At 38.4% G+C, this 121896-nt stretch overlaps 1 protein-coding gene and 1 non-coding gene across 2 annotated transcripts; both read left to right on the forward strand.

Annotated features, from left to right (window-relative positions):
- The first annotated feature begins 22618 nt into the window (after positions 1 to 22618).
- Positions 22619 to 22692, forward strand: TRNAI-AAU (transfer RNA isoleucine (anticodon AAU)). The gene has a single exon. It is a non-coding gene; the product is annotated as a tRNA-Ile (tRNA).
- A 32059-nt stretch (positions 22693 to 54751) lies between these two features.
- On the forward strand, positions 54752 to 121638 carry LOC150088021 (WD repeat-containing protein 55). Its single transcript, XM_090369987.1, has 8 exons — positions 54752 to 54784; positions 61816 to 61976; positions 77711 to 77896; positions 88615 to 88687; positions 96538 to 96644; positions 104302 to 104401; positions 111077 to 111246; positions 121374 to 121638. The coding sequence occupies exons 1-8, from the start codon at positions 54773 to 54775 to the stop codon at positions 121636 to 121638; spliced, it is 1074 nt and encodes a 357-aa protein (XP_090226113.1). The 5' UTR covers positions 54752 to 54772.
- Positions 121639 to 121896: the final 258 nt, after the last annotated feature.

Consider the following 121896-nt stretch of genomic DNA (forward strand, 5'->3'; position numbering starts at 1 on the left):
CAGTTTATAATCATCCCATGCATTTTTACTTTGTGACAAGAGTCTCATCAGTTCATCTGACATCCATTTAAGCCTAAACCTTCAACATCTCTTGGTATAAAAAGCTTAGTAGCCTCTACGATCATTTCTCTGAACGCTTTCCACTTAGAATTTGCAGTTGTTTCCAGGGAAAAGAATTTGAAAATGGTCTCAGGCCATTGTAGTCACCATTTACGAAAGCAAAATCTCTTCGCTTTACCCTTGGTAGTAAGAGTTATATTAATATTATGTTCACTGCTGCCAAGTGGTTCTTTAATCTGAAGGTTGATAATGAGATGAAGAGCACTGCTTTCTCTTATTGCCTCTCTAGCATGCTGATAAAGAAAAACAGACGTCCAATGAACCCAAAAAAGCTCTGCTACTGAGTAGTAGCCAACCCACTAGTCAATATCTAGAAAGTTACAAATCCACCATTATGAAACATTCTGATCTACTGGCACAGTCTATTTGTCTGTATGATAGTTCATAATACTCATCACAGCCATTTGGCCTACAACTCTCTCTCTCTCTCTCTCTCTCTCTTAGATTCTATGTGCTTCTTAACCAAGAACATAACTCGTCTTCCCTTCCCTCCTGTCTGTCCTTTCTGTACACAGAGTACTCACCATGTTCAAATTCTGCATCCCTTATGTCTGAGTGGCATGTTTCTGCTGTCCCTATATGTCCACATTTGATGACTTAACTAATACGTCAGATTCATCATATAGCACCTGCTTCTGCCCTTAGTAACCCTAAAACAGCCCATGTATTTGTTGTGTATTCATGAGTATCCTAGCAAGAGACCAGAAGTAGGGCAACAGTCAATTACACCTCCGCTTGCGGTTAGCATTGAATTAATAGTACATGTATCCCTAAAACTAGCAGTTTACCAATCCACCCAACACTGCCTCGATAGCATCAACAAATATCCTTGCACCTATTCTGTTTAAGTGTATCCCTTCCCTGTAAAACCCAATCTCTCCTGTTAACAAGCACAGAAAAGTTCTATCCGCCTTCCACAATCTCTCCGGAGCCAAAAGGCAAGGCTCTTATTATGAACTTCCTCCTATCATATCTAGGAAAAATTCCAGATACTTTTAAATTTGATCCTATATCTCAGGTGTTTCATAACGTTTCCTTATATCCGTTAAGTTTATTCTCATATTTTCTGTTCTTAATGGCCTTAATACCCACGTGTACTACTTTTAGTGCCCTTAAAAGATAATAACTGTTCTACAACATCGTTAAATGTTGTCTCTGGCAGACGTACCCTGGTCCTATTCTACTTGACACACAATATATTTCACGTTTTCCTGAAATCTGAGTCACCGTAGGTGCGAAAAATCAAACTCTCAGATATTACCTGCGAAAAGCAGGTAATATCAGAGATTTGAAAGAGGTATGGCTGTCAACCGTGCGTTAGGAGTTTAGGCACTCATAATCACTGACAATCTCAGACTCAAAAGCAGTAATGGAAGTGACGTATATATCGGTGCAGACGATATCTATAATCATTGGCGGACGACTGGAAAAAGCGCAACAAAAGATGAAGGTATGCCATGATCGGCACCCAGACTTCTTTCTGTCAGCAAAAGAAAAAATCGAAAGACAAACTCTGAATAAAATCACGGACAGATACTCGTATGAACCAGCACTGCCAATTAGCTAAGAGAAATTGACCTATGCATTGTACGGCATATAACCATGATACAAAAACGTTAGAAACTTTATAAAACAGCCAGAACGTTACAAACATTCATTTCACAAGTTTCTCATATCTGTTTGTAACGATTTCACGAACGGCGACAGTGGTCGTCGAAGCATTTGAATCGATTAACATTATCTAATGAATTCCCTTTCATACTCTTTACCACTGTCGGACATACAAGGGGGTGGAAGAAGTCACACGAAGCAAGATATTTAGACTGCATCGTGCTCTCTGTCCAAGCCAGTGGTGAAGTTTAGGTGTGGAAAGGGTTTTCGTTGGTGGTATTGATCCTCTCATCATCCTTGAGGGTACTGTTAATTGTCTGGCGTGCCTAAGTATTATTACGGGCTAAAAGCGGCCATAGACTAGCTGCCCAGCAACCCACAGTCTAGGCGAATCATGCAATTTCCCCCTACTTCTCCCTCAACTCTAAGAAAAGATGTATGATAAGATTTTTAGGGTCCCAATATCGTTGAGAGGTTGAACCCGTTAACAATATTAATTAATATTAATCAGAAACCCCATAGTATTTGAATCTAATCGAGCACTTGTGGGATCATTTGAAAATATGCAAACAGCTACAAATGATTATGGAAAAACTTTCCCAAGGAATAGGATCACATCATCAACGATGCCGGAGAACATCGTATTGAATAATTGTCAAGAAGATTTGTTGTTGTCATCACTGTAGTAATTATGACAACTCGCCTTTAACTTCATTCCATAATTTTGGCAGGGCAGTATACATTGCATCTTCTGGAAGTACAATTCAACCTGAATACTCTAAGTTATAGCGAAAGGTATCTTAGGACATCTCTTTGAATCATATCTCTACATTTGCTGTTGTCAATATAAATAAAGTTAAATGTATTTGTTGTCGTCCATATTTCTGTATGTGATAAGCAAGATTAGGGTTTGTTTTTCCTTTGCTATTACAACCTAAAAATAGCAGTTTACACAAAGTCTCATAAACTAGTCATGATATAAAACCTTACACACCGGCAGTCATTAAAAAAAGAAGAAGCCGACTTCTTGTATAAAAATACTTTAGGAAGCACATTTTTATCGTTATCGACCGAATTAAACGACTACAAAGTAATGCCCTATATTCTCAAATACTGGAAACTGTTTTTTTAAAAAAAATTAAAAATAGAATAAAGACACAATACGAATTTTTGCATATTGTTTTTGTTTTGGTACGCTCTTATGTATAAACCTGAATAACTCCCCTTACAAGGAAGCAAGTGTGAGTGAATATCAAGGTCGAGATTTACTTCCAAGTTGCCTGTCTTTCTCGTTGTAGTATTAAGGACAGTTAAGTTTCTTGAACTTTGATAAGAATGGCACAACTAGAATAACTGAAAGTGTTAAAAAAAGTCCGCTCAATATCATAAACTTTGGTTAGCGCCCTGTTGCGTTTTTCAATATTTGCAGCAAGGCAACCAAAATTACGAGGGATCGATAGATTGCGACTGCAAACTGATGTATTCTATGGTCAGTTTTCTCCTTTCGTGGGTTGGAAAAAATCGACTTTCCAGGAGAAAAAAAAAAACAAAAAAAAAATGCAGCCTTTGGCCAAAACAAATTTTTAAAAATCTGTTCTAAATTACAACAAATTTGATATATTACCTACAGTAGTGGTGTATATGAAGTACAAGTCACAAGAGAACCAGAAGACAAAAAAAAAACCTTTACGTATAAGGTGATATAAAAATAAGTAAACAGTTTCATACAATCATAGAAGAAACCATAAGAAAATAATTAAATTAACATTTATTATTGATAATGACATACACAGATGAACCAAGAATCTCTGAGAATTTTCCGTAGAGCCTCATGATTACATGGTAAATGTCAATTCCCTGCATCCAGGGTAAATTCCCTGGATGGAGGGAATAACATTGATATTATACATGTGGATCTTAGAAAGACTTTTGATACTGTTGCACATGGAAGACTGCTGCACAAATTGGAGCAGTGTGGCATTGGATGCAAATTGCTGCTATAAATAAAGGGGGAGAAGACAGAGAGTGGTAATCAATGGACACTGCTCATCGTGTACTAATGTTATTAGTGAAGTCCATCAGGGTTTAGTGTTGGGTTCATTGTTGTTTTCTGTATTTATAAATGATATTGATGATGGTATATCAAGCTTAATGTCCAAGTTTGCAGACGATACAAAGGTTGGCAGGGTTGTTAAGGACACTACTGACGCTATGCTGCTGCAACAGGATCTGGAAAGGTTGAGTAGATGGGCTGAGAGGTGGCAAATGAAGTTTAACATTGACAAATGTAAAGTATTACACATGGAAAACAGTAACCCCAGAGTAACTATCAACTCTGTAGTACTACACTGACAGTGGTAGAGAATGAAAAGGACCTGGGGGTAATTGTACAGACAGATATGAAGTTTTCTGAGCAGTGCAGACGGGCGGCAAGAGTAGCTCATGGTGTCTTGTCAATGAAATACAGGATTTTTTCTAGCAGGGATAAGGAGGTGATTATTCCCTTGTATAAGGCAATGGTCAGGCCACACCTTGAGTACTGCATACAGGTCTGGAGGCCACATTTCAAGAAGGATGTAGAGCTGCTGGAACGAGTACAGAGAAGGGCAACAAGATTAGTGAATGGAACAAAGGGTTGCTCTTACGAAGAAAGTCTTAAGTTTTGCAAATTACAGTGTCTGGAGACTAGACACAGGCGAGGTGATATGATAGAGGTGTATAAAGCCTTGAATGGTTTGAGCATGCTCAATGCTGATGGGATTCTTCCTCTTGCTCAGAATAATCACCTGAAGGGGCATAAATTCAGATTGAGGAAAGTCAGATGTAGGATAAATGTGCGGAAATTTGCCTTTAGCCAGCGGGTGGTTGGTTGGTGGAACAGACTTCCATCCCTTGTCGTGGAAGTTGATAGCCTAAATAAATTTAAGGCTCAGCTGGACAGGTATTTCGAACGAACAGAGGGGTGAAATGGGAGTGTTGTTTTTTTTTTTTTTTGACTGATGCTGCATAAGCTTGCTTTGTTGCATCATATACCTCTATTAATGGTAATGGTAATGCTAATGTCGATTCGATAATCCATTTCAAAGAAGTCACATGCTGTTAGATATTGAGATTTAGAGGAAAGAAACATCCCTATACCATCTTCTTTACTTGTCCCATCCATCGCTGAGGTTTGTTATCAAGATATTCTCTCATCTTAACATCGTCTTACATACTGACTACAGGGAGGATGAAAACAGTGGAATCATCATGAAGTTGAGGCTAGCATCGTTTATTCGATATGTCCACATAAATCTTTCCATTAATCATCTTTTCCACAAAAACAAACGAGTCTGATGTGCATTGGCACAAAGTATATTTAAAATTGGGGGACATTCCAGCACAAATGAAAAGTGGCTTCGCCCACTAAAAACAAGGTGTACTGCCACGGCATCCTTTTCTACTTTCTGTTGAAAGTCACAGCAAAACTCGAATCCCTTAAGTATGCCATTTTGTTTTAACACGTGCACTAAATGCTAAACTCGTTCTAACACCATTTGGTTTTAACAAGTAATTGAAACTTGCAAGTTTCAAAAAATAATCGTTTCCAGATAATTCGTTAAACCAGGGGTAGCTATCGTTTTTCCTACATACAACGTGCCACGTAAGAGAGCGAGACCAAGAGAGACTATAATTTTATAACGAGTTGTATTAAAATTAATTATAGATGGATGGGTAACGTTCAAAAATAGAAATATTCCACACTAACGGCCTAATCACCTTATGAAAAGTTACGTAAACTAATCGCTTCAGCTAAGCTTTTATGAATTATTAACAACTAGATAGGAATTGTAAATGAGCCTTTCGCACAATATACCTTGAAAATTCAGTAGGTTCAACACAAAACTATAATTACTCCTTCCAGCGAACTTGGAAAAACGTTGCAGCGTCCTTTTACAGAGTAAATGGGTGCTGCACTTTCCGCATAGTACTCGCTTTTCATATTCGTAATGCTTGTTGTAAGATATTACAATGTATAAAAAAAATTATATTAATTTTCATATAAAAATAGTAAATAAGAAGCTGAAATGATTTTTATTAATTTTCAACATATTCCATATTCTTACAACTATCAAATAATTCTTATTACTCTGTGTCTAACCAGATGTTCTGATGGTAGTTGCAAAGATCCCCTAAGTTACGTGCTGTAAGTGTGAACCGTTTCATTAAACCGTATAATGGAAAATGTGAAGACTGAGCAACGTTTTTTATTCGCTATTTTGTTCCACGTGGTTTGAGTGCAACAGAGACGGAGAGAAAGGTCAGAGGTTTATGAAGACAAGTGTTTAAAGAAAACTGTAATTTTTTTTTTTTTTTCAAGTTGCACAATCGCATTAAAAAACGTCAAGAATCTGTGGCTGACGACTCGCGGCCTGGACAGCCGAGGACTTCCACAACTCAAAGGTTCGGGAGATTCTGGATGATGACAGAAGAATCACACTCCGTTAGCTAAGCAGTAGAATGTCCATCTCATCGACTGACGGATCAACTGTTAAAAAGCGTATGAAAGATAGGAATTCGGCTGAGCAATGTTTGTAATTATACGCTGTGTTCGAAATGAGCACTACAATAAGAGAAATAGAGAACAATGCAATTTTCAAGTGGTATTTGTGACATTTTAAGGTCACTTTTGCAACTGTCAGACATGTCAGAACTTGCAACTGTGTGACCATATTCTTGATATACAATCTCATGCCATCTACCAACAGTTCGACGAAGCATGGGTGAAGCATGGTGATGGTGCACTTCCGCGAATTAAATAATCACCTGTGTAATAGATGAACCTTTGTGAACCAAACTCACTTTTACTGGTTCCTTTAGAGGGAATTCCATTTCTGTGCCACTAGATTCACCAAAAAAAAAGGACTGTGAGCATTGATGTAAATACTCTTATTGTTGCAGATTCGAATACCAGTTTTTTTGTTTTTCTGCATACAAATTATATATAAAAACTACAATTCTTCTCCAAGTATTGTAATTTATTTTTAAAGCAAGATAAGTGATATATTTTTGTTTCCTCCATTTTTCTTAATTGTTTGGTTCGTGACTAATATCTCATATTGTGCAGTAATGTGATATCTGATTGAAAACATCTGAATAATTTTCCATTGTTATCTGCAAAATTTTAAGTATAAATCTATGCCAAAAGCAATAGAAGCGTAATAAAAGTAATTACATTTGTGAATGAGTTTAAGAGCTCATTATTAGCATCTGACAATAATGAGGAATGAGACCTCAATAAAAAACAAGAAATACAGAATAATATTATTATTCTTGAGTGACACCGCTGGTGATCATTAGCATTAGAAGTTGCAAATGATGCAAGAAAGCAAGCTTATATAGCATTGACCAAAAAAAAAAAAAAAAAAAAAATTCCCATTCCATCCAATAGTGTTCTAGTTATTCCTTGAATTATTTAAGCTATCAACTCCCACTACAACAGATGGAAGTTTTCTCCAACAATAGACCACATGCTGGCTAAAGGCAAACTTCTGCTATCCATTCTGTCCCCTCATGTGCATAATCTTAGCAAGAGGAAGAATCCAGTCAGCATTGAGCTTGCTTAATCCATTCGAGGCCTTAAACACCTCAATCAGATCACCTCGCAGGTGCATAGTCTCCAGACGCTGCAATTTGCAGAACTAAAGCCTTTCTTGGTAGAAGCATCCCCCTCCGCTCCGCTCACAAATCTCGTTCCCTTTCCTGTATTCGTTACAACTGCTCTAAATCCTTCTTAAAATGAGACCTCCAGGTCTGTATGCAGTACTCGAGATGTGGCCTGATTATCGCCTTATACAATGAAATAATCACCTCCTTATTCCTGATAGAAAAACTTCGATATATCATTGACAAAATCCCATGAGCTGTTCTGGGCTGTCTGCATTGCTCAGAAAACTTCATATCTGACTGCACAATTACCCCCACGTCTTTGTTTTTTTCCCACCAGCTTGAGAGTAGTGCCACGCAGTTGGTACGCTACTCTGGGGTTACTACTACCCATAGGAAGCACTTTGCATTTGTCAATGTTAAACTTCAAGTGCCATTTCTCAGTCCATCTGCCTAACTTTTCTAGACCGTGTTGCAGTAGCATACTGTCATTACGGTCATTAACCACCCTGCCAGCAACCGCTGTGTCATCTGAAAAATTGGGCATTAAGTCGATATGCGTTCATCAATATCATTGATAAATAGAGAAAACAAAAGTAGCCACAAAACTGAACCCTGGGGAACTCTAATAACATTAATCCACGAAGAGCAGCGCCCATTGATTACCATTTGATAGTTAGGTCTTTGATAGTTACATCTTTAAGTAAATCCTACATCAATACACTCTGATCACTGCTATCTAGTGATTCTTTTATTGGCAGATTCTTAATGCATGAATAATCACTGCTAATAATCAGATCAAGAGTTTTACTGCTGCTTCTGGTTTCCTCTCTAACATGCTGCTGTAGAAAATATACATGCAAATAAATCCACCAAAGTCTTGCTAATGTGCGAGTAACAAACCCACAAGTTCCAGTCAATATCTGGAAAGTTGAAATCCCCCATTATAAGACATTCTGATTTATTGGCCCACTCTATTTCTCTGTACAGTTGTTCGTTGTACTCATTATAGTCATTAGGCCAATAACATACTCCTACTCTTATTTTTGCTTTCCCAGTTCTCATGTCACACCAAACTGACTCAACATTGCACTGTCCATCTATGTCAACTGGATGCACTGCCTTAGATTTTATGTGCTTCTTAACTTAGAGCATAACCCATCTCCTCTCCTTTCCTGTCTATCCTTTCTGTACACGTTATACTCCCCAAATTCAAATTCTGCATTCGTTATATCCGTGTGGCTCCACGTATTTGATATCCCAACAATATCCGCATTTGATGTCTTGACCATCACTTCAAATTCATCAAATTTATTTACTGTTCTCATAGCATTGGTGTACATTCAAGTTTACATGCATGGTTTACTTACTCTTAGTTACTCTAACACAGCCTATGTATTTACTTGTTCCATGATGACTTTCAGCAGTTCTTGAAATCCCCAGCACCTTGCTTTGCAAGAATCACTTTCACCTCTGCCTATTGTTAATCTATTAGTCTGCGTATACCAACAAGCTAGCAGTTTTCCGACCCACCTAGCACTGCAAGTGCTAGGTGAGTTGGAAAACACTCTTTTCACCCTTCTTACACCCTTTCTGTTTAAATGTATACCAACCCTGTAGAAGCAGTCTTTCCTGTTAACAAGCACAGACCAGGCTGAAAAAAATTCTACCCCATGAGCGCTTGCACAATCACTCCAGGGTCGAATTGCTTGACAAGGCTCTCGTCATATACTGCCTCCTATCATGTCTAGGCAGAATTTCAGGCTCTTTCAAATTTACCCCTAACACCTCTTTTCTTCAAAATTATCCTGTACTTGTTAAGTAAGTCTGCAGATCTCCTACTCTTATGACATTGGCGCCAAAGTGTATAAAGAATATCACTTTTTGTGCCCTTGAAAGGTACATATTCTACGACGTCATCAACCTTTGCCCCTGGAAGAAATACCGTGGTCCTATTCCAGCTATCCTTTTTGAACAATATATTTCCCGTTTCCCTGATAACAGAGTCACTGTCAACAACTAACTCCTGTGCTACCAGCACATTCTGCCGTGGGGGTTGTCGTTGTGTTGCCTGATGATCAAGTGCAAGCCCTGACGTAGATGTGGGTAGCTAAGAGCTTTATTTTCCTCCCCCATTTAAATCCTTCGAGGGCATTCGTTCTGTTCTTCAAGCTCTCATAAAGGTCCACAACAATGCTAAGTTGTTGCCTAGTATCCTCACACTCCTTTCATCGAACACACACAAAGACATTCCCCTTGACTGTATAATGTCCCGTTCCAGTATTTCGAAACATAAAACAAGCAGTGCATTTCATGAGGCCGTGATTCACAGGCCAACCGCACCCCTTCAGTCCCCCCCATCCCGAGCCACGGGACTCTCACTACCCTGAGCCCTTTGCTTTGCTGCTCTGATCTGAGGCATGATTTTCGTTCAGATTCAATATAATTAAAAATGCTACACTAAATTAATATGCCTGATGCAGTAATAACATTATGCACCGTTTATACTATGAAGTTTATGTTATTAATTATATATATATATATATATATATATATATATATATACAGGGTGATTCACTACCAGTGCGACAAACTTGCAGGAGGTGTAGGAGGCACAAAGACGAATCGGAATCACATAGCATTGCAGGGTCCGGTGGTCGCGTGAACAGCGATCCCGCTGGAAGTCAGCATTTGCGAACCGGTTCCCGAGGCAGTAGGATGGACGAGTATTCAAACGTTGAACTGGCCGACATGCACCTCGCGTATGGAGCTGCGGACTGTAACGAGCGCGCCGCTCTGCGCTTGTACCAGGAACGTTTCCCGCACAGGCGTGCTCCTCATCATACGATTTTCGCACGTGTGTACAGAAGGTTACGTGAGACTGGTTGTTTCACGAGAGGTACCATGAATCGAGAGCGAACGACGAGGACGCCAGACAATGAGGAGAACGTTCTACGTCTTGCAGAAGGCAATCCGAGTACGAGTACTCGAGCGATAGGCCAACGATTGGGTATTTCCCAATCCACTGTATGGAGGATATTGTCAACAAACCAAATGAGTTCATACCATCTGCAATGCGTCCAATCATTGGAGCCTGCGGATTATCCACTCCGGAGGATTTTTGCTACTTTGTTTCTTCAACAGAAACGGTTCGCAAATGCTGACTTCCAGCGGGATCGCTGTTCACGCGACCTCCCGTTCAACGTCCTCTACCGCATGACGAAGGCATTTCTGACCCTGCAATGCTATGTGATTCCGATTCGTCTTTGTGCCCACTACACCTCCTGCAAGTTTGTCGCACTGGTAGTGAATCACCCTGTATATTGCATTACATTATATTTATTTCCTGTCAAGTGTAAGTTATATGTATCACACTATACCTTTACATTTGTAAGTTCTAAGTAATTATAATAGATAATAAATTTATCTAACTAACGCCAACCTACGTTATTCGAACTTTCGAGCTACCTATTTGCCACAATTAAAATACCAGAATTCCTCTCCATGAATTCAACACTATAATAATACTAACAATGGCGGTAGAAGTCGAATGTGGTTCCTTAAGCACATTCGATGAGCCAAAACATTACGACCAGCCAGTCGTTATGCAAATCGAAGCACCAGGTGAATAATGCGCGTGCATGGGTCGGGACACCGTATAAAAAACATCCGATACTGAGCTCCATTAATCAGTGTTACTCTTGTTCTTCAGATGGGAAAGGCAGCAGACTTAAGCGAGTTTGACAAAAGCCAAATTGTAATGGCCAGACGACTGGGTCAGAGCATATCCGAAACAGCGCGGCTGGTGGGATGCTCACGGTCCGCCGTGGTTAGTCCCTAACGAAAGTGGTTCGAGGAGGGGGCACCCACGAATCGTCGGTGAGGTGTTGGACGACCACGGCTCATCGATTCTCGAAGTGGGCGAAGTCTCTCCCGGATGGTGCGTAGCAACAGAATAACGACTGTGCCGCAACTAGCCAGTAATTGGAATGTTGGTGACGGGATGTGTCACAACACACAATACATCGAACCCGCTGAAAATGCGGGTGCGTAGCCGCAGGCCGCTCTGAGTGCCCATACTAACCACGGTTCACTGGCGACAGCGCCTACAATGGGAACGCGAGCATCAAATTTGGACCTTGAGTGATTGGAAGAAGGTCGTCTGGTCCGATGAATCACGTTTCCTGTTGCACCATGTCGACGGCTGGATACGTGTGCGCCGTTGGATGAAAGCAAGCCGCTGGCGGCGATGTTCTGCTGGGATACCCTGGGTCCAGTCATCCGTGTGCCGGGCACTCTGATGTCTACCACTTACCTAAACATCATGGTCGTGTTTCAGTGCAGTCCCGTTCATTTTAGCTCCAGAACTTTGGTTTAAATAGTGTGTCTAAAATGTACCAAACCCTTGGAAAAGTGTTCTAATAGGAAAGGTTTTTGAAGAGGAATCTGCTGGGGAGAATATTTTTGACTTTTTCTCTTGATTTCTGTGAGAATTTTCTTGTCCTTATTTAACGCTTTTGACAATGGGTCAGTTCACCATGCCGCCATTGACGGAGCATTAGAGAGAATAGCCTATGAACTATCACAGGCTATTCACTGCCAATTCTCACACTTGATTTGGGCTGGGTGTTCCCCCCGTGTGTAAACTTGGGCTGAGACAGTGCCCCAACAGTTTGTGAAGATTCTGTGTGTTTATAGTGATTCTATAATGATTTACAAGTCCCCCCCCTCCACCATAAACTTTACATGGAAGAAGTACCTTTTCGTTACAACCAAAGCTGAACGTCACTTGCTGCCTAAGCGAGCGTTTCTGGATCGGAATATAATACCTCCAGCAGTAGCTGCTCTTCCTCGACCACCTGCTCTCACTGCATTCAACTGTAGAAGCTAACTTGGCAGCTCTAGGGGTAATTTTTCATTTGAGCTCTTCTCTCCCGCTCGCGTGACGCGGGTCAGCCCGAAACTTTGATAGACCATATCTCGACTTCTATTGTAGCTACGGACTTGTGGCAAATTTCCTTCAACATATTTCTCTGAAACCCTGCCAAGTGAACACTCGGCTCTTGCTAATTCAGATTACTTCGATTATCCGCACTTTCTTAAAATACCCGAGGAAACTCAAACCAATGCCGAGAAATCACCCCCAGTGACTCTTCCCGAAGGAACTGTTCTTCAGAAAAGGACTTGAGGACCTACTGAAAGACCCCAACATCAGAATAACAACGGGATTATGTGGAAAAATTGTCACAATTTGGACGAAACTCGAAACAATACTCATGCAAACCAACATTGAGTGTGAGAAAACCAATGTAAAACTCGAAGCATTTATGGCAGTAGATGCAAACCAAATGCTACAGCGTACCCCTACCTACTCAGAAGCGCTGAGCAGGCACACTGAGTAGCCACAGCTGGCACACAAATAACTGAAAGTACTAAACAACTGGCAGCAAAGAAAGCTCTACTACCAAAACCTAACCTGGTTGTCCTGAAACCAGCCTCAACAGGGACTACAAAAATAGTGAAGAAATTAAGAACACGGTGATGGAAAACCTGAACAGCGATCTTAAAAATATTCGCATAAAATCCATCAAAAAGACTAGAAATATAGGAATTATCATAGAAACGGAGACGAAAGAAGAGGCCTCCAGAATCTTGACAAACCTCGAAATCGAAACCCTTGGCTTAACTGCAGAAATACCAAGAAAACGAGGACCATCGATCATAATTTATGACGTGGACAAAGAGACAGCGCCAGAAACTAAGAAACGAACTGTACTGTAAAAATCTGCAATTCTACTTTCCAGATACAGAACCAGAGAACTTAATAATGCCCAAATACATGACCAAATCGCGTAGTGGGAGCTCAAACTCGATTGTTGACCTAGCCCCAACGGTCTGGCCAATAATCTCTACCCAGAACCGAATCTACATCCAGTGGGGAAGCCACCACTTTAAAGAGCATATGGCTGTCCCCAAATGCTACAGGTGCTGTCGCTTCGGACACACCAGGCACACGTGCGCCTATACTCAGCCAGCTTGTGGCCATTGTGCTCAGCAGGGTCATGAATACAACTCATGCCCAAATAAAAACCCCCCGAGCCTATTTGCGCTAACTGCAAGGCGCAAAAAATACCTCGCAATCACTCCCATCAGGACAACAAGTGCCCAGTATATCAAAAATTCAAGAGTATTCACCAAAGCAGGACCGATTATGGGAACTCGGCCTAGAAGTTTCAACACCAAAGAAATCAGTTTTATCTAGATGAACACGCAGCGGGCTCCAGCGGTAGTAAATCAGATCAGAATGAAGGCAGATGAAACAAACTCCGACATCATTCTAATTTAAGAACCCTACGCCCACTGCAAAGAAGTGAGGGGTTACCCCCTAACCTACAAAATCATCCAGCACAGCGGGGAAACCCCATAGGCCTCCATCCTGGTCCGGAACCCTGACATTACTGTAATTAAAGTAGTACACCTTTGCACTGCCTGGGTGGTGTGTGCGCACCTTCTCACCTCTGTAGGGGATTTCTATGTCATATCCGTCTGCTGCAGACCAGGTGGAGACATCCAGCCAGCAACAAACTACCTGAAAATGGTCTCCTCTCACCTCCTCCAAGCCAAAATTCTAGTGTGTGCTAATGAAAACTGCCGCTCTCCCCTGTGGCATAGCGCCACAGTGGCACCCAGAATGGGCAACTCCTGCAGGACTACCTGGCTAATTCAAATTTCACAGTCATTAATCAACCAAATAATCTTTCTACCTTCTCTAGCACCCTGTGGGTGGCTACCATTGATGTCACTCTGACCACAACCTGGCTTGCAGGCTACCTTCTGAACTGGGTGGTCAGGGAGAAGTGGACAACATCCGACCACAGGGTGATCACATTTTAGATGAGGCGCTCTCTTACGCGCATACCAGTACAGAGATTAATCTCGCACAGATATGCTATTGCTAGTGCTGACTGGGAACTTTTCAGAAAAATCCTCAACGAAGCGGCACTGCAGCTCCAACATCAGAACCTAGAAAACGTGGACCCAGACAATCACCAACCTCATCACTACTGATTGTAATACGGCAATCAAAAAGAAAAATTCCAAACTGGGCGCACTTCCATGGTGGTGCCCTGAACTCCAAGCACTAAGAAGAGAAGTACAACACAGAAGGAAAGATTTCCAACGGGCATGTAGATCCTGGCCGGAGCCAGAGGTTGAAACACTCAGACAGATATATGGGCAAGCAAGAAACCGCTATACAGCGCTAATTAGACGTAGGAATCAGAAGTCCTTGGAGGACCACGTTTCTGCTACCGGCAATGAAGATCCCTGGGGTGTGGTTTATAGGGTGACCACAAACAAACTCCCCAGAGGAGAGGATATCCCCTCTAACGAGGCCGCCGTAGCCTAGTGGTCAGGCGCGCGGGTGCATAAGTACGCGTGGCTTGAGTGACCGGGGTTCAAGCCAGTGACTGCTGAATGCGGTGCTGTTTCTTGTATTCTGTGTATCTTGTAAACTCCACTGACCGTTTGGTCGTCCCGGAGTATAAACAGAAAATTTATTTATTTATTTTTACAATAGCACCAAACGGTTCCATGACCACAACATGACATAGTACAATGAATAATATCTTAAATACCACGTTCAAAACACCCTTCCCCAGCCACACCGAAGCAGATCAACATGTGCCAGGAAAATGAAAAGTATCGCAAGCAAACAATAGCCCCTCCTTTCACACTGAAAGAACTCTGCCTAGCATCCAACAAACTCAAGAATAGGAGATCTCCTGGAATTGACATGCTAGAGCCAGAGATAGTAAAAAAAAGTTGTGGAATATACCCCGGCCATAAACTTAAATCTCTTCAACCATTGCCTAAAAAAAGGACGCTTTCCATCCTCCTGGAAGACAGCTAGCATCTGACTAATATTAAAAAACCCGAGCAAGCCTCAGGAACAACCAGACTCCTACCGACCCATAGCCCTGCTATCCATACTCAGCAAACTGTTTGAGCAAGCATCTTCTCCACCTCATAATCAGTCAGTACTACTCCAACATAAACCTACAGTCACCAAAACAGTTCGGATTCAAGAAAGGCTGCTCAGCTGTGGATGCCCTGGAAGCTATCATCATTGCTGCAAGGAACACAAATAGAAAATACTTCCTGGTCATTTCTGTTGACTTGGCCGGGGCATTTGACTCACTTTGGTGGCCAAGCGTCCTCAGCAGACTCAGGGAAGCCAAATTACCATATAACCTATTTTGCAGCATTAAGGATTATTTTTCACAAAGGAAAGTAACAGTTCAAACCCCATACTGCCAGGTGACCAGACTAGTGCATGGGTGTCCCCAGGGCTCTGTCCTGGGACCCCTTTTTTGGAACATTGTTTTAGACGAATTCCTGCACACCAATCTGCGAGACGTCTCCACCCAGACGTATGCTGATGATCTGATTCTTACCCTGGCGGCCGACTCCCGTAGACAACAAGAAGACGCAGCAAACGAAGTCTTTATGACTCTCCAACTTTGGGCTGAATAGCACCACCTGCAGATTTCACCGGACAAAACCAACTCGATTTTACTGAAGGGAACACTGCAAGTCATCAGACCTCCCCTAATTAAAATCCAACAATCGAACATAAAACTATCCACGGAGCTGAAATACCTGGGAGTAATTCTAGACAGAAACGTATCATTCACGCCGCATCTGATTCATTTCCACCAAAAAATAAGAAAATATAGTGCCATGGTTAACAGAGTTTCTCGGCGAGACTGGGGCGTGAAACGGCGAACACTAACCCTTTACTACAAAGCAGTATTTGTACCGATCATCACTTATGCGTCAGGAGCTTGGTTTCCCAAAGCGACAACTGCAATAAATACAAAAGAATTAGAATCAATCCAGCGCAGCATCCTACTTTCCATCACTAGAGCTTGCTGCACGGTCAGCACACATGCCTTGCAGGTGCTGGCTGGTGCACTACCTCTGGACCTAGAGGTAGTCAAGTGCGGATTACTACATTATCTCCCTAAGGATAGATCCCTTACCTGCACTGACTTCACCACCGACCCTGCAAATAGTGTCAGAGTGGAAAAAGCACGACTCACATTTCACCTTCAAAGGACGTTGGCAACTGAGATGGGACCAAACCACAAAGGGATCCATCACCAAGAAATTCATCCCTGAAATCTCAAGAATCTACCCTGAGCTACCCACATGGTTCTCAGGGGGCATGGGTCTTTCAAAGCTAAATTGGCCGGGTTTAGGAAGACCCAAACTACCACTGTGGCTCCCGAGAGACCTGGGAGCATCTCTTCTACCACTGTGACATTTACGAGGACCATAGGCGCGCTCTTATGACGAGAATTCACTACATCCCCATGAATATGGAGCACCACCTATTTGACACAGCTGGAGAATACACATCCTTCACCACCTTTGCAAAGGACCTATTCCAGAGGCAAAAATTCCTACCCAGAACGTAAGAGATCTGGGAATTGGAATGTATTCTGCCATCGAAATCGATTGGCATCCACCACCCTCTTGAAGACTGCCCTGATCATTAACCTGTCTCGGACGGAACCTCTGTTCCATGAATGACGCCAAATCGGACCAGACACCCAAATTGGACTCTTTACCAACAGTGACAACGTGCTCTCTACTGCCAATTCCTGATGAGATCTATAGTGTATAGTGTGTTCGTGTCTAACGGCAACAGGGGTTTCCCCCATCTCCGCGTTGCTTTCATTGTGGGTGTAACAGTTCACTGTAAAGGCCAGAGATTTAAAAGTTTATGGATATTGTATGAGTGTAGTGTTGTGTATCGTTGTTCTTCTGGCCATTTAGCCGCTAGACCCCTGCTGGGGCCCAACGTTGTCCACACTATGCCTCGTGGAGGCAGACCAGGTACACTAGTATTGAAATATTTACTCTGGCAGGTCCAGCCACCTAATTTCCTGAGATTCCAGTAGCTAGGACCTTAAAAAAAATAATAAAAAAAAATAATAATAATAAAATAAAAAATAAATAAAAATAAATATATATATATATATAATAAAATAAAGTTAAATTTTCGCTCAGTGCTGGTTAAGAAAATTGTGTAGAAAGGCCAAATGAGTTTACTGTGAACGCAATTAAATTTAGTCATTATTAAATTTTAAGTTATGTGGGGTATACACTTGCGTATTAGGTAGAGTGGGGGGGAGACAGAAGGCTGGGGTGAAAAGACAGAAATATGGGGACGATAGAGAAGGCGACCCCGGATAATCAGTGGGGCAGGCCCATGCCCCACCAGGTGAAGAGGGGAGTGGCAAGAAGGTGAGGGGATGGAAGATACCGTCCCCTCCCCCTGCCGGGGGAGAGAGGAAAAGATAGGACCATGCAAGGGAGCATGGTTTGAGAGCCAAGATGGCGAGCAGCAAGCTGCAGTTGGTCTTCAGTGACATTGGTGTTCCCATTTGGGATATCACTCATGGGACCAGGTCCCGTCCAATTTAGTCAAGTCAGTTCTTGTCCTTTATTAAGTAGGTTCAGTTGTTATTCCTGGTTGTCATGTATAGGGTTCAGTTGTGCTCCATTGCAGCGAGCACAAGTCTTCTTGCGAAGAGCTCTTGGGCGTAGCAGGAGAAAGCCAGGTACTCTTGTTTTGTATCCAGTATGTTGTGTTCCCGTCCTCTAGGACAATATAGGATCTTTGTTATTAAGATGTTGCGGAGGTCGTCATAAAGCTAGCAATCATACATTAGATGTTGCCAGCTCTCCAGACCACCACAAACACAGGTAGGGTCCTCTTCAATTCCCAAAAGGAAAAGTTTTGCATTGATGGCACCATGTCCGGTGAGAAGGTATGCTGCATGGAGTCCAGGTGAGAACCACGTTGGGAACTTAGGGTAGACCCTGCCGACGTCAGGTATAAACTTTCTGGTTATCTCCCCTGTATGGGAGTTTGTCCATCTCTCTTGCCACACCTGCAGCAGGTGAGCGTAGAGCCTCTTTCAGCGGTGCGGTTATTTTCTGGGTCAGTTCTATGTCCGAGACAGGTCCTTGAGGTGCCCTTTGCCAGATGGTAAAGTAAACCTTTGCCCACAATCTCCAGGTCAAGGGGGAGAACTCCGGTCAGGACCTGAAAAGCATGGGTGCTCACCGTGCTGCAGGCACGAGAAGTAAAGAGTAGAATCGATCTTTGGGTTGAGTTGATGATACGTCGGTTGACTGCGGTAGTAGTCTTGTGATACCATACGCCAGAGGCATATGTGATGGTAGGTATGAATATGGCTTTGTAGAAGATATGTAGCGTACGCCGGCCAAGGCCCCAGTCCCTTCGAGCCACCCTAGCAACGAGGGCAGCATATTTCCTAACCTTGGTTCGGATGTTTTGTAGGTGGTCTTTGAAGGATAGGTTGTGGTCAAGGATGACCCCTAGATACTTGAGTTGTTTGGAGAATTTTGTCGTTTGGTTTATCTTAATTTGAGGAGGCCGTCGTAGGTCCAAGTTCCCTTTCAGCAAGGCTGAGTTGGTTTTTTCTGGTGATATTCTCAGGTGATTCTGTTTTGCCCAGTTCTGCAGTAGCTCCAAGGCCAGGTTTGCAGATTCTTCCAGTTTTGCCCTTGAGTTCGCCGAGACGGAGAGAATGAGGTCATCGGCAAATGCTTGAGCATCCACTTCTCCGAGGTCCGAGACGAGGAAGCTGTCCAAGACGACGTTCCATAGGAATGGTCCCAGGACCGAACCCTGCGGGCAGCCCCGGTGGATAGTTCTAGAGAGGGTCTGATAGGGTGCATTCACTACTATGAATCTGTTGGATAGGTAGCTCTGTAAGGTCTGATAGAGGTTACTGGGAACGTTTGCCGCTCTGAGTCTGGCCAGGACGCTCGGCCACCAAAGTGTGTTGAACGCCCCAGCGAAGTCCACAGAGATCACCAAGAAGTATTTTCTGTTGCAGTTCTCCACTTTCCCCAGGAGGTGCTGGTGGGCATCTATGGCAGAATGACCCTGTCGAAAGCCGAACTGGTTGGGCGTTGTTAGTCCTGCAGTATTGTAGTGATGTTGGAGACGAGCATGTAATAGGCGCTCGAAGAGCTTGCTGACCACGGAGAGCAAGGCTATAGGCCTGTAAGAGTCTGGGAGGATAGGTGACTTGGAAGGATTTTTTAGGATAAGTTTAACATTGGCAACCTTCCAAGATGTTGGAAAGGCTCCTGCCTGGAGGCATTTGTTGTAAAGATTTAGCATCAGGTCAGGGGCAAGTTCCACTGTCTTTTTAACAATTTCTGGTTCTAGCAGGTCTGGCCCTGGGCATTTATTTCCTCTAATAGTTGATGCTGCTGCAGTTAGCTCCTCCCTGGTGAAAGGCATTTCCATTGCTTGGTTATTGTAGGTTGCATTATCTTGGCACATTTTCTTCTGATCGTCAGTCTGTGGTTCAGCCGGTGGTTGAAGGACCACGTCAAGAATATTGTTTAAGGTGCTTTCCCAGTTTGTAGTCATGGCACCTTGTGGAGTTCTAGTAGTAGCAACAACCTCCCCCCTAGGGAACTTGTTTGTGGTGATCTTGTAGACCACCCTCCAGGGATCGTTATTGCCAGTAGTTGTGACCAATCGCTGCCAAGTCTCCTGTTTGCAGTGACGTATCTGCGCGGTGTAGGCATTTCTCGCTTCTCTGTAACGCTGCCGTAAGGCCTCCACTTCTGCAGCTGGCCAAGATCTTCGGGCCCTTTGAAAAGCCTTGCATCGGATATGAGTTTCCTTTCTAAGGTGCTGCAGGTCCCGGTTCCACCATGGCACTGCACCCGGGGCTGGGTGTTTCCTAGGTATTGCAGCTTCACAGGCCTGAGTGATGAGGGCTGTTGTCTTTCGCTGAAGGAGTTCCGGGTTGCTAGTGGTCTGGAGTTCGGCATTATGTTCCTGTAAGGCAACTGAGATTTCAGTCTGGAAGGTGTCCCAATTTGCTTTCTGAACAGCGTACCCTGTGCTGTATTTGTCTTGGTACTGGGTTTCTAGTTAGTGAGCGGTTAAGCTGGAAGGTTATGGCACGGTGGTCGGAGGTGGTCCAGGCATCTTGGACCGACCACCCAGTAATATTGCTGGCTATGTTTCTGGAGGCCATGGTGACATCTATAGTTGACTCCCACAACGTATTGCAGAAGGTCGGCAGGTTGTGTGGGAGATTTAATACAGTTACTGGTGCGTTTGCCAGGAACTCCTCTAGTTTTTGACCGTTCCTTGTGTCTGGTCGATCAGGTGTGTGACTGTGCCACACCAGGGATCTGCAGTTGGCATCTGCGCCAATGATTATTCTCGAGTTTGGAAAGGTGTTGATTACCGTGTAAAGGTAATTTATAGCGAAGGTGATGTCCTCACCTGGGCGGCAGTACAGGGCCACAACATAAAGGGCTCCCATGGCGGTAACAATGTGAGCACATGCGGCCCAAGCAGTGCAGAGGTGTGTAATTCTGGTAGCTGTGATGTCTAGATTCCGGATGACAATGGCTGCGCAGGGAGTCTCATCCTCCGCCTGGATGATATCTATACCGGGCTCCCTTGCCTGGTACCTTTTTCTCCCTTTTCTCCGGCGGGGAGGAGGAAGCAGGCCCGTCTTCTCCTTTCCCTACTCCGCCAACTCTAATCCTTCTCCTGGTGGGGCACGGGCCTGCTTAACTGAACATCCTGGGGTCGCATTCTCTATCGTCATTATACTTCTGTATTTTCCCTCCAATATTCAGTCTCCCCCCCCCGACTCTGCCTAATACGTCAGCGTATACCCCACACAAACTGCAAAAACCTAATTTCGTCCAAATTAAACCGCATAAACCTCATTTGGCTTTTCTAATTCCAGTGCTCATTCATACTGAGTTTTTTTTTTGTTTGTTTTTTGTTAAGGCCTTAGCCACCGAAATTAGGTGGCAGGACCTGCCAGAGTATATATAAGCTACTGGGTTCCTGGTCTGCCTCCACGGGGCGTAAGTGGGCCCCCAACTGGGGTCCAGTGGCTAAACGACCAGAAGAATAACGGTACACGACACTAAACGATCCAAGACCAACACACTTTTAAATCTCTGGCATTTACAGCATACCTAAACTACGCGGAGATGGGGGAACCTCTGGTGCCGCCTGACCCTAAATACACTTACACTTACCTAAACATTATTGCTGACCAGGTACACCTTTCATGGCAACGATCTTCCCCTCTAGGGGTGCCGTCTTTCAGCAAGATAATGTGCCATGCCATACCGCCCGGATTGTTCGAGACTGGTTCGTGGAAATGACGAAGACTTCCAGGTATTGCCCTGGCCTCAAATTCCCCAGACATCAATCCCATCGAGCATCTGTGGTTTGTGTTGGAACAACAACTCCGATCTGCGGTGTCTCAACCACGGACCTTACGAGAGTTAAAGGATCTGCTGGTTACGTGTTGGTACCAGATACCACAAGACACATTTAGAAATCTTGTAACGTCGATACCTCGCTGGGTACGAGCTGTTTTGGCTGCCCGTGGAGGACCAACATCATATTAAGTAGGTGGTCATAATGTTTTGGCTCATCGTTACAAACAAATTCGCCAAAGTAATTAGAGAATCACAAGTAACTACACTTCTGATTTTAATTCAAAAGTTTAGAAAACAGTGCATCAGATAAATTTATGTTCAAGGTGACTCATATGCATTTGGTACAATGCACTTGCGGCACAGTGGTTATAATCACCATCCTCCCATACCGAGTGGAAAAGGCAGGAGTTGAAATCTCCTCAGTGAGGCGAGGAAGTTTTATGGACTTTTTTCACAACGTGGCTGAGTTTGGCATTGCTTTTCCTACAACAAGCGGACCGAAAAATACCCGCAGTTAAAAACACAATAAACCAAAGCCTCGTAGCCTTAGCTGCTTTGGCGCTGAACACACACACACACAATTTAGTGTAACGTGACACGTTATTGTTTTACTTTATAATATTACGACTTGTGTTAATGATTATGTGAATTAAATTCACGCATTTGTTTAAAAAAAAGTGAAAAATGCGTGCATTTGTTAAAGTTACGCATTTAATCACTTAATTTGTTTTTATTATTATTTCGTACTGTAAGGAAGAACAGGAAAAGTTTAAAAAGTAACCAATACAGCAAGGGTACTACCAAATGTAACCTGAGAGTCACAAATCAATTTTGGAAAATTCAGAACCGAAGTATTTTTTATTTAATTTAAGTATTTTTTATTTAATTTAATTTTATTGTTAACTGGAAATATTTACGTGGCCGGTTAGGTCAGTTGGTTAGAGCGTCGTGCTAATAACGCGAAGGTCGTGGGTTCGATCCCCATTCTGGCCACTAGCAATTTTTAAACTGCTCGTAGCGGAGTGGTCACGTGCGATGGTGCCTTGAGTGTTCGGGGTTCAATCCGTGACTGCTAAATACGGTGACGTTTCTTGTAAATTCCTCTAGCCGTGTTGTCGCCCCGGAGTATATCCAGAAAATGGAATTATTATATTTTAATATGGGGAGTAGTACAGTGCTAAATATTAGATATTGTCGAAAAGACTCGAAAAATCTCTTTCATGTAGGCTCTAATATTTGTGAGAATATGGAAGGTTCAAAAATCTCAAACCACTTTAGCATGAATGCCATCTTTGCGATTAATGCAAAACTGTTAGCAACCACCAAAGAATCGTCTTTTCTTAAGTTTGAAGAGTGTAAATAAAAGAGCAAATAAATCCGATCATTAAGATCGAACAGTTTGTTCTTTTATAAACAGCGTACAAATGAGCAGGAGAACAGAATTAACCATTGTCACAAAATGCACCACAATCTTAATTAATGAAAACAAACAAAAACGCATTCCAACATGAAAACATCATCGGTCACGAAATCTTTGAGTTACAGTACAGGTGATCCATCAGCACAATTATAACTCGACTGGTCTTCTATAAGCCCGTAAGATAACTACACCTTGTTTAGAGCAAAATCTGATTAGTATACTTCAGGAGGGAAATAGATTCTCGTCGTTGAGAAGAATCAGTTAAGAACTGTGAGGTAGAAAATCGGGAATGTTTGTATCGGGTCAAGATCAGTTACAGTTATTTGCAGTGTAAGCTAAGCTGAGTCGATAGAGAACGCTCAAGAATTATATAAGTCCGTACAAATTGCAGTATTATCTAACTCTGTTCCTTCTCCAACAGAAACTAATAAAATAATTCTGAAAGCATGTTTGACGACTGATGCAGAGGTTGCTGGATTAAAAATAAAGAGGTTAAAGACCACCTCAATTTAAAAAGTCTGGTATAAATTGACAAAATTTTATCATGCTATTCATTTTAGAAATTCGGTCTTTAACAGCTCCTAGAGGATATCAGATGGCTGCGCCGCTATCCTCCCAGACGATGGTTATGTATCAAGGCCCTTGGTTAGCTGCAACATCCTCTAACCATATGAATTACCGAACCCAATGGGGAACAAGAAATAAGCCTTCTTGCATTTTGAGCATCTCACCAATTGAAATTGATTAATATGTTTAACAGATAAATGTTAGATTTTGTAGAAGTATATTAAGAAGGTAGGATACTCACGTTATAAATGAGAGGTGAATATTTTTAAGATTTTCAGTACAGTGACCTATTGAAATTCACCATTATTTCTACGTATTTACGTATTTTGTAAGAACTGGTTTTTAATATTTTGGGAGAACTGATTCAAATATCTTGGGTGAATAAAATTCACCCAAAAAATATGAATTTTATTATGATTTTTCTCGATGATAGACGAATTCGAATCCATCGAAACAAAATGAAATGAATTTTTATTTGCGTTTTTCATACCGTGGCCAAGTTAGTCGGTCTCAGGAGAGGGGTGAATAGTTTTATCTTCTAGAAAGTCGGGATTTTCGTTCAGTAATCCGACCGAAGAATACACACAATAATAGACATGGTACAAGACGTCTTGGCGTCTTCACATACCCTTTCCACACGTTTAGAGATACTTACGTTCAAATCCCGTCGAAGAATGTAAAAATGTTTAAACACCCTCTCGGGGTTGAGGGGGATTGGGAGGGTTTATTACCTATACCTATAAAAAGTGCTCATTACGACCCAAGTAATGGATATGCCGAAAAAAAACAAAAAACAAGCACCTACCTTAAGGATTACTGAAATAAAATCATTGTTTAATAATATAAGATATCAAGGTTATATTTCAACTCAATAGTTGAAATCAAATAAAGTTGGGACGCATTGCTGCTTTACCATCTATCGCAGTAATGCGCCCCAACTATTGGATGACAATCGTTGTTGAATGGTTAAAAACTAGTATGGACGCATAGTTTATTAATTTTTATTTCTTAGCCTATTCTAAATAAATGAATCAATTAAACTCGAATGTGTTCTGTACTTGAAGACACAAAACTCGTATATCTGGGAAACGGTACTTGCAATTTTGAGCTTTTCGAATTTTCCGCGTATCACAGTGATTTTCAACCGAGGTGCCGCGGCACCTCAAAGTGTCGCAACAACATTCCAGGGGCACTACGTAATTTGGGTTTAAGTTACTTAACCTTATTATTATTATTTTTTTTTAATTTATATATTTTAAAAATGTGTGCGATATCTTTTTAATTTTGTGGTGATCTACCGGTATAATTGATGTTTATTTAGTACCTAAATTTTTAAATAAATAGGTACTAAATTATTTATTACCTATAAAGAATAAAATTATTATATAATATATATATATATAATTTGTATTATCAATTGTAATTTTGTTTATAGTTATATTAATAATTATCATATAACTTTTTATATATATATATATATATATATATATATATATATATATATATATATATATATATATAGAGAGAGAGAGAGAGAGAGAAAGAAAATCGGGTCTAACAGGCAGAAAATTGAGTAGGGGTGCCACAAAATAAAATAAATTACTTAAAATAAATAGAATTTATTAAATATTAGTAAATCTTTATTAAATCTTTTTACTAAATATAATGAGATTAATTAACACGTACAAATTTCAATGTTTAAATATCTATGAAATAGTCACACTCAGCAACTTCCTGAAATGCAGATGTGGTTGTGAGGCATTATGTGAAAACGAACTATTGCCTCTACTTCAAGCGTGAAGAGGTCATCGAACTCAACAAGAGGGCAGCTCGGAAGAAAAAAAAAAAAAACATAGAACACTAGCATTCCTTTACAAACCACATCCTCTTTTATTGTAAAAATTCCTTTAAAGAAACAAAGCACATATCATTCCTGCGACTGTAACAAAGAAAAAAAAAAGTAATATATATTTTTTTTATTTAGAGCATAAGTGGCAAGCTTACCTTTCATGAAGGTAGAAAGGGAGTGTACACAGCTGCATGAAAAATCAAGTAACTTTTTTTTCTTTTTTTTTTTGTTAATTATAATTTATATAGATTAACTTTATATGAAATATAAAAAGAAAACACTGTTCATTTCCACGCCGATCAGACAATAAAGAATGAGAAACAGTGCTTCCTTCGTCTATACAATTAGAATAAAAAATGTCACTGATCACTCATCTCTCTTTGAAGTGTAGTATAAATCTGTGGCGACATTCACAAAGCAGTCACGAATCTGAGAAATTAAATAATAATAATTTTATTATTTAATTATAAAATGGACAAATTTAATTACCAATTAATTATAATTCATCACGAACAATTTCAAATTTGGAGAAAATTAATTAAACAAAAATTTATTTAAAAATATATGGAGAGGTAAAGTAGAATCCGTGGGGTTAATAGGAAATGTTAACCCCATGGAAAAATATAATGAAGCTGCGGTTAGAGAAATTGTTGCATCCGAAAAAAAAAATATATGAAAAAGATTTGGATTGGATTATGCTTATATAAAATTTGTGCCAAGGCAAGTAAGACCATGAGGAGTCAGTATGCCAAGTCAGCATACTGTGTGTATCACATGATCGGTTTCTCCGTTATTGCGGGATAAGCCTTGAAATGAAAAGTTCCGTTCATTCCGAAAAGAGGTATTTGTCTACTCTGACTGGCAACAAATATCTTGGGTGAATAAAATTCTATACAGAATTGAATTCAGGGGCGCTTTCTACGCGTTACGAGGAGAGAGTAACACTATTAACTGCGCTTTCTCCAAAAAAAAAAAAAAAAAAGGGTGAAATAAGATTCACTTCAGATTGAATTGCTAAGGTGGCAAGGAATCTCGGAAGGGATCGCAAATATTATAGTGGACCATGTGTGCAATCCCTGAAATGTATTTTTGTTTGAAAGTTTCCATTCAAATCCCACTGGAGTTTTCAGGCAGAACATCCATTTAGCCCTTACTACAACTCAAGACTGGTTAATTTCCTCTCTCCAAACGGGAAAATAAACTAGGCCCTTTTCTCTCTCTCTCTCTCTCTCTCTCTCTCTCTCTAGTTTGGACGAATATCAGTTGTGATTGCATTCGCTGTCAAGGTTCCTATTTCTCGGAATAGACATGCAAATTTCGCTTACCTCTGAAACGCACCTCAGGAAAATTTTTCATGTTTTCCCATTATGTATGTATATTTTTCTGTCATGAGATTAGGATCTGATGTTACCCATAGGCACTGAATTAAAAGAAATGTCTCAACGTTTCTCGCCATAACAAATTACACACATCTTGCCCTCGCTATTAGCACAACAGTTACGATCGAAGTTCTTCCACAAAGTATGGAAAAGTGCTGGGTTTGATTCCTGTATAGAGGAGAGGAATTTTTTATGGACTTTTTTTGCACCGTAATTTAGAGTCAATCTATCTTGGGCCAGAGTTTCACAGTTTCATCTCCTGGAAACTCGGGGTTTCTTCCATCAAAAAAGATAAACCGATCAAATATGAAATACACTAAATTACAGAGAATATTGACACCTCATCGCCTTAGCGTACAAATATGGACATAGACAATTAGTACCTTATGCTGATCGGCGCAATAGAACTTCTGATAACGAATTTGTTTTTTCCCTTACATAGGAATCTGTAGCAGCTATATACAAGTGTGTGAATGTTAGCATGGAAATAAAACAGCGAGGAATGACTTTCTAGGCGTGTGCGGTTCTTTAGCACGTGCAAGGCGACGTTATGTACAGCTGACGTAGTCTGAAAGCGGGGTTGGATAATTTTGTTGTCAGAAGCTGGGGAGTTAACACGACAAATCATCATTCGAGACATTGTGATGCCTAAATCATTGGATACAGGAAGGTACCCGGACCCTCTCCGGAATCCGATACTTTCTAATTGTATCCAAAGAAGTCATAACGGGAGGATCGACTAGCAAATGAAAACAGAACAGAAAAAATGTAGCAATCCTTTAGAGTTCCAATATCGCAATGCCGCCCCTGTTTCTACCTATGTACGGGGAAGCGCTATTAGCAGATGACTGCGAGAAGCGGGGCTACATTTTCGTCGTCCGTTGCTTCGTCTTCTTCCGATGGCATTTCATCATTTTCGGCATATGCAGTGTGGTAGCTGCTTTTAGGAAAAGAATAGTATCCTGTCGTCTTATGCGATGAATCAAAGTTTCTGTCTGGGATCCAATTATAGCCATGCGAGTTTGGAGACATCTGGAAACAGAAGTAAATCAGTTTGCATCACAGAGAAGCATACTAGGCCAACACCCAGAAGGATGGTACGAGGAACCAAACAGTTAAAATAGCTATTCATTATGGATCGTTATTGATGGTTCGCTGACGATTATGTTGAAACCATTTTAAGACCAGTGTTTCTGTCTTTTCAACGCTCCGTCCCAAACGCAGTTTTCCAGCATGACACTGGTTGCCAACGTAGGATTCACATATCTCGACAATGTCTGTGTATTGTGAACTTAATTCCTGGGCCTGCATGCTCACAGATCTGTTTTTGATCTAACGTATTTAGGATATAACGTCAGTCAGGTCAGTGTATTCACTGACCTTCACCTCAGCCAGCTACACTGTTGCCCAAATCATAGCACAAGTGCAAGAAGAACGTCTCGATGTTTAACAAGATGGCATTCGTTCCTTTACGACTGCCAAAGCGATGTTTAGTCATTGATATCATGGTTCATAGATGTTATGATTCATACGGATCAGTACCTCATTTTCTTGAGGAAATGCTGTTGAATTGGTACACAAAATTAATCATAGTCTGCGGTGACATCTGTCACTGTAGATAACGATTATTTTTAGCTCAAAGCATGACCTCGTTCTAGTTGGGTCAATTTCTACGAAACTACTAAACGCATCTTCAAAAATACCTTTAAACTTCTTTTCTGTCAGCGAGTTACACTACTCAACGTTGAACAAACAATTTAAATAACAATTCAAACGAGATCATTCATAACTACTTTACACTACCAGCGCTCAACCAAAAGAGGCATCTGTAGAGAAATTTTTGGAAGTCAGGAGAGGGAAATGATGGGGCATCCAAGTGCGATGGGAAATGGATGATAAGCTAAAGCAGTTTTTTTGACAAAAACAGTTCCTCAGAATTGCTCATAACTTGATTTGCCACCTTCACTTTGATAAATTTAGCAAGTCATATAGTAGAAGAGCAGAGGTTTATAAACGTTAGATATGAATTCAAGGTTGGGTCCATTTTGATGCCAATGCCAAACCCCTTATAAATGAACATTGCAGTGATGAACGGTGGAGTGAGGTATTCGATTAAACTACTCCCCAAATGTATTCAGTGGGATCAACTGACGATGTTAACAACAGTAAATTCTAAGTGGGAAGCATTCAAGGAATTAATCGTGGAAACTACTAAAAGTTTCATACCTATTAAGAAATATTGTTCAAGGTTTAGGCCTAAATGGTTATCTAATGAACTAATGAGACTCGTAACAGAGAAGAAAAATGCATGGGATTCATATAAATTATCAAGCGACTCAGAAGCCTATGGCAGATATAAGCTAGTCTGTAATCAGGTCACAAAAGAGATTAGGCAGGCGAGGGCAGATTACGAGAAATCCTTGGCAAAAGATGCTAAGAAAAACAGCAAGGATTTCTTTACTTATATAAACTCTAAAAGGAAGGGGATGAATCTGATTGGTCCACTTGACATCGACGGTTCGACTGTTGATGATCCTGCTCAGATAGCAAACAAACTGAATGAGTATTTTGCATCTACATTCACACATGAGGAATTATCAAGGTTTGAAAATGGCAGAAGATTATCAAATTGTAGCAGGATACTTAATGATTTTGTAATAACTGAGAGCAAAGTGGAGGAGAAATTGTTGAAGTTAAACATAAGAAAGGCACCTGGAGTGGATGGGATCTATCCAATTATATTAAAGGAGACGGCAAAGCAACTAAGCAAACCCTTAGCCATAATTATGAGAGCATCATTGGACTCTGGGGAGGTTCCCACGGACTGGAGATGTGCAAATGTATCCCCAATTCACAAAGGGGGATCGAAGGGTGACACGAGTAATTACAGACGAGTTAGTTTAACTTCTGTTCCGGGTAAAATAATGGAGTCACTGGTTAAAGATGCATTGCAGGATCATCTAGACAAGACTGCAGCAATAATTCAGACACAGCATGGGTTTGTTAAGGGAAAGTCTTGTCTGACAAATTTGATAGGATATTATGATGTGGTTACAAAGGAACTGGATGCAAAAAATAATTTTGATATCATATATTTGGATTTCAGGAAAGCTTTTGACACTGTTGCGCATGGAAGACTACTGTATTCAAGCAGAATGGTATTAAGGGTAAGTTGCTACAATAGATAAAAGGATTGTTAAGTGGGAGAAGGCAGAGGGTGGTAATCAATGGGTGCTGCTCTTCGTAGACTAATGTTATTAGTGGAGTCCCACTGGGTTTGGTGTTGGGTCCACTGTTGTTTTTTATATTTATCAATGATATTGATGAAGGTATATCAGGCTTAATATCGAAGTTTGCAGATGATACAAAGGTTGGCAGGGTTGATAATGACAGTAATGGCAGTGTGCTACTGCAACAGGATCTAGATAATTTGGGCAGATGGGCTAAGAAGTGGCAACTGAAGCTAAGAAGCGGCAACCTTGACAAATGCAAAGTACTGCATATGGGTAGAAGTAACCCCAGAGAAACGTACCAACTGTGTGGTACTACACTTAAGGTGTTAGAAAATGAAAAAGACCTGGGAGTAATTGTGCAGTCAGATATGAAGTTTTCTGAGCAATGCAGACAGGCTGCCAGGGCAGGTCACGGGGTTTTGTCAATCATATATAGGAATTTTGTTAGCAGGGAGAAGGAGGTGATTGTCCCTCTGTATAAGGCAATGGTCAGGCCACGCCTTGAGTACTGCGTACAGGTCTGGAGGCCTCATTTTAGGAAGGATGTAGATTTACTTGAGCGCGTACAGAGAAGGGCAACAAGATTGGTGAGGGGAATGAAGGGATCCTCTTACCAAGAGAGGCTTAAGTTCTGCAAATTGCAGTGGCTGGATACTAGGCACCTGCGCGGTGATCTGCTTGAGGTGTATAAGGCCTTGAATGGGTTGAGCATGCTGAAGTCTGATGGGATCCTTCCACTTGTTCAGATTACGAGCCTAAGGGGGCATAAATTCAAATTAGAAAAAGACAGATGTAGAATAGATGTGCGGAAATTTGCCTTTAGCCAGCGGATGTTTTTTTTTTTTTTTTTTTTTTTTGGCTGATGCTGCATAAGCTTATACACTTGCTTTCTTGCATCACATGCCACTACTACTACTACTACATGCCACAAGTTCTGCAAAAGGGATAAAATCATGACTCACCTGGGAATCGCCATTGGCTATTTCCATATGTGTCATGATACCCTTGACGAAGTGTTCAAGGCGGATCTTGTAATAACAATTATAAAATTTACTCATTATTAATAAAAGAAACTTTCAAATAATTATATTTATATTAAAAAATAATCAAACTATTACAGGAAAAGAAAAAACTTATTAAAATAAACTTTACAATATACTAAATAACCTCTGAAATCCTGCTCTACTTCTGTAATCCCATCTTATCTATACTTCTGTACTGTATCTATGAAGAGCTCTAATAGGCTTGTCTACTTGCGACGAATGCCAACAGTAGGATATGAATATGTGTGTATGAAAGGTTTTCTTATGAAAACCTTTCATACACACATATTCCCCACATTGCCCACATGCCCCATCATTACCCACATGAAAGGTTTTCTGAAAAGAAAATTCAAAGTTTTATGTGTGAAACAACTCAAATTTATTCTTATTTTTATACAAATATATGATAACTTTATTTATCATCAATTTGCTATACATAGAACGAATAATTTGAAATATGTATACAATTATATTTACTAATCGTATCGAAAATAAGTAATGTTCTATAACGAAATTCGTTGTGAATCTATCAGTATAGTTTTTAAGAAAATAAACACATATTACTTGATACCTTCTGAACGTTTCGTGGACCCCCTGGATCGGGTCGACGGACCCCAATTTGGAAAACACTGCTGCTCTAATATATTGTAAATTTAAATTTTGTAATCTTTCTAAAGTTCAAATTTTGCTTTAATAATGGTTGCTACAAAATCCACTTACAATACAAAGTCCAAGGATATCATGACCCAGACGGACATGCCGCGGGAATTTCCCGTTGAGTCATGAGTTCATAATTTGTATAGACTTTGTCATATATTCTAAGGTTGGTCTAGTGGATAAACCTAGCTCAACTGACTACACTTTTCTTTGCACCCGATGTAAGGATTGTACCGATCTCAAATTAGAACTTGATGCAACGCGAGAAGAATTTGAGCCATTGAAGAAACGTGTGGTTGCCCTAGAAACGAATATAACTGGGAGTTCGTCAGGGACCCAAGTATCTGGTGTTCTGTCATGTGGTGCATCCCCGATTCGGGTACCAAATAAGAATAGTCACGTGTATACCGCTTTGGTTGAAGGTGATCTAGTTTTATTGGGAGACTCTATTGTCAGGGATACGGGTAATATTTTTTTGTAATAAAGATAGGTGCAGTAGAACCAAGGTGTGCTTACCAAGAGGAATAATTGATGATGTTACCAACGGATTGTCAGATTTTAAGCGGAGTAAATAGAATATTATTATTCTCGCGGGGACTAACGATATGAAACGAACATTACTTGACCTTTCGTTGGATAATTATAGGACCATGCCGAAAAAATGTCGCATGTTAGGGCAGAATGTGTATGTGTCTGCAATGCTGCCAAGACACCATTGACGGGATTACATGCCTTGTTGATTAACTCAGGATTTGAGGATATTTTCGTTAGCGTGGCCTGCAGGTAAAAGAAAAATCTATTTATTCATCATATATTCCCCTCAATCGCGTCTGGGTAGAAATGCAGACACTTTCAAATTTAGTCCTAACTTGCGACTTTTTTACAACATTGACCTGAACTTATTAGTAAATCCGCCGATCTCCTACTCTTGATGCCATTAGTCCCAACGTTTACAATATTAGCGTTTGTGCCCATTATAAACTCTGAACTTTTCAATTAGTGGGGCAGCGATCCTATAACATAAGGCGGTTAGATTGGAAACAAAATTACTAAAGTTAGTACCCCAACCTTTCATAATGAAAATAAAGAGAATAAATAAATTGGATGCACTAATTATACTTCTACGTTTTTAATGTCTGTTTAATAAGAATCTTTTTTCTTTAACCCTTCTCCTGAAAAATCGAATGTTTCATTCATTAATCAGTCCACCGACCGTAGAATTCATGCTTTCACAGGCGATGACTACTTTTGGAAGATGCAGGAAGAGAGATGCTACACTTCCACCATTTTCTGAATTGGGACACAGTATTTTTTCGCTTCTGCTCCTGTGTTTTTAAATACATTTTGCATACCTTATCTCCTTACTAAAAATTAAAGTGGGCGCCAATGTACTCAGTTAAGTTATAATATCCCGATGCCTCACTGCCTTGGTACTTAATATAAGACTAATCAAATTCATACATTTGATCCTCACACAGGGTGGAAAAGCTCGAGTTCGAATTCCATCAATGATGCGACGGACTTTCATGTGCTTTTTTCATTCTGTGGCTAAGTTAGTTGTCCTTGGGCATGGACAAATAGGTTTTTTTCTACAGGAAACTCGGGTTGTTCCTGCAACACAGGCAGATCGACCAGAGAACACCCGCCATTTATGGACAATGCAGATGGGCTTGTAAGTTCGCCTTGGATGGCTCTAATATGACATGTTTTTTAATGCTCAAACTGATGGCCTAATGCCAACACTGCCAAATCGAACCTATACATTTCCACACAGAGTGTACAGTCTATTGATAAGTTTTATATTAGTATATTTTAATGCTGTTTTTGAGTCATTTCAAATCATGGCCAAGTTGAGGGTTTCTCTACGCCCTCCCTGACGGTAGTAGTTTGCCACTTTTTGCTCGCTTGGAGAGGTCTAAGTAATAGAGAGGTCAATGCGATCAAGACTGGATGATTCTTAAAGGTTTCATGATCTGACATAAAGGTAAACTGCAGCCATTATCAATCCAATGCAGGAAGGAAACCTCTTCAACGACTCATGTTGGGGGAAATGAAACATAATCTGCCACGCTGGTCCAGTGCGGGTTGGCAGATCGACCGTATTTAGCAGTCAGGGGTTTCTCCTGTCTATTCAAAGAGGTGTGCTATGCACATTCTTGACATATAGTTAGCTAAAGTCTGCGGGGTAGCACAATGGTATCATGGACGTCCTCCCCCACACCGGGTGGAAAACGGTCGGGTTCGAATTCCGTCGATGGCGCGAGGAACTTTAATGGACTTTTTCACCCAGTGGCTGAGTTATTCGGTCTCAGGCGTAGATAGCAAGGTTTTCCCCCAACAACTGGGGGTTTTTTAAAAACCCCCAGCTGGGGGGGGGAGTTAGAGACAAAATACATATGGTATATGTATTTTCTCCCCAGACCGGGTGGTAAAGGCTCGAGTTTGAATCCCGTCGATGACGCCAGTAACTTTAATGGGCTTTTTTCACTCCGTGGCTGTGTTAGTCGGTCTACGCGTAGATAACAAGGATTTTTTTTTTCCCAGTGGGATTTTTTCGTTCAGTGAAACAGGCAAATCGACCAGAGAACACACAAGCAATTTACAGACAAAATAATATACGAGTATATGTTTTTACGGGTTACCCTAATATAATGATATGTTTGCGTGGGTAGCACAGTGGTATTGTCACCGCACACCGGATGGAAAAGGCCCAGGTTCAAATCCCGTCCATGAGGCGAGGAACTTTAATGGGCTTTTTTCACTCCGTGACTGAGTTAGTCGGTCTCAGGCGTAGATAGCAAGGTTTTTCTTCCAGAAACTGGGGTTTTTCGTCCATCGAAACAGACAAATAGACCCAGCATTAACAGACATAAGACACAGCACGGCAGATAAATTTAATTATTCGGGTGGCCTCAAAAAATATATAAATAATAATATAGTTTTCTAATATCACGTTTTGGAATTATTGTTTCCCCTATGAGTTCTTATGTGCTTTTGACCAAACGCAATGTCAAATCGAACACACACACGTTTACAGTCATAATATATACAGTGCAATAAGGCCGTAGATAGTAATGTGCTCTATTGCCATTTTTTAAAAAATAAAATGAAGTTACTGATGTTATATAATTATCTGAGCGGGTAGCACACAATGAATCTCATCACCTTTCCCCCATACCGGGTGAAAATGCCTCCTGTTCGAATCCCCCCAATGACAATAACAACTTTTATGGTCTTTTTTTCACACCGTGGAAGAGTTAATCGCTCTCAGGTGGATAACCAGGTTTTTTGCCTGACAAAACTGGCAAATCGACTGGAGAACAAACATAATTTATGGGGATATGAACTGCTTCTCGGGTGGTGCAATATGATAGTTTTTTTGTTGTTATATGATTATAAATTATTTTAATTGCTCGGAATCCCCTATTATTCTGTTATACTGCAATATTATTTATTGGTACACTGCCATCTAAAATTTTGGAGTCGGAGAGCGTATGACAGCTTTTATTATTTTTATTATTTATTTATTTATTTCATTATTTTATTTATTATTTATTTATTTTATTATTTTATTTATTATTTATTATTTATTTATTTTATTATTTTATTTATTTATTTTATTATTTTATTTATTATTTATTTATTTATTTATTATTATTATTTTTTTTTTTTTGAAATTAGCATTAGTAAACGCATATGATGCAAAAAAGCAAGCATATACAGCATCAGCCAAAAAAAAAAAAATTCTCATTTCACCCATCCACTCGCTCCAAAGATTTGTCTAATTCTACCTTGAATCTATTTAAGCTACCAACTTCCACAATCAGCCAGCGAGTGGTTGATTGTTCCAGCATTCAGCGCTGGCTGAAGGAAATCTTCCGCACATCTTTCCTACAACTTTCTTTCCTCAATTTGAATTTATGCCCTCTCAGGCGATTGTTCTGAGCAAGAGGAGGAATCCCATCAATATTGAGTATGCTCAAACCATTCAACACCTTATACACCTCAATCAGATCAACTCGCAGGTGTATAGTCTCCAGACACTGAAATTGAAAAACTTAAGCCTTTCTTCGTAGGAACAACCCTTTGTGCCATTCACTAATCTCGTTGCATTTCTCTGCACTCATTCCAGCAGCTCTAGATCTTTCTTAAAATGAGGCCTCCAGACCTGTATACAAAAAACTCCAGGTGTGGTGATTATCCCTTTGAATAATACAAGGGCCTGGCCAATGCATTATACAAAGGGATAATCCCTGCTAGAAAAATTCCTGTACATCATTGAGAAGATACTATGGGATACTCTTGCCGACCGTCTGCACTGTTCAGAAAACTTCATATCTGACTGAACAATTACCCCAGGTCCTTTTCGTTCTCTACCACTCTCAGTGTAGTACCGCACAGTTCATCGTTACTCTGGGGTTACTGCTTCCCATATGCAGTACTCTACATTTGTCAATGTTAAACTTCATTTGCCACCTCTCAGCCCATCTGCCGAACTTTTCTAGCTCCAGTTGCATTAGCGTACAGTCATTAGTTTCATTAAAACCCTGCCAACCTTCGTATCGTCTGCAAACTGAGACATTAGGCCTCATATACATTCATCAGTATCATTAATAAAGACAGAACACAATGGACCCAACACTGAACCCTGAGGGATTCCACTAATAAGATTAGTCCACGAAGAGCAGTGCCCATTGATTACCACTCTCTGTCTTCTCCCACTACCATCCCTTTATCCATAGCAGCAATTTGCCTCTAATGCCACACTGCTCCAATTTCTGCAGCAGTCTTTCAAGTGCAACTGTATCAAAAGGCTTTTTAAGATCCAAATATATCATATAAAAATTATTCTTTGCATCTAGTTCCTTTGTGACCACATCATAGTATCCAATCAAATTGGTCAAACAAGACTTCCCCTAAACAAATCCTTGACGTGCCCGAGCTATAACTGAAGTCTTGTCTAGATGATCTTGCAGTGTTTCTTTAACCAATGCTCCAATAATTTCCATGGAACAGAAGTTAAACTAACAGGGCTGTAATTACCTGTGTCTCTCCTTGATTCTCCTTTGTGGATTGGGATCACATTTGCATATCTCCAGTCCATGGGTACCTCCCGTAAGTGCAAGGAAGCTCTCATAATTATGGCCAAGGGTTTGCTTACTTCCTTTGCTGCCTCCTTTAACATAACTGGATAGATCCCATCCACACCAGGGTGTCTTGTTTATGTTTATCTTCAACAATTTCTCCTCCACTTTTTTCTCAGTTATTACAAAATCCTCTAGCTCGCTGTCAGAGTTTAATACATCTCTGGCATTCCCTCCCTGAATAACTCCTCATGTATGAACGTAGATGCAAAATACTCATTTAGTTTGTTAGCTACCTGAGCAGGATCATCAACAGTTGAACTATCGATACAAGTTGACCAATGTGATTCATTCTCTTCCTCTAGAATTACATAAGTAAAGAACTCTTTGCTGTTTTTCTCTCAAAGACAGAAAAGCAGGCAAAGACAGATTACAAGATCTCTTGTAATCTGTCTTTGCCTGCCTAACCTCTTTCGTGACTTGATTACAGACTGGCTTATATCTGCTAGAGGCTTCTGTGTCACATGATAATTTATAAGCGTCCCATGCATTTGTCTTCTCTGCCACATGTCTCATTAGTTCATCTGACATCCATTTAGGCCTAAATCTTGAACAATATTTCTTAGTTGGTATGAAAAGCCTAGTAGCTTCCAAGATTAATTCCGTGAATGCTTCCTATTTTGAATTTCCTGTTGGTAACATCATCAAATGGTCCCACTGTATAGAATTTGAAAACCGTCTCGGACCACCGTTGTCACCTTTACAAAAGCAAAAACCCTTTCCTTTATCCCTGATGGTAGTTACCACTTTGATTAAATTCCACTTCAGCACCCCTATGATCACTGCCACCTAGTAGTCCTTTTATCTGCATTTTCTTAATGCATGAAGAATCACTACTGATAATCAGATAAAGAGTATTACTCCCTCTCTAGTTGCCTCCCGAACATGCTACTGTAGAAAACAATTATCCAATAAATCCACAAAAGCCTTTCTAGTGTTGAGTGGCCAAACTACAAATTCCAGTCAATATCTGGGAAATTAAAATCTCACATTATAATACAATCTGATTTACTCGCCCACTCTATTTCTCTGTGCAGATGTTTATTATACTCATCAGAGTCATTATACTCTGATGAGTATAATAAACATATGCCTAATGACTCGAATGAGTACAATGAACAATTTTACAGAGAAATAGAGTGGGCTAGTAAATCGGAATGTCTTATAATGGGGGATTTTAACTTCCCAGATATTGACTGGAACTTGCAGTTTGGTCACTCACACACTAGTCAGACTTTTGCGGATTTATTGGATGATTGTTTTCTGCAGCAGCAGCATGTTCGAGAGGCAACCAGAGAGAGTAATACTCTTGATCTGGTTATCAGCAGTGATCATTCGTGTATTAAGAATTTGCAGAGAAAGGAACCACTAGGTGGCAGTGATCACATTGTATTGATGTGGGATTTACTTAAAGATGTAATTACCATCAGGGGTAAAGGAAAGGGTTTTTGCTTCCGTAAGGGTGAGTACAGTGGTCTCCGACAGTTTTTAAATTCTGTACAGTGGGATCAACTGACGATGTTACCAACAGTAAATTCTAAGTGGGAAGCATTCAAGGAATTAATCGTGGAAGCTATTAAAAGTTTCATACCTATTAAGAAATATTGTTCAAGGTTTAGGCCAAAATGGTTATCTAATGAACTAATGAGACTCGTAACAGAGAAGAAAAATGCATGGGATGCATATAAATTATCAAGCGATTCAGAAGCCTATGGCAGATATAAGCTAGTCTGTAATCAGGTCACAGAGGAGGTTAGGCAGGCGAAGGCAGATTACGAGAAATCCTTGGCAAAATATGCTAAGAAAAACAGCAAGGATTTCTTTACTTATATAAACTCTAAAAGGAAGGGGATGAATCTGATTGGTCCACTTGACATCGATGGTTCGACTGTTGATGATCCTGCTCAGATAGCAAACAAACTGAATGAGTATTTTGCATCTACATTCACACATGAGGAATTATTAAGGTTTGAAAATGGCAGAAGGTTATCAAATTGTAGCAGTATACTTAATGATTTTGTAATAACTGAGAGCAAAGTGGAGGAGAAATTGTTGAAGTTAAACATAAGAAAGGCACCTGGGGTAGATGGGATCTATCCAGTTATATTAAAGGAGACGGCAAAGCAACTAAGCAAACATTATGAGATAATTATGAGCGCATCATTGGCCAAAATTATGAGAGCATCATTGGACTCAGGGGAGGTTTCCACGAACTGGAGATGTGCATATGTATCCCCAATTCACAAAGGGGAATCGAAAGGTGACACGAATAATTACAGACCAGTTAGTTTAACTTCTGTTCCGGGTAAAATAATGGAGTCACTGGTTAAAGATGCATTGCAGGATCATCTAGACAAGCTTGCAGCAATAATTCAGACACAGCATGGGTTTGTTAAGGGAAAGTCTTGTCTGACAAATTTGATAGGATATTATGATGTGGTTACCAAGGAACTGGATGCAAAAAATAATTTTGATATCATCTATTTGGATTTCAGGAAAGCTTCTGACACTGTTGCGCATGGAAGACTATTGTACAAATTGGAGCAGAATGGTATTAAGGGTAAGTTGCTACAATGGATAAAAGGATGGTTAAGTGGGAGAAGACAGAGGGTGGTAATCAATGGGTGCTGCTCTTTGTGGACTAATGTTATTAGTGGAGTCCCACAGGGTTCGGTGTAGGGTTAACTGTTGTTTTGTATATTTATTAATGATATGGATGAAGGTATATCATTGATAAATATACAAAACAACAGTTAACAATGATATGGATGAAGGTATATCAGGCTTAATATCGAATTTTGCAGATGATACAAAGGTTGGCAGAATTATTAATGACAGTAATGGCAGTGTGCTACTGCAACAGGATCTAGATAATTTGGACAGATGGACTAAGAAGTGGCAACTGAAGTTTAACTTTGACAAATGCAAAGTACTGCATATGGGTAGAAGTAATCCCAGAGAAACGTACGACCTGTGTGGTACTACACTTAAAGTGGTAGAAAATGAAAAAGACCTGGGAGTAATTGTGCAGTCAGATTTGAAGTTTTCTGAGCAATGCAGACAGACTGCCAGGGCAGGTCACGGGGTTTTGTCAATCGTATATAGGAATTTTTCTTGCAGGGAGAAGGAGGTGATTGTCCCTCTGTATAAGACCACGCCTTGAGTACTGCGTACAGTTCTGGAGGCCTCATTTTAGGAAGGATGTAGATTTGCTTGAGCGTGTACAGAGAAGAGCAACACGATTGGTGAGGGGAATGAAGGGATTCTCTTACCAAGAGAGGCTTAAGTTCTGCAAATTGCAGTGGCTGGAGACTAGGCACCTGCGCGGTGATCTGATTGAGGTCTATAAGGCCTTGAATGGGTTGAGCACGCTGAATTCTGATGGGATCCTTCCAATTGTTCAGATTACGAACCTAAGGGGGCATAAATTCAAATTAAGAAAGGACAGATATAGAATAGATGTGCGGAAATTTGCCTTTAGCCAGCGGGTGGTTAATTGCTGGAACAAACTTCCATCTGTCGTTGTGGAAGTTGATAGGTTGAATAAATTTAAGGAGGAACTGGACAGGCATTTGGAGGGAATGGTGTGATTTTTTTTTTTTTTTTTTTTTTGGCTGATGCTGCGTAAGCTCATACACTTGCTTTCTTGCATCACATGCCTCTACTACTATTACTACACTCCTACTCTCAATTTTGCTTTCCCAGTTCTTATGTCACACCAAACTGAATCAACAATGCACTGTCCAACCATGTCGACTGGCTGTACTTCCTTCAATTTTATGTGTTTTTTAACCAATAGCATAACCCGTCCTCCCTTTCTATCCTGTCTATCCCTCCTATACACATTGTACTCCCCAAATTCTAGTTCTGCATTACTTATATCTGTCTGACACCACATCTCTGATATCCCAACAATATCTGCCTTTGATATTTTGACCAACCCTCAAATTCATCGAATTTATCTTTGTATCTTCTTACCATGTGTACGCCGTATCCAAAAATTTCATTACTTCATACAGTATGTCCCCCCCCCGCATCCTTTTTTACCATTGAATACACCATGAATTGTCAAACTAATAGAGTAAGCTGATCTACTAAAAGATCTAAACTTCCCAAAGTTCCTAGTCCATTTCGCATATATACGTGGTCTCAGTTTTAATCTCAATGATGTCCATTTCAAATTGCAGTCTGCCAAACCCCATGTACTTTTTCTGACAGATTCCCAGTTATTGGTTGATTCATCTATTGCTCATCTCAGTTGCCCATATTATTCGCTGTATGATTCCTTTCGCCTCAAAGGTGGTACTTGGGTGTATGGTCGTTCCGATATTCTCTGTCAGAGACTTGATAATTTAGAATCTCCTGTTCGATCTTCTCTGGGTTAAAATCTCTCTATCTCATTCTGTCAAATTCATCTGTTGTGTCTACCATTCTCCCAACTCCACTTCTCACTTGGAGCTCTTTGACTTCCTCTCTTTGAAACTTGACTTTCTCCTGTCCAACTTTCCTAACAGTGAGTTAATTTTCCTTGGTGATTTTAATATTCACAACTCCAGCTTTCTTCCGTTTTCTAGTCACACCAACCCGGCTGGTCGAGATGCTGAGGCTTTTGCAATTACTAATGACCTTGCACAGATTGTTTATTTACCTACTGGAATACCGGACAATCCTAACCAAACAGCCAACAAACTTGATTTTTTTCTCACAAACAACCCTTCTAAGTATACAGTCGAAGTGAGTGGCCCTTTAGGCACCTCAGATCAGAACTTGGTGATTGTCTCTTCTCCAGTGGAGCCTTTATCTCATGGCTATTCTCAACCTCGTATTGTTTGGTATTACAAGAAATGCAAAATGGGATGACCTGAGAGATTTCTTTTCTTCATTTCCTTGATCGGACTACTGTTTCAAACCTTCTGATGTCAACGTTTGCTCAGATCGCGTCAGTGAAATTATTCTTGCAGGAATGAATCATCTATTCCACACTCCACTTTAAAATCTTGTCTTCCATCTAAACCTTGGTTTTCCAATAAATGTGCTAAGGCTGTTCAAGAGAAGAACGTTGCCTATCGTAATTGGCTTGTTTCCAATTCTTCAGTTTCATTTTATGGCTACAGCAAACCTCGCAACAATTGTAAAACAATTATTAATCGGTCCAAACTAGATTTCGAACACGCTAAGGATAGAAAACTTGCTACTTGCCCTAATGGTAGTTGAGCATTCTGGTCTCCTGCCATAACTATTGCCCATCTCTGGTTCCACCTCTGTCAAAACCAGATGGTTCTATTGTCACTTTAGCCATGGATAAAGCTGACCTGCTAGGATCCCATTTTTCTTCCAACACATGTATTAATGATCTTGGTAAAACACCTCCGACCATTTACAACACGCTCCATTCAATGTCTCCTGTGGTTTTCCGTCAAAAGGGTCAGAAGGATTTTGAAGAATCTTAAAGCTAAGAAAGCTCCAGGTCCTGATGGTATTTCTCCACTTGTTCTCAAAACCTGTGTTCCTGAACTTACTCCTGTTCTTTGCCGCCTCTTTTCACTTTCTTATTCCAAAGGTGTTTTTCCTTCTGCTTCGAAATTTGCTGATATCCAGCCAGTTCCTAAAAAGGGTGGCGAATCCCTCCCATCCAATTATCGTCCCATTGCAATTTCTTCTACTATTTCTAAAGTAATGGAGAAATCAATTAGCCGTCAACTCTTAAACTACCTAGAAACCCTCCGTCTGATCAAAGATCACCAGTATGGATTCCGTCAGTGTCGATCCACTGGTGATATTAAGGCTTATGTTACCCATTTGTGAACAAATTCAATGGAAAAGTTCGGTGAAACACAGGCAGTTTTTCTTCACATCCCAAAGGCTTTCGATCGTGTTTGGACAAATTCAATGGAAAACCATAAGCCATAAACCATAAGCTTCCATCTTATGGTTTACCAACTGTTTTTTGTAACTGGTTATCCAGTTTCTCTCTGATCGCTCACGAAGGGTGATGGTAGATGGCTCTCTGGCTTCTAACTTCTTCACTAATGCTGGTGTCCCCCAAGGTTCAGTTCTTTTCCCCCACTCTTTTCCTCTTGTATATTAATGACCTTCTTTCTTTGACTGGAAATCCTATCCATAGTTTTGCCGATGATAGCACATTGCATTCCACTTTCCATTTTGAGAAACATAGCCCTGCCAAATCAGCTTCAACTTCTCAAATATCTGCTACCGATCCCTTAAATGCCGATCTCCAGTTAATTCTCCAGCGGGACAAAGACAACTTATTTGATTTCAATCCTTCTAAAACTCAGTCTTGTCTTATATCTCACAAAAAGGATTCTTCTGCTCCTATGTTTATCTTTGCTGACACTCCAATTTCTAGGCAAAATGATATATCTCTTTTGGGGATTACCCTGACTTCTAATCACTCTTGTCACAAGCACATTACAAATATTGCTTCCTCTGCAGGTATAACACTTGGTTTTTTCTTTCAGTCTCGGCGTTACTTTTCTTCCAAACAGCTGTTCACTCTGTAGAAATCGCAAATCCGCCCTACCATGGCATATTGTTCCCACATCTGGGACTGAGAGAATCAAACGAAATACAATGAGCCCCACGCTCAGCCTAGCAGCTGAGTTCCCCAAAATCAGAGGCCCTCCATAATAATCTTCGACCTAGACAGGGAAATTACTGTAGAACAACTCACTCATTTGGGATAATAACGCAACCTCCTAAACTACCTACCCAACCAAAATAATCAGAAACTCATAACGCCAAAATTCTCAACTAAGTCCAAAACTGGAAACTCCTACAACTGGGTTGTTGAACTGCGCATGGCAGTTTCTTAATATTCAGGGAAGAATTTACATCATCTGGGGGAGCCACCGCTTTCGTGATCACCTGGCTATACCCAAGTGCTTTAAATATTGCAGATTTGGGCACACCTGTGGTCAGGCTGTCTCCACGTGTGGCCACTGCTCAGAGAAAGGGCACAACTATAACACCTGCCTAAACAAAGCTCGTCTGTGTGAACTGCAAAAGCCTGAAGATGGATAGTGCCCACTCAGTCCGGGACAACAAGTGCTCAGTTTATCAAAACGGCAGGAGTTACTATCAAACAAGAAGCGATTATGGCTCCACACCTTAAAGGATTCAATGCAGTGATCAAAATCTTCCAAGTCAACGCAGAGCGGGCACAAGTTGTGCCTGACCAAGTTCGGTTAAAGCGGATGAAGAAAACTTGGATCTCATTGTACTTCAGAAACCACATACCCACTTACGCCGGGTCAGGGGGTACCCATTAAGATATAAAATTATTCAGTCGGACGATGACACCCCATGGGCTGCCATTGTAGTCCGAAATCCACACCTCATGGCAACCAAGATTACCCAACTCTGTACAGCCTGGGCAGTGTGTGCCCACATTATCAGTCCCATTGGAAACTTCTATGCAATCTCCATGTACTGCAGGCTGGGGGAGGACATTGATCCAGCCATCAGATACCTAGAATCTGTCCTGCAAATACTCCCGAATGAGAAGTTCGTCATGGGGGCCAACGTCAACTGTCGCTCCCCAGCTTGGCACAGCTCTACATCAGATAGACGAGGAACAAGAAATGGTCAGCGGCTGGAAGAGTTCCTTTCCAACTCCCTTTGCAATACTCAACCGTCCAAATAACCTCCCAACATTCTGTAAGACCCTGTGGGAGGCAACGATTGGCGAATCCCGGGAATTGATAACATCCACAACTACTGGTACAAGAAGCTCACCTCAACACACAAGCACCTAGCAGAGAAGTTCACTCGAATCATAAGCAACTCGGAGACAATCCCGAAGTTTCTCACTGAAGGAGTCACATATCTGAAGCCTAAAGATGAAGATACAAGAAACCCGACGAAATACAGGCCAATCACATGCCTCCCAACGGTGTACAAGATACTAACCAGCTGCATAACTAAGAAGATATCAGACCACTTAGAGAGTCAGAACGTAATGGCCGAACAGCAGAAAGGATGCAAGCGGAGGAGCAAAGGATGCAAGGAGCAATTAACCATAGATGCTGCAGTTATGCAGCAAGCCTTCAAGAAGCACCGCAACCTAAACACGGCCTACATCGATTACCGTAAGGCCTTCGACTCCGTACCTCATAGCTGGCTAATAGAGACCCAGAACATCTACAAGGTCAATCCGATAGTGAAAAAACTTCTTAGGAGCAACAATGGCGAAATGGAGTACCATCATGAAGGTCGAGAACATAACAACTAGGCCAATCCCCATTTGAAGAGGAATCTTTCAGGGAGATGCTCTGAGCCCACTATGGTTCTGTCTAGCACTCAAACCGCTATCCACCATGCTCAACAGCAGCAAGTATGGATATCACCTCAAAGAAGGAAAAAAGAACCTGTACACCCTCACTCACCTGATGTACATGGATGACATCAAGCTCTACGCGGCAAACGAGAAGCAACTCCAGCAACTACTCTGGTTCACTGAAGAATTCAGCAAGGACATCAGGATGGAATTTGGTCTAGAAAAATGCAAGGTCCACACACTGCACCAGGGAAAATTAGTTGGCCGAAACTACCAGCTGCTGACTGGTAAAGAGATCGAAGCTATGACAGAAAGAGAGACCTACAAATAACTAGGGATGATGCAGGCTGAGCTGTTAGAGCACAAGCAAATCAAGAAGTGCCTGACTGAAAAATATCATCAGAGACTCAGAAGCCTGCTGAAAGCAAAATTGAACGGAGGGAACACAGTTAAAGCCATAAACACCTATGCAGATCCAGTACTAACATACAAATTCGGGGTCATAGATTGGACTAACACCGAGCTAGAAGATATCATGCAAAGGACAATGATTACCAAGAGTCGCCAACACCACCCGAAGTCAGCACTGGAGAGAATAACAATACCTCGGAAATAGGGAGGAAGGGGCCTGATAGAACAACAGAAAACAGCGATAGTTAACCTGAAGGATTACTTCGAGAAAAGCACAGCACGATTCCAACAGGCCATAAGGAAGATAGCGAGGAAACCTCTCCCGCCCAGACCGTACAAGAAACGAAGTTAGAAAGATGAGCAAAGAAGACACCCATGGCAGATACTACCACGACCTCCATCAAGATCACATCGACGCTATTGCTTCCAATGCATGGCTCACAAGTGGGATGCTCTTCCCTGAGACTGAAGGATTCATGCTGCCCATCCAAGAGCAGGTACTCAACACCAGAAACTATAGAAAACACATCGCAAAGCAGCCCGGAATGTCAGATGACACATGTCCACTATGCCACCTGGCCTCAGAAACGATCCAACACATCACCACGGGGTGCAAGTTGATCACCCAGACTGAATACTCTCATAGACAGGACCAAGTAGCCAGGATAATACATCAGAAGCTAGCGAGGAAATAGCAGTTGACCAAAGAAAGTGTACCATACTACAAGTACGAACCCCAGGCAGTACTAGAGATCCGAACACACAAGCTGTACTGGGGTCGCGTCATAATAACGGATAAGACCATCCCGCACAACAGACCGGACATAACTCTTGTGAACAAGATGGAAAAGGCTACCTACCTGATTGACATAGCGGTGCCGAACACTAGCAATGTCCAGAAAACCCATGAGGAAAAAATTAAGAAGTACACGAACCTGAGACATGAGATCAAGGAGATGTGGCATATGCAAGAAGTATCAACCATCCCAATCATCATGTCAACCACCAGTATGGTACCAAAGACTACATAGCAGCCTAGCAGCAATAGGTCTCACAGAGAACACCTGCAAGGAACTCCAGAAAGTCACAATCCTGAACACCTGTAGGACAGTCAGAGATTTCCTCGACCGACAGTAACACCAGACATTACAACCACCCTGTGTACTTGGTAGCAGCACCCGTCACGGAGTGGAACCCCCCAATCAGGGAGAAATAATATGAGCAACAACAATAATAATAATAATATACTTTTCCCATTCTAATGAAGTTTTTGTTATACGGTTGGTGTATTATATTCGAGGGTGGATGCCCTCGAAGGATTACAAGTGAGGGGCCCATCAAGCTCTCAGCTGCCCACACCAATGCCAGAGCTTGCACTTGGTCATCGCGGAACACAGCGGCAACCCCCAAGGCAGAATGCGCTGGTCCCAAAGGAACTAGTAGTTGTTGGTGACTCTATTGTCAGGGAAACGGGAAACATGCTTTGTAAAAAGGATAGGTGGAATAGGACCAGGGTATGTCTGCCAAGGGCAAAAGTTGATGACGTTGCAGAGCGGATATCATCTTTTAAGGGCACAAAAGGTGATATAGTTGTACACGTTGGCACTAATGACATTAAGAGTAGGAGACCGGCGGAATTACTTGACAAGTACAGGTCACTGATGAAAAAAAGCCGTGAATTAGGGTTGAAATTGAAAGTGTCTGCAATTCTGCCCAGACACGATAGGAGGGAGTATATGATGAGAGCCCTGTCAATCAATTCGGCCCTGGAAAGATTGTGCAGGGCTCAAGGGGTAAAATTTTTTTCAGCCTGGTCTGTACTTGTTAACAGGAGAGACTGCTCCTACAGGGATGGGATACACTTAAATGGAAAAGGGTACAAGAATGTTTGCTGATGCTATCGAGGCAATGTTAGGTGGGTCGGAAAACTGCTAGATTGGGGGGGATACAAGGACTAATAGATTAACAGTAGCCACTGGCAGAGGTGAAAGTGATTCTTGCACTGTTTCTATTGGAATGAGCCGCAGCCTGGAAAATAAGATGCAGGATATTTCAGAGACTGCTGGGAATCATTGGGGTACAAGTAAACACATGGGTTGTGTTAGGGTAGCTAAGAAAAAGAACAGGTGCATGTATACTTGTGTGTACACCAATGCTAGGAGTTTAGTAAATAAATTTGATGAATTTGAGGTATTGCTCAAAACATCAAAGGCAGATATTGTGGGGATTTCAGAGACGTGGTGTCACACAGATATAAGAAATGCAGAACTGGAATTTGGGGAGTACAACGTCTACAGAAAGGATAGACAGGATAGGAAGGGAGGAGGGGTTATGCTATTAGTTAAAAAACACATAAAATCCAAGGAAGTGAAGCCAGTCGACATCGCTGGACAGTGCAGTGTTGAGTCAGTTTGGTGTGACATAAGCATTGGGAGATCAAAATTGAGAGTAGGAGTGTGCTATAGGCCTAATGACTCTGATGAGTATAATAAGAAACTGTTCGGAGAAATAGAGTGGGCTAGTAAATCAGAGAGTCTTATAATGGGGGATTTTAATTTCCCAGATATTGACTGGAATTTGGGGGCTGGTCACTCACACAGTAGCAAGGCTTTTGTGGATTTATTGGATGATTGTTTTCTACATCAGCATGTTCGGGAGGCAACTAGAGGGAGTAATACTCTTGATTTGATTATCAGTAGTGATTCTTCATGCATTAAGAATCTGCAGATAAATGAACCACTTGGTGGCAGTGATCACAGTGTGCTGAAGTGGGAGTTACTCAAAGAGGTAACTACCATTAGGGGTAAAGGGAAGGGGTATTGCTTTCGTAAAGGCGACTACAATGGACTGAGACAGTATTTAAATTCTATACAGTGGGATCAACTGATGATATTGCCAACAGCAAATTCAAAATGGGAAGCATTCAAAGAACTTATCGTGGAAGCTACTAGGCTTTACATACCATCTAAGAAATATTGTTCAAGGTTTAGGCCTAAATGGTTGTCAGATGAACTAATGAGGCATATGGCAGAGAAGACAAATGCATGGGATACATAGAAATTAACACGTGACACGGACGCCTATGATAGATACAAGTTGATCTGTAACCAAGTTACAAAGGAGGTTAGGCAGGCGAAGGCAGATTACGAGAGATCCTTGGCAAGGGACGCGAAGAAAAACAGCAAAGAGTTCTTTACTTATGTAAACTCTAGAAGGAAGGGGATGAATCAGATTGGTCCACTTGAGATCGATGGGTCAACTGTTGATGACCCTGCTCGGGTAGCTAACAAACTAAATGAATATTTTGCATCGACATTCACACATGAGGAGTTATTCAGCGAGGGGAATGCCAGAGGTGTATTCAACTCTAGCAGTAAGCTAGAGAATCTTGTAATAACTGAGAGCAAAGTGGAGGAGAAATTGTTGAAGATAAACACAAGAAAGGCACCTGGGGTGGATGGGATCTATCCAGTTATATTAAAGGAGGCAGCAAAGGAGGTAAGCAAACCCTTAGCCATAATTATGAGAGCTTCCTTGGACTCAGGGGAGGTACCCATTGACTGGAGATGTGCAAATGTGACCCCAATTCACAAAGGGGGATCAAAGGCTGACACAAGTAATTATAGACCTGTGAGTTTAACTTCTGTTCCCGGAAAATTAATGGAGGCACTGGTGAAAGAAGCACTGCAGGATCATCTAGACAAGACTTCAGTTATAGCTAGGACACAGCATGGTTTTGTTAAGGGGAAGTCTTGCCTGACCAATTTGATTGGATACTATGATGCAGTCACAAAAGAACTGGATGCAGGGAATAACTTTGATATTATATACTTGGATCTTAGAAAGGCTTTTGATACTGTTGCACATGGAAGACTGCTGCACAAATTGGAGCAGTGTGGCATTGGAGGCAAGTTGCTGCTATGGATAAAGGGGCGGTTGAGGGGGAGAAGACAGAGAGTGGTAATCAATGGACACTGCTCATCGTGGACTAATGTTATTAGTGGAGTCCCTCAGGGTTCAGTATTGGGGCCTTTATTGTTTTCTGTATTTATAAATGATATTGATGATGGTATATCAGGCTTAATGTCCAAGTTTGCAGACGATACGAAGGTTGGCAGGGTTGTCAAGGACACTACTGACACTATGCTGCTGCAACAGGATTTGGAAAGGTTGAGCAGATGGGCTTCGAGGTGGCAAATGAAGTTTAACATTGACAAATGTAAAGTACTACATATGGGAAACAGCAACCCCAGAGCAACGTATCAACTCTGTGGTACTACACTGACAGTGGTAGAGAATGAAAGGGACCTGGGGGTGGTTGTGCAGGCAGATATGAAGTTCTCTGAGCAGTGCAGACGAGCTGCAAGAGTAGCTCATGGTGTATTGTCAATGATATATAGGAATTTTTCTAGCAGGGATAAGGAGGTGATTATTCCCTTGTATAAGGCAATGGTCAGGCCACACCTAGAGTACTGTATACAGGCCTGGAGGCCTCATTTCAGGAAGGATGTAGAGCTGCTGGAACGAGTACAGAGAAGGGCAACTAGATTGGTGAATGGGACAAAGGGGTTCTCTTACGAAGAAAGGCTTAAGTTTTGCAAATTACAGTGTCTGGAGACTAGGCACCAGCGAGGTGATCTGATAGAGGTGTACAAAGCCTTAAATGGCTTAAGCATGCTCAATGCTGATGGGATTCTTCCTCTAGCTCAGAAAAATCACCTGAGAGGGCATAAATTCAAATTGAGGAAAGACAGATGTAGGATAGATGTGCGGAAATTTGCCTTTAGCCAGCGGGTGGTAGGTTGGTGGAACAGACTTCCATCCCTTGTCGTGGAAGTTGATAGCCTAAATAAGTTTAAGGCTCAGCTGGACAGGTACTTCGAACGAACAGAGGGGTGAAGTGGAAGTGGTTATTTTTATTTATTTATGTTCCTTTTTTTTTTTTTTTTTTTTGGCTGATGCTGCATAAGCTTGCTTTCTTGCATCAAATGCCTCTACTAATGGTAATGCTAATGCTATATTGCGGTTATTACGAGTAATGAATCAGAACATGAGGCGGAATTACTTAAAAAGTACAGGTCACTGTTGAAAAAAAGCCGTGAATTAGGTATCGAGGCAGTGTTAGGTGGGTCGGAAAACTGCTAGATTGGGGGGATACAAGGACTAATAGATAAACAGTAGCCACTGGCAGAGGTGAAAGTGATTCTTGCATTGCTTCTATTGGAATGAGCCGCAGCCTGGAAAATAAGATGCAGGATATTTCAGAGACTGCTGGGACACATTGGGGTACAAATAAACACATAGGTTGTGTTAGGATAGCTAAGAAAAAGAACAGGTGCATGTATACTTGCGTGTACACCAATGCTAGGAGTTTAGTAAATAAATTTTATGAATTTGAGGTATTGCTCAAAACATCAAAGGCAGATATTGTGGGGATTTCAGAGACATGGTGTCACACAGATATAAGGAATGCAGAACTGGAATTTGGGGAGTACAATCTCTACAGAAAGGATAGACAGGATAGGAAGGGAGGAGGGGTTATGCTATTAGTTAAGAAACACATAAAATCCAAGGAAGTGAAGCCAGTCGACATTGCTGGACAGAGCAGTGTCGAGTCAGTTTGGTGTGACATAAGTATTGGGAGATCAAAATTGAGAGTAGGAGTGTGCTATAGGCCTAATGACTCTGATGAGTATAATAAGAAACTGTTCGGAGAAATAGAGTGGGCTAGTAAATCAGAGAGTCTTATAATGGGGGATTTTAATTTCCCAGATATTGACTGGAATTTGGGGGCTGGTCACTCACACAGTAGCAAGGCTTTTGTGGATTTATTGGATGATTGTTTTCTACATCAGCATGTTCAGGAGGCAACTAGAGGGAGTAATACTCTTGATTTGATTATCAGTAGTGATTCTTCATGCATTAAGAATCTGCAGGTAAATGAACCACTAGGTGGCAGTGATCACAGTGTGCTGAAGTGGGATTTACTCAAAGAGGTAACTACCATTAGGGGTAAAGGGAAGGGTTATTGCTTTCGTAAAGGCGACTACGATAGACTGAGACAGTATTTAATTTCTATACAGAGGGACCAACTGATGATGTTACCAACAGCAAATTCAAAATGGGAAGCATTCAAAGAATTTATCTTGGAAGCTACTAGGCTTTACATACCAACTAAGAAATATTGTTCAAGGTTTAGGCCTAAGTGGATGTCAGATGAACTAATGAGACATATGGCAGAGAAGAAAAATGCGTGGGATACATACAAATTAACACGTGACACAGAAGCCTAGGATAGATACAAGTTGATCTGTAACCAAGTCACAAAGGAGGTTAGGCAGGCGAAGGCAGATTACGAGAAATCTTTGGCAAGGGATGCAAAGAAAAACAGCAAAGAGTTCTTTACTTTGCTTTGACCAATCAGATTGGTCCACTTGATATCGATGGGTCAACTGTTGATGATCCTGCTCAGGTAGCTAACAAACTAAATGAATATTTTGCATCGACATTCACACATGAGGAGTTATTCAGCGAGGGGAATGCCAGAGGTGTATTCAACTCTGGCAGTAAGCTAGAGAATCTTGTAATAACTGAGAGTAAAGAGGAGGAGAAATTGTTGAAGATAGTACAAGAAAGGCACCTGGGGTGGATGGGATCTATCCAGTTATATTAAAGGAAGCAGCAAAGGAAGTAAACAAACCCTTAGCCATAATTATGAGAGCTTCCTTGGACTCAGGGGAAGTACCCATGGACTGGAGATGTGCAAATGTGATCCCAATTCACAAAGGAGGATCAAAGGGCGACACAAGTAATTATAGACCTGTTAGTTTAACTTTTGTACCTGGAAAATTAATGGAGGCACTGGTTAAAGAAGCACTGCAGGATCATCTAGACAAGACTTCAGTTATAGCTCAGACACAGCATGGTTTTGTTAAGGGGAAGTCTTGCCTGACCAATTTGATTGGATACTATGATGCAGTCACAAAAGAACTGGATGCAGGGAATAACTTTGATATTATATACTTGGATCTTAGAAAGGCTTTTGATACTGTTGCACATGGAAGACTGCTGCACAAATTGGAGCAGTGTGGCATTGGAGGCAAATTGCTGCTATGGATAAAGGGGTGGTTGAGGGGAAGAAGACAGAGTGGTAATCAATAGACACTGCTCATCGTGGACTAATGTTATTAGTGGAGTCCCTCAGGGTTCAGTATTGGGTCCATTATTTTTTCTTTATTTATAAATGATATTGATGATGGTATATCAAGTTTAATGTCCAAGTTTGCAGACGATACGAAGGTTGGTTGACAGGGTTGTCAAGGACACTACTGACACTATGCTACTGCAACAGTATCTGGAAAGGTTGAGCTGATGGGCTGAGAGGTGGCAAATGAAGTTTAACATTGACAAATGTAAAGTACTACATATGGGAAACAGCAACCCCAGAGCAACGTATCAACTCTGTGGTACTACACTGGCAGTGGTAGAGAATGAAAGGGACCTGAGGGTGGTTGTGCAGGCAGATATGAAGTTTTCTGAGCGTTGCAGACGGGCTGCAAAGAGTAGCTCCTGGTGTATTGTCGATGATATATAGGAATTTTTCTAGCAGAGATAAGGAGGTGATTATTCCCTTGTATAAGGCAATGGTCAGACCGCACCTAGAGTACTGTATACAGGTCTGGAGGCTTTATTTCAAGAAGGATGTAGAGAAGCTGGAACGAGTACAGAGAAGGGCAACAAGATTAGTGAATGGAACAAAGGGGTTCTCTTACGAAGAAAGGCTTACGTTTTGCAAATTACAGTTTCTCTAGACTAGGCACCGGCGAGGTGATCTGATAGAGGTGTATAAAGCCTTGAATGGTTTGAGCATGCTCAATGCTGATGGGATTCTTCCTCTTGCTCAGAATAATCACCTGAGAGGGAATAAATTCAAATTGAGGAAAGACAGATGTAGGATAGACGTGAGGAAATTTGCCTTTAGCCAGCGGGTGGTTGGTTGCTGGAATAGACTTCCATCCCTTGTCGTGGAAGTTGATAGCCTTAATAAGTTTAAGGCTCAGCTGGACAGGTATTTCGAACAAACTGAGGGGTGAAGTGTAAGTGGTTATTTTTTATTTATTTATTTGGTTTTTTTTTTTTTTTTGGTTGATGCTGCATAAGCTTGCTTTCTTGCATCAAATGCCTCTACTAATGCTAATGCTAATGCTAACATTCCCAACGTTAGAGGCCTATTTGAATAACTGATCGAGGTATATATGGCCTTGAATGGTTTGAGCAAGCTGAGTGCTGATGGGATCCTTCCTGTTGCTCAGATTACGAACCTGAGGGTCGGTGTAAAGTAAAATTGAGGAAATAACCCCAGGGGCTCACATCTGGCGAGTATGGGCTTGGCACACCCAAGGTCCTAAGATGGATATTATCATTCTTTTCTTTCTTGGTGATTCCCTACTACTTTTCTCTCTCTCTCTCTCTCTCTCTCTCTCTCTCTCTCTCTCTCTCTCTCTCTCTCTCTCTCTCAGGGTAACTTGGGAATTTTTTGGCTGATGCAGCATAAGTATCAGGCTTCTTTGCACCATATAGCTAATAATAATAATAATAATAATAATAATAATAATAATAATAATAATAATAATAATAATAATAATAAAACAGTTGTAGAATAGATGTGCGGAAATTTGCCTTTAGTCAGCGGGTAGTTAGGTTGCTGGAACAAACTTCAATCTGTCGCTGTGGAAGTTGATAGTTTACGGAAATTCAAGGAAGAACTGGTCAAACGTTTGTAGCGAACTGGATGAAATGGGAAGTGTTTTTTTTTTTTTTTTTAGCTGATGCTGTATAAGCTTGCTTTCTTCCATCATATATTGTAATTAACTACAGTAATTAGTAACAATGGACTGAAACAATAAAGTTTCCGTAATGAAAACACAAGTTGCAGCTTTAACTTATACCACGAGCCTTCATTGATCGGAGTATAAAACGATATTAAAGTATTAATTTAGACTTATTCATAATAATTTTGAATTACGAACACTCTTGTAAAAAGTATACAGATGGCGCTCTATGAGGTTTAAAAGATGGCCAGTGAGGTGAGAAATTGTATTTTCTGAATATGTTTTTTTTTTTTTTTTGTATTATTATTTTATATTTAATTTTTTTTCATTGTTATCTGTTTGAATATTTTAACGGTTTGAAGCTTCTCATAACTTTCAGCAATTCATGGGTATATTTGTAAGCGAAAGGGGCAATATATTGGAAACACGTGTGCGTAATTGTTAGTGCGTATTAATATTTCTCTTTTTTTTATTATTTTATTTATCTCATTTACTAACATTTTTACCTTCTCTTAATTTATTTGTTATAGCATAGTGAGCTAATTTATAGCTTTTTATGGGACACCAAAACTTAAAATTACATCAATAAATGAGCTATTGCAACACTATACGCATTAAAAAATGAACTAGGTACTTTGCAACTACATTATTATTATTATTATTATTATTATTAATATCCATATGATGCAAGGAAGCCTGAGGCTTATGCTGCACCAGGGGGGGGAACAGTTCCCGAGTAACCCTGAGAGAGAGAGAGAGAGAGAGTGTGAGTGTGTGTGTGTGTGTCAAAATTAGAAGGGAATCACCAAGAAAGAGAAGAATGATGATATCCAGCTCAGGACCCTGGGTGTGCCAAGCCCATACTCACCAGATGTGAGCCCCCGGGGTTAATTCTCACATAACGATTTCTTTTGGGAAGGGTATGCCAGAAATAGGGGGGTTGATTGTTGGAACAAACTTCCAATCTATCGTTGTAGAAGTGGACAGCTTAAATAAATTCAAGGCAGAACTAGATAAATCTTTGGAGCGAATGAATGGGTGAAATGTAAAGGTTTTTTGGGTTTTTTTGCTGATACTATATAAGCTTGCTTTCTTGCATCATATGCCAATGCTAATTTATCAAACTCTAACCGTAGCTAAATGATTTAGTGTTAACTGAAAGGTAAGTGGAAGAAATGGTGTAACTAAACATGATGAGTGTGGGCTTGTCACACCCAGGGTCCTGAGCTGGATATCATCATTCTTCTCTTTCTTGGCAACTCCCTTATACTTCTGTGTGTGTGTCTCTCTCTCTCTCACCCAGAGTAACTGAGAAATTTTCTTTTGGCTGGTGCAGCAAAAGCCTCAAGCTTCCTTGCACCATATGGCTAATGATGATAATAATAATAATAAGAAGAAATGAGCCCGGAGTTAGATGGTATATATACAAATATAGTAAGGGAACCAAATCCTTTTTCAGTAATGACAAGAGCATACTTGAATTCAAAGAAGGTTTGTATGGACTGGAGATATGTGAATGTATCCCCATTTCACAAACAATGTTTCAGAATGTGTCACGAGTAATTACAGACTTGTTAGCTTAGCATATGTTATGGGAAAATAACATTGTAACTGGTTAAAGAAGTAATACAGAACCATCTAGACAGGAATACAGTTATACTTCAGTCACAGCTTGGATTTGTTAAGGGACAGTCTTGTTTGACCAATCTGATTGGATAAGATGACGGTATTGGCTGTGATGAAGTAACAAAGGAACTAGCTGTAAAACACAAATTTAATATCATATACTTGGATTTCGGTAAAGTCTTTGATGCTGTTGCACATTAACATTAGTAGTGGCATATAATGCAAGAAAGCAAGCTTATACAGCATCAGCCAAAAAAAAAAAAAAAATCCCATTTCGCCTATCCATTCCATCCAATAGTTTTCCTAGTTCTTCTTTGAATTTATTTAAGTCTTAACTTCAACAACAACATATGGAAGTTTCTTTCAACAATCAACCACTTGCTGGCTAAAGGCAAACTTCTGCACATTTAATCTGCAACCATCCTTCCTCAATTTGACTTTGTGTCTCCTTGTGTGAGTAGTCCTAGCAAGGGGAAGAATCCTATCAGCATTGAGCTTGTTCAATCCATTCAAAGCCATAAACACCTCAGTCAGATCACCCAGCAGGTGCCTAGTCTCCAAACACTGCAATTTGCAGAAAAGAAGTTTCTATTTGTAAGAGCACCCCCTTTGTTCCCCCACCAATCTCATTGCCCTTCTCTGTACTTGTTTCAGCAGTGCTACACCATTCCTAAAATGAGGTCTCTAGACCTGTGTGCAGTACTTAATATGTGGCCTGACCATTGCTTTATACTGTGGGATCGAGCCCGTGACCATCAAATATGGAGGATGCGGAAAGGTCAGGGAATGACCACCACATATCCCCGGAGCAATATGGCCTTAGTTGCTAATGCTCCTGAAAAAAAAAAAACCAAATAACAATATACTGTGGGATAATCACATCCTTATGATTGCTAGCAAAAATTCCTGAATATTATTAACAAAACCCTATGAGTTGTCCTGGTACCCTGTTTGCACTGCTCATACAACTTTATACCTTACTGCACTATTACCACCAGGTGTTTTTCATTTTACATTGACCCCAGTGGAGTACAACACAGTTGTTAAGTTACTCTGGATTTGCTGCTACCCATATTCAGTAATTTACATGTTTCAGTATTAAACTTCAGTTGCCATTTCTCAGTAAATCTGCCTAAAATTTCTGGAACCTGTTGCAGTAGCATACCGTCAATACTGTCATTAACCACCATGCCAACATTTGTATCATCTTCAAACTTGAACATTGTCTGATTGGCCTTCATCAATACTATTGATAAATATAGAAAATAAGAATGGGCCCAACACTGAACCCTGGGGGACTCCACAAATAACACTGATAAACATAGTAAACAAAAATGGACCAGGGGGATGCCACGAAGAACAGAGCCCATTGATTACCAATCTTTGTCTTGTACCACTCAACCATCCCTTTATTTCTTGTTCATACTCCGGCACGACCATCAGGTGAGTGGAGTTTACAATCAGTCAATACAAATGTTAATTGTATTTAGCAGTCATGGGCTTGAACCCCAGTCACTCAAAGAGCATGTGCTACTGCACTCATGCTCCTGACCACTCGGCTACATCAAGATGAATTCTATAGCAGCAACTTGCCCATAATGCCGCACTACTCCAATTTGCACAGCAGATTTTATGTGCAACAGTATCAAAAGCCTTTTCTGAAATCCAAGTGTATGGTATCAAAATTATTTTTGCATCCAGTTCCTTTGGTCGCCTCCGTAGCCAGGTTGGAAGGAGCAGCAGTGCGTAGCACATGCTTCTTGATTAGACCGGGGTTCGAGCCCTTCACCACCAAATACGGAGGATGCGGAAAGGTCAGAGAATGACCACTGCATATCCCGGAGCAATATGGCCTTAGTTGCTAATGCTCCTAAAAACCAAATAACAAACAAACAAACGAGTTCCTTTGTGACCACATTGTAGTATCCAGTCAAATTGTTCAGACAAGATTTCCCTTTAACAAACCCATGCTGTGTCTGTATTATAATTGCAGCCTTGTCTAGATGATCCTGCATTACTTCTTTTAGTAGTGACTCCATTATTTTCTCTGGAACAGAAGTTAAACTAACAGGTCTAATTACTTGTCACCCTTTGATCCCCCTTTGTGAATTTGGGATACATTTGTACATCTCCAGTCTGTGGGGACCTCCTCTTAGTCCAAGGATGCTCTCATATTTATGGCTAAGGGTTTGCTTACTTCCTTTGCTGCTCCTTTAATATAACTGGACAGATCCCATCGCCTCAGGTGCCTTCCTTATGTTTAATTTCAACAATTTCTCCTCCACTTTGCTCTCAGTTATTACAAAATCATTTAGCTCCCTGTTAGAGTTTAATAAGCTTCTGTCCTCCACTTCTCTACATTCACATCATATGTGAATGTAGATGTAAAATACTCATTCAGTTTGTGGTGAGGTGGGTAGATTTTTTTTTTTTTCTTTTGCTGATGCTCTGTACATTTGCTCTCTTGCGTCATTTGCCACTACTAATGCTAACTTTTGGATATGAGGGGTTGTTTGATGAGTTTCTATCCTCTCATATTGGCACTTTTTTTTTTTTCCCCCTCAATGTCTATATATGCAAAAATCTATAGTTCCTAACTTGCAGCACTTTATCATTTAGGTCAATAAAATTCAAGCTGTAATAAAATATTTAGCTATTTTATATCTAACTAGAAAGGCATATAAATACATTAGGAGAATCTGCCCCTTTGTGTTGAACTGTCAAAAATGGAAGCCATATTTAAAAATATCAGAACAAGCCTTAAAGATGAACAGTATAGTGCACATCCATCAACAGCAACCACTCTAGAAAACATCATTAAAGGTCATGACATGGTGATAGTTGATTGTTGAGTAACTGTAAGATAAATAGCAGAGGCCACAGACATCTCAGTTAAATTAGTGCAAAACATTTTATAAAATGAACTGGGTATAACAAAAGTTCCTTCGTGGTTGACTCTCTTTGACACCGTATCAGAAACATGTTTTATTCAGAACTTTGAAGAAACGTTTTGTTTGTTATTTAGCCAATCATGAAAACTTTCTGGCCAGATACATAACTATGGATAAAATGTGGTTTCATCACTACCAGAGTCAAAACTGCAATGAAAATAATGGAAGCATTATGATTCACCACCTCCAAAGAAGCCAAGTTAGTCCCATCAGCAGGCAAGGTCATTGCATCTGTCTTCTGGGATTCAAAAGAATTAATATTGGTAGATTATTTTCCAAAGAGACAAACAATAAATGGAAATATTATGTTAACTTAGGGACTAAATTACAAGATGCAACCAAGTCAAAAGAGGCCAGGAAAGCTGACTAAAGCAGTTTTGTTTTACTAGAACAATGCACCTATTCACACATTGCTGTTGCATGGCTGCAAAACCAGAGTCATGAATCTGGAGCATTGCTTATAAAAGTGCATTGAGTTACAAGGAGACTTACACATCAAAAAATAGCATTAAGTCAGCATCAGTCAGATAATAAAACCTACTATGCCAGGCCAGAAATTTATCAGACAGTCCTCGTATAAATATCTGTCATGGTGTATTTTAAGTTTTGCAATAGCTAATTTCATGATGGATATCATCTGTGAAGAAAACATCTCATTTAAGAGCATGATTAATGACAAAATTTCCAAATTGTAAAGGAATTTTTTTTTATTACAAAAAATTTAATAAAAAAATACTTTAGTCTATGATGGATATTTGAAAAGTTGCTTGTGTACCATTTCCAAGAATGAAGCAATCTGGAAATGAATCAGCTTTTTTCTCCCCTCATCTTTTTTTGATCCCTCTTACTTAAAATCCAGTGTCTTGGTCCTTTAACAACCCCTATATTGCATGAATAATATTATTTGGATCATAGTGTTACCCTTTCAAATGTATTTTAAATGCAGATATGGTAATAATCCATGGGGATCATATCTAAAAAATAGACTGGGCATGAACTGTTCATAACTTGTCCTTATCTCTGTGGTTACCTCAGCCTGGTGACTGGGAATGTTGCCATCTAGAAGATCCCTATGTAGAGTTCTTCATGACATCTAGCATTTAATTGGTCATGAAATATTAGTAGCAAGGAAGAATAATATTCATCCATAGTGAATTTACCCTTTTGAAGGTAATCAGTAAATAACACCTCTTCTTTGTTCCAAAAAACTGCCATCACATTGCTAGCCGGTGGCAGTGGTTGAAATTTCTTGTGGCAAGGAGCCCTTCGCTGAAATGTTCCAGCAGAACCCATAAAGTTGAGAGCTAATGTTCAAACACTGTATAAGAAAAAAATTTATAATTTAGTAGGCAGTGTTTCAGCTATTCATGCACAGATATTTATTTTTATCTGTTAAAAAAAAGGTAATTTTGTGTCACGATTTTTTAGAATATCGTTTCTTGAATAAAGATTATAAAATTTTTCTTGTTGTTCAAGGACTTAGCCTTCAGAAATGATTGTTGAAGTATACGTTGAAAAAAAAACTTTATCAAGAGGTAAGATTACATGTTTGGATGGTATGAGTGCTTCGAAGATGAACACAGCACAGTTTAGAATGGTGCAAGGTCTAGGAAACAGTTGATGACCTTTTGCATCATCAAATGAATTTTTCTCCTGCATTAACATTTGTTCAGTCTGATTTGTCAAATAAGAATTGAAGATAGTCCTTAAAATTGGAATATCATGTGGTAGTTGCCAAGTCATTATATTTGGTATTTCAAACTTGAAAATATTATGTAACCTTGTGACAAGAAATGAAATGTCATGTTGTCTTTATGATCCACAGAAAAATTGTCATTGTCAGTCCTTTTAATGGAAGTCTCTTGTCTCTCTCAAGAAGTCGTGAGACTTGTCTCTCTCTCTCAGGATTGATTAATAGATCTAAAGGTAAAGTTATATTAAAAATATTATTCTTTTTTACTATATGAGCATAATTCATTATGAATTTAAATTATGAATGTCATCCTTCTAATAAGACTATGTATTTAGAAATCATTACACACTTAGGGTGCTCTCAGAAAAAAGAGAATCTGATCACTAGGCAAGAAAAATTAGAAATTATTCCATAACAGTTCACCTGCTAATAGTATGACAGTAATTTCAGAATACTTTCCCAAAGACTATCTTACAATAGCCTCTTCATTCACCTGACTTGCACCAGGTGATTATTTTTTTCCAAACTAAAGAACTTATTAAAGGGATGATTGTGAAGCTGAAGTTATAGCATCTACAACAATAAGGCTGGTCCATTTGGGGGGGGGGGAAGAATGCAGTGGATGAGGCACTCCTCGGCATACTGTTTAAAGGGGGAGGGGGGGTTCCTGAGAGTATATATAAAAATAGATATGTAATTTCAAAATTGATAAAGTTCCCCAACAGCAGTGTTTGCAACCTGTGCCTTCTGTACATAGGTATGACAAAATCAAGGAACTTTAAAAAAAAAAAAAACAAAGTTATACAATCGATAGAAAGATTGTGTAAATAACCAAGGTCATTATTTCAAAAATTTTTCTATGTAATTATTTGTAAATATTCAGTCCTGGAACTTTTTGTTCCTACCTTGTAAGATATTTCTTTACATGACTTTTAAAGATTATATCAGATTTACAATGTTTCATTTTTTGTTTTGTTTTGTTTCAATAAATTATTTTAACTTCATTTTTATTCTAGGATGAGGAGGAGTCTTCTCAGCCAGAATCCTCACAGCACAGTTGCGAAGGTGTTGCTAAGGCACCAGCAGATATTAACATTGACTCATTGGTAGTAGATATTGCATTTCATCCTTCAAGAGAAGTCATAGTTGGTGGAACTATAGATGGAGACATCAAGGTGTAAGCTAACTATATATATATAAACTAATGAAGTGCTTCTACCTGTCCTGTATTTCTTATATTTTTATCTAGTGTAGTATGGCTAATTCAGTTCTTTAATTCAGATTATTTACTTTGCCCCGCCAAACTTTGGCTATTATTATTAGATATTGCATTTCATCCTTCAAAAGAAGCTATAGTTGGTGGAAATATAGACGGAGACAGTGGCAGTTCCAGAAAAAAATGACAGGAGGGGCACCATTTTGTGCACTAGAATGGCAATCACATTAGCATCAGTGTTGCCAACTGTAGTCAGTTGAAAATAGCTCAGCCACAATTCAGAAATAGATAAAATCCTATGTTAACAATGAAAAAAAAAATTTTTTTTTTTTTGTACCTTAAGGGAATTTAAATGATTGGTGTATATTTTCCAAAAAACAACAGGGGCGACATGTGCCCCTACCCCGAATCTGCCACTGGACGGAGACATCAAATTGTAAGCTAACTGTAAATCATCACCCATTCTCAATCCACTGCAGGGTGAAGGAACTGCAGTACTGAAGTTTGTTTCATTTATTTCATTTGAAATAAAAATTATAACCACAACTAAAAGCATGGATGCCATAGTTTAGAAGCATGAACTGTCCATAAAATACCTTCAATAAATTTCAAAACTCCCATAGACTTTTTTTCTGGAAAATCTTGGTTCCATCAGTGAAGAACAGGTTGAATACTTATTTTGTAAATGTTATTTAATTTCACTAAGATACAAAGAAGATGGAAAGAAGATATTGGAGAAAGTGAAATATAAACACGGTGGCAGATTACTGTTGGTCTTTGAAAAGGGAAATATATGATGTAATACATCACCACAAAATGTTCATTTGAGATCAGAACACCAGCATTTTATTCTAAGGAATCTGAATCAGCACGAATATTGAGTTTTGTCTTAATATTCCTGATTTTCTTCACTTTTAAGTTTTGTTAATTAAGGTATAGAAATGATTGTATGAATAAATTAAATAAAATTTAGAAATAAGGTAAAACATTTTTCTTTTTCCCAATTTATGGAAAATTACTCATTTTTTTTTACGTGACACAGAATATTTTATGTACATAAAAAATTGGAGAAATTTTTTGTTTCATGGATGATAATGTTTCGTAACATGGGATTAGCATGGTTATCGAATTCCCACAAGTGCAGGGAATTATATGTGTAATTTAGGTTAGAGCAATAGTTCTCAAGTATTTTTACTCACCTCTTTTCCTGTCATGAGACAGTTCATTATGCCTCTTCCCCTCTGAAATGTTAACATTTTTAACCCATTCATAGCTAAATTGATTAAATCTCAGCTCCCCCTTCCCTACAAACTTTTCATAACCTCCTATCAGATAGGTCCCTGTCACATATGTTCAGTCTGAGAACCAGTTTTAGAGCACATCAAGATATAGGAAGATAGGGTGGGGGTTGTTTAATTTCCCTTTGCTAATGCTTCAAGAATTTAACCTTCAGGCAGGAATAAAAAATAATAATAATAACATGAGCAAGTGTGTTGAATGTACATTGTTTACCATCCAGTTTACTTTTTTTTTTATAATGAAAACCCCAAACACAAGAGGTATTGGAACCTATAGTACTTAGTACCATGCTTGGGTTTGAGGTTGAGAAGACGAGAGAAGATATTTGTTGACATTAGATTTGAACTTCTGTAGACTAATTTTCAGTAAATATATATGAAAGGAAGGCTGTTCCAGAAAACAGCAGTTGAATGAATAAACGAGGAAGATGAAAAGTTGGTTCTGTGAGTTTGAAGTTGGACAGTAAATAGATGTTGGCTGGTGGCGGCACATGTTTGGACTGTTTAGAAAGAGAGAGTGGGAATTATAGCAGCCAATTCGCTGACCGGGCAAGCCGGGTGGGTAAAGTGCCTGCCTGGCAACCTAAAGGTCGCGGGTTCGAATGCCGCCTCGGGCTTGGATCAAAGTACTGCAAAAACCTTGGGAGGTGTATTATGGCCACAGAAGCTAATGCGCAACAACTACCAAACAAAAAAAAAGGAAAAAAAAAAAGAAACCAATTCAGAAAAACAGTGCCCATGGAATTATCTGTAGAAAAGGCATGCAGCAGAAACAGTACGTCTTAGAAACAGCGAATGGAGAGGCTCTGTTAGAGATAAGTCATTAATTAACCTAACTGCACTCTTCGGGAATTATAGAAGCCAATTCAGAAGAACAGTGCCCATGGAAATATCTGTAGAAGAGGCATGCAGCAGAAACAGTACGTCTTAGAAACAGCGAATGGAGAGACTCTGTTAGAGAAGAGTCCATAAATTAACCTAACTGCCCTCTTCTGAATGGAATCAAGATGCCTGAGAGAGGTTTTGGGGACACCAACCCAGATGTGGGAACAATGGCAGGGCGGATTTGCGATTTATACAGAGTGAGCAGCTGTTTTGAAGAAAAGTAACACCGAGAGCGAAAGAGAAAACCAAGTTTTTTAGATGCAGATGAAGCAATATTTGTAAATTGCTTGTGCTAAGAGAGAAAGAGATTAGAAGTAAGGTTAATCCACAAAAGAGATATATCAACTTGTCTAGAAATCGGAGTGTCGCCAAAGATAAGCATAGGAGCAGAAGAATCATTTTTGCAAGATATAAGACAAGACTGAGTTTTAGAAGGATTGAAATCAACTAAGTTGTCTTTGCCATACTGAAGAATTACCTGGAAATCGGCATTTAAGGAATTGGTAGCAGATATTTGAGAAGTTGAAGCTGATTGAGCGGGGCAAGATTTCTCAAAATGGAAAGGGGATTGTAATATGCTATCATCGGCAAAACTGTGGATAGGATTTCCAGTCAATGGAAGAATTTCATTAATATGCAAGAGGAAAAGTGGGGGGGAGTGAACCTTGGGGGACACCAGCATTAGTGAAGAAGTTAGAAGACAGAGAGCTATTTACCATAACCCTCAATGAGCAATCAGAGAGAAAATTGGATAACCACTTACAAAAAACAGTTGGTAAACCATAAGATGGAAACTTGTTTAGAAGACCTTTATGCCAAACACAATTGAAAGCCTTTGAGATGTCAAGAGCAACTGCTAGTGTTTCACCGAACTTTTCCATTGAATTTGTCCATAAATGGGTAGCATAAGCCAGAATATCACCAGTGGATCGACACTGATGGAATCCATGCTGGTTGATCAGACGGAAGGTTTCTAGGTAGTTTAAGAGTTGGTGGTTAATTGATTTCTCCATTACTTTAGAAAGAGTAGAAGTAATTGCAATGTGATGATAATTGGATGGGATGGATTTGTCACCCTTTTTAGGAACTGGTTTAATATGAGCAAATTTCCAAGCAGAAGGAAAAACACCTTTGGAATAAGAAAGTGAAAAAAGGTGGCATAAACAGGACTAAGTTCAGGAGCATAGGTTTTGGGAACAAGTGGAGAAATACCATCAGGACCTGGAGCTTTCTTAGCATCAAGATTTGTCAAAATCCTTCTGACATCATTTTGACGGAAGACCACATGAGGCATTGAATGGAGCATGTTGGGAATGGTAGGAGGTGTTTTACCAAGTTCATTAATGCATGATTTGGAAGAAAAATGGGATGCTAACAGGTTAGCTTTATCCTTGGCTAAAGTGACAACAGAACCATCTGGTTTTGACAGAGGTTTGAACAGAGATGGGAAAAAGTTGCGGCCAATAGCTTTGGCAAGAGACCAGAATGCTCGGCTACCATTAGGGCAAGAAGCAAGTTTTCTACTCTTAGCATGTTCATAATCTTGTTTGGACCGATTAATAACTGCTTTACAATTGTTGCGAGCTTTGTGTAGGCAGAAAATAAAACTGAAGAATTGGAAACAAGCCAATTACAATATGCAGCATTCTTCTCTCAATAGCACATTTATTGGAAAACTGGGGTTTAGATAAAGAACAATATTTTAAAGTGGAGTGTGGGATAAAGGATTCCATTCCTACAAGAATAATTTTACTGACACGATCTGAGCAAACATTGACATCAGAAGTTTTGAAACAGTAATCCCACCCGTGAAGAGAAGAAAAGAAATCTCGCAGGTCATCCCATTTTGCATTCTTGTAATGCCAAACAACATGAGGTTGAGAATAGCCATGAGATAAAGGCTCCATTGGAGAAGAGACAATCACTAAGTTGTGATCTGAGTTGCCTAAACGACCACTCACTTCGACCGTGTACTTAGAAGGGTTATTTGTGAGAAAAAGATCAAGGGTGTTGGCTTGATCTTTTTCTCACAAAAGATCAAGCATGTATGGTTAGGCTTGTCTGATATATTTGGGAAAAAGGCTATAAATAGTTTAAAATTGTGACTGCAATTATTTTAGCATATTAATTAAAAATAATATATTTTTTAAAACTACAACAATGTAATGGTTTGCACCAATAATGACAGTTTTGATGGTGCAGTGTTATCTGTATATAGTCTATCATATATTTCTTACATCATTGTGTGTGTGCGTGTGCGTGCGCATGTTGATTTGTGGTTATATGGAATTGTATAGTGCTTTAGCTAACAGGAGGTGAAATTAGGTGAGGAATTAGGATAGAAATAGACACTCCTGCCATCGTATACACTAATAGCCCAGAGTGTGAAAAACTTTAGTTGTAGTAAAGTGAACAGTATATGACCGAAGAATATAAGGTTAGTGCTCGGGTTATCAGGTATTGTGCAATTTCCCATCCTTGCTAGTAATAACTACTTACTGCTGGTGCAAATATTTTTGCACCAGCCAAAAGAAAAAAAAAAAAAATTTCCCGAGTTACCCTGAGTGAGAGAGAGAAGTAGAAGGGAATCACCAAGAAAGAGAAGAATGATGATATCCAGCTCAGGACCCTGGGTGTGCCAAGCCCATACTCACTAGATGTGAGCCCCTGGGGGGTAGATTCACGTATTTGTATAGATACAAATGCTTGCTGATACACATATCTACCATGTCATGTCCAGGGCCGTTACTAGTACGGAGGAGAAAGTGCACTCCCGGATAACCTGAGCACTAACTTTATATTTTTCAGTCATATGCTGTTCACTTTCCTATGATTAAAATTTTCCACACTCTGGGCTACTTGGTGTACACTGAACGGACAGAATTCGTGGGATACCTGGTTCCTAGGCAACGTGACTGTCCACTCCTCTCGCTAGTGGATAAACTCACCGCTTGGCAGGTATAAAGGTGTCTCCAAAATATTGGTACAAACATTTAGGGGAGGTAGGTAACAACTAAAGGAATGTGAATCGCATAAGAACCCATAACTGGAAATGTCACAGGAAAGTAGTAGCAGAGGCACAAGAAGCAGAAATGACACAAGACAGTAATTAGTGGCAAACATTTATTTGACATAATATTAACAACGGAGTACGAGATGGATGCACTTCATGATGTTACAACAGATGCTCGAAGGTTCCACCACGAGACATGATTCATGCGTGACACCAATGCAGCATGGATTGGCGGACACATTCGAACACACCTGGAGTTTCTTTGACAGTAGCAGCAGCGCAGACGAGTCTTGCCACGAGATCCATTTCTGTCTGCACAGGCGATTCATACACGATAAATTTGAGCCCCCCCCCACAGAAAGAAATCAAGGCTCAATAAATCAGGTGAGTGTGGGGGCCAGGCAACAGGTCCACCACAGCCAACCCATCGATGCCCAAAACGCCTGTTCAAATGGTCACGAACACACCTTCCATAATGGGCAGGTGCCCCGTCACCAAATGTTGCATCTCACATATGCTGGAACATCGTCAAGTAACCTTGGTAGAAGTTGTTCAAGAAAGATCCGATATTTAGCGGAATTCATGCGAGATGGTAACAGGTATGGGCCGACTAAGCAGTCACCGACCATACCTCCCCACACATTTATTGCAAAGCGATGTTGTGCCGCATGGGGGCGCACACCGTTTGGGTTGTTGTGAGCTCACACATGAGCATTGTGCTGATTGAATAAGCCTTCCCGAGTGAAATGAGCCTCATCCGTGAACAAAACACAGGCTGGAAAATTCAAGTCTTGAACACTTTCTTGGAGAAACCGTCTACCGACTTACGGTGACATTTCCGGTTATGGATTCCTAGGTGATTCACATTCCTTTAGATGTTACCTACCTCCCCTAAACGTTTGTACCAATATTTTTGAGACACCCTGTATAGGTTCACTGCATTCAAATAGACGGTAATTCAATGTCAGTATGGATAAATGTTGTAAGTTAACCAACTTTGAAAGGGATGATAGTGGGTGCTTGAAGGACACATGGGCCACTCTGTTGCGGAGATTGTAAAGTGTGTTCGTGTCTAATGGCACCAGGGGTTTTCCCATCTCCATGTATTGTACGTTGTTGAAATTGTTGCATGTCATAATTCACTGTTAAGGACAGAGATTTAAAAGTGCATGGGTTTTGGGAGGTGTTCTGTACTGTTGTTCATCTGGCCATTTAGAAGTTGTGCCCCTAATGGGACCCACCGTTGCCCATGCTTTGTCCCGTGGAGGTAGACCGGGTACCTAGTAGCTCTATATTTTACTCTGGCAAGCCCTGCCACCTAGTTTCCTGAGATTTCAGTGGGCCTTAAAAAAAAACTATCATGGTGGTGAATGCTAGAATTAGAAAGCCCAAAAAGGTTTGAGAACGTGATTTAATTTGACATAGTTAGATTTTACGGTGTGGGGTGTATACTATAGGTAGAGTGGGGGGGGAGGCTGAAGACTGGTATGGGGATGATAGAGAAGGCAGTCCCCAGGTGGTCATTGAGGCAGGCCCATGCCCCACCAGGCGAAAAGAGGGGTGGCAGGGAGGGGAAGAGACAGAAAACTCTCCTCCCCTATCCATACCAAGGATATGGAATTGAAGGTGAATAGGGTAAGAGCACTCTATTAAGATCACCGAGTGGCATTGGCAGCATGGCTGCAGAAGTCGTATTTGTGTCTAGTCCAGTGGCGTCGCAGTTCTCGTGACAGGTGCCATCCGGGAAGATAGGAAGTCAGAATGGTTGTGAGTCACACTTGGGAACAAGCCCCTTCCGAGGTTGCTCTCCATGTGATGCACAGGGGTACAAAAGCATTTGCAGCAAGGCCACGAGAGTCATACTTCGGTTAGGTCTAGTGATGTCACAGGTCTCAGGACAGTTAGACACTGTCCGGAAGGAAATGTGTCTGGTTGATTTCAGGTCTCATGTTTGTTTGTTTGTTATTTGGTTTTTAGGAGCATTAGCAACTAAGGCCATATTGCTCCGGGATATGTGGTGGTCATTCCCCGAACTTTCCGCATCCTCCGTATTTGGTGCTGATGGGCTCGAACCTCAGTCTAATCAAGAAGCATGTGCTACGCACTGCTGCTGCTTCCCACCTGGCTACGGAGGCGCCTCAGGTCTCATGTGAGAACATGTTGCTGTCCATCCGATGCAGTGGAGTATTTGTCTTAATCCTCCATCGTGTGAACTTATGTTCGGTAAAGTGAGAGTTTTGTAGGGGACTAGTCGGTGGGAGGTCATTGGTAAGTGTCAGTTTGTTGCTGGATCTCTGGTATGGTGAAGAGGTAGTTTCTTCTGTGGCAATGTGGTCAGAGGCCTGTGTAGAAGTTCAAAATGGTTGATAGGTAGGCTGTTGTTGTTTGGAGAGAAATTTTTCATGGTGGCTGCAGTGGAGGTGGTGCTGGAAGGGTCCTGCACCTCACAAAGAGCTCCTGTGCAAAGTGGGTAAGAGCTTTATAGTGGTCTTCAGACTGTAGCACTAGGTATTCCTGATTTTTGAGCAAGAAGTGAGTATTCATGATGAGGATGCAGCAGGAGTCCTTATATAATGGACAGTCATACATAACATGACTCCATGTCTCATCCTCCCCACAGCTGCAAGCCAGAGAGTCCACAGTGCAGAAAGAGGACAGCTTCACATTGAAGGAGCCATGTCCTGTGAGTAGGAAGATGGTGAACAAGCCAGGTGATAGCCATTTTGGTTGCCTTGGGTATACAAATCTCATATCAGGAATGAACTTTCTTGTTATATATATAGCTCCTTTGGTGGAGTCTACCATGCTTGTTGTGGGTCGGCTGTGAGCTATTGTTTCTCCATACTTTTGTTATTATTAGGTTCAGTTGTGAATCCTATGCGGGTTTCTGATGTTCCTTTTGATAAGTGGTACAATAAACTGCAGCGAATTATTTCCAGATCTAGCAGGAGGAGCTCTGGCAAAACCTGGAGCGCATGCATGCTTACCGTACAGCACTCTCTTGGGGTTGTGAGAAGGCAAGTTTGCAGAGTGTCCAGTTTACTTCTATTTACGGCAGTGGTTGCCTTATTAAACCAGATGCCTGTGACATATGAGGCAGCAGGGATGAAAACTGCCCTGTAGAAGAGGGACGACGTCTTCTTTAATCACCAGTCCTTAGGGGTTACTCTAGCGACCATGGTGGAATATTTTCTGATTTTGGTTAATAAATAGTCTACGTGCGGGAGAATGAAAGGTTCCTGTCTAACACAAGTCCGAGATATTTCAATTCAATTGTCAGCTTTACAGTGGTCCCTTGTATTTTTATCTGCGGGGGTCTCTGCACATTGAGTGAGCCCTTTAAGAGGATTGATGAAGTCTTTGTAGGTGATATTTGCAGATAATTTAGGCTTGCCCATCCCTGTAGCATGTCTATGGCCTGATTTGCCATGGCCTCCAGTTGGACCCTGCTATCGGCCTCGAGCAGGAGCATAAGATTGTCTGCATAAGCAAGGGCATTAACTCCATTGAGGTTTTGGTTAAGAAAGCCATTCAGGACCAGTCTCCACAGGAGTGGTCCGAGAACCGAACCTTGCAGGCACCCTTGGTGTACAATACAGATTACATGGCAGTACGGATTGCTTACAATAATTCTTGGGTTAGAGAGGTATGCAGCTATATAGGTCGCAAGGGGTATTGCCCTCCCAGAGTCTGCCAAGGACGCTTGGCCACCAAAGTGAGTCAGATGCCCTGGGGAAGTCTGTGGATATTGCAAGGAGATATTTATGGGTCCAGTTGTTGGTTGCATTAGTAATGTGCTGTAATGCATCCACCGAGGGGCAGCCCCTTCTGAAGCCATACTGGTTCAGGGATGGCAGGCCTGAGTTGTGGTAGTGGAATTCAATCTTATTATGGAGCAGGTACTCGAAGAGCTTGCTGAGTATGGACAGTAAGGCAGTTGGTCTGTATGACTCCGGGAGGTCTAATGGCTTTGTTGGATTTTTCAATAACAGTTTGACTCTAGCAGATCTCCAGTACAGTGGGAAGTAGCCTTTGGTCAGATAGTGGTTGAATCGGTCAAAGATGATTTCAGGGATGTATTCGACAGCTTTCTTAATTTTCAACTCTAGATAATCCTTGCCAGGTGTTTTCCTATTCCGGAGCTTTGCTACTGCATTGTGGAGTTCAGTCCGAGTGAAAGGGGGCCTCTGTTTGTGAGGGACAGTAGACACTGTTGTCCTCACACAGTTTGATCTGTTCCAGTGAAGTAGGGATTGCAGGTTGCATCCAGGTCAAGAGTGTATCAGGAATATGCTGTTTTCGGAATAACATCTCATCTTGGACAGTGCTGTGGCCGGAGAAAGGTAGTGGATTAACGTGGCCGTCGACGTCTGTTTCACATTGTTTCAGCCAGCTGGAGAGTAACAGTGGCACAAATCGCTGACTTCAATGAGGGAAGTGCCAGAAACTTCTCCACAAAGACCATCAGACAATCATTAGCTGCAATAGGTTATGGGAGCCACTGACCCACCAGAGTCCCATTGCTAACACCACGACACAGGACTCTACACCTTAACTGACCAAAAGAACATCAGCACTGGACCTTGGATGATTGGAGACGGGTCTCCTGGTCCGATGTATCTCATTTCCTGTTATTTTGAGTGGACGGGGTAGTGCATATCTGGCAGAAACTGCATGAAGCTATGCACCCATCATGTCAACAAGGAACTGTTCAGGCAAGTGGATGGTCGTAATGGTTTGGGCCATGTTCATCTGGCACACATTAGGACCTCTGGTATGTCTAGACACATCTATGAACTGGTCCAGGTTGTGTCCATCCTTGCAGACCATGAGCATCTCTTCATGGTCATCATGCACCCACAGGGCAATGGACTCTTCCAGTAGGATAGTGCGCCTCCCCACAGAGCTGTGGTGACTAGAACATGGTTCGAAGAGCATTCTGCAGATTTTACCACCATATAATGGCCTCCCTGTTCACTGGACATGAACCCTGTGGAGCATGTTTGGGATGCTGTAGAAAACTCCCTTTGAGCTTTGGATCCTCCACCCAGGAATGCGACAGAATTGTGGACAGCAGTGCAGCAAGCATGGATGGAAATACATGTGGAATGCTTTCGTGAACTAGTGGACTTAATGCATCGCCATGTGACTGCCCTTATCCAGGCAAAAGGTGGGCCTATCCATTACTAGATAGGTATCACATGATACTCTGTATATGAGCATAGGAGTGTCTATTTTTAGCCTAATTGCTTTCCTAATTTTGCCCTATTGTGGTTATATTTATATAATATCGGTGTTTAGAATCACCATAGATAACTCTTAATAAACTACAAAGTAGTTGTTGTAGGCATCATTTGCTCTTTCTCATATTGTTCTCTGCCTTCACGACGAGTTGCCATGATATTGCACTACTTCTAATAAGTAACTCTTCACTAATAGAGAAGACTATTGTTACTTATTCTCAGTTGAGTACCACCACCCAGACAGCACTGTTTCACGGCTATTGGCCGATCATCAGTGGGTGGGCAGGTACCCTGGTACTGCAGACATGACGACCCAGTTGTGAAGTTAATCACACAATATGAGAGATGCCAAGAGGTGTAGATGTCAATATTTAAAATAAATAAATGCACAAGGCATAATACTTTAAGAGTTTATATTTATGTACACAAAAATATAAATATATATATATGTTATACTAAAGCACTGTCTTTACAGCCAGTCACAAGACAGGCTAGTAGATATACACAAATACAGAAAACGTATGCAGAAACCTCATGAATATATATATTTGAATTGGCAATTCAAGTCCCACAATAATTTTACTCTTGCCACTCTTCTCTTCCGTCGCTGTTGGTTTCATCGTTACATTTAATTTTACATTTTTGCTCTTCTGTCTTGCCATGCTGCTGGCATTTTTATTTATTTTTTATTTTATTTATTCTTAATCATTATTCTAACTTAATTTTATATATATATATATATTTTTTTTTTTTTTTTAAATAATGTACAAGAATGAAACAATTTGAAATAAAGGTGATTCTTCATGATTTTCATTTCAATTTTAAATTTTGTAATTAAAATTTTTTAATTAGGTTTTCCTAAAAACCATTAGACAAGTAGGTGTGTTGGTGCACTTTGCCCATCAAATGTGAGAGATTTGATTTGTATGTTCATATTTTCAAATTGTAATTAATTTGAAATTCTAATGCTAATTAAGGCTCCTGTAGTTGAAAATCCAGACTAAAGTAAAGGAATTCTAAAATTCACTTGGTAATCACTCTGATATACTATCTTAAAAAAAAGTATCTGGACATCCCTTTTTTAATTTGTCTAAATAAACTAGTTGATTATTATTTGTACCAGCATATTTTAGAAAATACTAGGGGTGAGAATATTCTTGACCTCATCATTACTCATGAATTAGATGACATCACAGGGAGCCATTGGCAGGTAGTGATCACACAGTTGTCAGATGGAAGATGAAGAAAGATGTTGCAGTAGTTAAAGGCATGGATTTTAATTTCAGAAGAGGAGGCTTTGACAGTTTAAGATGCTATATCTATATGGCATCTATTAATTGGGGAGATTGCAAAGTGACGGTGAATACATTTGATTATGGAATACCTTTAAAGCAAAAGCCATGAATGCATACATTACCATTAAGAAATTATTTCAGGCAGAGGAGGATGTGGAAATGGATGAATGTAGAGCTGGCCGGTCAAGTAGAGCAGAAAAAGATAGCATGGGATAGTTACGGAGTGATGAAAAGTATTGAAGCCTACAACAGCTACAAGTTGATTTGTAATAGTAGCACAAATAAGGTTAGAGAGGCCAAGGCTACGTATAAGAAAGCACTGGCTAAGAGAGCAAAGAATGGGGAACTGAGTATGGGTAAGTCGTAGACAACCAAACTGATGTTGTGGATGAATTGAACAGATACTTTGCATCTGTCTTTACTGAAGAAAGACCCTTCTTGCAGAGAAGAGGTGGTGTGAGCCAGGCTGAGTCATATGAAATTAGTGATTTTGAAATTACAGATGACTGTTTATTAGAAAAGCTTTTGAGCATAAAGGCAAGTAAGGCATCCTGCAGTTGATGGCATATACCCAGTAATTTTGAGGGAGTGTATTGAATCATTGAATTTAATTATGAGAGAATCTCTTTGGACTCAGGAGAGATTCATTTGTCTTGGAGAAGTGCCAAGGTATCACCAATATGTAAAGGTGATACAGTGGCATCAATACTAAGAGCAAAGGCAGTAACTACAGGCCAGTTAGTATGACTTTGGTGGTAAGGAAATTCTTAGAGGCAATGAAATAAGAGTGCAGTCCAGGAACATTTAGATAAATATGGTATTCCGAATTACACACAACTGGATTTGTTAAGGGAAAATCATGTTTAACTAACTTAATAGGCTATTTTGACACAGTTACTCATGAGTTGAATGTATGTAAGGAAGAATTTCAACATAGGTTATTTGGATTTTAGCAAGGCATTTGACTCGGTCCTTCACGAGAAGTTATTACTGTATAAGATGGAATGTGGGATTACTGGAAAGATTCTAAGATGGATTGCAGGGTAACTGCAGGGCAGATAGTTGTAATTAATGGATGTTCTTCAGATTGATGTAACATCAGAAGTAGGGTGTCCCTAGGATTGGTTCTTAGACCACTGTTGTTTGATTTTCATAAACGACATTGACGATGGAATTGAAGGGAAGGCTTGATGTCAAAATTTGCGAACGACATAAAGATCATAGAGTAGTTAAAGATCAGTACCAAGCATCACTTCTTCAGAATGACTTGGACAGGTCAGAAAAGTGGAAGATATATTTTTATGCAGCAAAATGTTAAGTCATACTTGGGGAATAGCAACCTCAAATTAAATTATACATTTGGTGTTGTTGAATTAAAAACAGTAGAGGAAGAAAGGATCTGAGAGTTATACTACAAGCAGATATGAAGTGTTCTGAGCAGTGTAAACAGGAAGCCAGGAAAGCCCAGTGACTGATGATTTATTGAACCTTATCCCATAGATATGGAGGTCATAGTCCTACTTCTTGAAAGGGTCCAAAGGTGGTCAATCCGCATGGTGAGATTGGCAAATGGGCAGCCATACTAGGAAAGATGCGGAGCCTCCATAGCCAGGTGAGAAGGAGCAGCAGTGCATAGCACACGCTTCTTGATTAGACCGGGGTTCGAGCCCGTCACCACCAAATACGGAGGATGCGGAAAGGTCGGGGAATGACCACTGCATATCCCGGAGCAATATGGCCTTAGTTGCTAATGATCCTAAAAACCAAATAACAAACAACAACAATCCGGAAAGGCTCCCATTATTTGAAATACACAGTGTGGCAACCAAGCACCTCAGTGTTGACCCGATTGAGATTTATAAGGCTCTGAGAGGGGGTTAGTAAAATTAATGAAAATGGAATTTTCGCTGTTACAGAGAATTCCAGAATGCAGGCATGTATTCAAATTACTGGGGAAGAGGTTTTAACTAGATTGTAGGAATTTATTTATTTATTATTTATTTTTTTTCGTTGATTGCTGGAAACCAGGTAGTTGAGGCTGACAGTTTGAATAAATTCAGAAGTTAACTGGATAGTTACTTATGTGAGGAGGGAAGCAAATAATTTTTATTTTCTTATCTACTCATTTGTTTTTCCCCCAGCCAGTGCAGCAAAAGCTGTGGCTTCCTTGCACTATATGACTATTACTATAATAGCCCATTAGATCTTCCCAGATAAACAAGCAACTGAAACCAGTATGTAAGAAAGGTGTATAAGCCATACAAGTTAATTGTTCTCATCATAGCTTGTATAGCCAAGTTGACTGATTTTGAGAGTGATGTTATATGTCATATTGCTGGTATGTCAATTTGTGCAGTTGTTGACAGCATACTACACCATCTGAAGTTGACTGTCAGTGATGTTATTTTATCATGAAATGGAAGTGTGCTTGTACCACCACCATCCAGCAATGCACACGAATCCTATGGAAGCTCACTCCACATGACTAGAGGGTATATGGGAGCATAGTACAACAGTCTTGTCAGATATCCTTGAAAAATTCAATTAAGAACTTAAGGCATCAACAGAGGTTGAAGTTTGTTTGAACACACTTGTGTACAGAGCTTCATGGCCTCAGTTTCCAAGAGAGAGAGAGAGAGAGGTGGTACATAAGCCAAATATCATTAACTTCAATTAACATTCACTTGCATAATGCAACAAAAACAGTTGTTCTGTTGAACAGTCAGAATTATTTCTATGAAGTGACAAATCTTGCTACTTCTTATCTCTGTTCTGATGGATGTGGAGGACATCTGAAGAACATCTGCTGCTTGAATTCCAACAATGAAGTTTATAGGAGGTGGGGTTATGGCACAGGATAACCATGAAAGCCAATTTCTTCCTTTAACATCTTGGACAATTCCAAGCAACCTGGATTGTGGCAGTTGTTTGGCACAGATTCATGTCTATTTCTGGTTAAAGCACCATGCCATACCATTCAAGAATAGTAATAGATACAGATGTACAAAAGTTGGAATGGTCAGTGCATCCTAATTTGGGTGCTTCCGTAGCCAGGTGGCAAGAGCAGCAGTGCATAGCACACACTTCTTGATTAGACCGGAGTTCGAGCCCGTGACCGCCGAATACGGAGGATGCGGAAAGGTTAGGGAATGACCACCACATATCCACGGAGCAATATGGCCTTAGTTGCTAATGCTCCTAAAAAAACCAAATAAATAGCATCCTAATTTGTACACTATGGCAATCAAACTTGAATGTAGGTGAAAGCCAGATCGTGCTTCCTATATCAGTAGTAGCCCAACTGGTCAATGTTTTGCTGGCAAAATAGAGGTTTGTACCTCTGCAGCATTTGTTGATGGAAAGCCTATCCAGGAGGGAGGAGTTTATCATTGTCACTAAAGAGGAACTTACATGCTATTGAAGCATGTGAAAATTATGTGCATCTGACTTTTTGGAAGGTAATTTTTGTTTTAATTTTTTTTTTTTTTAATACAAATACAACCAGTTTGTCTACTTGATATTCCACTAGATTTCTTACTATAAGAAGTGGCTTTTGTTATAGAGAGAGATGTTATAAATTCATTTATTGGCAGATACAGATGATACATATAGTTTTTCTACTACTGCTACTGGAACATAACCTTATGTACTAACCAGCAATGCCTTTTACCCATGTCATTTATGATATTCATGATGTTCACATTACGATTTCCATGATAGTATAGTGGTTAGAGGAATTTCTTAAAGACCTTTTACTTGGGGACTGGTTAGCCAGTAACAGGTGGAAACAGTTTCCTTTTGTGAAGTATTCTTATATTGCTCTTTGCCTGTGCAGTAAATAAAGTTTGTGTGTTTATATTAGAGAAGGTAGCATTTTGATTGTGTTAACAGTTATATTTATTTGAAATGCAACCTCTAGTTTATATATCTTTTAAATATTATTATTATTTTTTCCCTTTAGCTACTCCTACTCTTTGGAAAGTTCAAACCATGAAATCATGTCTTTGACTCATCATAAGAAGGCATGTCGAGCTGTAAATTTTTCACATGATGGCAATTTATTGTTCACTGCTTCAAAAGATAAATCTCTTCAAATTGTCGATATGAATATTGGTGCTATAGCATACAAAATAACTAAAGCTCATGAGTAAGTAGGTGAGCTCCATGATTTCATATTTTTGGAGTTGCATAACATAAATTATCCTTTATAATAGATAATTTGGCTTGAATACGTGCACTTGTGAATTAACATAGATCATATTTACAATTAAGTTTCCATCATACATACGTATCAGATACAAAAGAGTATGCAGTGATTTTACACACACACATTGTATAACATATATTGAAACAACTTGCCACTGGGAAGTAATTACTAATTCCAGAGGTCATGCAATGGGTAGATATTAGTACCAGTTAAAAGTAGGTCACAAAAGACACACGTAGAGCCAACAACCATCAGAAAAACACCTCATAGCATACGTTACCATGGTCACAGCTGCTTGTAAGATGAAGCTGTCTTCCAGCAGTGCATTCTATTGCAGAGCATGTGCAAGCATCGGATATCACTGCAGTGGCATAATGTGCATCCATCTGATGCCTGGACAGTGTAGCGTGATTCATCAAGCTATACATTCTCAATGAAATAGAACACCTTTATGGTGTTTTAGAATAATGGTTGAGAGCCATTAACAAAAATTCTAGGTCTAGCAGGAAACTAGCCTTTCCTTTAGAGGAGTGGAGATCTAGTGTCTATGTGCCAAAAACTTATGGAAAGTGTTTCCTAGAGGGTTACTTTGCCATTAGAGCACATAGGTGTCATATTTGGTATTAAATTTTTTTTCTTCTCACCAGATGCTTTTTATTTAGTGCTCCAGTATATGTTGGAGGATGGTGTTGATCATGAAATAAGGAATAAGTTACAGAATGGCAAAGTCAGGCAGTATAGTGAATCAAAACAAATAAACCTTTACCAAGAACAAAGAAAATTGGGCAAATTGAGAATAAGAGTGTTGCTGAAGTAAATGTACTTCAGAGGCCTGACGTAGCCCAGTGGTCAGGAGCGAGAGTGCATAGCACGCGTTCCTTGAGTGCACCGGGGTTCAAGCCCGTGACTACTAAATACGATGAATATTTGTATTGACGATTTATTGTAAACTCTACTGACTTGGTTGTCGTGCCGGAGTATAAACAGAAAATTTATTTATTTATTATTTATTTAATTTAGAATAATAAAAATAATACCAATATGGCTGAATTTAATTGCTAATGGGATCAAAGCAATTTTGTTTGCCCCCATTCACAACAGCCTGAACAATAAAGTTTATAAATTGAAATTAAAAATGAAATCAACCTTTTACCTTTTTTTTTTTTTTTTTTGCCCTGGTTGCTGTATTAAAATCCTAATAAATTTTTTCATTAGAATCAGGTTGCAACCCCTACAATTCTGAGGGTGGAAAGATGTTTCCACTAATACCTGCTGGCTGTCAAATCATATATAATGTCTTGTATATGATTTTACTGGAGATAAAAAAAAGTTGTAATTAAAGTTTTAATTCTTTTATGAAGATTCATTGATCATACTATTGTTACCTTATAAAAATTGGTTATTTCAGCTAATATGTGCTGCATAAAATAATTTACTTTGTTTCCTTTACACCAGCTGTTCCCAACCTTTTTTTACTCGTGAACCCCTTTCAACATAATATTTTTAATGGGAAACACTAAGCCTATATTCTCTGAAATCGTATAATTTTTCTGAATTTTTATTATAAAATATTTTCAGTACTAAGCGACATTGTGTAATAATAAAAATTATTATTAAGCATTATTTATACTGTAAAGCAGTGATTATTCAGTCCAAACTAGATTTTGAACAGGCTAAGAGTAGAAAACTTGCTTCTTGTCCAAATGGTAGCCAAGCATTCTGGTCTCTTGCCAAATCTATTGGCTGCAATTTTTGCCCATCTCTGTTCCCACCTCTGTCAAAACCAGATGGTTCTGTTGTCACATCAGCCAAAGATAAAGATGACCTGCTAGTATCCTATTTTTCTTCCAACTCGTGTATTGATGATCTTGGTAAATCACCTCAGACCATTCCCGGTACACTCCATTCAATGCCTCCAGTGGTCTTCCATCAAAAGGATATCAGAACAATTTTGGACGAATCTGATGATAAGAAAGCTTCAGGTCCTGATGGTATTTCTCCATTTGTTCTCAAAACCTGTGCCCCTGAACCTACTCTTGTTTTGTGTCGTCTTTTGTGAAAAGTTTCTTGTTTTATGAAAGTGAAAAAAGATTCACTTTTTTCACTTTCTTATTCCAAAGGTGTTTTTCCTTCTTGGAAATTTGCTCATATCCAGCCAGTTCCTAAACAGGGTGACAAATCCCTTCCACCCAATTATCATTCCATTGCAATTACTTCTACTCTTTCTAAAGTAATGGAGAAATTAATTAACCACCAACTCTTAAACTGTCTGGAAATATTTCATCTGATCAATGATCGCCAGTATAGATTCCATCAGTGTCGTTCCTTGGTGATATTCTGGCTTACACTGCCCTACCATTAATATCCGGACACCCCTCCGTGGATGGGAAAACAGGTCCTATGCATGTAACACCTCACAGAACCTGCTATAAATATGCACACTGGGCTTTGAACAGACAATTGCAAGAGTGGGCATTCAAAAATACACGTTCAACAGAATTACCTCAATAGTTCAGCAGAATTGATCACCTCATAAAATGCTAGAGGCCTATTAACATGGTGTAAGGAATGCAAATCCTGGACTGTAGAGTAGTGCCAAACAGTCCTATAGACAGACAAATCGAGGTTTGCACTCTGCCAGTCTGATAGCCATTTCTTGGTGTGGCAAATGCCAGGGGAAAACTTCCTTCCTGATTGTATCCTCGCTACAATGAAGTTTGGTGGAGGCAGTGTCATAGTATGGGGCTCCTTTCATGGTTTGGCTTGGGTACATTAGTCGTTATCAACAAAACCATGAATGCTGTGGACAATTATGCACTTCCAATATTATGGCAATACTTTGGGGAAGGCCTATACCTTTATCAGCAAGACAACATGCCATGCCATACTGCTCGAGTTGTAACAGTGTTTTGAGGAATGGGTGTGGAAAATTTGGAATGGCCAGCCCAGAGTCTTGATATGAACCCTATCAAGCATCTTTGGGATGTATTGGATCATTGAGATCGCCCAAAAAACAAGGCCGAACTGGTGAATGTGTTAAAGGCCGAGTGGAGGAACATATCACCTAACATTTATAAAATGCTGGTTGAGAGTATTCCACCAAGATTGAAGGCCATCATAAAAGCAAAAGATTTCAGCACAAAATATTAAATGATGCAACAAAAGCTCTTTTTTTTGTCTAAAGGCTGATGTCCAGATATTAATGGTAGGGCAGTGTATGTTATCCATCTATGGACAAATTTAATAAACGTTTGGTGAAATTCAAGCCATTGCTCTTGACTTTTCAAAGGCTTTTGATCGTGTTTGGCATAAAGGCCTTCTAAATAAAATTCCATCCTTTGGTTCCACTGTTCTTTGTAATTGGGTATCCAGGTTTCTCTCAGACCGCTCACTGCGGGTGATAGCAGACGGCTCTCTGTCTTCTAACTTCTCCATTAATGCTGGTGTTTCCCAATGTTCAGTTCTTTCTCCCACTCTTTTCCTCTTGTATATATTAATGACCTTCTTCCATTGACCGGAAATCCTATCTATAGTTTTGCTGACTATAGCACATTGCATTTCACCTTCCAGTTTGAGAAACCTTGCCCTGCTGAAACAGCTTCAACTTCTCGAGTATCCACTGCCTAATCCTTAAATGCTAATCTCCAGTTAATTCTCCCATGTGGCAAAGATAACTTAATTTCAATCCTTCTAAAACTCAGTCCTGTCTTATATCTCGTAAAAGGATTCTTCTGCTCCTATGCTTATCTCCGATGACGCTCCGGTTTCTAGGCAAGATCTTGGGGATTACCCTGACTTCTGATCTCTCTTGGCATAAAGCACATTACAAATATTGCATTCTCTGCATCTAAAAAACTGGGTTTTCTCTTCTGTTCTTGGCGTTACTTTTCTTCCAAACAGTTGTTGACTCTGTAGAAATCGCAGATCCGGCCTACCATGGAATATTGTTCTGGGGTGGTACCACCCCAAACCTCTCTCAGGAGGCTTCTAGATTCCATTCAGAAGAGTGCAGTTAGGTTAATTAATGTCTCATCTGTAAGAGTCTCTACACTCTTTGTCTCATAGACACATATTTCTGTTTCTGCTGCATGCCTTTTCTGTAAATTCTTGCATGGGCATTGTTCTTCTGAATTGGCTTCTATAATTCCTGCTCTCTCTCTCTCTCTTTTTCAAAGAGGTCCGAACACGCGCTGCAACCAGTCAACATCCTTTTACTGTCCAAGTTCAAACTCACAGAACCAACTTTCCTTCTTACTCATTTATTCATTCAACTTTTGTTTTCTGGAACAACCTTCCTTCATACATATTTCCTGAAAATTACAATCTACAAAAGTTCAATTCTGTCAACTCATTCAGTTTGTTTGCTATCTGAGCAGGATCATCAACAGTCGAACCATCGATGTCAAGTGGACCAATCATATTAATCCCCTTCCTTTTAGAGTTTATATAAGTAAAGATGGGAGATCCTGTTCCTCATTTGAAGAAAGTCACACCACAATTTAAAAGACCTCCTTTTGCTTAAGCAGCAGTTTATATACTGCTTGCCAATCATTACTAGTAATGACTCAATTCTGAGTGGGAAGAAACATATTGTTTCATCCACATCAAAAGTAAATGTGTTTGTTTATTGTGAAGTAGTACTACAGTGTCAAAGAAGCACAATGTTGAGCATCATTTCCAGGCTAATCAAAGTTCTTTTTATGATAACTATCCACTTAAATGTGATTCAAGAAAGAAGAAAATTAAGTAATGGAAATCGAAGCTCTCAGGCCACCATTTCATTTTCACTGTACCCATGATAAAATATAAAAATGCCACTATTGTTTCCCTTAAAATTTCCCACTTGCTCGCAGAGAAAAAAATACTCAATCAAGATCAGGAAGTCTTCCTGATTGGTGCTGATAGCCTTTTTGAAGGATTTCCTAACAAGTGTGAAATAATGCTGACAGTACAAGACTTTCAGTTATCTGATAACGCAGTTACGAGGAGATTACAAGTAATTTCGAGTGACATGCAGACTTAACTGAAGAGTAACTTCAAACTGTGTGAATGTTTCTGACTACAGCTCGATGACTTGACAAGTATATATTGGACACTGCACAGTTGCAATCATAGTGATAATGATAGTGGTATTTAGTGACTTCACTGTAAAAGAAGAGCTCCTGAAAATGTTGTCTATGAAAAGGAAAACAAAAGGTAAGGATATTTATAGAACATCTAAGGTGGTAGATGACTTTCATCAACCGGTGAAATACCACCACTTTGCTTATTGGAGGCTTGAAGTGGTGAAAACCATGTTTAGTCTCTAGAGTAAAGTTTCCAGCATCCCCCTCCCCCAATACTTCTCCTTCAACCCATGCATGGTACTAAGTACTATAGGTTTTGATACCTTTCGTGTTTGGGGTTTTCATAAAAAAAAAAAAAAAAAAATTAAAAGCTATTCTCTGGAAATTTGTTTGCACAAGCTGTCTGTGATCACTACTGATGGGTCACCAGCAGGGTTGGGCAGCATCAGTGGATTCGTTGCCCTCTGTAAAAAGGATGGATGTTTTCTGGACTTCATATCTTATCACTGTATTATTTTAACACATCGGTGTGTTAAAAAACTTTCGTTTGGACATAGTGAGTGTTGCTAAAAAAATAACTGTATTTTCGTGGTGCCTTTGTAACGTGGACATTTTAAGGCTCTGCTTGGAATAGTTTGAAGATGAACATTCTGATCTTATCTTATATGCAGAGGTGCAATGGTAGTGCAGAGGTAAAGTCCTTGCATGGTTTTTAGGCTTTATTGAGAAGATAAAAGATTTTTCTAAAGTCCAAAAATGCAGCCTTCAACAATTAAGTGACTCTTGCTGGCTGTTGGGCTCTGTTTCTTTACTATTGTCACTGACAAAGCAAATAGTTTAAATGTTGAGCTTTGGGAAAAGACAATCTTATGGTTCAAATGATAGACTCTGTAAAATCATTCAAAGCAAAACTAGTCTTGTGGATGTCATATATGATGATGAAGTCTCTCATACTCTTCCCAAATAGGAATATGGTAGGTGGGAATGATTTTGACCCATCACCATTTGTTGATCATCTACAAACACTTTTAGAGTAGTTTGAAAGGAGATTCACCATGATTGAGCCAGTGGTGGTGAATACCTTTTCAAAAAAAAAAAAAATAGCTTTTTTTTTTTTTTTTTTTGTAAATCCTTTTACTTGCCAAAGTGAGGTTATAGAAACTAATGCAGCTGTTGAAAGACTCATTCAAGTTAGGCCAGAGGAACTGTTGATTGAACCTTTAAAATAACATTGTTCTGAAATCCTACGGAACACAAGAATTTTTGGAATCTGGTTGACCGAGAAAGGGTACTTAAAAAGTACAGCATACAAGACAAAATCTTTTTTCGGTTTCAGTTACTTGGGTGAATTACTGTTTTCCAGCATGAACATTATAAAATCAAAGCATAGATATAACTTACTAGTTAACTTATCTTGATGATTGTCTGCATGCAGTAACACATCATCCTACATTCCCACATTTGGAAAAACTGGCTGTTGAAATGCAGTGCCAAAGATCACGCTTGCATTCCATGTGAGTAATAATAAGTTTACTTATAAAACATTTTTTGGTTGTATAGCGAGTTGCATCATTAAACATGTTTTGTGTATTATTTAGTGTCCGTATCTTTATTTTGTTCAGAAAAAAATAAAAATGGGAGTTGAAAATCTGGAATTTTTTTCTACCTTCATAAATATCGTCAGAATTTTACTGCAATAGTTTCTGAAGTGATTTCTTATGATTTTGGCAGAATAATTACATGAGACCCTTTTCAAATTCCCGGTGATGTGCTTTGCAATTTAACATGAACAGTGGGGATTTGTGTGATAGGTATTGCTATTGCTAAGAAGTTTTGAATTATGTACTTTTTTTTAGTTCAAGGTTGTTTGAAATGTAAACAAACATAATAAAGTTATTAAACAGCTGTCACTTGCCAAAATAAAAAATGCAAAATTACTTCAAAAAACCGCAAACCATTTTAAAGCATCACAGTAATATGTGAAAATGGAATACTTATTTATATAACAATTTTGTCTCAGAATAATCTATTTTACTACACCCCCCTTATAATTAACAACCTCCTAAAGTTTAGTTATCATTTCATGGAGCATCCCATTTAAATTTGTAGACTATATATATATCCCATTAATCATTAATATGGGTATTTTTTCCTAAATTCCTTTTCAGCTGCTCCACATCTGTGTTTTCAGATTCCGTTCTGAAAACACCAACCAATTAACCCACCACTGCTGGGTTAATTGGTTGGTGCCTGCCAGTCCCTTGTAAACTCTCAAATGTGCTTGTAGACACAAAAAGGTTGACAACCACTGTGCTAAGGCTTTGCAATTAGTAATGATCTTGCACAACATATGCATTTACCTACCAGAATACCAGACAAGCCTAACCACACACTCAACATTCTTAATATGTATTTCCTGAAAATTACAGTATACAAAAGTTCAAGTCTAATGTCAACAAATATCTTCTTTCGTCTTCTCATCCTCCAACCCAAGCACGGTACTAAGTACTATAGGTTCTAATACCTCTTGTGTTTGGGGTTTTCATAAAAAAAATATATTTTCCTCGCCAATAGCCCTTAAAAGTATGCAGTCAATGTTAATGGTGCTATAGGTATCGCAGTTTAGTAGGAGGATTCCTTTTTATCCATGGTTGGATTACTATTTTAAAGTTTTCAATTCTAATGTTTGCTCAGATTGTGTTAGTGAAATTATTCTTGCAAGGATGAATTCTGTTATTCTACATTCCATCCTAAAATTGTACCCTTTATCTAAACCTTGGTTTTTCCAATAAATATGCTTGGATTATTCAAGATATGAATGTAGCATATCGCAGTTGGCTCATATCCAAATTGCCACCTTCATTTTCCCTACACTAAAATTCAGAACATTTGTAAAAAAATTAATTGACCCAAACTCAAAAGTCTAAGAGTAGAAAACTTGCTTCTTGTCTAAATGGTAGCCAAGTTGTGGTCTTTTTCCAAAGCTATTGGCCACAACTTTTCCATCTGTACTTCCACTTCTATTCTATTCAGCAATTCTGTTATTGGTAATTTGCCTCCTACCATATCAAACACTCCTCTAAATGCTTCCTGTAGTATTCAAACAGACATATTTTAGAATTTTGAACAATCTTGATGCCAAGGACATACCAGGCATTTCTGATGGCATTTCTCCACTTATTCTCGAAATCTGTGCTCCTGAGCTTTTTTTACACGTTTATTTTTTATTTATTATTTTATTTTTTTGTTTTTCCTTCTGCATGGAAGTTTGCTCATGTGCAGCAAGTTCCTAAAAAGAATGACAGATTTCTCACTTCCAATTAATGTCCTGTTGCAGTTACCTCCTCTCTTTTCAAAGTGATAATGAAATTCATCAACTGCCAACCCTTACACATCTCAAAATTTTCCATCTCATCAGTGATCACCAGCATGGATTCCATCAGTGTCAAACCACTGGTGCTATATGGCTTATTTTACTGATCTTTGGACAAATTCAATGAAAAGGTTGGAAAAACTGAAGCAGTGGTCTTTGATATTCCTAAGGTTTTTGATCATGTTTATCATAAAGATCGTCTAAGTTTCCATCTTGTAGATTGCCAGCTGTATTTTTACATTGTGGTAGCCAATTTTCTCTCTTGCTGAAATTGATGGTAGATGGCTTCCTGTCTTCTAACTTCTCATCTAATACTAGTGTACCTCAAAGTTCACTTCTTTTTCACATCATTTTCCTCTCATATTTTAACAGTCTTCTCTTCTCCACTGACTGGAAATTGTATTCATAGTTTTGCTGATGATAGCACACTACATTCCACCTTCCAGTTTGAGAAACCTTGCCCTTTACAAACAACTTCAACTTCTTGAATACCCACCACCAGTTCCTTAAATGCTGATCTCCAGGTAATTCACCATGCAAAGAAAATTTAGTTAAAACTTAAGCAAAAAAAACTTAGTTAATTTCAATCTGTGTAAAACTGTCTTATTGTGTAGTCAATTTTATTTCTAGAAAAAAAAAAAACTTTTTCAATTTTGACATTATTACTATACATTAAGATGTTTCAGGCACCTTATTAAATATATATTAAATTTAATATATATTTAATTATATTAAATATATATATTAATTATATTAAACTATATTAAATCTTGACATGCTTTTCTTCTAAACAATTACTCACTGTACAAATCTGAAAAATGCCTTACCTTAGAATAGTGTTTACATCTGGGGTAGTTCCCTCAATCTCTTATACTCTATTCAAAAGTGGACAGTCAGGCCAATTAATGACCTGTCTTTTACAAAGTCTCTCAACTCTCTGTCTTATAGATGTTTAATTTCTGCAGTATACCTTGATACTTTCATTTGCACTGTTCTTCTGAATTGACGTCTGTAATTTCACTGCCCTCTTTCAAACCAATTGGGAATACATGCCTCAACCACTCAACATCCATTTACTGTCCAACTCCAAAATTATAGAAATAACTTTTCCTCTTCTTGTTTATCTCTTATGAAAGAAGGTTGTTCGCTGGAACAACCCTCTTTCATAATTATTTCTCAAAAATTACAATCTGTGGAAATTCAAGTCTGTCACTGAGTGTCTTCTGTCTTCTCAACTTTCAATCCATGTATGGTAGTAAGTACCGTAGGTTCTAATAACATTACCATTGACGGCAGTGACTCTTCACTGCCGTCACCGCCAAATACGGATGATTCGGAAAGGTGAGGGAATGACCACCGCATATCCCGGAGCAATATGGCCTTAGTTGCTAATACTCCTAAAAACCAAATAACAACAACTCTTCACTGCATTTGTCATAGATTTCATAATTTTCCTACCATTGACAAGAGGCGTATAGTTGCCAAAATCACTTTCAGAATTTCCTTTGTATAGGGGACAGATAATTGCACATGTACAGTCTCCTAGAACTTCACCTGAGCTTGAGGATGGCTTCATTATTATAGTTAGTTATTTGGTCACTTGTTTAGCCACTTTTCACTATAACTGGTTAGAACTGTCAGCTCCTTATAAATACTTTCAAATGCAATAATTTTTCCTCTAGTGCATTTCCATTAATCACAAATTCATACGCGCATCCGTAGCCAGGTGGGAAGGAGCAGCAGTGCGTAGCACATGCTTCTTGATTAGACCGGCGTTCGAGCCCATCACCACCAAATACGGAGGATGCGGAAAGGTCAGGGAATGACCACCGCATATCCTGGAGCAATATGGCCTTAGTTGCTAATGTTCCTAAAAACCAAATAACAACAACACAAATTCATTTTAACGCTCAGTAATTGTTATCTGAACTAACAATCTTCTCCCCATGAAAAGTATATTTTTTTAACCATATTTTCATATAGTTATGGAATGAAACCAGAAAAATTGTAATGTTGTTTTGTTAGTGTTATGTTATTTAAATTGATATCCTTATGAAAGTGTTTATTTTTGTTGATATTATGAACAAAGTTTAATGTTGATTATTTTTCATTGGTGTCATATGCTATGTACTTTTATTTTGTATTTTTTTTTGTATTTTATAAAAAAATAAGCAATATATATATATATATATATATATATGCTTAAAAACATCTTATAGGTCTCCTATATACAGTTTGCTACCAATAGATGATTATTTAATTGCCACCGGTGATGACGATGGTCAGTTAAAGGTAAATTGTGCTTTTAATGCATTCTGATGTAAAAATTCTAAACATATTCTTTAAATTAATAGTATTTTAAATTTTGCATAAAGATTGTAAATTTTACATTTTTTAGGATTTTATGACATTTTTTAAAGGTAAAAGTTAGCTTTTATTAATTCATATAAAGTTATAGGGGTACTATTTATGCCTAATGATGGACACTGATAAATTATTCTAAATATTCTAGCTCAGTGGGGTGGGGGAAGAGATTCTTACTTATAAAGTTGGAAATTTGTATGTTTGATGGCAAGTTGCCTTCCGCTGATATAATAAATATTAAATTTTACATTTATTACTGTAATTAATGTTTTCAGAGATTTATGTTATGGAAACTTATTCCATTTGACAGGTTCTCAAACTGTAGGTTGCAACCTGGCCTGGGGATTGTAAGCCACTTTGGGCTCAGGGGAGAGGATGAGGGTCACAGTTTTTTTTTTTTTTTTTTTTTTAGGTTTTAAATTTGACTGATGAAAAGGATTACTTTATTTAAATTTCAAATGGGTTTATTTTGTAAAGTTGTAAGGTTTGTTCTGTTATTGTTTTATTTGATATATAGAATTAAATTTTAATAATTAAATAAGTGGTATATTTATGATGCTGTATGGGCTTGCAGCTTGCAAGAGTATTTCAGTGAGATAGTTGATTTGATTTGGGATAAAGGTAAAAGTATACAGTAAGTCCTTGTTATTCATCACTTTGTCATTTGTTGTTAATTCATCACCACTTGTCTGTCATTTTGCCCACCACAGTCTGTGAAGGAAGGGGATGAATCAGATTGGTCCACTTGATATCAGCGGTTCGACTGTTGATGATCCTGCTCATATAGCTGACAATCTGAATGAGTGTTTTGCATCTATGTTCACTCTAGGAGATATTAAGAGAGGAGAATGCCAGAAGTTTATCAAACTGTAACAGGATGCTTAATGATTTTGTAATAACTGAGAGCAAAGCGGAGGAGAAATTGTTGAAGGTAAACATAAAGGCACCCGGGGTGGATGGGATCTATCCAGTTATATTAAAGGAGGTGGCAAAGGAAGTAAGCCAACCCTTAGCCATAATTATTACAGCATCCTTGGACTCAGGGGAAGTCCCAATGGACTGGAGATGTGCAATATCCCCAATTCACAAAGGGGGATCTAAGGTGACAGGAGAAATTACAGACCCAGTGCCGGCCACAGGCATATTCAACTGGTTCTGTCGAACAGGGCTTCATGCTGAAATGTACTAAATAATAATATTATCTGAATCTTTTCTCCATTTTCTATTAATGAACTTACTGCTGTCTAAATATCTAGTTACCCACGTTATTGTCACTCCAAGAGCACTTGCGCGAGTCGAATTGAAAATTGCTAGAAGTAGAGCGTACACTTCATCCTGAAAGTGTATGTTTTGTTTAATATCGAACATTTAAAATAGTTTCCGTAGAAAGAAGAAAATTTGCATATAACGAACGGATTACGAGAGACTTAACTGGGATACATCGTTTGCATCTCTGGCCTTCAGGCAATTAGTGCTGCTGCTGTTGAGCATGAATTAAGAGTCCAAAGGGATTACCATTCTGCAACTCAGCAGTATTGGTAAAACTTATCTAACTGCCTGTCCCACATACCCAGAAGTCGCCCTGGTCATATGGTTATCGTTTACCAGTATTCCACACGGCAGGCAAATAATTCATTTGAAATAAATACAGTACGTGAAATTGCATGAAACTGATATAATTTGCTTATTATCTGGATCTGTGTTTCATATTTATATTTCACAGTTACAAAATAGTTTGTTTATACTATATATTTAATTTTTTTTTTTTAAGATAATTTTTATAATGAAAAATATAACCTAATCTGTATGGTTAAAATATGATGAAGAAATTAAAATGTAAAATTTTTTTCCCATTGGAAAAAAAGTGCACTCTTTTACTGTGATTTAGAATTTAAAATTTATTTTCAGATTTTCAGAATGATTTTGTTTTGTTTGTTGTTTCATAATATCATGTGAGATATGTTTTTCAATAAATTATTAATAATTATTTACACCATTTTTATTTTTTAATCCAAATATTTTGGGGCAGCAAATTTGATTTTGCTTACTGGTAGCACATGGGGTCACAGCGACCCTGTGTTTTGTGAAATATCATTATAAAGAATAACAAGCCATTATTATTGTATTGTATCATTTACTAAAGTGATATTACAAATACAATACTAAAATGTTTAATATTTTAAAATACTTTTTTTTATTCCTTACCAGAATCGACTGTCCTTATGCTATGTAGGTACACTGATAATTTTTAAGAAATTAATATTTATAAAGACAATTTTTTTATGCAAAAAAATTTACATGATGTAAATATCTTTATAATAATGGAAACAGACTTAATCATTTAAATAATATGAAAATATTTTTTCACCTTAATAGCTTTTACATTAAATTAATTATTTTTAAATTTAATTATTTCTTAGTTACTGTAAAATTTGAAAAAAAAAAAATTAAAAATCCCTATTACAAAAACACCCCCATATACGTTTTGCACAGGATCTCAAAATTTGCGGGCCACAAATTTTGTGGCCGGCCCTGTACAGACCAATTAGTTTAACTTCTGTTCCGGGGGAAAATAATGGAGTCAATGGTTAAAGATGCATGCAGGATCATCTAGACAATACTGCAGTAATAATTCAGACACAGCATAGGTTTGTTAAGGAAAAGTCTTGTCTAACAAATTTGATTGGATACTATGATGTGGTTACAAAGAAACTGGATGCAAAAATTAATTTTGATATCATATACAGGCACTCTCCGGTTTACGTGGTACTTGACTTACGGAAATTTGCCTTTACATAAGTTTTTCCCAGCCGGTGCAAACTTTGAAAAAAATCATGGAAACGTATTTTGCATTCCGTAGGAATAAATAGAGGAGGTATTAAATAAATGGAGGTATCGAGAAAATATAATGTGAACCCAGTAACTTTTTTTTTTTTTTTTGGTAATTCGTTCCAAAATTCCTCGGAAATTTAAATTTATTTATTTATCTCTCTAAAAGGCATTTTTTAATGGAAATTGCACTATCTTTTATCGTTATCATATGTTCTGCTATAAGAATCAGTTTTGAACGCTTTTGTGATATTTTTCTAAAACACACTTCTGGAAATCATTACCATAAAACAATAAAAACAATTTCTGCTTTCCGGTGTATTGAGCTTTTCTGTTAGCTCAACCTATTATAAACTGGTAGTACTTGTTACCTGGGAGTCTAAAATGCTGTTGGAACTGATATTCGGGTGACACTTGAGTCAAGTGAGCCCAATTTCGGCAAAGTACGGTCGGTCTGTGACATCCAAATCCTCTGCTTGCACCTTCACGATGATGGGACTGTTAGTAATCCTGGGTATAATCCTCCTCCTTGCGCAAGAAAACTGTGGGTGACCACCCAGGTGTGAACCAACGTAAGCAAAGGGTCAAGGTGTGGTGCCCACACCACATGGAGGAATGCCGCCCCTCTGTGTTACTGGGTGGTAGATGACTCATCAACCAGTGCAATACTAGAGACTAAACATGGGTAGAACCCATGTTTAGTCTCCAGAGCCAAGTTCCGGTCAAACCTTCCCCATCTCTTCCATCATGAAGTAAGCCTGATGTCTTTAGAGGTTGTGATGGATATCATGGCAAGATTCAAACTTCCTTACATATCGAGGGTACAGCTCTAAAACGGTGTTCGCAGGCCAGCCACTAGTTAGTACATCGGACCGAACCTATTAGTAACTCTCTAAGAGGCTTCCGGATCAGCTAGTGTATAATCTTGCTACCTCTACTCTGCCAGATAGTAACTGGAGGGAGTCCAAGTAGTGTGTACGTGGGGACATTGTCAAGGCCACGTTATGTCAAGGATCTGGGTATATTCTTACCATGTGTATGCCATATCCAAAAATTTCATTACTTCATACAGCATGTCTCCCCCCCCACACACTTTTTTACTATTGAATACACCACGAATTGTCAAACTAATAGAGTAAGCTTATCTGCGAAAAAATCTAGACTTCCCAAACACTTCCTAGTCCATTTCACAAATATATGTGGTCTCAGTTCTAATCTCAGTGATGTCCATTTCAACTTGCAGTCTGCCAAACCCCCATGTACTTTTTTCTGACAGAATCTCAGTTATCGGTTGATTCATCTACTGCTCATCTCAGTTGCCCAAATTATTCGCTGTATGATTCCTTTCGCCTCAAAGGTGGTACTTGTGCATATGTCCATTCCGATATACCCTGTCAGAGACTTGGTAATTTGGAATCTCCTCTTTGATCTTCTCTGGCTTAAAATCTGTTTGTTTGTTTGTTTGTTATTTGGTTTTTAGGAACATTAGCAACTAAGGCCATATTTCTCTGGGATATGCGGTGGTCATTCCCTGACCTTTCCACATCCTCCGTATTTGGTGGTGACGGGCTCGAACCCCGGTCTAATCAAGAAGCGTGTGCTACGCACTGCTGCTCCTTCCCACATGGCTACGGAGGCACTCCTTAAAATCTGTCTATCATGTTCTATCAAATTCATCTGTTGTCTCTACCATTCTTCCAACTCCACTAATCACTTGGAGCTCTTTGCAACTTCACTTTCTTCAGTCCAACTTTCCTAATAGTGAGGTAATTTTCCTTGGTGATTTTAACGTTCACAACTCCAGCTGGCTTCCATTTTCTAGTCACACCAACTCAGCTGCTCGAGATTCTGAGGCTTTTGCAATTACTAATGACCTTGCACAAATTGTTCATTTACCTACAAGAATACCAGACAACCTTAACCATACGGCCAACACGCTTGATCTTTTTGTCACAAATAACCGTTCTAAGTACGCGGTCGAAGTGAGTGGTCCTTTAGGCACTTCAGATCACAACTTGGTGATTGTCTCCTCTCCAGTGGAACCTTTATCTCGTTGGTATTCCCAACCTCGTATTGTTTGGAATTACAAGAATGCAAAATGGGATGACCTGTGATATTTTTCTTCTTTTCCTTGATCGGATTACTGTTACAAAATTTCTGATGTCAACGTTTTCTCAGATCATGTCAGTGAAATTATTTTGTAGGAATGAAATCCTTTATTCCACACTCCACTTTAAAATCTCTTCCTTTATCTAAACCTTGGTTTTCCAATAAATGTGCTAAGGCTGTTCAATAGAAAAATGTTGCATATCGTAATTGGCTTGTTTCCAATTCTTCAGTTTCATTTTCTGCCTACACCAAAACTCGCAACAATTGTAAAGCAGTTATTAATCAGTCCAAACTAGATTTTGAACAGGCTGAGTAGAAAACTTGCTTCTTGCCCTAATGGTAGCCGAGCATTCTGGTCTCTTGCCAAAGCTATTGGCCACAACATTTGCTCATCTCTGCTCCCACCTCTGTCAAAACCAGATGGTTCTGTTGTCACTTTAGCCAAGGATAAAGCTGACCTGCTAGCATCCCATTTTTCTTCCAACTCATGTATTAATGATCTGGTAGAACACTTCCCACCATTCCTAGCACACTCCATTCAATGCCTCCTGTGGTCTTCCGTCAAAGGTATGTTAGAAGGATTTTGACGACTCTTGATGCTAAGAAAACTCCAGCTACCTAATGGTAGCCGAGCATTCTGGTCTCTTGCCAAAGATATTGGCCACAACTTTTGCTCATCTCTGCTCCCACCTCTGTCAAAACCAGATGGTTCTGTTGTCACTTTAGCCAAGAAGGATAAAGCTGACCTGCTAGCATCCCATTTTTCTTCCAACTCATGTATTAATGATCTGGTAGAACACTTCCCACCATTCCTAGCACACTCCATTCAATACCTCTTGTGGTCTTCCGTCAAAGGTATGTTAGAAGGATTTTGATGACTCTTGATGCTAAGAAAACTCCAGGTTCCGATGGTATTTCTCCATTTGTTCTCAAAACCTGTGCTCCTGAACTTACCCCTATTCTTTGCAGCCTTTTTTCACTTTCTTATTCCAAAGTTGTCTTTCCTTCTGCTTGGAAATTTGCTCATATCTAGCCAGTTCTTAAAAAGATTGACAAATCCCTCCCATTCAATTAACAGCCAACTCTTAAACTACCTAGAAATCTTCCGTCTGAATAACCAGTATGGATTCCGTCAGTGTTGATCCACTGGTGATATTCTGGCTTATGTTACTCATTTACGGACAAATTCAATGGAAAAATTTTGTGAAACGCAAGCAGTTGCTTTTGACATCTCAAAGGCTTTTGATCGTGTTTGGCATAAAGGTCTTCTAAACAAGCTTCCATCTTATGGTTTGCCAATTGTTTTTTGTAATTGGTTATCCAGTTTTCTCTCTGATCACTCACTCAGGGTGATGGTAGATGGCTCTCTGGTCTTCTAACTTCTTCACTAATGCTGGTGTTCCCCAAGGTTCAGTTCTTTCCCCCACTCTTTTCCTCTTGTATATTAATGACCTTCCATTAACTGGAAATCCTATCCATAGTTTTGCTGATGATAGCACATCACATTCCACTTTCCATTTTCAGAAACCTTGCCCTACCCAATCAGCTTCAATTTCTCGAATATCCGCTACCAATTCCTTAAATGCCGATCTCCAGGTAATTCTCCAGTGGGGCAAAGACAACTTAGTTGATCTCAATCTTGTCTTATATCTTTCAAAAAGGATTCTTCTGCTCCTATGCTTATCTTTGGTGACACTCCAATTTCTAGGCAAAATGTTATATCTCTTTTGGGGATTACCCTGTCTTCTAATATCAATTGGCACAAGCACATTACAAATATTGCTTCCTCTGCATCTAAAAAACTTTGTTTTCTCTTTTGCTCTCAGTGTTACTTTTCTTCCAAACAGCTGTTCACTCTGTACAAATCGCAAATCCACCCTGCCATGGAATATTGTTCCCACATCTGGGGCGGTGCCCCCAAAATCTCTCTCAGGCTTCTAGATTCCATTCAGGAGAGGGCATTTAGGTTAATTAATGACTCCTCTCTAACAGGCTCTCCACTTGCTGTCTCATAGACGTACTGTTTCTGCTGCATGCCTTTTCTACAGATACTTCCATGGGCACTGTTCTTCTGAATTGGCTTCTAAAATATCTTGCAATTTTTCAGGTCACAATAGAAAAGTGGAAATAATCACCTGAGTTAGTCATTAATTTTAGATAACACAAGACTCTTTAGGGAACTTATGCCTTCTCATAAGTTTACTGAAGATGCAATTTTCTTAACCAATTCCTTAATTTAAAGGTATTGGTTCCCTCATAGATTATTTTCATTAAGAGATGACTATTAATTGATACATTATTATACTGCAGCTATTATCTATGTTAATAACATCACGTTTTGGAACTTCTGCTAATCCCTTAGGTCACATTCTCTGCTTCTCTGGATATTTAGCATATCCAGGCAAGAAAGGAAAGGGAGATGGCATCTAAGAATGATTGACCAATCATTCATCAATACAGACAGTTTACAAACATGACATGCTGAATCCTCATAGCCTTAGTTGCATCAATATAAATTCTGTAAACCCATTTTACTCCTTAAATATGATCTCCATGCATGAATTACTCAAATTAAGTAATGTGAGTGGTGCTGTTCAAGGATCATTCTGTAATTTTCCCCTCTTGCCCACAACAAATTTTTGGGAATTGGTTAAACTAGGAGTAAGTAGAATTTAGTAGTAACTTTTCAAAAAATAAACTTCTGATTTAACTCTTAAAATTCTATCAGTTTTATTGTTTTTATTACATTAGCATCTAGAGAGAAAAAAAAAAAGAAATCTCTGTGTATTTTTGGAATACTAGTATACATATATATATATTTTTTTCTCCCTCTTTTTTAGTTATGGGATTTTCGTAGGCAGATGGCAATTATGGAATTTAAACAATGTGAGGAATACATTAGCGATATGGTAATTGATAGAGACAAGAAGATTTTGGTAGCTACAAGGTATGTCAGAGAAAGGAGTCTAAAATCCTCCAAATAATATTTGAATAAATATCATATTTATTCAAATATTTCTCACATTGTTGGCTTTGGCCATTCCTTACAACAATATCTGTGCTTTCTGTGCTTACCCTGTTCCAAAAAATCATGGTAAACTTTTAAACTATTTTATGGTAGCTGGGAAGGGTTGTTGATATCACCAGTAATTTTTCCAAAAACGTTTTTTCAAAATTGCAAATTTGACATTATAGCCAAATACAAAATGCTGAATTTCTGCTTAAGGCTTTTCAAAACACTTATTACAGTAAAAACAACATTAATAATGTCATAGTGTAGTATTAAGGGATTTATTAATAGATATTTTTGTAATATGACATTTTAGAAGAGAATACCATTTACTATTTCTGACTTTGCCTTTTTACGTGCGGAGTTAAACTTATCTTTGAAAATATCTAAACCTTCTGAAAACTTCTTCATTCATTTCAAAATTATATGGGGTCTCAGTTCCAATATCAATAATATCCATTTCTACTTACAATCTGTGAAGCCATACTTACTTTTTCTAACCAAATCTCAATTATCAGTTTCCTCAACCACCACTCAGGTTTTCTGATTATAAGTTCTGTGATTTCTTTCACTTCAGATGTGATACTTATGCACCTGTGTGCTCTGATATTCCTTATCAAGGACTTCCTAATCTGGAATACCTTCTTTTTGATCTTCTCTATCAAAATCTACTACTATTCTGTCAAATTCATCTATTGCTTCTCTCAGTCTCCCAATTCTACAAATCACTCAGAACCTTTTTGCTCTTCTTTCTTTCTTTCTTTCTTTCTTTGAAACTTGCCGTTCTCCATTCTAACCTAACTCTCCTAATTGCATGGCAATTTTCCTTGGTAATTTTGATGTTTATGACCTCCAACTGGCTTCAATGTTCCAGTTACATGGACCCGGTTGGTCCAGATGCTGAGGCTTTTCAAGTACTAATGCACAATTTGTTCATCTATCTACCAGAATACCTCAGTCCTAACTGCATAACCTAAATGGGACAAAAGAATTGTTAGTTTGGGTACACGGTCCATTCCCTCCCACCCCTTTATTTAACCTCCTTCTGTCCCATTTTAGTTTAGTTTTGAAATGCTTATGTCTGCCACTTGGATTATTTCATTGTTTTAATTTATTATATCATTTTGTTTATATTAGTAATTTAAGTAATTGAGTTATTTAAGTTCTATTTCTGTTTATTATGATTTATTAATTTTAAATTGCATATTTGCATGTTTTGTAATTTTTAATTGTAGGAGTCAACATCTAAATTTTCATTCTGTTTGTTATTTTTTCTTATTTATTCAATAGAGGGCAGAGGAGGCCATAGCATATTTTATGTTTGGTTGTTTTGTTATTTCTCTTAATGTCTAGGGCAGCATTTCCCAAACTCGGGTCCCCATACCCCAGGGGTTCCATAGACCAGCTCCAGAGGGTCTGTTAAACGTTTATTTAAAAATGTTTATTTTCTTAAAAAATATATTGATAAAATCACAACGAATAGAACATTGCTTATTTTCAATACGATTAGTATATATAATTGTATACATATTTCAAATTATTTGTCCTATGTATAGCAAATTGATGATAAATAAAGTTATTTATTATATATCTGTATAAAAATAAGAATGAAGTTGAGAGTTGCTGTTTCATACATCAAACTTTGAATTTTCTTTTCAGAATACCCAGTGTACACACACACACACACACACACACACACACACACACACACACACACACACACACACACACACACACACACACACACACAAAGTGTGTGTGTGTGTGTAGGGGGCCCGCAAACTTGTTTTGATTTTTAAAGGTGTTCATAAATCTCAGTAGTTTGGTAACCACTGGTCTAGGGCATAATCACTAACCCTGATATTTGTCTGGAATAGTGATCAGTGATTGATATGATCGCTTTTTTGGAATTCATAAGTGCTGGTGTCCCTTGAAAAGATAGTTCTTATGGGCTCTTTGTTTCTTTTTGCGATATCTTTCTGTTATTATTTTAGTAGTGCTCATTTTTTGGGATGTGAGCATGTCCCTTTGATGTAAGGAACTATGCATTCACTCCTCTGAGGTTGTGTTGCTTTGGTCCTTTTTTTCAGTTCTTAATATTACTTTTATATTTATTTCATTTATTTATTTTTGTTTTGATATAGAAGTGGTTAGGTTCACAGGAACAGAAAGAACTTTGCCTTTCCTATAACACTGTTAACAGAATTAATTAATTTGCTGTATTTATTTTGTGGTTCAAGTGTTTCCTATGTTTAATTTAATAATGAAATAACCACATTTCCTTTCCTTATGATAAATTTTTAAATTGATATTAAGGCTGTTCAAGATAAGAATGAAACATATCTCAGTAGGCTTTCATCCAAATCTCTAGCTTTATTTTGTGCCTTCACTATAACCCACAGTAATTTAAAAAAAAATCAATTACTAATTAATCCAATCCAGCTTGATTTTGAGCAAGCTAAGAGCAAGAAACATTCTTGTTCAAATAGTAGTTAAGCCTTCTAGTCTTACCAAAACACTATATAGATAGGCTGCAACACCTGCTTATCTATATTTCCATTCTGTTTATAACTTGATGGTTCTATTGCATCCTCAGTTAACATAAAGTCGAGGATATAATAAAACTATGAAGCTACAACTCTTGTATCAATGATCTTGGTAAATCACCTCCTACTATATCAAGCACACTCCACTGAATACTTTCTGTGGTTTTTTGACAGTAGGATGTTAGAACTCTGAACAATCTTGTTGCCACAAATGCTCCAGTTTCTAATAGCATTTCTCACTTATTCTCAAAACTTGTATTCCCAATCTTTCTTGTATTTTGTTACCTTTTTTTACACTCTCTTATTCCACTGTTTGGAAAGTTCTTCATGCAAATTTGTTCACATCCAACTCCTAAAAAAAGCAGTGAAAAATTTCTCTCTTCCATTTATCACCCCATTGCAATTACCTCTACTCTTTCCAAAGTATTGGAGAAAGCCATCATCTGCCAAACATTAAAACTGTCTTAATACATTCCATCTGATCATGACAGCCAATATGAATTCCATTAGTGTTGATCTGCCAGTGATATTATTGGCTTATGTTATCATCTTTAGACAAATTCAACAAGGCTTTTTGATCTTGTTTGACATAAAGGTCTTCTAAACAAACTACCATCATCTCATGGATTGCTGACTGTTTTTTGCAGTTGGTTCACTGTGGGTGATGATAGATGGCTCCCTGTCTTCTAACTTCTGAACTAATGCTGATGTTCTCTAAGGTTCAGTTTTTTCTCCCATTCTCTTCCTCTTATTTATATCACCAACCTTCTTCCACTCCTCTTATATATATCAACAACCTTCTTCCATTGACTGGAAATATTCTCCATAATTTTGACGATAGCATACTACATTCCACCTTCCAGTTCAAGAAACCCTGCCCTGAAAAAATAGCTTCAACTTCTTAAATATCCACCATCAGTTCCTTGAATATCAATTTCCAAGTAATTCTCCATCAGGGTGAAGAAAACTTAATTAATTTCAGTCCTGTCTTATTTCTCACAAACAAAAGAGTAATGCTCCATTGGTCGTCAACCCTGCAATTTCTAAGATTATATCTCTGCTGAAAATTATTCTGACTTGTACTCTCTCTTGGTATAAGCCCATCACAAATAATTCTTCCTCTTTATTAAAAAAAAAATGGATTTTCTTGGGGTTTTTTTCCTTTCTAGCATTTCTTTTCTTCTAAACAGTTACTGACTGTGCAAAACTCAATCCCTCCTACCATTGAATATTGTTCCCACATCTGGGGCACTGCCCCCAAAATATCTTTCAGGCTCCAAGAATCTATTCAAAAGAGGGCAGTTAGGTTAATTAATGACCTGTCGCTTGTGAATCCTGTCTTATAGACATTGTTTCTGCTGCATGCCTTTTCTATAAAATTTTCCATTTTTCATATGCACTATACTTCTGAATTGTTATTTGTTATTCCACTACACTCTTCCAAATTAATCTGAATGTGTGCCTCAACTAGTCAACATCCATTTGTTGTTCAATTCACAGTACTAAAGTTTTCTCTTCCTTATTTATTTTTTATTTCTGTTAGCTGGAACCACCTTTTTTTGCATGTATTTCCCAAAAATTACATTCTACAGAAATTCAAGTCTAATGTCAACGTGTATCTTTATCTTCTGTCTTTTCAACTTTCAATCCATTTATGGTACTAAGTACTATAGTTTCTAATACCTTTTTGTTTGGGATATTTATAAAGAAAGGGAGGTAGGACAGTAGTTAATTTTTTTATTTTTATTTTAAAGTAACCCTGCAAGTTTTATATTGCTGTTATTCAGACTGTCTATTAAAGATAGATTGCAATCCATTCATTGTTAATTCATTCTGTTCTATTATAGTAGAAATTTGTTTGACTTTGTGTGAATGAAATTGATATGTATTCTTGTGTTTCACAAGTTGATATTTATCATTTTATTCAAAAGTTCAAAGAAACAGGCCTTGCTTCCTTTGTATCAAAAATTTTTTATTAGTTTCTTATATTGATAGTTTAAAATTCTTTTGAATTAAAAGACATTTAGTGTAGGATTACTAAATGCGTGAATTTCTTTGGACAGTTAGAATTTTAAATGACACTTCCAGTTGGATTAATTCTGCATGTTAAATTATTCACTTTTTAAAATAAATAATAAATTCCATTTTCATGGCACTCATTACAAGTGCCATGACTAGAGGAGTATACAGCTTTACTGTAATTATTTTATTGTAGCCAAATAACCAGCACAATAGTTAATAACAGAATGCACATTTTTTGTGGCAACAGACTGGCACAGGCCCACAAAGTGCATCATTCTGTCCACATAAATCACCCCACTTGACCATTATTTAAGATAACAGCTAGCCCTATTTACTTACTGTATCTGTGAATTCAAAATCAATTATTTTTCCCTTAAATCATTATTTATAGGAGTTGCTTTTCTTGTGCAGATACAATGAATTGTTATTGTAATTGAAAAATAATAAAAAATAAAATAACATATAATGAAATTGCAACCATTTCTTTTTTAACTGATATAACAACAATATTTCTAATGTTGCATGACAACATTTTAAACTAGCTTTTGAATAGTCATTTTTCTACTAAAAATGAGTGTGCTCTTTAATTTCTCTTTTGTACTGTATGAGCAACAAAAAATGAAGTTTGAGCAAACTATTTTTTATTGGTATCTTTTTAGTTAGCCAAATGTGCAGAAGTAATTTAATTGCTTTTGCATATACTTGTTGAATGGACTTAAATTTTAGAGGTAACCTTGCAAAGACCCAGATATGAAAAGTAAAATTAACTTGATTCAGCCTCTTTATGTCATTTTGTATATACAAGAATAACACTCTCTGCACATCTGCTGCACTATTAACATCAAAACAAACCAAACCACTTTATATATCTACAGATTATTTTTAATTAATTTGCTGTGCAAATATGAGGCATAGGCCAAAAGTTTCCGGACTGGGGCAATAAAATTAATTTTAGACTTGTTAGTTATTGTTGGCATTTGTCACCTTCAAATTAGTCGCCTGTGGAGTTTATACATCGAGCTCAGCACTTGTCCCACTGAAGTATTTCTGGAACTCATGTTTCATGATGCTGTCCAACACTTTCTGTGATTCAGCTTTAATCTCTGCATTGTCTTCAAATCAGTGTCCTTTTAATTGAATTTTCATTTTGGGGAACAGAAGAAGTAACAGGAGACCAGGTTGGGAGAATAAGGAGGATGTGGGACCATTGCCATTTTGTTCCTGGCTTCAAACTACTAACTAAGAATGCCACATGGACTGATGCATTGTTGTGATGCAGAATCCAATCCTGAGTGTGCCATTTGTCTGGGCATTTTCCCCCTGACATCCTCCCTCAGATGCCTTAGGATCCTGATGTACAACTAGTGATTTACAAATTTTGCCTGGCAGAAGGAACTTCTGATGAACAATTCCCTCATTGTTGAAGAAAACAATCAGCATGATCTTGATGTTTAATTTGACCTGCCTTGTCTTTTTTGGATATGAAGATAATGGACTTTTCTATGAGGACTGCTCCATTATTTCTGGATCATAATCATAAGCCCACCTTTCATTCCCTGATATGGCCTTGGAAAGGAATTTACCATCCTTTCTGGCTTGTGCTTGCACATTCCTGTGCACTGAAAGTAGTTTCTATTTCTGTTCATCACTCAGCAAATAGAGCATAAATTTTGCAGCAGTCTGTCCCACATTTAAATTTACAGTTAAAATGTGTCAGCATATTTAGATTGTCATAAATATCATTAATCATACACTGGCTGTCCTCATGACTCATTTCACTTTTTCAGAATTTTCTTCAGTCTGACTTGATGATGGATAACCTGAGTACTCAAAATCCTCAGTTCAAGTTTGGCCACTTTGGAAATGCAAATACCATTGACAAGTTTAGGTGATGATGCTATAGTTCTACCTATAGCATCATCACAACCAAATGACTGTTTAAGCATTTCGTTAGTCTCCAAAGCTGTTTTCCCAAATTTATGGCAAAATTTGATGCAAATTCACTGTTCCTGAACATCTGCCATCTTAATCATCTACAAAAATTGCAAGATACACTCAACAAAAAAACTTAAACACCAATTACAAAAAAGTGCAACATCATGTTGATGCAAAACTCACCACACTAATTCACAATGAATTAGTTCTGTGGTCACTACAGTCCACTGCTATATCTATGTTGTTAGTTCTCCACGTGGCCAGTCCAGAAACTTTTGGCTTACACCTTGTATACTTATTGAAGGAGTTTGCTTATGCATGAGTATTGCGCACACATCATTTCTACTACCAGGTAGTTTTAATACTTTCACAAAGAGTTGCAATGGTATTGCACTACCTCAAATAAGTAACTCTTTACCTGTGGAGAAGACTAATGTTAATTATTCTTGGCAGATGCCACCACCCATACGGCACCGTTTCGAAGCTTATTTGCTTCTCATCAGTGGGTGGGCAGGTACCCTGTTGTTGCAATAGTGACAACCCAGTTATGAAGTATAACTCCACAATATGAGAGATGCTTGATGGTGTGTGGGGTTTTATCTAAAACATATTTTTTGGCTAAATGGCTTTAAGAGTATGAAGGAGTTTACTTATGCATGGGTATTGCACATACATCATTTCTGCTACCAAGGTAATTTTAATGCATCGTATAATGATATCTCATTGTGAATACCTTCATGAGTTGCCATGGTATGTGCAATATCATGCCAACTCATTGTGAAGGTATTCACAATATGAGATGATTAAAACACTGCATTAAAGCTACCTTGGTAGTAGAAATGATGTGTGAGCAATACCCATGCATAAGTAAACTCCTTCATACTCTTAGGCATTTAGTCAAGAAATATCTTTTAGATTGTATATTTATTATTCTTGGAAGGTTATCATGACCTAGAAAAAAAAAAAACAGTCTTATGAATAGCATCATTAAGTTGCCTAAAAAGTAGGTATTATTGTTCAAAAAAAAAAAAATTCTTTGTTATCTGTGATACTGGATATCTATATTATTAGTTTTTTTTTTTTTTTTTTAGTGGAGAAGGAACTCTTACAGCTTTCAATGTTCGACAGAGAAGGCTAGAACTGCAATCAGAATTGTTTGAATCTGAATTTCTCTCTCTAGCAGTTGTTAAGGTAAATATATTGGCCCTTTAATTATGCCAATTACAGTTAAATGGGATAAATTATAATACTTTGTTCCTTTTCTCTAAATTCTGAAAAAATAGCTTCCTTAGAATAATTGAATAGCATTTAAAAAAATTAGGTGATTTACCCTAAAACTATTTAAGCACTTTATGGGGAGGTATAGAGGAGTGTCAATAAACTAATGAAAACACTGGCTTAGTAACAGTAAAATGGTAAAGTGATATATGTCACATTTATTGTGTATATTCATAAGGGGAATTGTAATTACATCTGGATGGCTGAAACTGTAGTTACTAACTTTTTTTCATCTTGCATGCTTCCCCCCCCCCCCCACCGTCTTATTTAAAATCCACACAGCTTCCCTCTTTCACAGAAAATTTTCTTTTATATTCTTCTTTTCACCGAAAAAAAAATGACAAGACATTGTAAATAAAAACATACATTATTGTATCTCCAGCAAATTCTAATAAACAATTTACAAGACTCTTATATGAAGTGGCTACATAACTCTAGCATTACTGCTAATATGTATTCCTAAAAAACATATTCTGATTCATCATTGTTCTTGCCCTTAGCACATATTTTAATTGACTTTATCTTGAGTTATTCATTGCATAAATCCTTTAGTATTCCTTAATATTGAAGAATTTTCTCTTTAATAAATAGCAGTAAATGTGCAGCACATTCCAAATTCTCTTCAGTCAATAAACGATTTTCCTACCGCTGGAATCTTTGCACATGATGAAAATCTGAGTTTCCTTCCATCTTTATTAAAATATAAAAAGCTTGTTTGTTTCACAGGTACTTTTGATCCTTTGCATTCACCTTGAACCTTTTGTTCTAACATTATTTCTGCTGTCTTCCTGTTCCAGTCCAGCACAAATGAATACTGAATATGAGTTCTTCAAACATTATTTTTGAGTTTACATGAGTTATTATATAAAAGTGATTGTAAAACAAGAAAAAAAAAAAAAAAAAAACACGTTTCAGACGTTTTAAATATAAATATTTGTTATTTATATGAATTTAGTGTGTGGTATTTCTTGAAACATTCACCAAGATGCAATCCCAGTGAATGTTTCAAGAGTGAATGCTCCTGAAACCAGATTTCATGGTTTCCTGAAGCGTGTCTCATAATACTAAACTGTTTGTTTTCTTCCACCGCTAACAAACTCTCTTACTACATACTTCTCTTTCTTCTTATTTGAATTTTCTTGTTTCATCACAAAATGAGGGCATCCATTCAATCTTTCTTTGTCATCTGAACTTGATGGCTTTTTTCTAGAAAGGACATCCTTATTTCATACTTCTCCTACTAGCTGAACATGCAACTTCTTTCGAAACTGCTTGTGATGAAGGTTATTTTTTTAAGATGGATCCATCATCATCAAGTTCACAATTGAGACTTCTGATAGCCAGAAAATCAACTTTCTCCACTATTTCATCAATGCAGCATCCAAAATATCTGTAGAAATCTCTTTCTGCTAAAAAACGTTCTTGTAAAATGTGATTTTTATCTGTCCATTCTTCAGATCAGTATTCATTATAGAAGTTTTTTTATTTAGTCCCATATTAATAATCACACCAAAAAAGGCCTTTAGTTGATTTATTGAAACTGAAACCCAGTTGCACCAAATGGAACAATCAGGAAGTAACATTTGAAAGAGTTTCATTGGCAAAGTTATTTGTTTCATTCAAAATTTCTTAAAACAAAGAATTGGTAAAAAATCAGCCAAAAATATTCAAGTTCAGTTTTTGGAAATTTGAATTACTCCAACAAAATCCACAGTTCGAAACAGAAAAGGGAAACTGTTTGATTGAAACATCATTTACCTTGCTTGGCCTCCAGTTTTCCACACCAGCATTGGTTGACAAATCACTATCAGTTTCTTCGTCACTGTATATTGTTGGAATCAATAATAAAATCATCCTCTCTATCAGACTAAAGAAAATCAAATTCTGAATCAGAAAGATTTAACAATTTCTCAATTTCTTCATCAGAAATGTCTTGATTCTTCATCAGAAATGAGATGTTGATGCCATGACTAAACACTTCGTTTCTGGCAGAGAGTAAATACACAGTGAACACTAAAAATGAAGAAAAACTAGTCGCCGATTGTTAAAAATTGAATGTAAACATTCAGTTAGTTTGTCAACTTGTTTATATAAAGTATAATCGAAGGAACCTCAATAATTACACCAGAAGAGTGGAAAAACAAGCTATATAATTGGCAAAACAGAAAGGTCCTTGAACCACAAAGGATTAAAACATAATCATGCCATCATTAGCTATGCTTTTAAGGAACTCTGAATGAAATCCATAAAGATCTGCTTTGCCTATGGGTTTCAATTTCTGCAATCTGTATCTCATATGCACAGAGATGAAGGTGCTTCGAATGACTTGCTAAACAGCTGTTGTCAGTAAAATGTGAAATATAAAAGTTTGCACCAATTTCAGCACACTCCACAAAAACTGTTTAATGTTTTCAACATATTCTTCATTCATAGGTCTGCCAGTACTTTTTCTTTTAGACACCACCACTGTTCGTAAAACATTTGTACTAATCAGAAATTGATTGTTTACTTGGCGCATTCTGCCAAAATTGTCAATGCATTGACAGAACAGATTTTGATTTATGAAAATATAATTCATAAAACACCTGAGCAAAATGCAATTCCTTAATATAGAAGACTATATTAAGGAATACAAAATACAAGTGGCAATTCTGCCATTAGGTAGTAATGCCACTAGGTAAAGCTACTTGTTTATTTAGTTCTACTCTGTTGTAAATCTCATTAAAATTAAGTAGTCTAGTATATCTTTTGTGCCTTTCTTGTTTAGTTTCTGTTTTTTTTTTTTTTTTTTTTTAAGTTTTACTGTAGGCTGTTTCCTTCATGTCTTCATTTCCAGTCTTTTTAGATTGCGTGCCATCTTTAACAAATGAAATTTTAAAATTCATTTATCCTTCTTCATTCCTGGTTCCCCCCCCCACCATTGTGAAGTTTAGAGATGTTTTAATTAAGAGGATAACCAAACCTCAAACTGGAAGACCAAGATATCTCTTGTAGTCAGTACTTTCTCTTTGAGCTGTCCAGCTTGGGAAATCCTACTAGTAGTAATGCTAATGCTGGCATAGCTCTAGGGATCATCAGTGTGTACAAGTCTCCTCATCTGCCTGAAGGTTTCAAGACAGATATTATCAAGAATTCGTGGAAGTATTAATTGAAACTAATAAAACTGCACCCTAACCTGGGGTTTGTTTGTTTGTTTTTGGAGCATTAGCAACTAAGGCCATATTGCTCCGGGATATGCAGTGGTCATTCGCTGACCTTTCTGCATCCTCCGTATTTGGTGGTGACGGGCTCGAACCTCGGTCTAATCAAGAAGAAGGTCTAATCAAAAAGCACTGCTGCTCTTTCCCACCTGGCTACGGAGGCGCCTCTAACCTGGGGTACTTACAATATTCCAATGTAATGACTAAGTACTTCTTGAGAACTTTTAATTGACAATCATAAACTAAAAGGGGGGGGTCTTTTTAAAGAGAAATAAAAAGGAACTGTGAAAAGTAAATTTCCTTCCTCCACTGAATTTTGCTGCATTCTGAACTAAATCATTTTTTCAATGAGAATAAATATTATATTGTATAACCATGACTATAAGTGACATTTTTTTTATGAGTAACTAGAAATTTTGTATTCTTACCCAATTCCATAATCATATATAGTACACATAGCTGTATTTGTTCATTCAAACAACTCCCTTATGTCCACAACATATGTATAACAATATGCAAAATGAACACATGCGTACATGATTGTAGGAAGAAAACTTCTGTACTAAGAAACATAAGAGAATTGAGTATGTTACACTGTGTAAACAGCTGTTAGCTAAACAAATTGAATTTAAAATGCTAAATTTATGAATTTATTTTTAAGGTGAAGTTTATTACTGTAATATTACCACATCACCAAAATTGAACTGTGGTGATGTGGCAATATTGGATAAATGAATACACAATTTAGAGATATGGGGATGTGAAAACTCTTCATGAGTTAAATGAACATAAAAGAGACAGTCACAAGGAATTTTAGGCTCCTCTTCTTTACAAAGCTAAGAATAGTAGATATTGTCTGTCTTGACATAACATAGGGGTGGTTAATATTCTAGCTTCAGTACACCAAATGTGGAAGACATTCCAGATCTGATGTACTGACAAAATCAGGGCCTTACAACACTTTCATAATGAAATGAGACTATACATACACCTCTGAGCCAAAACATTATGACCACCTACACAACTGATGTTGGTCCTCCATGTGCAGCCAAAACAGCTCATACCTGGCGAGGCATGGATGCTACAAGATTTCTAAATGTGTCTTGTGGTATCTGGTACCAACATGTAACCAGCAGATCCTTTAACTCCTATAAGGTCCATGGTTGAAATACCACAGATACTCAATGGGATTGATGTCTGGGGCAGGCCAGAGCAATACCTAGAAGTCTTCCTCATGTTCTGTGAACCAGTCTCGAACAATCCAGGCAGTGTGGCATGGCACATTATTCTGCTGAAAGACGGCAGCACCAGAGGGGAAGACTGTTGCCATGAAAGGGTGTACATGGTCAGCAATCATGTTTAGGTAGGTGGTAGACGTGAGAGTGCCAGCACATGGATAACTGGACCCAGGCTATCCCAGCAGAACATTGCCCAAAGCATGACACTGCCGCCACCGGCTTGTTTTCGTTCCACGGTGCATCCAGGCGTCATCACTTCCCCAGGTAAACGACACACACACATACCCAGCTGTCCACATGGTGCATACACTGACTCGCTCAGTGCTGTCTCTGCCATTAATAGTAATACCAACTCCTCTCGCCCTGTAATAAAACAAATACATTCTAAGTTACTTGTCTGTAAGGAATCAAACCAAACTGACCTTCTGCTGTATTCCAGGACATTGTAGAATATCAGGAAATGAAAGAGCAGATCTTGCAGCCAAACAACCAGATACTACTCTTTTGCAGACTTTTCAAACTCCATATACTGATTATAAACATATTATCTGTAAAGCATGTTACAGTAGCTGGTCACTAATCTGGAGAGGTTATCCAGGAAACAAACTATACCAAATAAAACTAGAACCAAAGCTGTGGCTCTCCAGCTTTCAGAAAAGCAGACGAGAAGAAACAATTTTAGGAAGACTTAAGATTGGGCATACTCATCTCACTTGTATCTATTAACTAATGACAGCACTCCCCAATGTACATCATGTCAAGTACAATTCGCCATTTGCTAGTGGACTGTCACCACTTTCAAAACATCCGCTTAGACACCTTTAAATCAATTGTTAATACACAGCCATCAATAAATTTATTGCAGATCCTAGGAGATGATCCTAATAAAAAAGAATTATTTACCGGATAGGAATATATCATAAAATATATTTATTTCATATTCACCGTTAGAAAGACTCAATATGGCCCTAACAGCCTATGTGTCGTTAAACTCAACAACACATGGTGCAAACAGGAAACGTGATTCATCAGACCAGACAACCTTCTTCCAATCACTCAAGGTCCAGTTTCGATGCTCACGTGCCCATTGTAGCTGCTGTCACCAGTGAATCATGGTTAGCATTGGCACTCGGAGCGGCCTGCGGCTACGCAGCCCCATTTTCAGCAGGGTTCGATGTACTGTGTGTTGTGACACATTACTCCCGTCACCAGCATTCCAATTACTGGTGAGTTGCACCACAGTCGCCATTCTGTTGCCACGTACCATCTGGGAGAGCCTTTGCTCACCTCAAGCATCGAAGAGCCGCAGTTGTCCAACACCTTGCCAGCGGTTCGTGGGTTCCCCCTCCTCGGACCACTTTCGGTAGGTACTAACCATGGCTGACCATGAGATCCCACCTGCCATGCCATTTTGAATATGCTCTGACCCAGTCATCTGGCCATTACAAAATTTGCCTTTTGTCAAACACACTTAAGTCCGCTGCCTTTCCCATCTGAAGAACAAGAGTAACAGTGATTAACAGAACTCAGTATCAGGTGTTTTTTATACTTTGTCGTGACCCGTGCACGTGCGTAGTTCACCTGCAGTTGCTTTGATTTGCATAACGACTGGCTGGTCATAATGTTTTGCCTCATTGGTGTAGATGCACCTCCTAATCAGTGGATTGGATGCAAAGGCCCTGTGAAGTGGGCCCTGAAATGAAATGGTTATCCTTCAAGTCCCTGTGGTGTGGGCACTGAGATCAACAGATTTCACACTCATGAATTTTTCTTATGGAAGATTGTTAAAAACTATGTCTACATCCCTTTATTGCTGATGACACTAGACATGCTTGGGACACAGACAGAGAGGCTCATGCAAAAATTGACTGCTGTTCTGCAAAAAGTGTGACAGTGAATTTTATTAACTTTTTTTGCAAAACTTTTATGGTTAGTCTTTCAGATGTTTTCTATTTCATAGCTGTATCTTAACTTTGGCTCCTGGTTCTTAACAGAATGACTTAAATGTGCTTTGATGCATAAAAGATTGAAACTGTAAAGATCATTTATAGACACCCATTATTTTACACAGTAAAATTGCACATGTTGAATTTTATAATATATTGTTTAATTTTTTTATTTATTTTTTTTATGATAATGTTCTTTTATAGAATGGTAGCAAAGTAGTAGTGGGAAGTGGAGAAGGTGCCCTGAATATCTTTAACTGGGGAGAATGGGGCAATATTAGTGATCGTTTTCCTGGACATCCTGACTCCATTGATAGCATTGTGGCAGTCAATAATAACATAATTTGTACTGGATCAGTAGATGGACTTATCAGGTATGAAACTTTTTCTTAAGTGAAGTGTAAAGGTGGAGCTAGCTGTTTGAAATAGTGGAGCTAGCTCCATGAAATTCATAAAATATGAATTTCATGGAGAATTTCACTATAGTTCAGATTTAGGAGATGGAATATTACAATGAGATAATCTCATTACAATACAGTAATACCCCGACTTACGCTACCCCAACTTACGCGAACTCGGAGTTACGCGGTTCTTGATTTTTTTTCGTTTGGCAACGCTGCCGCCCACTATCTTCAAGGTCGTTTTTCATATGTTATCGATATACGGTGCGCGGCGGAGAATGAGAGCGAAAGATGAACAAAATTTAACTTTGTTGCTTTTATATTTTTTATATCAGTGAAGGGGAAACACATTTCACCATAATAACGTAAAAACCAACACAATTCCAGCTATCGGTATAATTGCAAATGCAATTAGATCGAGTTTACTACCAGTTTATAACAGATTTCACTAGCAGAAACGCAACTGGATTTTTATTATTTTATGGTAGTAACCCCTAGAAATGTGAGGTGTTAATAGCGTATCTCTGCCTTTATGGTGTTGTTTATTCAGTTGCTACATGCGCGCAGCTTTGTTTATGCCTATCAAGCGTGCCTCCTCATTTTGTAATTGTGCTTTATTCCCTAAAAATAGTAAAATACTTAATTAAAAGGTGTGAAAAGGAAGCGTCCCGGTGAAGACACTGCAGATTCAGAGAGAAAAAGAAAAGCAATTATCGATAAACAGAGGCGGACTGGGTCAAAAATTCTTACCCAGGAATATTTATAGTGGCCTCATACTATGGTTTATGGCCAAAATCACACTGGCCCACCGGGGTTTCCCCGGTAAGGCTTATGGCCAGTCCACCTCTGTCGATAGAGAAAAAATATGAAATTGTGAAACGCTTTGAGCGAAATGAAAGACCATGTGATATTGCACGTGCTACAGGCCTAAATGAAGCAACGGCGAAAAGCACATGCCAATTGCAAACTTGACAGGTTGAAAATTGAAAAGATCTCAATTGTAAAGGGCTTAAAAATTTTAGAAAACATAGACTCCAATGAAGAACGCGTTATAGCTACAAAGCAAGGAATAAAAAAATTATTAGCTTGCTACGAAGAAATTCTGCGTGAAAAAAAGAACGCGCTGTGTCGTCAGACGAATTTGTTAGATTTTATGAAGCCATCGACATCGAAATAACTTTTTTACGTAAGTCATTTGTTTTTTTTTAATACATATTTTGTATTAATATGTATAAAGAACTGCAATTTTATTAATATTTTTCTTCTAAACTAGTGTTTTTGTTAGTCCTTGGTCCCAATTAAGCAAAATTTATATGTATTTATATGCAAAGTTGTACCCCGACTTACGCGAATTCGACTTACGCGATTTTCGTCGGACCCACCTATCGCGTAACTTCGGGGTATTACTGTACTGGTATTTGGCTTAATATTGTATTATTACTAAATAAATTATAATTGTAAAACAGTTATAAAAAGGAATAAGAATAACAAAAAAACACTGAAAAAAAATAGTGATTACATTCCATCTGAGAACAATTTCCTTGAAGTTTGTCCAGAATCATCTGTATGAGCACATCCTAAAGAAACAAATAATAGGAACTTCTGCAAGTTAACTGGAGAAGACACGGAAGAGAACTTTAAAATGCATTATTTCTAAAGAAATAACTATATTATTGGTGGGATTTGAGGAAGAACTTTGGAAAATATACTTTATCAAATTCTTTCTTTCTTGCTGGATGATAAAATTTTTCTAAGGATGGGATACACTTGAATAAAAAATTTCCTTACTACTCATATTCTCTGGAATATTTCTACTTCTCTGGAAGTATTCCAAGGAAGTACCATCTTCAGGAATATTCTAAGTGGAATGTCCCTTCTAACAAGCAACTACATGGGATGTATTAAAGTTACAATGAACATAAAAAGACACCTCTTATATGTGTGTATATAGTTAATAAATTTTATAAATTCAAAATACTGGTTAAGTCAACAAATACAGACAATAAAAATTATCAGAAGTGGTGTCAGTTCTGATATACTGGATGCAGAATTTGAATATGGTAAATACAATGTGTACAAGGACAAAGTTATGTTTTTAAATGCCAAACATATAGATACAAAACCAGTAAATAACTGTATTGAATCAATATGGTGTAATATAAGAATTGAGAGAACAAAGATGATGGGAGTGTGTATAGACCAGATGAATGTGATGAATATAGTGATCTTCCTTTTAAGCCAGCAAATTAGAATGCCTAATTGTGGAATTATTGACCGGAATATGTGGGGTAGTCACAGGGCATTCTGGATTTGCTGGATGGCCGCTTCCTATAGCAGCACGTTAGTGATGCCATAAAGGAAAACAATATTTTTCATCTATTTATCAGTAAGGATTCATCAGCTATTAAGAATCTTCAAATAAAAAATTGCTGGAGACCAGTGATTATGGCTTGTTAATGTGGATATATTTAAAGAAACCTACAGTTCAAAATGAGAAAGTTAAAGGACATGCTAATAAATGCAGAAACAGCTAACTAATTTGATAATGACATGCACTACGTTATGTGTAAACATAATTTAGACACTTTAATTAATTAATAATTGTACATTATGATATTCCAAACATATTATGTACAATGTATTATGGTTTTTTCATTGTGATTTCAGATCATAATGGATCCTTCATTGATGAAGGATCCATTCTGATGTGAAATGCTTGGAATATTTAATTAAAATTAAATGCAACAAGGGATCATATCTTTAAGAGTACAATAATCTATATAATATTGGTGTAAACACACCATAGACAACTTTTAAACAAAAAACTACGTTAGTAGTTTGAAGGGCACCATTTTATCTGTATCTCATATTTGTGCTCTTCCTTCTCAACAAGTTGCCACATATTGCAATACCTCGAATAAGTAACGCTTCACTAAAAGAGAAGACTACTGTTACTTATTCTCAGTGGGCACAGGAACCCTGGTATTGCAGACATGACAATCCAGTTATGAAAATAATCCCACAATATGAGAGATGCCAGAAGGTGTACATGATAATATTTAGGTAAAATTAAATGCAACAAGGCATATCATATCTTTAAGAGTATAATAGTCTATATAATATTGGTGTAAACACACCATAGACAACTCTTAAACAAAAAACTACACTAGTAGTTTGAAGGACATCATTTTATCTGTATCTCCTATTGTGCTCTTCCTTCACAATGAGTTGCTATGTATTGCAATACCACAATGGCAATTCGTGAAGGAAGAGCACAATATGAGATACAGATAAAATGATGCCCTTCAAACTAATGTAGTTTTTTGTTTGAGTTGTCTATGGTGTGTTTACACCAATATTATATAGATTTACTATATATATAATGTAAATTAAAAGCAAAATTAAGAAAAGGGGCACCTCCGTAGCCAGGTGGGAAGGAGCAGCAGTGCGTAGTGCACTCTTCTTGATTAGACCGGGGTTCGAGCCTGTGACCACCAAATACGTAGGATGTGGAAAGGTCAGGGAATGACCACCGCATATCCCCGGAGCAATATGGCCTTAGTTGCTAAAGCTCCTAAAAACCAAATAACAAACAATAAGCACTGGCGGGATAAGTTTTTTTGCTAGCAAAGGTGCTGGTTTGAAAGATTTGTTTGAAATTTCTAATAAATATTACATTTAATATTAAATTGTTTATTTTCATTTCAATGCCATATGCTTGCATTTCACTATGTACTGTCTATGTACATAGTCATATTATGAAGGTACATATAATACATACACAGACAAAATTTTAGACTAGTTTTTCTTATATATTTCATACTTTGGAATGGAACCCCTTTATTACTATGGGAGCCATAACTTGGTATTCGCAACATTTCTCAGGAACGTAACCCCCAAATAGTGGGGGTTTACTGTAATACAGCCTCTTTCATTGTGAATATTAACTCTGTGTTTCCGTACTTGTAAATAAATCTCGATTTAGTGGAAATGCATTATACTTGTATGGTGATGTAGACCTGTGTATTTACATTCCTGGTGTTAATAACTCTGTTAGTGGGGAATTATGAATTTGGATATCTAGGTACCGTGCAGATAGGTGTCGAGCCACACCTATGCGCAATTAACCTGGGGTTCAAAAGAGGGCCAAATTATAGCTCTAATTAGAGTTATGTTCCATGGAAAAAATTTTTTCTACGATACTATCAGGACTAATGTCAGTTGGTTGCTGTATGAGTTTAGCTTGTGCGGCTGCATCTATATGGTGTCTGATGTAATTGTCAGGTATTTTGTTTTTGATAAGGGTATTTTTCAGTTTTATTAAAGCTGTTATAATGCTTTCTGCGCTATTGCATATGTGTATAATTCTGTTTGTTTGGTTTCTGATAATGTTTCTTTCTTTAAAATTTCATTAATTTTGTTGTTTTTATATGTATCTTATATTTTTTATATGTATCTCATATTTTATATGTAAGGCTATCCATACATATAACTAGCGGGTTTGTTAGCGTTAATGTCTAATTGTCCACAGACAATAGCATTAACGCTGGAGCCAATATTTACAATACTTACGCCATTTAATATTTAAACCTAAATGTCTTTTGACACAATTTCAATATTATTGACATTGACAGTACCCTGGATTGCTTATCAGCTACAGGGACAACAGTATAAAATAGTAATTATAAATTAGTAAATAAAAAATAAATAATACATCATACTACGGAAGTATTAGGCAACAGTACGAACCATAGCTAATATTGTGTATAAATAATTTAGCACCATGAATACTACAATGAAACAGAGAAAAATGCTGTACGGGTAACACAGCATAAATTGCACCCCGGGCTTAGACATGACCTCGCAGGACCCGAATCTTCCTGAAAACAGTCACATGGCATACAGTGCCACCACATCTCATGTGAATACACTGAAATGCCAACGAAACATAACACACAAGAGCATCCCATATGATGAAGACTATATAGATACTCTACACCAGCAAAGTCTACTAAAATTTAATAAATGTAACAGTAAATTATGTAAAACGTGCCCATACAGGCATAGCCAGCACAGCTATAACACAGAAAATTCACCAATTTTTTGCCACACAAAAGGAGTAATATGCCTGATAACATGTAAAGAATGCGGCATCCAGTATATAGGACAAACCAGCACTGAACTACATATAAGACTAAATCTGCACCGATCTCAAATAAAGAAATATGGGGAAAATCCACCCAAAGACAGAAATAACACAGATACAGACAAATACACCAATGAAAAAGAGCTAAGACACTTCCAAAAACCCAACTTTACTAATATCACCATAGCCATACTAGCCATCATGGAAAACACCAAAAAAAAAAGGAACTACTAGAAGATCTTTTCATTCTTCAATACAAATCCCTCTACCCTTATGGGTTGAACAATAGGTTCAATGGTAGGAATTTCACCTACTCCAGTTATAAACAATGCACATATGCAATTTTTAAATTAACAAAAAACATACACAGTAACGGATTGAGAAAATATAAAATTAAGCAAGATTATAGTAGCTATAATAGGACAAGACATTAACAATTTCGAAAAACTCCTCACGGAATGGGATATAGATCCCATTAACATAAAAACCATACATAACACCCTGTTTGCACTAAAACATAGTAAGCTAAAAGCCGTAAACAAGATATACTATAAGATTTCTGTCAAAAATATGCATCTTAAACACGCATTAGAAGATATCATTAAATTCAGAATAGGGTTAGTATACTCTGAAAATACAAACAAAGAGTATTGCATAATAAAATTTCTGAATTGGGTCTATGACTACGTTAATCTCAGAAATATCATGCAGAAAACTAAAACCTATCTTCCAATAAATAATATCAATATTGAAATCAGACATAGATATGACTATAACTACAAAAACACAATAGCCAACATGGGCATAACAGATCAGTCCTGTTTCTGTCATGAAGAAAAATACAAAAATTATATAGATCCACATACTAACCGGCGACCTTAAAATTATAGAAGACAATACCCTACAAGAAGTAATGAGCAAAGGAACAAAATTCAGACCCAACTCCAAAATTTTCTTAAAAAATATACACAACTCTATCAATATGGATCTATTACAATTTGCATACAAAACAGCATACAAATAAAACACCCCAGTGGAAGCATTTCAAAGATGGATTAATATTACCACAAAACATCTTAACTAGATTCAGAGACATCAATGACACACCAATATGACCACAAGATATAAAATTTAAAAAGTATTAAGCAAAAAATCAAAAACCTACAAAACAAGTTCATTATCACCAATATAGACAAAGCTAATAATAACTTCAGCATCATTTGTAAGAGATTCTGTATAGACACCCCAAACATAATCACTAAAAAACTAATAGCAATACACAAGAAAATTAAATTAAAAATGGACAACACCCTATATCCATACATTTACTGGATTCCCAAATTTCACAAAGATCCTACAGGGAAAAGGTTCATCACCACATGCAGAAACAGCTACAACAATACGACTATCAAAGTAATGGAATCCAAATTAAATATTATAACTAGCAATATCACAAACACAAAATTTATCTCCAATAACAGGCAGTACATTGAATATATTAGAAATAACCACATCAACAATGTATACACATATGACTTCAAAAACTTGTTCACTGGTATATCTCACGACAATTTGATAAAAGTACTATCCGAATATTACATAGAATATCAAGATAAACTAGGATGTAAAAAACAGTACTGGAAAGACTATCGACCTTAATGTGAAAAATAATTACATACAGATGGGCAATAGCATCTATGTGCAAATAGGCGTGGCTATGGGTTCAAGTAGTTCATGCTCCATAGCCAACCTCTATTTGCACTTTTATGAAAATAAATATAAAGAAGACATCACATACTACAATAGATGATGTACTAGTCATCAGCCATGCAGATTTCGACAACATAGCTAAAAAAAATCTATCCCAAAGATTTGACCATAGAAAGAACCAACACAGAAAGCAACCTACAAGCCACCTACCTAGATAGTCAAATCACAATAACAAGCTATTTTGTATACACCAAACACTACGATAAAAGAGACCTGTTCGGCTTACCAGCTATCAAACTAACTAACTGGGAAATTAAATTAGCCAAAAATATACATGGAAACGTTATCAGAAACCAAACAAACAGAATTATACACATATGCAATAGCCCAGAAAGCATTATAACAGCTTTAATAAAACTGAAAAATACCCGTATCAAAAACAAAATACCTGACAATTACATCAGACACCATATAGATGCAGCCACGCAAGCTAAACTCATACAGCAACCAATTCACATTAGTCCTGATAGTATCGTAGAAAAAAATTTTTCCACGGAACATAACTCTAATTAGAGCTATAATTTGGCCCTCTTTTGAACCCCAGGTTAATTGCGCATAGGTGTGGCTTGACACCTGGATATCCAAATTCATAATTCCCCGCTAGCAGAGGGGACAACACCAGGAATGTAAATACACAGGTATAATGCATTTCCACTAAATCGAGATTTATTTACAAGTACAGAAACAGAGTTAATATTCACAATGAAAGAGGCTGTATATATTTGTAAATAGTTATCCCCAAGGGCACATACAGGGCTGTCATGCCTTAGAAAAGCGTTGCCAGTCCACACCCTACGGATAACACATTTTAATTTTAATAACTATCACCCCATCCTTTCCCATTTTATTTTAATAAACACCGTGTCAATTATTACCATTTATTTCTATCATTTTTAGCATGGTTAGATATTATATTGTATCTGCTTCCCACAATAATACAAGCTTTATATTACAATCAACACCAGCCCACGATGCTCAGGAATGCAAAGAATGTGATGTTGCCTATGGTAAGGTTAACTATCACGCCACGGACAAAACCTGATACGACTGCGCAATAAACCGTACCACACACACACACATAAAATCTAAACTTTGGCAGGAAATTGAATATTTTCAGACTGAACACCACAGGACATGGAGGTGATATACTATATTTCAATCCGTTGCATACCCATAGGGCTTTGAATCTCCTATCACAATTTGCTGAAATATACGTAAACCACCCTGTTTATTTAAAATTAAGTGCTTATAGAAAAATAAGTACATTTATTCAATAATATTACTCTTATAATTCCAAATTATCCTCAAAGTAATTAACCCAGCAAAACTGGTATAGAGATTACAGAAACGGCAATGTATAATACATTCCTCTAGCACGGCTATATGTTTTTTCAAAGCCTCTGAGGAGTAGCAGAGATATAACTATGAGGAAGAATGTTAATTCTCCTTAATTTTGTTCTTTTTATATGTATCTTATATTTTTTATATATAAGGCTATCCATACCAGGGCTATGGTTTAAAAATATAACTAGCGGATTTGGTTGGGGTCACTACAAACCTGATGCTCCCAAGTAGTACCACAATTTAAAAACAAAAATGTATAAATAAGTTAAGTACATATACAACCCATACACGTGTAATGTCTTAATTGTCCACAGACAATAGCATTAATGCTGGAGCCAATATTTACAATACTTACGCCATTTAATTTTTAAACTTAAATGTCTTTTGACACAATTCCAAGATATATATATATGAAGTGCATTCAAAAAGTTCCTGGAATTTTACTTTAAAAGTCTGAGTGAACAGCTGGGCTTACTAACCTAACCATCTTCAAAGTATCTTCTTTCTGCACAGCTTGGGAAGACTGAAGGGTCCTTCCCAAGCTGCTTTGAAACACTTTAAAATCATGTTCTTTTAGCACACGTGGGGCTGCTTCCTCATAAATCCGGCATTAAAAAAATTTGGAATTACTTTAATGGCTTAAATTAAAAATTTTTCCCCAGGTAGTCTGTCCCGCCATTTTTTTTCTTGAACACACCACTCGCTTGGTTTCTACCAGTTCTGTTACGGCACTGGCACATTAGGTTTAAGTTTTGCAATGCAAACCTTGACTACTTTTGTAGCTTGAATTAATATTTACACAACTGCCTAAGCAGTACTTATAGCGAAATGTCGGAAGGACTACAAAAAAAAGTCGGACACATTGTATTCATGAGATGTGACATATTTAATGAATTTGTTAAATATTGAGTCAATCGAGTCCAATTTTTCAAGTCATCAAAAGGCATGAATTCTTGAACCAGTTTACACGCAGAAAATCAAGACACATCTCATTGTCAGCTGACCAATATTATACAATTTCTATTTTTGTCCACAATGGGAACGTAGTATTTTCATTGATTAGCAGTATCAGGTATCAGCTTTGATTTCATATGTTCTGTGATACTATCCTGCAATTTTCCTGTGATACTATCCTGCAGTTCGGGTATCAGCTTTGATTTCGTATGTTCTGTGATACTATCCTGCAATTTTTTTCTTCTTTCTCTGAAAACAATAAATTAAAAATATTTCATATTCTTGCAACAAAATTTACTTTTCTGAAGGCATTTTATTTTAGAAAAATTAGCAGGGATTAGGAAAGGTAGTATTTTCATTGAAGCAACATAAGAAATAAAATGGAAACAAGTACTGTGAATAATATTTTGTTGGTTACTTATAATTTGAAAATGGGTGGTAAAACATTTTATAATCCATTACTGAAAATGATTGGCAGTAACGATAAATATGTATTGTAATTTTTTTCTAATAAATATAATTTTTAAAATGTCCTTATTTTGAAAACTAAAAAGCCCTAGTTTTTTCCTATTTTGTCCTAGCCTTGTAATTATTATGGTGCTGGTATTTTTTCCACACAGTTCGGGTATCAGCTTTGATTTCGTATGTTCTGTGATACTATCCTGCAATTTTTTTCTTCTTTCTCTGAAAACAATAAATTAAAAATATTTCATATTCTTGCAACAAAATTTACTTTTCTGAAGGCATTTTATTTTAGAAAAATTAGCAGGGATTAGGAAAGGTCAATTTTGACCAAATAAGGGGCATGGATAACCATATAAAATGAATTTTGATTTGTTTTGCTATTTATTTGTTTTCTTACTATTATTTTTTTATTATTCTTTAGGGCTGTGCATATTCTTCCAAACAGGTTTCTTGGTGTTGTTGGTAATCATGATGATTTTCCAGTTGAAAACATGACCTTGTCTCATGACAATTCACTGCTAAGTAGTTGTTCATATGACGAAAAAATCAAATTCTGGAATGTTTCTTATCTAGAAGATATAGAGGAAGACCCTAATGCCAAACCCAGCAGAAGGAATAAAAGAAAGAGTAAAACATTAGCTTCTGCAAAGGCTGCAGAATTTTTTTCTGATTTAGCAGAATCATAACATTTTTGAATTGTACAAAATAAATTGAATTGTAAGAATTCATTTTCTCTCTTTTTTTTTTTATTACACATTTACCATAAATTTCAATGCCATTTCACCTACTTCAGTGATTTACTACGAACTAAAATGATGCTTTACACTAACTTGTTTAACTTGTAAATTTCCCATAGTCTGAAGCTTTTTAAATTTATAAATGAACAAATCTCCACCGTACCTACCTTACTGTACTAGTATTCTCTAAACGATTAACAATGTTTT

The sequence above is a fragment of the Mastigoproctus giganteus genome, chromosome 3, assembly GCF_048544385.1.
Source record: "Mastigoproctus giganteus isolate SK-2022 chromosome 3, ASM4854438v1, whole genome shotgun sequence".
Taxonomy (NCBI): Eukaryota; Metazoa; Arthropoda; class Arachnida; order Uropygi; family Thelyphonidae; genus Mastigoproctus; species Mastigoproctus giganteus.

Coding starts and splice junctions, on each gene's coding strand:
- LOC150088021 (XM_090369987.1), top strand. Junction 104,402..111,076: donor TCTCTCTAGCAGTTGTTAAG/GTAAATATATTG, acceptor GTTCTTTTATAG/AATGGTAGCAAAGTAGTAGT. Junction 111,247..121,373: donor TCAGTAGATGGACTTATCAG/GTATGAAACTTT, acceptor ATTATTCTTTAG/GGCTGTGCATATTCTTCCAA.